Below are 144,179 nucleotides of genomic sequence, written 5' to 3'. Positions count from 1 at the left end.
AGACACGTGGTATCTATTAAACCTGGGCTTTTTCTAACTCGGTTTAATTTGGTGTGATTTGGATTATTGCATTGGCGGAGAGGCTTACTGGGGTGAAGAAAATTTTCAGTTTTTATTTGAATTAGTTGTCAAGTAATTTCATATAACTTTTTTTTTTCCCGCTTTTTGAGGCAGAGTTTCTCTGTGTATGTTTCTTGGCTGTCCTGGAACTCACTCTGAAGACCAGGCTGGCCTCAAACTCACCAGCTTTTGAGTGCTGGGATTTAAGTCGTGCGCCACACACTGCCTGGGTAACTGAGAAGATGGGCAGTGGGGGAAGGTGTTGTCTCCGGGGCTGATAACCGGAGTTTGGTCCCTGGAACCACACAGCGGAAGGGAACTATTGAGTTCTATAGGTAGTCCTTGATCTTCACACTCATGCTCTATTGCACACGCACGCACACACGCACACACACACACACACACACACACCCCACATGCACACACAATAAACCTACCAAAAAATTAATGTAAAATTTCAATTCCCCAGAAAAGGAGACTATTCCATCCCATACTCAGTGACAAACTGAGCTTAAATTGCAGCTGCCCCTTGGAACAGGGCACATGGTACCCAGTTGATCAAGGACCCACTTTCCTCTCGTTTTCCTGACCTAACCTGCTGTCAGTCAAACCTCCCCCTCCTTCACTCTGACTCAATTTTATCATTTTAAGCCCTCGAGATCCCGAGTAATTCCACTGAGCCCAACACACAAATTTGCCTGCTCTTCTGTTTTCAGGTGGACAGACAGAATTTAGGATAGGCACAGAACAGCGCTTATTTTGCTGAATACGTTTTTTTTTTTCAAATGTTTCACCATACCCCATAGGATGCAGATACGAGTAGAGAGCTGTTAGTTGGGTTCAGTCGGGAATAGAAGCCACACTAGTCATTTTCAACAAAGAAGAATCCACTGTAGAGGATTAGTTACACAGGAATCAGAGGGTCACAAAAAAAAAGGAGAAGTCATCAAAGGAATATCTAAATAATAGCAGCAGGAAAAAACTACTCTGCACAGAGCTGGGAAACAAGGAGGAAAGGCTGGTATTTTTTTCTTTTTCAATCCTAAAGTAGCTTAGAGGAGGTGGCTTACCAAGCTGGGATTTGACATTTAAAGAACAGCACCACCCAGTAGCCACTGGTCCCTGTGAGGATTGACAGCTCTCTGGGGTGCCTGGGATTGTTGGGGCATAGGCCAAGAACGGAATCTGGCAACAGGGGGAATTCTGGGTGCTCATGAGAAAAACTCTAAGAAAACAAGAGTCTCGCGACCTTGGTTTCTTCAAAGCACGGAATTGGTCTTGGAATGTGTTTTCATGCCCCTCCCAGGTGTAGTGAATAGGGGGGAGCTCACTTCCGCGGTTGGTATTTATGGGCCTCTATGGAAAAGCATGTTTTTACCATATGTGGCTTGTCCGCTTTACTCAGGTGGCTCTTCTTCACCCTCAGCCGCGTAAATTGTCCGACGCTCTGAGAAAAGTTGGCTATCGCATGAGACTTTAGTCTGCCTTGTTCTTAGACCCTGCTCTCCCTCGTTCTTAGACCCTGCTCTCCCAGGTCCACACCACTAATGAGAGAAGTAACAGGTTACTTGTTACCACGGAGACACAAGACAGAGCAAAGGAGCAGAAATGTCCTCTCTCTCTCTCTCTCTCTCTCTCTCTCTCTCTCTCTCTCTCTCTCTCTCTCTGAAAGTCATCCATCTTCCACCACTACTACTGGCAGGCCAGATCCCAGCCCCAACATCACTTACAAGGCGTCCTTTGGATGTAACACATGAAAGCTTAGTGACCGGCGCATAGATACACTGCGCTTTTTAAGTTGCCCTGGTGCGTGACAGCTAAGGCTTTCTATAGAATAGTCAAGTTTTGTTTTTGTTTTGTTTTGTTGCTTTCTTCAGATTGAGTTGTCTTCCAAGATGGCTCTTAGTGCTGTGAACAAGCCCATTTCTAGCTATTTAACCCCCACACGAACTTGTTAAGACATGTCTGTCTCTCTCGCTCTCTCAGATATCTGAATACCTTGATACGTAATTATCACAATACACAATTCATATTAATTGCAGGTATACATACTTGCAGAGGTTAACTTCTTAAGGAATGCCCCCGATCCCACGGGAAGAGCAGGTGACTCCTCTTTGGAGTTATTTCTAGGCTATACTTACCTTGCAGACCACAGTCTTTTGGATTATATCTTCTCTGGAAAACAATGAGCTCTTGAAGAAAAAAATCCATAATATATATACATATATATATTCATCTTTATATTATGAATATATATGTATTCATCTTAATGTCACTTATGCTTGGCAATCAATCACTGACATTCAATAAATTTGAAATATTGTGAAATGTCTTGAAAGCAGAAATAAGATTTGGGCTTGGAGTGCCCAGTCATGACAAGGTCAATAAAGTTTCAATTTACACTAAGGCAATACCTGGTTCCAAGAAAGACCACCCAGGCACCACCTATCCAAGAGAAAATACTTAACACTCCAAAGACCAGCACAGACCCATCCCCTTCCAACAGGACTGCCCTAGACTGCCAGTCAAGCTGAGGTCTTGAACCTTAGAAATTCCTCATCCCAGCCTCTGCTATGATAAAAACCCCACCTCATTTGAGCTCAAGGCTCTCTGTGCCAAGGCACTGGACACCCAGAGAGTTTGAACTTGAATAAAGGCTCTTTGCTTTTACATATGGGACTCGGTCTCCTTTTTGATTATTGGGGTACTCCATGATCTGGGCATAACCGACTTTTGTCTGTTAGCGAAAAAGGAAATTATTTCTCCTTAAATAAAATAATATATTTAAAAATATTCTGTAAGAGGAAAACCACTTTAAAATTCAAATCTTATTTGGATATATTTTAAAACCTTTAATAATTTATTTAACGCTCCCCCATGTTTTAAAGGAAGGCTATGCTGTGTGTCTTCTGAACTCCATCAACACTCAGTCTTCACTTGTCTTCTGAGGAGCCCTATCTGCCCTCATCACCAATTCCCCATTTCCTCCCAGCCTCTCAAAGCTCCACATACTGTTTCTTTCTCCCTGTGAAGAAGTTTGCAGAAACTTCTGTGTTTTCTTCTTTCTCTGTGCTTTAATATTCCAGTCTTTGTCTTAGCCTAGCCTAATCTCAAACTCACAACATAGGCAAAAGTGGCCTTGAACTCCTGATCCTTCTGCCTGCCCCTCCCAAGGGCTCAGATTATGGGGATGCACTGTGCCCAGCTCCCCGTGTTTGGGCATCACAGCCTCAGCTCCAGCTTCAGATCCCTCCTAAGCCTCATACAGAGCGGTTGCTTGTAGGAGCGGGGAATGCATGTTGAAAGGGCATTGTGTTAAGAGTGCCCTCCCTCGGCGCTGGTCTCTTCCAATGCGCAGTCTTCCATTGGCTCTGGTAGCTCCATTTGCAAAATGACTGCCTGCAGGAAAGACTGTGAAAGTTTCGAAGTGAAATTAAACATTCAAAACAGCCTTTAAAACATAAGTCTCCTGTAACGAGGAGGAGCCAGAGGTCCACTGATGTTAACAGCCCAAATAGATTACTTTCTTCCAGGGGAGCTAATGTGTGCATTTAGGCGGGGGCACTAACATCCCTCAGCCTTTTAGGGGTGTGCCAGAAAAGAGAGAGAGAAGTCACGTAGGTAAATGGTAGAGATAATGAGCTCACACCTCCCTAGGGACTTTCCTAAGCCAAGATAACTCGGGAGTTTCCATTTTAGACAGGCGCTGGTAGAGGTTCACTTCTTCCCAAAATTTTACAACAACAAAAAAATGTGCTTAGACTGGACTATTTTACGGTACCCAGCTGTCTGTATAACTTGTGGGGGTTTTTTCTCATTTTTTTTCTCTTGAATTTCAAACTGGTATTTATTTTTTAAGTAATCATTGTAAAATTGTCCATGGGTGAGAATTGCATAAGTCAAAGGCACATGAAGAAAACATCGTGTCAGTGAGACAGGACAGTTGGTAAAGTGTGTTCGCCTTACAAGCCCAAGACTTGAGTTCAATTCCCAGGACTGTTCTTTAAAAAAAAAAAATAAAAAGCAAAAAAAGCCACCTGACATGGTACCAGCAGCAGTGGGGCAGACAGGAGGCTCCCTGGAGTTTGCTGGCCAGCCAGCCAGCCTTACCTAATAAGCAGGTTCCAAGCCAATCAGATACTGTATCTCAAAAATCAAGGTGGTTGACGCTGGGGAGCAACTCCTCAAGGTTAATCTCCAACCTACACAGGCTTGTGTGCACACAGAGAGGGGGAGGGGGACACACATGTACACACACAACATAGAGGGAAAGAGAGAGAGAGAGAGGAGAGTGGGTGGGGAGGGGAGAGAGGAGAGAGAGATTTAATTAAAATAAAAATTATTTTAATTGTAAAATTTTGGGGGGAGAGGAAAGAGAGAAGAGGGGAAGGGAAAGAGAGATAGAGAGAGCTCACCCCAGAGGGAAATGTTAAAATATGCCTCCTACCTAGGCCAACCTGAGGTCACTGGAATTAACAGTTCAGTGCTCACATCCTCAAACTCCAGAGGTTACAAGAGAAATAAACGTGGCCCCTTTGGAAGGCACTTTGGAAAGAGCCATACTAATCTGAACTGCACACATCACATCAGAATTTGTCTCATAGGCAAACTGGCATGCAGGCTACCGACAATCAACAATAGTGAGAGGCTAGAAATGGCCTAGGTGTCTGGTAACAGAGCACCCTGAGCATGGAAATGCTGGGACCCAGCTCTGGAAGAGAACCATGGAGGCTGTGGGAAACAAGAGGCCAATGTCAGGAGCGACGGCTTTAACACGCTCTTTCCACAGTTTCATATTATATTATTTTTTCCACTGACCGCTTGCGGTTATATAACACAGAGGCTATTTTGGGGAAAATACATAAGAAAATGCCTCATAGGGCAGCTGTAGAGTCATGGCCACTGGGGCTTCCGAATAAGGAGGAGGAGGCTGACTTTATTCCCTGTCCTTTGGTGTTGGCCGACTTTTGTTTTCCATATGGATGTAATCTTTTCAGAATAGCGGGGGTGGGGGGGGGAGGGGGGTGGGGGAAGCGGGACTTTTTGCCAATCTGATGGAGGAAGATTTCACTCATTTAGCTTTGAATTCCCTGTCAAGACTGAGGGCTCTTTCTTCACTCTTTTGGCGTCTCTTTGATAAAACAACATTTGAAATGACAAAAATGGTGTTAACTTGGTTTTTGATTTTTGGTATTTCTTTGAAGAAAGGGGCTATTTCCTTCATCAATCATATATGTTGCAAATGTATTTTCCCAGTGTATTCCTGTTAATTTTATACAACGAATGGCTTTTTCTGTTCCAAAGGGTTTTTAATATCATATATGTAAATTATCTTCCTGCATCTACTTTGTTCCTTGTTTCAGAAGCCGTTCTTTGCAGCAGAAGTTGTGAATCTGCTGTTTTTAGAATTCAGGTCTTTAATCCATCTAGAATTTATTTTGTAAAGCCTGCAGTTCGACCACATTCTTCTAGGTATAAAGTTAGTACCATTTTTTTTTTCAGGTTTGCACATATATAGTAAGCAGGCACATCTCTCTCCACTCTCTGCCTAGCATTGTATCCCGAAGAGCCCTAAGACACTGGTGTCTCCACCACCCAGGCCCACCCAGTTGGTGATGTATACCCGGACTGGTCAGTATGAAGCATTAAAATAGAAAAAAAAAAAATCAAGAGTCTGGTCAAACTACTAATAATCCTTCCTGTCTTAGTCACAAAGTGCCCCGACTTCCCCTCAGGTTCCCCTGGCTCTGATTGTTGTCCTGTATCTACACGCCATTTGTTCTTAAGCCTATTTGACACGAAAGGATTATGAGAGTTCGAATACATGTTAATTAATACCCAATGTAATACGTGATTGATGAAGTGCTTCAACACTATTCAGTTTCACTATGTTTCTGGAAACATTAAAATGTTAATTGTTTGCATGAAGTAATGTCATTCTCTAAAAATTAAAATTATGATTAATATTACACTAAACTTGGTTTAAAAATACTATCATTTTTATGATACAGATTTTACCCTTATTAAACTCAGTACTTCCAAGTATCAATTACTAACTACCTTCATCTCAAAATGAAGAAAACTGACTAGCATGTTTGTTTTTTAAAATTCTATCTCCAGTATTCCCAGTTACCCATTCAGGTGGCTTGAATAAGTATGGCCCCAGAGACTCACGTGTTTGAATGCTTGACCTATAGAAAGTGGCACTATTTGGAAGTGTGGCCTTGCTGGAAGAAGTGTGTCACTGTGGGGGAGGCTTCGAGTTCTCCTGTGCTCAAGCTGTGCCCAGTGTGGAACTCAGTTCACTTCCTGCTGCCTGCCCATCAAGATGGAGAACTCTCAGCTCCTCTCCAGCACCATGTCTGCCTGCATGCCACCATGCTCTCCTGCCGTGATGATAATGAACTAAATCTCTGGACTGTTAGCCAGTCCTGATTAAATGTTTTCCTTTATAAGAGTTGCCATGGTCATGGTGTCTCTTCAGAGCAATAAAGCCCTACCTAAGGCACCCATGTTCAAATTCTGAAGTCATTTTCTCTTACTTTTTGTGACTCTCCACATCCAAGTAGTTGGGAATTCCTGCTATTAACTGAAAAGTTTCTAACAAATTCTATTTATTTATGTGTATGTATAGTTGTATGTGTCTAAGTGTGTGTCTATATGTCTGTGTATGTATGTATGTGTATGTCTGAGTGTGTGCATGCGTATGTATGTATACATGTGTATACATGTGTGACTCTGTGTACCTGTGTGTCTGTGTTTATGTGTGTGTGTATGTATGTGTCTGAGTGTGTACATGTGTATATATGTGTGTGTGTGACCCTGCTTGCCTGTGTTTATGTCTGTGTATGTATGTATTTGTATGTGTATGTGTATGTCTGAGTGGGTGCACATGTATGTATGTATATATGTATATGCATTGTGATTCTGTGTGCCTGTGTGTGTCTGAGTGTGTGTCTGTATTTGTCTGTGTAAGTATGTGTGTGTATGTGTGTGTCTGAGTGTGTGCACGTGTATGTGTATATATATACATATATATGTATACGTGTGTGTGTATATGCGTGTGTGACTCTGTCTTCCTCTGTGTGCCTGTGTTTATGTATGTGTGCCTATGTGTATCTGTATGTATGTATGTGCCTGTGTGTGCCTGTTTATGTGTATGTATATGTGTGTGTGCGCCTGTGTGCTTATCTGTGTTTATGTATGTATATGTATGTGTATGTATGTGCATGCATGTGTCTGTGTGTGTCTGAGTTTATGTGTGTGCGTGTATATGTATGTGTGTGCCTGTGTGTATGTATGTGTGTGTACTATGTGTGTGTATGCCTGTGTACACACATAGAGACCAGAGGATGATAACAGATATTCTTTCTTATTCCCCCAAGTCAAGGTCTCATTTGTGTTGCTGTGATGAAATATCCTGAGAAAAATCAACTTGGGGGAAAAGAGTTTATTTAGCTCATGATTCCAAGTTCCAGACCATGACAGCAGGGCAATCACAGTGGTGGGAACTTGAAACAGCTGATTGCATCATGCCCAAAGTCAAGAACAGAAAGAAGCTCGTTCATTCATTCTTCCTTGCTGTGCTCAGCTCTGCCTTTTCCACACTTACACAGTTCAGAAACCCCTACCTAGGGAATGGTGCTGCCCACAGTGGACTGGGTCTTCCAACATAAAGTAATTTACGACAGTCCCACCAGAGAAATACAAACAGTCCAACCCAATGAAGACAATCCCACCAGAGACAGACACGCAAACGGCCAATCCAATGAAGACAATCCCTCAATAAGACTCCCCCAGGTGATTCTAGGCTGTGTCAGGTGGATAATCAAAGCTGACCATCACAGTCTCTCCCTGAACTAATGTGGCCAAGGCTGCTTGGCCAGCAAACTCCTGGGATTGTCCTGCCTCTGCTCCACAGGGCTTGGATGACAGACATGTGTAGTCATGCCCAGTTTTTATGTGGATGCTGGAGATAAAACTCAAATCCTTGGCATACACAACAAGCATGCTTAGGGACTGAGCCATTGCCCCAGATTTCACTATCCAATCCCTTCTTCCTCTCAGAATGACAAACCCATGTTGTCTCTGCCTCTTAAGGGAATTGCTACTTAACGTTCTCTACTAAATTCTCAGTTCCTTGCTCTTCTTAAACCTATTTTCACACTACTCTCGAGCTAGTTTTAAAACACAAACATGAACGTGTCTTCTCTGCGATGGAAACTTTCAGCCGTTCTAAACTGGTGAAGTCAGAGCCTCTCTCTTTATCCAGGCTTTAGTGGTACAAGTCTTTAATCCCAGCGCCTAGGAGGCAGAGGCAGGACTGGTTACTTAGCGAGTTCCAAGCCAGCTAAGAGTTACACAGTAAGACCCTGAAAAAGGCAAAAACTCTTTCATAATCTTATCTTCCTAGTCCTTATTGTTTCTGTTTGTCAGTCACTCCCCCAGAACGCAGAAGCACTCATGCACACGCACACACACACTTCATTACTTTCCTGTCTGTTGCTCATAGTACAACAGAGGAAAGATGTATTTTGGATCGAGGTTTCAGAGCATCATCTTGGTCTATCGTCACAGGGAAGAAGTCCTGATGGAGGGAGCATGTGGCTGAGGAGTCTCACATTACAGTAACTGAAGCACAGAGAGTAGGCAGGAGCCAGGGACTGAGCAATGACCTTCAAGGGCTGAACTCTAATGACCTTTTGCCAAACAGACCCCACCTCCAAGAGGCTCCCACCACTTCCCAGAATAATGTCTGCCGCTGAGGACAGAGCCATCTGAGACGGTTCAGATTCAAACCATGACCCGTACAAGAGTTTGCTTCTTTCCCTGATTTTCCGTTTGTCTTTGAGATTTTTCTCATTCTTTGCTAGCCAGTGTGGTGACTGCCAGCCGTGTGTATGACTTTTGAGTCCTTGAGACATGTCAGCCCAAGCTGAGATCTCATAGGAACGTACAATGAATATCAGATTTCAAATTCTTTGTAATAAGAGTTGAAAATAAATATTTCATCAGTGTTTTCTTTTAAAAGATTGCATGCCCAAAAAAGATATTATAATGGATATGTAGAACTAGGAAAAACTTATTAAAGTTAGTTTCATCTATTTCTTTTTACTGTTTTAATGTCTGGTCACCTGTCATTTCCTTTGCGGCTTATATTATGTTTCTCTCAGACAACATCATCTTCAGCTTTTCTTCTTCCTGTTTCTGAGGAAATCTGACTAGTTCTTAAAGCCCTGTTTGAGATGTCACCTCTTCAGGGAACCCTCGCCAGCTCCTCCACTGCAGGTGTGACTAATCCCTCCTGCCTACACTCCCAGAGCCTTTGCTGATCTCTCAGCCACAGCAGCTGCCCCTGTCAGGCCCACATTTGCTTCTGCATCTGTCTCCACACGCTTTTATCCCTTATAAGCCTGTTTCTTTAATCTCCAGTACATCCACGTCCTCGGTGTAATTATGTTGGCCAACTGGGAGGATGAAGTTGTGCTCCTGAGAACTCAGTACAAGACCTAAAAGTTATTACAGAACTTACCCTTAAGTATAGTGCATAAAAGGCACGAAAGGAAAATGCTTTTTTTAAAACAAAACAAAACAAACCCAAAAAACTCTGCTAAGGAAAAACATTCAGTTTGTTAAGAAACCGAACTCTGTTCTAACTCCTTGAGGGGGGATGTGTCATCTGAAGCCTCATCTGAGACACTGGCCCACACAGAACATCTCACAGGACGACAGATAACACAGAACTGTTCCTTATATGGTCATGTCTGCTATCAACCACACTCCAAGGAGAAAACACGGTCTTCCAGGACAGATAAGCAAGCATTTATAGACTCAAGTCAGACGGTCCAAATGGAGCGCTCTTGAGTGATCCTACTTGATAAGGAGAATGGAGGATACCGCAGTCTGGTCTTCTAGACGGGCTGTGAATTCTATTTATAGTTATGAAATCTCCTGCTGGATTCAAATCGCTACTCACACTGCTGTTTTTTACCTGCCTTAACTGGGTTCTTTCAGTCCTTCATTTGTTTCTCCCCCTGGACCCCCCGAGCATCTTATTATCCCATCAGCTTCTTTAGAAATATATTCTTTTTATAGTTCTGTTTGCCCGACTAATAAAATATAAAGTTTGTTTTAAAATATACACTGTTGATCCAAAAAGAAAAGAAATTCAAGGTTATGACATGGGAAACTTCATAGACAAGAAGTTGGAAAAGGTTTAAAGAAAGGACACCAAGCAGAAGAAAGTTGGTGTAACTGCATCAACACCAGACTCAAATATGCACAATGACAAAGAAAGAAGTTGCCTAGAAATACAATAATTTGGAGCACGTAATTACCTAACTATAGAGCCACACTATGTGTTAAGAACATTAGAACACGTTGAAAGAGAAAAACTTTACAATTCCTCAACCACGGTGGCTATGAGAACATTATGTATTTAGACAAAGTAGCAAGGAAGTCTGTGACCTAACAGGATAATAGGGAGTTGTCCTGCTTGTCTATGGGGGATTTGTCCCAAGACTACCCCAAAGATCCCAAATCCTAGGACACTTGTCTTACATAAAATAGAGAAGCTTGTGGGTATCATCGACACCTCTGTTCCCATGCTTTAAGATCACCTCTGGTTCCGTATGATGCCTAACAGAACACGTGCCATGGGAAAAAGTGTATCCTTTGAGATAGAACGACAAGGGAAAAGTTAATATTCTCAGTGAGGGTAAAATTTTTTTTAAAAAGATTTCTATTCACATTGGTTGAAGCCGCAGACTGTAGAGGAATCCTGAACACAACTTTTCCAACACAGGAAAAACTTAAAAGCCCTGACCTTACACAACCCTTTGCCGTTATCAAAAGAAAAATCAACAAAATACCACTTTGCCTATGCACAGCTCGTTGAGAGGCACAACATTAACAAAACAGACAACGTCACAAACGCCCACATTTGGAAATTTCCCAATGCAATTGTGAGGAATCTGGAAGAGGTGTGTGTGTGATGGTCTAGATAAAAGCCATGGCACAATTCTCCGAGGGGCAGCAGTGGGCCATGCACGAGGGACATCCAGGTCCCACCACCTGAGGCCTCTGTGGGTCCCAGCCTGTCCCATAAGGAGTCGCTGCGGGTGAGAGACAGATGGATATAGTTTATAGCAAAGAAGATGGGTATAGTTTATTTAGTGGGTTATGAAAAGGAAGGGGAAAAGGGAAAGACAGCGAGAGAGCCAGAGAGCGAGAGAGCAAGAGAGAGGAGGGTGAGGGAAGAAGAGGCAGCAGCCACCTCTTTCAAAGAGAGACAGAACAGAGAGAACACAGAATGGGAGCAAAAGGAAGATCTGCTAGTCTCAGCAGAAGGCAGGGAGCAGGCAGGGATTGTCTCTTAAAGGGACAGGACAGGCCATTACAGAGGGACTAAATCAAAATGGAAATTAGAAAACACCAAACCATGAAAATATTATCCATTAAAACTAATCAGATAAGCTAAAGTCGGACATAGGAAGGGATGGAGACAGCCCAGCTGTAGGGCTTGGCTAGCATGCACAAAGCCCTGGGTTTGTGGCTTTAATCCCCAGTGCTGTATAAAACTGGTACGTTATGCCTGTCACACCAGCACTCAGGAAGCAGAGGCAGGAGGATTAAGAGTTCAAGGTCAACTCTAGTGACAAACAAGTTTGGGGCCAGCCTGGGCTAAGAGACCTTGTCAAAAGAAGTCCATTGATCAATATATACTTTTCAACCTACAGTTTAAAAAAAAAAAAGATGGAAAAAACGGACTAAATATTAATGCCCTCAACACGGGAATTTAAAACACACAAACACAGAACTGGGTCATCAAAAGCCATGTAAGAAAGGAATAGTAAAGACAGGAAACGAGATGGAAAATAAACACCAGAGGACCAGAGAGCCAAAAGCTGATGAAGCTAATAAAGCAACAAATAAACAGAGGGAAATCCTGGCGCGTCTATCAAGAGCGGAAAAAATACAGACTGCGCAAGTATACTAGGAATTTTGAAAGGGGCCTGTAGACTTTTTCTTTAAATCAACTGTGTTACTTTTCAGCTCTTTTTGACTACATCAAAAAGTCAACAAAAGCTAGCTCCAATAAACGGTAGATTTGGTGACACCTATTGAAGGAAGAATCAGGGACAGGTGATTCACCATAAAATGATCCAAAGCTTCTACTACCATAACTCAAACTCGACCCTATTTCTCTCCATCTCTCGAGTCTATTCTCCTTCATCGCAGTTGCGCGGCTGTTAAATACTCTCTCGGAAGGGTGACTTATCTAGAACATCTTCACTCCGTAACTCCGATGCTCTGATTGGCTTAGCTTCCGCCACACCCTTAGCGGAAGGGCGGGAGCAGACCTACCATCTTGGTAACTAGGAGCTGCTAGGGAAGACGGGCAAAGGGCCCTCGGGCAAAGCTAACCATTGTGTGCTTGCCTACTGCTTTGAGCAAATATTTGACTTCCAAGCAAGCTCCAACCCTACCAGCTCACTAAGAGAGTTTGATCTTTTACAGAAAAGATTCAACACTGTTCCTGGAATTTGAGCCAGTTCCCTTCATCACTAAAATGATACAGGGGGAAATGGTACCACCATCTTGGATTCCTGGTCTCGTTAGAAAGAGAATTTAAGAGTGGATTCAAACAGAGGATCGAGGAAATTTTTACAAGAGTTTTAAGAGAAAAATTCCCAGGGCAGACAAGCTGTAAATCTTAGCGGCTGCCGTGGTAGGAGAACGAAGGAGCAGAGGGGAACAGTGTGCTATTTAAACTGGCACAGGGGCTCCATAGACAGGAAGGGAAGCGTTAGAGCGTGATTTTCCACTTTCCTAATGATGCGACCCTTTCTTAATACAGTTCCTCATGTTGGAGTGACTCCCAGCCATAACATTATTTCGTTGCCACTTCATAACTGTACTTTTGTTACTGTTAAGAATCCTAATGAAAATATCGGATATTCAGGATAGCTGATTGGTGACCCCTGTGAAAGGATTGTTGACCCCCACGAATGGTTGTGACCCACAGGTTGAGAACCACTGCTTGGAAGACAAAGTAAGGATGGCTTAAAGCGTGAGAAAGACATGCTTAGGTTCTGACCCGGATCTGAAAGAGGCAGGAACAAGAAAAAGGAAACACTGGGCCTTGCTGTCTCAGGCCTCAGGCGGGCATTAAAGGAAAAACTATCCTGATTATCTCTTTAGCCTGGCTAAGGTAAGCTGCCTGCCTGCCTACAGGTGGTCCCTGGGACGGACAATTAGCCTGACCTTATAAGAATGTTTGATCTGCACCTAGATCAGAAAGTCTATCTCTTGACCCAAAGTTTTCCTTTAACGAAGTATTGCTACTCAGACAATGCTACCCCGCCTACCTAAGCACAAAGTGATTTGCCAGAAGTGACTATTTGGGTTTGGTTAAATTTGGTACTGGATTGTTTTTAGGAGCTGTTTGCCAACAAAAAGCTCTCCAAGCTAAACTTTCAGTTGCTTGGTTCCTTCCAGGTTTGTCTAGAAAAACAGAATATTTTCACTTAAGACCGACACAGGGCTCAACGAGGTTTGTTCTTTCTTTACTGAAAACACTCCTCTAGTGCCTCCTAGTCCGAGCGTTTCCTTCACAGATGGGGAAACAAACAAACATCAGAGACCTCGGTTATTTGTGGCGGGTGGGAGGCATTCAAGAGGACAATGAGCAGGATGAGTAGGGAGTGAGATTATTAGATTAATGAGTGCTGTGGACAGACAGAGAGAGAGGTTCCTGTGATGGAGTGGAGAGCTGGGAGGGGTGGGCAGAGCTGAGCCCCAGAGCGAGACGGCACGCAGGGTCTCTGGAGAAACCAGCCACAGCCCGTGTGCAGACAGAGGAGCAGGCCTCTTCGATTCACGTATGTCTTCCTTGTGATGATAAGGCAGGCTTCACAGGAGGTTCAGGGATTCCCAGGCAGGAGGCAGGGAGGGGGGAGGGGGCCAAGAAGTGTGACTTTCAGGTCAACTCACTTCCCAGACGAGATAGCCTGGCTCCGGAATGGTCTGTCATGAAGGGACACTATTTCAGAAGGGAGCCTGTCTGGACCCGTCAAGGCACAGGGAGGCTGCTGCAGCTACGGCGGCCTGAGCAGAGCCTCAATTCTCACGTTGCATTCCGGCAGCCTTGACCTTTGCCCTCCTGAGGCTGGCGGTAGCAAGCTGAAGGTCAAAATAAATATCCAGCTGTCCCAGCCCTGGGATGCCTTCTACACCGTTCCCAACAGCTCGCGCTGCAGATGTCACGGGTCGTTAATCCGGCCAAGTGAGAACGTTTTGTTCCAGTGCGAAGTGCTGCGGTCTCTGTGAAACGTGACTTTAGCGGTTAACCGAATTCCTCGGAGAATGAGGGGGAACTAGAACACTCTGTCCAGCCTGTATTCTAGAGCCCAGACCACTCCCAAGTGCAGCAGGATAGACTTTGAAGGGTGGGTGGTCTGGGGCGGGGAGAGTGGGGTGAAAAGGACAGGGGACTGAAAGTCTGAAAAGGGCGATAGAAAGTCAGGGGCCGGTGGGAGGCGTTGCGAACAAGGGTAGGTGCTGGGTTAAACCCTGCCTTCTGGAACATGCATAAATATTCATCTATGTCCATTGTCAGTTATGAGAGCTCTGGAACGACTCCTCCTTTGCCTGGCTCAGTGAGTATTTCAAGTGATCTTCAAAACTTTGAACAAAAGCACTATTGACTGGAGACACAGAAAACTAACTTGCTGCCATTTTGGCTCAATTATAACGGAGAATTGCTGACTCCATATAAGATTTCATGTTATAGTCAGGCCATATTTCCTAACTAACGCAGCCCATGTTTGCTTTCTCCTGCATACTTGGCTAACAAAGAAACCATAATTGATTTAAAAACAAAGAAAATAAAAGCGAAATCTAATGGTGGAGACAATGCATTTCAAACGAGAATAATTATAATATAATAAGCTAGTCTTCAAATAATGAAGACAATGATTGACATAAAAATATTTCTACCAGCAAACAAAAGATCTCTTTAAGATAAAAACATAGATACAATTTATATTTCTCACTGAGCACAAGCAAAATGTTGCCAAAATTATTGAAGGAATTAATACGAATACAGGCAAAGTACACTTACAGACATACACTTGTGCATATATATTAAAATGTCACGAGGATGGAAATATTTCGTACACCAACTAAATTAAAAAAAAAAACAGGCAAAATCAGAGTTGTCACACCACGGTGAGGAACAAGACATAAACATCGTATCAGAGAAAACGTCTAGAGAGCCCTGCTTGACTCTTTCTAAAAAGCTGTAGTTGAGCTCGTAAAGCCCGGCTGAAATGGGTCTGTACGGGCAAAGCCGTTGTGTTTCCGCCGCAGAGGATCGCGTCGCTAGTTGGCACACGTGTTTGTAATTCCCTGATGGTACCCTGGAAGGTCAACTCCACCTGGCCTTGCCTCTGTGTCTCATCCACAGTTCTGTCTTTAACCACCGCTCTGCAGCATCCACGTGGCTCCCAGGACACGGCCAGGCGCCGCCATCCTGGGCTATGCCATTGGTCCTCATGTCTACTGAGAGCACGCTTCTTCAAGTTCTTTCCATCCTTCCGTGCTCGCAGAGACTCTTCCTGATGTCCTACTTAAAACAGCAAACCTTCCCCACAGACACGTCCACGGGTATGTTTCCGGACGATCCTTTAATACAGTTCCTCATGCCGTAGGGAGCCCCAACCATAAAATTGTTTTCATTGCTACTTCATAACTGTAATTTTGCAACGGTTGTGAATCAGATTGTAAACGTTTGTGTTTCCTGATGGTCTTAGGAAACTCCTGGGGAAGGGTCATTTGACTCCCAAAGGGGTTGCAATCCACAGGTTGAGAAGCTCTGATCTAAAGGTATTCGAACTAGCAATGTGGATTAACCAATAGAGCTGGAATCTGAAGATGGAGCCACGGCCATCGTTAGCCGTCCAGTAGATCATCTCTTAGTGAAATCAGTCCCATCCAGCAGTGGTGGCACTCGCCTTTAATCCCAGCAGAGGCAGGTGGATCTCTGTGAATACAAGGCCAGCCTGGTCTACAGAGTGAGTTCCAGGACAGTCAAAGCTACATCAAGAAAACTCCATCTCAGAAAGGAAAAAAAAAATTAGTCTTATTCAAAATTCCCTCCAAGCACGTGCTGACAACAGACCTGGGGGGTGGGGTGGGGGAGACCTTAGTGCAGGCTGTCTGTTCACAAAATAACTCCAGCCATCACAAGTGAGGGACAGAAGGGAGTGAAGTCAACCAGAGCCAGCAAAGCAGACTAGGGAGGCGAGTCAATCAGCAGGATGCATAAAGGGGACAGAGCCCTCAAAACAGTAAGACAGATAAGCAAGCAAGAATGCTAATCTGAAGTCCCCAAAAGTGAAGCAATCAACCTTGATGGGGCCTGCCGGGAGGACAGAGCGGGCTCGGCGAAACAAAGACAGCTCTAACGTCCTTATGAAACCTTGAAAGCTTCCACTCAAAGTGGAAAGCTTGATTCAGAAAGGTTGAATCCACAGCTGCAGCTTCAAGAGCATGTAAGCAGCCTCTACGGACAGGGCTTGCGGTCGCCTCGTTTTGCTCTGGCTTAAAATTCTTAGTGTTTTGTCCTTGAACCTCTGTTTCTTTTTTCTTTTCTTTTCTTTTGGTTTTTCAAGATGGGGTTTCTCTGTGTAGCTCTGGCCTCTATCCTGGGACTCTGTAGACCAGGCTGGCCTCAAACTCAGAGGTCCGCCTGCCTCTGCCTCCCGAGTGCTGGAATTAAAGGGGTGTGCCACCAATGCCCGCAGAATCTCTGTTTCTAATGAAGTCCAACGGAGCAACGATGCATGAGCAGAAAAGAAAAGCCATGGTTCAAGGAGTTATGTTCCGGCAGCAGCAGGCAATATACAAAGGGCTCCAACGGAGGCTCAGCTGAAGCTCTGACCATCTCCCTCTTGAAGAGGCAGCTTCCGTCTCTCCCCGCTTCTCCCCGTCTTCCCTTCACCCCTTCTCTCTCTCTCTCTCTCTCTCTCTCTCTCTCTCTCTCTCTCCCTGCCTCTCTCTCTCTCTCTCTCTCTCTATGCTCTTCTTCCCTTTTCCCTTCTCCCTTTTCCCCTCCATAACCCACTAAATAAAAATCCAACCTCACTCTGCATGACGTGCCTATCCATGTCTCTGTCTCACTGCGTGGCTCCCTGCCTGAGACCAGGCACCTTCAGAGACCTGCGGCTTGGTCTCGTGGCATGCCCATTTGTCTCCTTGTGGGACTCGCTGCCCCTGGCTGCCCATTGCTGCCAGTAGGGGACCTGCAGTGCTTCTGTCACTGCAGCCACTTGGGGATCTGCCACAATTTTTACTTAATCCATTAAAATCTGCATAAGCTCCCCTCCCCATTGTCACCTGGCAAGCAAGGTATCTCTGGCTACTAAGAAATATTTGGGAAAGAATGCATAGCCCCAGTGTGGTCCTTCACCCTCATCAAATTGCCTTGCTTTTGTTTTCAGCACGCTGGCTTCTTATCTCTTGGTTTCTTAGTTTCTTTTTCTTCCAGCTGAACTCTATGCAGCATAGGAGAAGGGCCTTGTGGGTTTTAATCATCTCCATAGCTCAAGGCCTGGAACATAAGAGATTCTTGATACAACTTTTTCAAAGAAATAGTAAAAGGTGGGGCAGTAGAGGGAAAAAAAATAAGCGGTGGCTTCTATGTCTGTGTTGAGGTAATTATCCTCTTCTCTGAAAAAGGCTGGTGATTCAGTCAGCATAGAATCCAAACCGGGTGAGAGAGTCAAAGATGATTTCAACACTTTTACTCCCTCCACCTGAACTGCTTTTCATTCCCATCTGACGCCAAATATGTGGGACCTTTTCCCCAGACCAACACATTCTCTAGCTTACCAGACACCATGGAACGTCTGTACATTCCGTTCAGTTCTGACACTAACTAACCAACCCTTACCTCAGAGCCCACGTGTTAAATCTCAGTCCTTCAGACCGTCACTGTGTCAGACAACACGCCAATGTCCCGTTGCCTCTTCTCGGAGTTGGTGAGCTAACAGTGGGGAGCTCCCATAATCCTCTCCTCAAGGCCAACCATTGGCTAGCACAGCTCCCAGCACTGAAGAAAATGGTTTCTTCGGAACGTACTGAAATCAGTGCAGAGATGAAACGCAGGATGGAGCAGTAGAGCTTCCAGGAACTCTCTTGAGAGTTTTATCTCCAGTCTCCCAGGTTGTTCACCAACCTGGAAGGTCTTGGGAGTGTTGTCATTTAAATGAAAGGTTTTTTTATGCATATGTGATTAAATCATTGGTCGTTAGTGATGAAATTCAACTTCTCAACTCCCTACGTTTATGCCTAGCTCTTCTGGCAACCAGGAATCATCCTAAAGCTACTTAGGTGCTACGAGCCTCCAATCGCGTCCCTGTGACAACCACCTTGTAAAGAGAAATGGGTTGCTTCAGTTCATGGCTTCGCAAGTTTCAGTCCATAGTCAACTGACTGACTCTTGGCTTTGAGTCTGTGGCAAGGTGGTCCACCATGGCACTACCCCGTGATAGAACCAAGATCCTCACCTTGTGCCAACCAGGAAGCAGAGAGAGAGACTCAGGAAGTGGTCAGTGTGTCTGCATCTCTGTCAAGAAAGCGTCCTCAAAATTCTACCTTCCTTTCAATAGGCCCCACATTCTAAATCAGTAGTTCTCAACTTGTGGGTGTGACCCCTTTGGGAGGGGTCAAATGATGCTTTCCTGTGGGTTGCCTAAGACCCTCAGAAAACAAGAGATATTTATATTAAGAGTCATAACAGTAGCAAAATTACAGTTATGAAGCAGCAATGAATATAATTTTATGGTTGGGGGTCACCACAACATGAGGAACTGTATTAAAGGGTAGCAGCGTTAGGAAGGTTGAGAATCCCTGCTCTGAAGGGTCCTCCCTCTACCAGTTGTGCCGCAAATGAGAGACTAGGCTTCATGCCTGTGAACCTTTGGAAATATTCAAAGTCTAATCTACAGTGGTTTCTTTATTGTAAACATCTAAAATACATGCGATACTTTGGGGCATTCCTTATTTTTAAAGATAACAGAAAGTCTTAAGAAATAAAATTAGGACTGGGGAAATGTCTCAGCAGTTTAAAGCACTGGATACTCTTTCAGGGGGGCCTAGTTCAGTTCCTAACACCCACAAGGTACCTTAAGACCTTCCAAAACTCCAGTTCTAGGGAATCCCGTTGTGGAAATCCATTCAGTCAATTAACTTGTAGGGGACTGGCGCTTTTGGCATGGTCTGAGCTGCCACATGTCCACTGATATGCTGCAAAAGAAAACATGTGGACTGCCTTGCTCTGGCTCTCACTTCGGGTAAGGGAACAAGGGGAGACCCAGGACGGCGGAGAGATAGCGAGGGATCAGCAGTGACATCAGCCTTTCTCTATGCCTTGTGATCTCGTCCCTTTCTATTTGCAACCCCTTAATAAATTGGTTCTGTTTACCTCTGCGTGATTACAGAGGATCCAGTGCCCTCTTCTAGTCTCTGTGGGGACCAGGCACATGCATGGGACACAGACACACGTGCAGGCAAAACATCCATACACATAAAGTAAAAGTAAGTAAATCTTTTTTTGGGGAAAAAAAAAGGAATTAAAAAAAAAATGAAGTTGTCAGGGGGCTTTCATGACATCTAAAAGGTCCTAAGTGGTAGAGGACTTTAGCTTATAGCTATTTGATCAATGATTTCTATTTTGGAAATTTAATTTAATGATGTCTAAGCTAGGGTGGTAATTCCCAGCCTGCCTTGTGTTGTTGTTAAAAAGCAGTGCAGCACACAGAAAAAAAATGTCTTAAAGCTTTGCCATGGGCTCCACAGCCAGGGATTCTTTGAGACACATGAGCTAGGTCAGCTGTTCTGACCTATGCCACCAAGTCCCTCGCCCAGGGTGGAAACAGGACTCTCCCAGTTGTAGCTTTAATCCTTGCCAACTATGCAGTAGAAACCAAGGTTATCAATACCACTTCCCTTTGGGAAGCTGCTTCCTTGTTTGTAGCAAAAGGGAAAGCCAAACTGGTTTTTCTGAGTATCAAGTGTATGGTGTGGAACTGGAAGCTTACCATTAGCGTGTTCAAGGAAACCTGGCCACCAGGTTGAGTTGAAAGGGAGCGAGCCGTTATGTTTTTTGAGGAACAGCATTTTTGCAAGTTCAGTGGGCAGTAAAAATGGTTGTTAGACTCCTATTAACTTGCGTGGCAAGTAACTCAAATAACACTGTTTAGAACTCCCAAGCTACCTAGCACAGCCAGTGTGGATCCTTACACAATACCCAAAGCACTAACCCCAAGGAGAGCAGAGCCGAGAGGGAGAATTCCAGAGAAGCCATGGATTTGGGCAGATCATGAGACCAGGGGGATCTGCCTAGTTGAACGGATAAGGACTAAGAAGAGGGAAGAGGTCCATTTAAAAACTTCTTTTAAGTAAATAATTTCACGGCTTTCGTTTTGCTGTTTTATGTTCTTAAAAACAAAATCTCCCTTTACTGTCCTGGGTCTGCAATGTAAGCCAAGCTAGCCTCAGACTTTCAGTCCTCGGCATCAGCCTCCCAAGCGCCCCTGTTGTCAGACCGGCTCTGCCACGAGCTGCTCTTGTCCAACTGTGAACCAGCTCCTTCCCCGGTTCCCTCTTCCACAAAAGCCGCTGTTGCCACAATGCCATGAGATCTTCCATGATGACACCGGGAAAACTGGGTTCCCCTCTTGGGGTTCTTCGCCTCATTACTAAAACAAATTTAAAATGGACTCGCACAGAACGTCAAGAACACAGTTATTAGAGTTTAAAAGAAAAACGCCCAGGGCAGGCAAGCTCTCCACTTCGGTAGCTGGAGTGAGGGGACAAGCTGGTCCAGGTCTGACGTGGGGGACAATTAGACACATAGTATAGGGGAGAGTTTTCAACAGAGTAATGAGGCCCAAAACACCAGCAAAAGTATACTTAGATCTGGCCAGCATCCAAAAGAAAGAGACAGAAAAAAAAAAAAAAAAAAAAAAGCAAAGTTGCGCCTTTCTGGGGGCCTCAGAAAGGTGGGAAGACCCAGCCAAACTCATGGGGGTCCTAGGGATTGTACTCAGGGGTAAGAATTTTGAATGACAAAATGACAGTATCTCATTAAAAGATTTTTCCTATCTCTTTAGCATGGGTTAAGGTGGCTCCACCTTCCTAGGGGTGGTTCCTTGAGGTGTCTGACCTGGCCCAACTGCAGTGTTAGGCCCCACCCAGGCCAGAGAGTCTTTTTTGTCCCTTGACTGCCAAGTTTTTCCTTAACAGGTCCATACTGCTGCTCTAATGATGGCATGGATCAGCCGTATCCCTAATTCCATACCAACTAAGTCTGTTAGGAAACAGTAAATAGGAGCTATGCAGATCACACAAAGTCAGGACTCCAGGCAATCACATCACCTAACACAAAGAGCTCCGTCCTAGGCTACCATCTCTAGTCATCAGGTCAAATAGTTATGTTTCCTAAAGTGCGGGTGAATTATGTGACAATGTAAAAAGCATGATACATAATCACATAAACTTATCCTGATGATCTGGGTCTCCTTGACGACAGTCATGAAAAATCTTATTTCTTATGGGAAGAAGAAAACAAAAGGAAGATTACACCATCGGCTGTCTTTCTAATCAAGGCTGGAGTCCAAGGAGAAGGCCTGGAGGATGCTCACCCCACCCGCCCACCATTGTCTGTGGCTCAAACAGTGTGAATTGGACGTCAGTGGGCAAAGCCCCAAGCCCAAACATGTTTGATATGAATGACGACATGTTTTAAACGGGTTCTGAACGGACTTCTTTAAGAAGTGGACTGTCTAGCAAACTGTCTACCTCAGCTTCTCTCTGGTCCTGCCTTAAGCACACTGGTCCTTTTCATTTAGATTTCCTGCTTAGCCCCAGGAGATAGGAATTTTCCAGGCCTGCCAAAAGAACCAAGGTTCCCCAGGCTAGAGTCACCTTTGTGAGGATTTCCTTTATTTACAGCCCAGTTGAATGGGCTTTCCTGTTTCTGAGGTTTTTATCTTGGTATCAATATAACATGGTTGGCTCAACAGAAATAGACTTTGGTCTCTAAATACATACTAGTAATAGTGACGATGAAAGCAGGAACAATAAATGTGATTGAAAAAATATATTATATCCAACTTTAAGAAAAAAGTCATAAACACCCCCAACAGACTCAAGAAACTCACTATAAATAAATGAGCAAAGAATATAGCTCAGTAGTAAAGAAACTGTGTAGTGTGGTTTTAATTCTCAGCAACACACATACCTTCCACACCTACACACACACACACACACACACACACACACCAAACACACAAATCTACAGTCTAAGAGAAACAATGTCATTAATCTCAAAGACCTGAAAAATTTACTTTCTGGTAAATTTCAAAAGAAGACAGTTTTATATAAGCAAATATATGTGTGTGTGTGTGTGTGTGTATACACATATCTATACAACTAGCCTTTTTTGTACATACATATATGTATACATCTATACAAAAATAAAGTGTATATAAACTGAAGGTATCTCCAGAAAACAAACCAGTTAAAGGAAGATATCTACACAATTCAGTCTGCAATTCTAGGTCAGAAGTTTCTGTATCAGCCAGGTGGTACTGGAGCTTAAATTCCAGCACTTGGGAGGCAGAAGCAGGCAGATCTCTTGAGTTCAAGGCCACCCTGGTCTACAGAGTTAGCTCCATGACAGGTTTTTCTTGAAAAACCAGAACAGAAAAAAAAAAGCTAGTGGCTAAATTCACTCCAAGAATTCAGACTTAGCTGGTGTAAGGTATAACATATACATTAATTTTCATGTGCATCTAAAATTGAACAAACAAGGTATGATGTCACATAGCTTGGGAGTCCAGCACTTGGGAGGAGAAGGCAGAAGGATCAGGAGTTCAAGGTCTTCCTTCACAATTTAGGAAGTAAGTAAATAAATAGAATATGAACAAAAATTGAAGCAATACTGTAAACATTGCATTGACTATCATTAAATATTAGAACTATTGCACCTTTAAGAGACAACCATATGAGCTGGTGAGATGGATCAGCAGGTCAGCATGACGTGTCTGTCACCCACCAACTATCAATGCTTTGACCAACATCATACACAACAGTGGGTCCCCAGGTGTACCTGCAGTACCTGTGACATTTTAGCCCCATAATTCGGATAAGCATGCTCTCTCGTTCACACAGTGACACAATTAAGTAACGTCTCATTTGCAGAACATAACCCCCGTCATTATGGAACACACAACTGCAATTATGCAATGGCTTGCGGTCTCCTTGGATAGACAAACGCTAGTTGGGAGAAAAGGGGATTAAAAACCATTTATCAGCAGGGTTAAAAGTTGCTTTCTTCTCATATCACTTCATACAACTCTCGAAGTTGAGAGGCACGATCCTCAAACCTTGAGAACCAACTAGAGAAGAGCTAGAAAAGAGAGCTGCAAAAGACGTGATTAACAGCTGGAAGGCGCTGCCAACAGTCCTTTCCTTCATAAAGGAAAACAAGCGTGTTTCATAGACTGGTTTTGTATTTCAGCTGTAATCTGTTACTTGGTGGTTTAAACAACACAAATTTATTATTACATAGACCTGTGGGTTAGAACGCTAACATGCATCCCCGAGGGCTCATATCAACGTGGGAGTAGGCTACGTTTCTCCTTGGTTCTAGGGTTCAATTTTCTGGCCTTTTCCATCCTCTCTAGCTCCTCAGTCTTGGCTCCCCTGATCTGCCTTCAGGCAGACTGCTCAGGCTACTAACTCACTGTCTCCTGATTCTCTTTTTCAGCCAAAAAAAAAAAAAAAAGTCCTCTCTGCCTGGCTTTGGTTGATTTGTTTTGCCTTTCTCTTCTACTTTTTTTTTAAACTTTTTTTTAAAATGTATATATTATGTATACAACATTCCTTCCATTTCTGCCTGCATGCCAGAAGATGGCACCAGATCTCATTACAGATGGTTGTGAGCCACCATGTGGTTGCTGGGAATTGAACTCAGGACCTCTGGAAGAGCAGTCAGTGCTCTTAACCTCTGAGCCATCTCTCTAGCCCCTCTCTTCTACTTTTAAAGACGTGGTTTTAGTGGAAACTCAAGATTCTTTCCCTACTTAACGGCAAATGATTGGCAACTTCAGTTCACCTGCCTCTTAAGTTTGTTTTGTCATGTGACCTAACACAGTCACATAGCAATGACAATGCACAGGTAAGTCACGCTGGACTGCCAATCACAGCGCAGCCAGTGAACACCCAACTCTCAGTTTGGTCAAGACTGACTTCCACCTCCAGCCCAAGAACTATGATGATATAAGCATCTTCAGTTGGAGGAGGTGGGCACCAGTCTGCCTTACCGCCTCGACATTTTGCTTTCATTTAAAAAAAAAAAAAAAGGAGGTAAAAATCTTCATTCAGCACGTGAAACTTGGAATGCTGACCCAGTGCATCTGGTTGTCACGCTGTCTCTGCTTCTCTTTTTAACAACAGCCTATTATTTATAATTATGCGCACGTTTGTAATCTGTCCGTGGGCATGTGAGTGGCTGATGTAGGAGGGTCTTCTTTCTATGTGTAGCTTTCATTGGTTGAATAAAGAAAACTGTCTTGGCCATTTGATAGGGCAGAACTTAGGTGGGTGGAGTAGACAGAACAGAAGGCTGGGGAGAAGGGAAGTGTGACAGACGCCATGATTCTCTGACCTGAGACGACATAGGTTAGAATCTTGCAGGTAAGCCACAGTCATGTGGTAATAGAGGTGGTACTTGGAGGCCAGAGGTGGCAGAGCCCCCTGAAGATAGAGTTACAGGTAGCTGTGAGCCACCCAACATGGGTGTTAGAACCCAGAACAACTTTAAAAGTAATATGTGCTCTTAACCAATGAGCCGTCTCCAGCCTCGCTATGCTTTTATATTATTCGCTCTTTGTTCGATAGCATCGCCACTTTGAACTGTTTCGAGCGTCATATTCTTTCTTAAATATATGAAAACTCATAGTGAAGCACGAGCTCTGGATTGCAAACGACAGATTGTTTTCAAACCTGCTTTATGTCTGTGGCTACCAGTTCAACAAAAACACACAAGTGCTAACCCAGACTGAAGAGCTAATAAAGAGCATTGCTTTGTAAAGATCCAAGACAGCAGTAACTGCCCAAGGCATGTATTCACAAGGCAAGTGAACCTTCCTCTTCTCCAGACCTGCTCCATGGCAGGCATCACTAATCAGCTTCAAAATCCTTCAGAGCTTGTGCAGTAATTGCACTAGAAATAGCCAATCAGAATTGGCATGGAAGCTGAACTCTGTTTTCCTTTCCATGTTAAAACAAAACCAAAATAAAACAAACAAACAAACAAAAAACCCACAACAGAAAGAGGTTCTCCCAAGGGCCTTTCCGAGAGTTGCGGTTGCTCTAAAACAAAGCACCGTGGCATTTTATAAGGATGCTGTGCAAGTAGTCCACGAGCACGGTGGAGAAATTAGGAGGAAAAAAGAAACAACTAACAAAACCCACACAAAATCCTACCCTCCAGAAATAAGCTTTCTGCCAGACACGTCAGCCTTTGTCCTGGTTTCTCTTCCTTTTGCAGTGACAAAGGATTCAGCCAAAAGCCACTGACAGGAGATGGGGTTTGTTCAACTCTCAGTTTCAGGTTACAGTCTGTCATAGCAGTGATGTAACAGCCACAGGAGCTGGAGGGAGCTGGTCACGTCGCACCTGTTATCAGGAGCAGAGAGCCATGACTACAGGCAGACAGGCTAGACCTTGAGCACACTTTCTCTACTCTGACGCAGTCCAGAATTCCCAGCCTAGGGTTGGTACTGCCCACAGTGGGTGGTTATTTCCACCTCAATAAGCACAGACAGTCTCAACAATCCCCTGACGATTCTAGACTTCTGTCAAGTGAACAATTAACACTAAGCATCACAATGGCCATTCACTCTTTCTTTATTTAACACATTTTTATTGAGCGCCTGTGCAAGGCACTCCCCTAGGCTTTGAGGGTTTGGCATTAATAAAGCAGACAAGAAAAAAGCCCTACAGAAAAAATTTTAAAAGTCAAATATGATATCAATTTTTGTATGTGGTATGTCATTGCTGTTTTTTTCTATGTCGTAATTCTTGGAATGAATCTTGTCGGGCTCCTGAGGTTTTCTCTATAGGCTTGACTACACTAAGAGCTGAGATGATCACTGTGTGCTGTATCTAGACAGCCTAATCGGACAGCTCTTCCTATAGCTTACGGCTGTGTGAGCAAAAGAAACCATTCTCCCCCACCCTGCCCCAAATAGGTAATTTGGTGACCACTGCAGACCTCAAAAACCTACTTTGGACACTAAAGAGAATACCATTCCTATTTCAGTAACCTATTACGGCATGTGTTCCAACTTAGTAGTTTAAAATTACAGCAACTTGTGGGAGGAAAGGGTTTATTCGGCTTACACTTCCACATTACTGTTCATCATCAAAGTAAGTCAGAACAGGAACTCAGACAGGGAGACAGGAGCTGATGCAGAGGTCATGGAGGGTGCTGCTTACTGGCTTGCTTAGCCTACTCTCTTATTTATTTATTTATATTTTATGTATGAGTGCTATGGCTGTACACCTGCATGTCCGAAGAGGTTATTATTATTATCTATTATTATCTATAATAGGATATATAGACGGTGAGCCACCATGTGTTTGCTGGGAATTGAACTCAGGACCTCTGGAAGAGCAGCCAGTGCTCTTAACCTCCGAGCCATTTCTCCAGGATCCTAGCCTGCTTCCATACAGAACCCAGGACTACCAGTCCAGGGAGCCCCACCCACAATGCTCTGGGCCTTCCCACATCAATCGCCAGTTAAGAAAATGCAGGTTTGCCCGCAGCCTGACATTATAGAGACATTTCTCAACTGAGGTTCCCTCCTCTGAGGTGAAACTAGCTTGTATGTCAAGCTGACAAACTAACCAGCACAACTGACCGCTTTTCTGCTTGACACACAAACGCTTCACGGTGAAGCCACAACCTTTCCTTTCTTGTTCGTGCCCAAGATTATACATTAATATTGACACTACCACATAAAACATTTTACAAACTTAAAGAGTTCCAGTCTTCACAAACGCAAACACTTTAAAATTCGGTCTTTTTTAAAATCCAAAATCTCTTTAAAGATTCGGAGTCACTGAACTGTGGACTCCCGCAAGATAAAAACTAAGTTAAACATTACTTTATTTCAAGAGGGAAGAAGCAGGGCACAGACACACTCCGGATAAAGTAAAACCAAATTCCTGCTGTGTAAATAACTCAGTGACCGATGTCTAGGATCTCCTTACAATGTTCTGAGCTCCTTCATAGGGCTTGGGTCACTTCTCCAGCTCCACCCTCTGCAGCACACACAGGCTCAGGCTGGCTCCGCCCCACCACTGCAGCTCTTCCTGGTGGTCATCCCATGGTCCTGGCACCTCCAAAACACTGGGGTTTTCTGCTTCAATTAGAATGCACTGTCACCAATAGCCTCTCCTGAGCTCTCTTTAGGGACTGCAGCCCTGACACGCGACTGTCTAGCCTCAGCTGTTCTCCATGACCCCTTGATGCCTTCAAAACCAGTATCACCTGGGCAACTCTTACATTACCGAGTTCAGCTACCAGTGCAAGCAACCTTGGCCATCTCTGGAACACGGCTTCTACGTGCTGTCAGGAAACACTTTCCAGAAACTTTCACCTCAGTGAAGCTGGTCCCTTAATCACCACGAATTTCTCGGCTTCAGCTGACCAGCATCAATTGTCCCAGCAAAGCAAAGGGTTTCACCTCAGTAGGCCTGGAATCTTGTTAGTCACCAGGGATTTCTTCAGCCCCGGCGAACCTGAACCACTGTTTCTTAACTCAAAATAGTCAATGGCCCGAACAGAGACTTGGAGCGCCTCTCAAACTTCACAAGCCAGGCCTCCGGGATCTGCATTCCTCTCAACATTCTTCTCTTCCAAACTCCCACGGAACAGCTCGCTACGCTTTGGACAATCAGCGACTTTTCTAGCCCAAAGTTCCAAAGTCGTTCCGCAGTCCTTTTGAAAATACATGGTCAGGTCTGTCACAGCAATACCCCAATATCCTGGTACCAATTTTAGTTAGGTACCTGTCTTAGTTAGGGTTTCTATTAAACATCAGGACCAAAGCCAATGGGGGGTGGGTTTATTTGGCTTATACTTCCACATCATTGTTCATCATAGAAGGAAGTCAGTATAGGAACTCAGACAGAGCAGGAACCTGGAGGCAGGAGCTAATGCAGAGGCTGTGAAGAAGTACTTAGCCAGCTGTCTTACAGAACTCAGGACCACTAGCCCTGGGATGGCACCACCCACATTGCCCCGGGTCTATCCACATCAACCACTAATGAAGAAGATGCTCCACAGATTTGTCTGCAGACCCATCTTAAGGAGGTTATTTGAGCCTATTTTTCTTTCCTTGTCTGAAGTTGACATACAACTAGCCCCACAATTATCAGTGCTTCCTGTGCTGGGGTGTTCTTAGTCCAGCTGGGCAACCCCTGCTGGGCTTTCTTTCATACCCAGTTTGTTTTTTGCTGCTAGAAGCATGCTGAAGTCCTTCTTGCTGTGGAATAATCCTTCTGTACGCTGTGTGAATATATGTCGCTATAATTGGTTTACTAGACAAAGTGACTGGCCAATAGCTGAACAGGATACAGTTAGGTGGGAAAGCCAAACTGAGAATGATGGGATGAGGAAGGAGGGCAGAGTCAGAGTCGGCTGCCAGAGACACAGAGAGACACAAGTTAGGCATGCCGTACCAAGTCATGTGGCAAAGCATAGATAAGAAATAGGGGCTAATTTAAATGGAAGTCATAGCTAGTAGTAAGTCTGAGCTATTGGCTGAACATTTACAATTAATATTAAGATTCTGACTAATTATTTGGGGACAGCTGCAGCACAGGAAAACTCTGCCTGCACTTTCTCATTCGCACTCCCATTGATTCTGATTGTTCTCTAGAAGGTCAGCCAAAGCCATGATATGAAATGCCTATCTACAGCCCTGTACGTGTTCTCACGGCATAGTGGATGGGTTTAAAGAGCTTGCATCTGAAACCCTAAGCACAAGCTACTTCACCTTTATGACTTAACCCATGAGGTCACACAGGGTTACTTTCAGCATAGTTGCAGGTGTCAAATCCAAGATGGGAAACATGAATCCTACCTTCTGATAGCAGGAGTGTTGGCACCCCATTGTACAGGGGAGGGTCATGCAGCAACGTCTCTGGGAAAAGCAATCTCCATGTACCTTGTCTGCCTTATACCTTAATCTCCATGGTGAAAGTCAAGAAGGAAAAACTACCAAGCATATTGTAAACTTTAGGAGAGTTTTATCACTATTGACTCTCTAAAATTACACATCTCATAGATGCGGTATAATAAAGTAAAACCGCAGCTAATAATTGAGTAGCTAATTCCCCTCTCTAATAGGTACATAGAAAATATTGGTACATAGAAACATCTTGCTCAAGATTGCAAAACTTGCCAGGAGAAACACTGTTTGTCTGAGTTGTGAGAATAGCCATTTACTAATGTTGGCAGCTAAAGCTACTAAACTTTTGTTAGCCAATGCTTATATGTAAGGTTAAGAAGGCTGTCAGCAGACTAGATATTTGTGGACTGTCTAGGTACCCTGTTAGAAAGGGATGCATGCATCGTATCCTATCCACTTAGTCTTAACATTGAGGGGGACAGGAGGAGGAGAAGGAGATGGTGAGGAAGGCCAGGTTAGAGTTTAGAGGAATTGCTCACCAGGCTCAGCACACTAGAAATTGACTAACTATAGCTTCCAACACCACCATGCATTCATTAATTGATAAAGAGCAATATGAGCTATCTGTGCATCGCGTACGCTACTCTGTGAACTTAGCCGGTGGTTTCCTTTTGAAAGGACCGACAGGTGGAATCGACAAACAGGTGACCAAAAGCTGGGAGCCCCGCTTGGTCCCCTCTTTGCTTCCTCCACTCAGGCTCTGCTTTGGTTTTGACTGAGCTGTTCTAGCTGGTAGCAGGAGCCCACTCCCCAGGCACTGTAAACCCCACCATGTTTCAACTGTTTCTCCATGTACTGTAAATGTACAGACGATGTAATAGTAGGTTAAGCACCCTTTAAAAAATCTGACATTGGTTGTCAACTAGACAGACTCCAGAATCACCTTGGTGACAAATCTCGTGGCAAGTCTGTGAGGGATAACGTACATTGGGCTAATTGGGGTGAGAAAATCTACCCTAAATGTCAGCAGCACTGTTCTATAGCGGCCGGGGACCCAAACACTGGTATCCATTCCTTCTTCCTGACGGTGAACACAGTGTGACCAGTCAGTCGCCTCGAGCTCCTACAGTTGTGGCTTTCCCACCACGATGGACTGCCTTCTCCAACTGTGTGCCAAAGTAAACCTTCCTTCTGTGTTGGGAAAGATCACCGAGTCTTCGGGATGGGCGAAGGACAGCCTTCTATGGTCACGCAGACTTAAGATTTCACTACTGAGAGATCATCTGCTCTCCCCCAGAACTTTTAGGAATATTTTCTTTTCAGAGAAATCCAGAGATTTTTGAGAAGTACCTGCCAGGCACAACACCATGAACTGGTTAGGATGCATTTAATGATTTCTACGCAATATTCCAGTTATCACATTAAGTGTTGGGGGGATATAGTAGAGAAAATAGAAGGTAGGGTCTGTCCTCACGAAACAGAACCAATTATTATGGGGACGTGTCATTGTCATAGGCAATATAAGGCAAATGTTGTATAGTTTAGACTTCTTTGCATTCCAAGTGGCGAAACCCTGCTCACACGGCTCATCCTTATATACACCAACAGTGAGGAGGCCTGTTTAAAAGCCAAGTGTCAGCTGCAGCACTCGCTGGCGCAGAGTCTCAACGTCACCACTGAGAGACCCACTTCCTCAGAGTTTTGCCCTGCTTGCCTTCCTTTGTGTTCATCAGCATGGCCAAATTCTGAGATCAGCAGAATTTCTCTTCCTCAACGGCTTTGATTGTGACTCAAAATAAATCGCACACACACTCCTCAGCTACTCGGAGCCGGGAGAATGTGGGTCTCTGACTGGGCAAAGCCTAAGTCCTACGCTCAACACTGGAGTTGAGCTGCCAGGAGCAGCCAGGGCCAATGAGTCAGTCCCTAGAAGACGTGAAAATGCCTTATAAAGAGAATGAATGTTGGCCACCACACACGCCAGTAGTTGTCCCCTTCAGTGCCCCCGAGGAACAGTCTGTGCTCCCTATTCCGGTAAACACAGCAAGCACAATTCTACTGAGGCAATTCCTATCCTTCCTGGTGCCTCTTGAGGACGATTGAAAGGGTTTGAGTGACCTAGAGACACATTAGCTGCTCCTATTCCTTTTCCCTCACCCTCAAAATCCCATGTGTCCCGTAGTTTTTCCTGTGTTTCCATGAACATCATATACTCCAGGTCCTGCCTGCATTCCAGTCTCCCCTCACATCCCAGCCGCCTCCTCTTATTTACAGTGCCTCAGCTCCCTTTGGGCCTATTATTCTCTCGGTCCTAGTATTTTTCTCCCAGGTTTCTAAGCTTTCCTGTTTTTCAAGTTTTCCTTCGCTGCCATTTCACACAATCTACATAATGAAGTCCACCAATTTTCCTAACCAGTGGCCTCAGGGGAGACTTGGAGGCAGAAGACACCTGTTACAATCCACACAGGTAATAAACACACTCTGAAGGTCTTTGCCTTTACCTCTGCCACCCAATCACACTCCACACTCTGTAATTTCAAACTGTGATGAAAACCTGGTATCCGATGAAGCGCTGGGCTGGGCAGCAGCGGGTTTTGAATTAGGATGGGGAAAACATTAATAGTAGGGCTTGCCTATCACCGTGCAAGGCCTTCCCTGACCTCTCAGCACCACCCAAGTCAGTGTGGAGAGCAAAAGAATGAGGCAAACGAGAAAGACGGAAAGAGATAAAACTGGTTTTGCAGCAGGTGCAGCATTAGACAAGACCCAGGCCCTGGAGGAAGCCACATTCAGAATTCCAAGTGAGGGTGGCTCAGCACAGACAGAGCCACTTAGGGGTCACCCCCAAGCAGTGGGCTGCAAATGACCAGGCATTTCTCCACAAAACAACCATCTGGCCAGCAGGTCTACAGAATTTCCAGGAACCTGAATAGGACTAAGGGAAAGTCTTTCTCTTTTGAACCCTGCCTGGGTTGTTAGGCTAGAGCAACCTGAATTAAGGAAGGGCTCTGCGTGAGTCTCTTGGCTGAACCTGCTAAGCATCTTTCTGTGAAATGCTTAGGTCAGAAAAGGAATCGCTGCCAGGAGCGGTTTTTGCTGTTGTAATCACAGTTAATTCAAGTTTCTAATCCTCTGCTCCTCTGGAAGAGAATTTTGATGCGGAGGGAGAGAGAGATCAAAGTCAAGTTGTTGACTTGCGTAAGAGTTCAGGCCGGTGCCGTGGCAACATGGTTTACAGTCGCTTCTCCCTACCCATTTTTGGCGTGATTCATCTCATCTTTGTTCCCTGTTTCTTCTTTTCTGCCTTCTTTTGCATTACGTGAATACTTTTATGATTTTTCCTTACTCCTTTTGGTGACCTATTAGGTAAAACTGTGTTGTTCGGTGTTGATCATTGCTTTGGGGTTTACCCTAAACTTACTACAGTCTCCCTTCAATGACAATGCATCACTACATAAGTTACACAAAATGCTTCTAACAGCTCCTTTCTCCTCCCAGCTCCAGGCTTTCCTGACGGCATTGTCATACATCTCGATTGGTATTTACATTCACACTTTGCGTTAAGCTATAAACGCCATACAATACATTGTACACATTTTCAGAGCCTTCCTATTAACCTGCCCGAATACCTTTGAAACCCTTTATTTTTAACAAGGAAACCGATATTTTTACAGCTATCTGCTTTTTGTTGTTGTTGTTGTGGTTGTCGTTGTTCTAGAAACAAGGTTCTTCACTCCTTCTGGAGGCACGGATTTCTTCCTAGGCTGCTTTTCCTCTGGCGAGAAGGAACTGTTGATCATGGTTTGCCCTTCAGCTCCGCTGTGATGAAGCATTTCAGTGCTCATGTGAATGAGAGAAACATTATTTCACCTTCAGTTTTCAGGGCATTTTTGCTGGGTTTTGAAATCCAAGCCGACGCTTTTCCCTTCGGTAAAGATATTGCTCCATTGTGAGCCCTCTTATGCGGTTGCCTTTTTATTTTGTTTCTGTTGTTTCTGTTTGTTTTTTTGTTTTGTTTTCAAGACAGGGGTTCTCTGTGTAGACGTGGCTGTCCTGGAACTCACTCTGCAGACCAGGCTGGCCTTGAACTCAGAGATCTGCCTGCCTCTGCCTCCTGAGTGCTGGATTAAAGGCGTGTGCACCACCACCGCCTAGGAGATTGTTTCAGACAAGATATCTGACACCATTGTTACTCTTTACCTGGCTGTGCATACTACAGTGGTTTACTGTTTGACTGCATTTTAAAAAGATTGAGTGACTGATTTTTATCTGTACATGAGTGTTTTCCCTACACACACGTATGTGCACCATGTGTGCCAGAAGAAGGCATCAGATCCCCCTGGAACTGGGATTACGAATGGCTGTGAGCCATGATGCGAGAGCTGGGAACTAAACCTGGGTTCTCTTCAAGAGCAACAAGTGCTGTTCACCACTGAACCATTGGCCCAACCCCTCTTAGCTGCTTCTAATAATTTGTCATTGTTAATAATTTATATTCCTTAGTGTCCTTTCGTGGATTTTGTTCTTGGAGTTCGATGATTAAATTTTCATGTCTTTTGGCAACTTTCTTCTTACCGTTTATACATGCTCTTTCTGACCCTCTTTCCTGGGGATTCTGTGTCCACCCATCTGGTCATTTAAAACTGTCCCACGGATCACTAAGGCTTGGCTCATCTGTCCCATCCTTTCTCTACGCATCTCGGTTGGATGCTTTCTACTACTACGTCTTTATTTAATCTTTCACCCTGAGGAATTGAGCAGATTTTATTTCATCTCAGATGTTTGATTTCCACCTCCTGAAGTCCCATTCAGATAATTTTGTATTTCCCATGCATGTCTGTAGCGCAATGCCTGCTCTATGCGCTAAGGTATGGTTCGCGGGTTGGGCAAGGGGCTGAAGATTGAAACACACACAGAGACTCGGGTACCAAGAATGCTCCAAGAATGCCTCAAGAATGCCCCCTTTCTTGTGTTCCAGGGCAGCTTATATAGGGTCTCCTTGACCAATGACCACACCCCAAGTTTCAGCTGCAAGCCCACCAGAAACCACTCCCCTGCCATCAGGAACTCCTGAGGGTCTCGTGCTCAGAGCAGCTGCAAGCATAGGAAAACAAGTTGTTTACTCCGGCAGGCAGGGGGTCACAGGAAATTCAGGGTCTGGGGGTCCACAGTCCCCAACATACGTCCTTAACTAGAACTGTAGGTCAAAACCCTATGTGGGGTTACAAGATTGAATATGGGGATTATGAAATATTGGATGAGAGAAAGAAGTTTCAGAATGCAATAAAAAACTAACAATATAAAATTAATTCAGACTAAATGTATAATGGATCTGACATGTTTAGTGTTCATCCATGTTGTATTGTGTGCAACTTCATTGCAGCCTTGGTTCTGAGTGGCCAATGTGCGTTGCACATGATCTCATGTCATGCAATGTCAATCATGGCTGCCTGGCACTTCTGCTCCGATTCAGTTGTTTATTAAGAACTGTAGTGTTTGCTCTTTACTGTAAATGTAAAGTTTTTGCTCCCAGAGAAGCATAATAGCTTTTAAAACAAAAATGCTTACTGTTTTCCCGCTGCCATTTCTCAGCTTGTATCAAATTAGTTTATCTCTGGGTTGTACTGGGTTAGAATAATCGATTTTAAAATTTGCAACTTAAAGCTGGGCATAGTGGTGGATGCCTTTAATCCCTGAACTAGGGAGGCAGAGGTAGGTGGATCTTTCAATTTAAAGCCACCCTGTTCTACATAGTGACTTCCAGGACAGTCAGGGTTATGTAGAGAGGCCCTGTCTCAAAACAAACAAACAAACAAAAACCCCAAACAAGTGGGCAGTGGTGGCACAAGCCTTTAATCCCAGTACTTGAGAGGCAGAGACAGGCAGATCTCTGTGAGTTTGAGGTCAGTCTGGTCTGCAAAGTGCGTTTTAGAACAACCAAGGCTACACAGAGAAATCCCGTTTCAAAAAACATAAGCAAAAAAAACCAACCAAACAAAAAAAAAACAGCTTGTAATTTGAGTTGCTGATTTGAGTTCCATAAAACATTGTTAAATAAATTTGGTTTGGGATTAACTCAGGATTTCCAACAGCGTCTAAAACCAGTCTAAACATACCTCTGCCGTTTTGGTTCTATGTACTTATGTAAAATGTACTCTCAGCACTGATAATTATAAAATAAAAATATCACACAACTCTGAAAAAATGTTGAATAAGCTCCACTTCCCATACATCAAGGATTCAGTCAAGATTTAATTCTTTATGCAAAAACAAACAAGCACATCCTTCTCATTGGTGTGCAAACTTGCTTTTATCTTTGATAAATGCTAGTACGCAAAGAAATTTATTTTAAATAATATTTTAATGACTTGCTAATAGTAACTGTGAGAATTGTACACCGATTTTGTGTACTTGTATACTCACGGTCACTAAAATTTTATTTGACAAAATGGGGTCTCAAGCAGAAAGATTCTATCTAAGAGGCCTTCAGTGGGGAAACCCATCTTCTCTGACTGGCGAGAAATGAGGCAACCCCCTCCCTGCAGAGCTGTGTTTGTTCCACTGGAATGCGTCTTTCCCAGTCTCACTCATTTTCCCCTACACACTGACTCAGGAGACCTTCTGTAGCTCTCCGGACGCTCAGAATCAGCAGCATTTTCAAGTCTGGCAAATTTTGACCATTTCAGTCTTGTCAGACTCTCAGTAGGTCTCTTTAATTCACTGATGCCCTGGGTCTGCCTAGGTTCTGTCTTCATTGTCTGCTTCCTGTTTCCCAGTAATGACCGTTCATGCTGCCTCAAGCCCGGTGTCTAAGAACCTTCGATTCAGATTCTTTCTCCAGGGTTTCCTTTGTATCAGATGGGAGGGTGAACCCGGTCCCTGGTATTTTTGAGCAGAAAGCCACCGTCTTGACTACTTAACAGTGGCCCTAAATGTTAAATGTGGATCTATGTGAACTGGCAGGTTATTGAAACACAAACCGTTCCTAGTAAGCACGAGGCAAAGCCCTGGGTTCAATACCAATACCCAGAATTATAAAGCAAAATAAAGCAAACAACAAGCAATGTCACTTTCCAGTTCTGTTCAAGCCAGTGGGGGCCTGAGAATTAAGGTTTCTAACAAGTTCTCGGGTGTTCTAGAAATGGCTGTCTCAGGACCATACCTGAGAATCACTATGTTCAACCACTGATCTAAGAAAGGCTAAGGTTCATCAGTGAATGGGCGGTAGTGGGTGAGCCACAATAATAATCGGATCAAGACAAAGCCTGTCACTGGTCAAACAGTCCTGAGTTCATGCACGGAGCTGCTGCACTCCAGTGAGGAACAAGCTTGTCTCCTCCTATAGGCAAACCCAGGAGATCAACTCCTTAGAAACCATACAGATGAACATCTTCTAAATTCTTCTCTACCTCCCTTCCTCCCTCCCTCTCTCCCTCCCTCCCTCCCTCCCTCCCTCCCTCCCTCCCTCTCTCTCTCTCTCTCTCTCTCTCTCTCTCTCTCTAATAGAAGACAACTCAGAAATGATTCATACCATTTGTATGTTATCCTTGCTTAGGGTCCATGCTAATCATCTCTGTATTCAGTAGTTGTGTGTGTGTGTGTTGTTTTGTTTTGTTTTGTTTTTAACTCTTTAGGGGCCCACCACCCAGCTTCCAAATAAATACATGGAGACATATTCTTTCTTATGAATGTCTGGCTATAGTTTAGCTTGTTTCTAGCCAGATTTTCCAACCTAATTATCCCATTTCTGTTTAACTACGGTTGCCTCTGGGCTTTTACCTTTTTCTATTTTATATACCTCTTTTTCCTTCTTATTCCGTGTCCTTCTCTCCTTTTCTCACTCCTCCCTCGTCTTTAGATTTCTCCTCTTATTTATTCTCTCTGCATGTCAGCCCCATCTCTGCCTAGCTACACCATTCAGCTCTTTATTAGACCAATCAGATGTTTTAGGTAGACAAAGTAAGGCAGCTCTACAGGGCTAAACAAATGCAACATAAAAGAATGCAACACATCTTTGCATCATTAAACAAATCTTCCACAGCATAAATGATTGTAACACATCTTAAGCTAATAGCAACAGTATCCTTCCAGTTTTACTATAGGCAGCTTCTTCTATTTCCAGCCTCCCTCTGGCTATACTATTCCTAGTCCAGAGGGGGAATCAGCCAATCCCCAGACCAGAAGGGCAATCCGTTGGCATCCCTATGACTCAGGATTCGCTCCTAGGATGGGTAGGGTTATAGGAGTCAAAGGAGTTAAAGGCAGTCTCCCAAATGTGGCAGGAAATTTGGTCTATAAGCAATTATGCATATCCTGCAGTTCGTGCAAAAGCATATAAAACGATCCGTGAATTGTTTTTAGTATAAAATAAAACTTGAAACGAAACATTATGCATGCAAGTGCTGACTGAATTATAATCAACATACAGCCAGGGTCCTGAAGAAGGATCTCTGCAAAGTTACAGACAGTGAATATGCTCAAGTAGAAAATAATATTGCATCTAGAATCCGAAGGAGACATTTCATTACACATTCCGGTATTAATCACTGGAGTGTGACTTGAACTGGCCATATCCCATGGAAACAATTGACCCTGAACTCAATGCCTCACAGGAGAAAGATCAGAGAAACAAACTTCATATGTCAAGAGACATGAAAAGTTACCAAGAGCAGGGTCACAATGACCCCTTTACAAGAATCTGGTCTCAAGTTGTTCTATTTCATCTTTCCCATCCGACTTAATGATTTTTTTTTTCTCCTTAGACTGAAGACTTCTTCCCAAGCTGGGGAGGACCACTGTTTTCAACAGGGTCAGAGCCAAAATCAGTAGGAGCTAGTGAATAAACACTCTGACTCCTCTGCCTCTTAGGTAGAATAACTCCCCCTCTGTGTGTCTAGGTTTCGCTTCCTGGTTTCCTAGGGCATTAAACTCACAGTCACAGAGGAAGTGGCTCCTTCATGGTTCTACTGACACCTTCTCATGTTGTTTACTTTCTGGAAAGGCTACCTCCCCACACTTTGCAAACAAAGTATCAAGGCCTCTTCCCATCTGGGCTCCTAGTCCCATGATGACAAGCCTCACAGTCTACACTGCAGGCTTCTGTGAATGTCTTGACTCTCCTAAACAAACCACGCATGCTCTAAGGGCAGACTACTTCTTTGATTGCTGTATCTCTCACAGCCTAACGATGACCAGCACTTGAAAGAGACAAGATGGATGGGCAAGATGGCTGAGGGGATAAAGACGCTTGCTAGGCAGCTGGGAGACTCAAGTTTGGTCACAGAACCCACGTAAAAGAATCACTGACGTCACAGAGTTGACTGCTGACCTTCCACACGTTCACAAGGGCATGCGCACCCACATTCATCCTGAATACACATATGCACACCAATAATAATAAGAATAAATAAAATTTTAAAAGAGAAAAAAATCCTAGATTTAACCAAATTGAGAATTTTTAAAAGAAAAAATTTTCACCTCTAACACCCAAATAAAGAGCTGTGTTCTCTATGGCACTAAATAAATCAAATTATAGAAGCAAAATTTTATGAATTATAATTATGCAAAAGGTCAGAAAAATCCATAAGCTGCTCTCCCAAGTTTAAATCACAGCTTTCAGTTATAAAAACAATATACCAAACATATTTTTAGCATTTTCTAGTTTGAAAGATAGACAAACATCTGTTCAGGGAATTAGAAGGATCAAGACTGGATTGCATCTCGACTCCTTAGCATGGTGTTGAAGCCCTTCTTCCTCCATCTCTCATTGTGTTTCCCCATTGCTGCGAACTGGGCTGTGTGATCTTCATGTAAATACTATGTCATTCAAAGTTATTTGTTTAAAACAAACACACAATACCATAGATTTTTACTTCGTTAGATGGATTGCTATTTATTTTAATATAAGCAATGAGAGAAATGACACAAATAAAAATTCCACATCTTAGACACCTCTCCCCCTCCAATATTACTATATTGTCCCAGAATCACCATCAAGAAAACTTACTCAAATACACTGAACTTTGAAAACACGATCTGAATTGAAATAATGTCTTGACTGCCCTTTAAGTTTGCTTTTGATGTCTAATCCTGTGGCTTATGTCTTCAAGACAGTTGTCTGTAAGACTCAAAAAGCAGGGCATTCATTACCTTTATGTTACATAGAATCATAGGTAGATGAATAATAGGCATTAATCCTTTCTGAGATTATACAAGTAATACCTTAAAATGTTTTAGATTTATCTATGTGCATGAGCAGTTTGCCTGTATGTGCGAATTGCACCATATGCATGCCTGATCGTCATGAAGATTAGAGAGTGCTGGATCCCCTGAAACTTGAGTTACAGATGTTTGTGAGCCCCCACGTGGGTGCTGGGAACTGAACATGTGTCTCTGCAGAGCATCCACTTCTCTTGATCTCTGAATCATCATCACTCAAGCCCCAAACAAGTAATATTTTTGGTTAAAACAAAATCAGCCAATGCTGAAAAGCAAAAGGAAAATTGAAACACTCAGAGCTTTCTGATGAATAGCAAAGTTTTATTTAAATTTTAATTCATAATTTTTTTTAAAAAATCAGACGTTTGTACCACTTAAATTTTAGTTTTGCAATTTGAACATGGATCCTTAAACATGCCGGCAGGTGGACCACCACAGTGCTACATCCCAGCACTGCACATTCTTATGTATAGTCAAGGGTTGCATAATGATGCTTATTTCTTTCATTCAATGATGGTCCATATATACAAAGATAGTTCAATAAGATTACACCACCTGGTGACATTTTAGTTGTCTTATTTTGCCCTTTACCATACGCACGCAATGAAACGGTCCAACCATTCAGTTCAGAATATAACCTAATCGTTAGATAAAACATTACTTAAATAACAAAATAAGTTATTCTCCCTTTTTGAATATACCCCGTAACACACAGACATTGCACATGGGCTTTCTTAACATCTATTCACTCTTTAAACACAACTTCTATGTGCCAAAGACTAGACGGAAAGGTAAACATTTTTGAAACTCCCTCGGAGCTGAAGTTTCACATGTAACCTATTCTCACCTAGGTCTGACTCTGCTATACATCGAGAAGGCAACTGAACATCTTTCTTAGATTTATTTTTTTTAATTATGTATACAACATTCCTTCCATGTACATCTACACACCAGAAGGGGGCACCAGACCTCATTACAGATGGCTGTGAGCCACCATGTGGTTGCTGGGAATTGAACTCAGGACCTCTGGAACAGCAGTCAGTGCTCTTAACTGCTGAGCCATCTCGCCAGCCCGCTAGTGAGCCTCGTAAAGTGATAGTCAGGCTCAAGGACAGAAGATTGCCAGCAGCCAAAGTAAAGACCCATTGTCTGGATGATGAGAGGCAGGACTGCATAGCAGTATCATCCTGGGGCCGAACACTGCTTGCTTGCTTGGTCTCCCTGTGTAGCCCTGACTGGCCTGAACTTGCTGTGGAGACCAGACTGACCTTGAACTCACACAGATCTGCAGGCTTCTGCCTCCCAAGTCTTGGGACTAAAGGTGTGTGTCACCCTGCCTGGCCCATCATTTGCTCTCTTGTTCATGGTAATTCCATAATCGACAGCCAAGAACCTTGTTGGATGCATGTGAGCACATGTCCTTGTCCAAAATCACATGACCATAATATTATATACACGTTGAATGATGTTTGACTCTTTTGACTTTTGGGGAGACCCCACCATCCAGCTCCCAAATAAATTACACATGTAGGTTTATTAGTTATGAATGCCTGGTCTTAATTTGGCTTGTTTCTTGCCAGATTCTCTTAACCTAAATTATCTCAACTACCTTTTGCCTCTGGGCTTTTTTCTTTCTCTATTTCTGTGTATCTTTCTTTCCTCCTTTCTCTGTGGCTAATTGTGTAGCTGGGTGGCTGGCCCCTGATGTCCTCCTCTCCTTGTTTTCTTGCTCTTCCTTGTCCTCATATCTCCTTCTGCTTATCCTCTCTGCCTGCCAGCCCTGCCTATCCTTGCTCCTGCCTTGCTATTGGCTGTTCAGCTCTTCATTAGACCAATCAGGTGTTTTAGGCAGGCAAAGAATCACAGCTTCACAGAGTTAAACAAATGCAGCATAAGCAAAAGCCACACACCTTAAAATAATATTTCTCAACATATAAAGAGTACTGCTAGTTGAACTGCAGAGTTTTAAAGCCAAGCAGAGCTTTAGCAATAAACTCGACTTAAATTAACCTCAAAGCAATAACTCACCCAAGCTTCCATAAATGGAGTCAGAGGCAAAACCACAGAAAGTCTTCTTATTCTGACTCTACATAAAGAATTCATAGCTTCCTTATGCCCAAGGAGGCAACGAAACAAATGGCCACCTGACTGTGCTCCAGGTTACACACCGGCATTTTTGTTAGTATAATGTGTTCATCTGTAGTCTTGCTGGCTGTAGTCAGGGGATCGTGTAGATGGAAGTTTCTGTCCCTCCCAGTCCCACAGTCATCCAATACCAAAGAAACACACAAGCTTATATAAAATATAAACTGTTTGGCCTCTTAGCTCAGGCTTATTATTAACTAGCTCTTACAACTTTAAATTAACCCATAATCCTTGTCGATGTTTAGCCACGTGACTTGGTACTTTTCTTCAGCAAGGCATTCTCATCTTGCTTGCTCTGCATCTGACTGGTGACTGACTCTGCCTTTCCTCTTCCCAGAATTCTCCTAGTTTGGTTAACCCACCTATACTTCCTGCCCTGGCTACTGGCCAATCAGCATTTATTAAACCAATACGAGTGACAAATTTTTGCAGTGTACAAGACCACAGCAGGAAAGATAGAATGTGATGCCTCTTTAATGAGTTTACTTCTCAGCAGAGGCACCATTTCTACACCTACTCCCCTGTCTGTAGCCCATCTTGACTGCTGCATGAGGTGATTGCTTTCTTAGTTTTCATTGCTACAGAGCATCTCATAGAGGCCTCTCTGTAGGATAAAAAGGTCTGTACTTTGCTTCCCAGAAGGCATCTTCCCAAGAAGCTAGAGCTCTATAAATTCTTCAAGTTAAGAAGAATTTAACTTTTGATTTGTTTTTTGTTCTGTTTTGTTTTGCTTTGCTTGCTTTGAAAGTTCTTCTCATGTGACACCAAAGAACCATTGTTGAGAGAACTTAACAATGGAAAAAATGTGATATTAGATCCAGACTGAATTTAAATCCCTGTTGTGCCACTTGTTTACTATGTGAGCTTGGCTAAGTTATTCAATAGCTCGCCTCTCTCATGTAAGATAATAATCAACCTTGCAAGACTGTTGGAAGAACCAGGAAAAATATCCTTGCAATGCTTGACATTCAAAAAAATTAACGAATGATTATTGTAATTTTATTTAAATATTATTCAATTGAAGAACATCCAACAATGTGGATTTTGGTCCTTTCTCATTTATGATCTTACAGCTGAAGTAAGTTACAAGAGGGCTCCAAGATGGTCCAGTGCCCTCTCATCATGGAATACCCAACTGGCTTGGAGACCATGTGTTATGTGTTGAATGCTGTAAGGAGGTTTCTGGAGATCCAGGAAGGTGTAAAGGGAGATAATGTCTTCAGGGCTTTGCTCTTATAGTTCATAGTGTTATCTTGGGAGTGTGTTAGTGATTGGATGAGTAAGTTCCTGATTTTCCGTAAGAGCTCAGGTTAGGATCTCTTCTCTTGCTCTCTCACCTACTGCAGGAGAACCCTTTGCCTTAGACTCCCAGACTCCTGAGAGAAATTTGTCTGTGTATTGTTTTTCATCCATAAATTACTAGGCCTTAGGCATTCTGCTTCAGAAGCACAGAATGAACGGTGCCAACCCCATCCTTACGAAACAGTCGTGTGGGTCTCGTTACAGCACTTCAGGCTGTGCAGATGAAGTCCAGATATGGAGTAAGTAATGAAGTCAGAACAGAGGACAGGGAAATAAAAACCGGAATCTTCCAACATATACCATTAAGAATTGAGATTGGGACCAGGCTGTAGTGGTGCACACCTTTAATCTCAGCACTCAGGCGACTGAGCCAGGGGGATCTCTGTGAATTTGAGTCCAGCCTGGTCTATAGAGCTAGTTCTAGTTCTGGCTCCATAGTTACCTTGTCTCAAAAAAAAATAAAGAAAAGAAAAGAAAAAGAAAGAAAGGAAGAAAGAGAAAAACAGAGAGAGAAAGAGAAGAAAACGAACTGGAAATGGGGATTACATCTTCCTACACCAGTGGTTCTCAACCTGTAAGTTGTGACCCCATGGGGTCTCAGATTAGATATCCTGCATAACAGATATTTACACTATGATTCATACCAGTAGCAAAATTAGTTATGAAGTAGCAGTGAAATAATTTTATGGCTGGGGTCACCACCACATGAGGGCTGTGTTAGAGGATCCCAGCGTTGGGAAGGCTGAGAACCACGGCTCTCTGCTCTTTGGAACCCTGTGGTCCAACAACCTTTAAAGTAAAACCTAAGCCTGTAGGTTTATTAAGCACATAAATTGTATGATTTATAGGAGATTTTTGTCTTTTTTTCTAACATTAACTTTTCCCTGTAGCTCAACACTTTTCTTACGATGTGAGAGCTATGGAGATATGACAGATTTTATTTTCTTTTACAAGAAAAGGTTCAATTCAAATGACGCTTAATCCCACGTGTGAGGATTACACAAAAATTCTTGCAGGCATATGTCATACACAATAAAGTGTCTATCAATTACACAATTCATGATTGTTCCTAAAATTGAGTCAACTTTCCCTACCTCTGTTCTCACGGAAACACACACATGCACGCATGCACACATACATGCACACACATGCACATACACATGGCTCTAAGTGGACATTTTTACGAGGTTTTCTCTGGAAGTTTATTTCAGTGGCCAAGATGTATGGAGATCTCATTACCTACATTTAAAGTGAAGCACACGCCTGTAAGTTAATTTTAAAATCCCAATTGCAGTGATTTTTCTAGTGTCTTCCTGAATGTGGAAAAATACTTTTCTATGTGTGATAAGCTCTATTACACATTCTAAAATTTTTTTCTTAAAATTTTGTAGTTAAATGTGTATGTTTTTATTTAACCTTAGCGTGAAGAAAAAAATAATGTAACATAAAGGAAAATAAAGAGGTTTTATTTTTCTCAAAATATCTGGTTGTTTGGGTTGGAGATACGATGCGGTGGTTAAAAGCACTGGCTGCTCTTCTACAGGACCTGGATTTGAGTTCTAGGACCCACAAGGTGACTCACAGTCAGCTGTGTAGCGTTTGTTCCAAAGGATCCAATGCCCTCTTCTGGTCTCTGCGGGCATCAGGCATGCTTGTGGTGCACAGACACTCATGCAGTTCAAACACCCATAAAATAAGTAATATAAAACAATTAAAATATTCCTGGTGTATCTATTAAGTAAGATAATAATTATTTACCATATTGTCTGATATCCTCGGTCCCTCACAGCACAGATCTTCAAGGGGATGGTCACTAGTGATTGGAATTTATTCCCATGTTTTGTTAGACCGGTACTTACAGATGGATGTTAGCAATTGTGTGAAAGCTCAGGAGATTATGTATGTATAATTGCACATTTAATCAGTGTTGCCAAAGAGTGAGAGGGTCATAGAGAGGAAGGCCTGATAAATCTCAATTGGTTTGGGAGCTAGGAAGTCTTTGGTGGCCACAACAAGGTTCTCTCAAGGCTGTTGAAGTGTCAGGCAGGGCTGAAATAATTTTGTTTGACAGAACCAGAGGGTCATTCAAGCTCAGTCTTGTTTTCGTTGGCCAAGGGCTGCTCTGGACTTGTCAGGAGCTCTCTGTTCCTCGTTGTGTGAACCCTCCTTAGGCTGTGAGTGTCTTCCTAACATGGAGGCTAATCTCCCCTCTAGTAAGTGTAAGGAGCAAGGTCAGTAGCTAAGCACGGCAAGCATCATTAAACAGCGCCATTAAGCACTAACTCTTGCATTAATGTACTTCTTAGCATCCTTTCCTTTTTTTCAAATAAAACATACAAGGTTTGAGAACACTTCTTTTATTTTTTGTTTTTGTTTTTTAAACTATACTATAGCATTTTTGTGATCTGAAAGGAAAAGATGCTCTAGAAACAGAAGTTGAAAGCAGAATAAGCCAGATGTGATGGTAGACATGCCTAGTCTCAGTATCCACATAGTCCCGCTATTATGAGATGGAGGCAGAAAGACCCTTTAAGCCCAGGAACGTGCCACCAGCCCGCATCCTGTACCAAGACATCAAGACGTAGCCCCAAATCAAACCAAGCCAGACAATAAGAAACAACGAACGCTGAGACAGTCAGCGGTTGTGAATTTGCGAAGTGGGAAAGTCAGGCGTGCTCGCAAGACCAGGGACGGTAAATACAAAGTCTAGAGGAAACGTCGACGTTTTTTGAGACAAGGTGGATGAAGGCTGAGGTAAGGTCGTCTGCTGACTGTGAATGTCAGTGAAAGCTACAGAGGAAAGTGCGCCAGCATCGGAGGGTTACGATAGCACAATGAAATGAATCGCCTTCTCACATTCTGAGTAAAGCTAGACCTCAACTACGACCAAAAAAAAAAAAAAAAAAAATGCATTCATGAGCTAGAAAAACTAGGAAGCCCTTGTGTAAAAGAAGACATAGATAACACGGTAGCAAACGATAAGAATACGAAAGGAAATTAGTTCTCACTGATGAGACTGGGTTAGAAAAAGAAACACGTATGAGGCAACGGGAGTCCATGGAAGATTTAAAAACACACCACTCTGCCAAGTACCTAGAACTAGAGCCTTGGAGCTCAGAATTTAAACATATGAAACTTGTTTCCTTGATCAGAAAATGCCTTCCAGAGAATCACTGTTGGGCCCTGGCATGTTAAAATCCCCACATTGCTACTAAACCTTTACTACACAATAGAGCAGCTGTGGTTGTGTTTTGTGTGGTTGTGTTTTGTTTGCTTTGTTTTGCTTTTTTGTTTTTTTGTTTTGTTTTGTTTTGTTTTTCTTCTCTGTTGTCCATCAGCAAATTCAGAACTTTCCCTCTTTGGTTAGCATGCACTAAAAAAAAAAAAAAAAAAAAATCCTCTCCAGCTAGTCTGGGTGGCTTCTAGGGAAGAACACTTGCCCTTAAAATAAAGAGGCCTTGGGCTTCTGTTTACCACCATATGACTGACAGTTCTGAGGGAAGGAGGCAAGAAATGAAAACAAGGGAACTATTTGAAAAATCTAAGCTCCAAGCACAAGGTTATAAAGAAACACAATCTTGGTTCAAGTTGCCTCAGGACACTGCCCTTGACAGGGAATTTTAGCTGAAAATTGGTTCCAGAAAAAACGAAGGATTTGTTACAAAGGTACCACGTGTCTTGAGTGGGAAAATGAAACTTCCTCCTGGAGATTTTATTGACTCCATTTTGCCTTCAAGTGGAAGGGGTCAAACAGACAAGGACTATATGGCAGTCAATAGGGCTCATTCTTGTCCACGAGGCAAATTTTTGCAGCTAACCTTTCTCAAGGCACACGGATTTCTTTCTCCTAAAGTCTCTTACTTGTTTTCGAGAACACTTAATACGTTTCTACTACAAAACCTTCAAGAAGGCATCATGACTGGTTAGCTAAGGACAACTTCTGTTTCTCAAAAAAAAAAAACAACCCAAAAACAATACAGGGTTTTATGATATCCGTTCCTCCTAATATAACAATCATTTGGTGAGCATTTCCTGTGGGCCAAGTGCTACGCTTGGTATTTTACATGCACCGCGTGATTTGTTCTCCTACAAGATGTATAGTATTATTTTACAGATGTGATGGTTTGAATGAGGATAATCTCCGTAGGTTCATGTATTCGAATGCTTAGTCATCAGCAAGAGGCACTGTCTGAGAAGGATTAGGAGGTGTGGCCCTGTTGGAGGAAGTGTGTCACTGGGGGTGGGCTTTCCTCAGCCAGTGTTCCTCTCTGTGTGCTTGCAGATCAGGATGTCACTCTCAGCTACCTCTCCAGTATCATGCGCGCCTGCCACCGTGACCCCTGTCATGAAGATAACGGACTAAGTCTCTGACTGTAAACAAAGCCCCCATTTTAATGCTTTTTTTTTTGTAAGAGCTGCCTTGATCATGGAGTCTCTTCACAGTGATAGAACAGTGACTAAGACAGCAGATAAAAACAGGACCAATAGGTTACTTATCCCAAGCTCACAGAGTGACGTTTTAGCTTTCCTTACCATAAATACCTAAGACAAATCAACTTGCACAGAAGGAAGGTTGTCTTATGTAGATTAGTGGTAGAGCACACACTTAGCAGGTGCTAGGCTCTGGATGGAACTCCCAGCATCTTGTAATGAAGGGACAAAGGTTTGTTTTGGCTTATAGTTTTGGAACTGTGGTAAAAGAACACAGCACATTATAGCCCAGAGCACATGGGGGATGAAGTTCCATGCTCTCCGGGCATCTTGGGAAGCAAACGGGGAGGTGCTATGGAATAATCCCGTTGTACACTGTGGAGATTTGTCACTTGGATTGGTTTCATTAAAAGCTGATTGGCCGGTAGCCAGGCAGGAAGTATAGGTGGGGCAACCGAACTAAGAATGACAGGAAGAGGGAGGGCGAGTCAGAGGAGTTGGTCAGACAGATGTAGAGGGAGCAGGCAATGAAGGTGCCGTGCTACTAAAGGTCACCACACATGGCAGAGCATAAATAAACAATATAGGTTAAATTAAAATGTCAGAGCTAGCTAGTTATAAGTCTGAGCTCTTGGCTGAGCATTTACAATGAATACGTAGTCTCTATGTCGGTTATCTGGGAACTGGTGGGCGGAAAGAAAAGTCTGCCTCTAGGGAGAAAGAGATCAGGATCTGCAGTCCCCCTTGAGGGAACACTCCTAATGACCTTAGATCTTCACCAGGCCCTACCTCTTGCGAGGGCCACCTGGTCCCACTATTATTGTAACTAGGGCACAAAGACTTTAACTCTGGCCTTAGAGTAGTGGTTCTTGTCCTCAGGGTGGTGACCCCTTTGGGAGTCAAACGACCCTTTCACAGGGGTTGCATATCAGATATCCTGCACATCAGATATTTACATTATGACTCCTAACAGTAGCAAAATTAGACTCATGAAGAAGCAATGATATAATTTTTTTGGTTGGGGGTCACCACAGCATGAGGACAGGTATTAAAGGGTTGCGGTGTTAGGAAGGTTGAGAACCTCTGCCTTGGAGGCTATTTCAGACCCAAGCTGGTACCCTGCAGAGTTGAATGTTGAAACCACAGATTCCACGAGAAAGTCACCCTTCTTCCGACCACCACTTCCATCTTGAAGAGCTAAAAAGAATTTGTTCATGTTCACAGCTGAAATTCAAGTTTAAACATTTGAATAAGTAAGCAATATTTTAAAATATTGATAGTTAAATGCAAATACATTAGAAAAAAATCATTGTACAACATTTCCAGAGTCATATGCACAGAGAACAAACAGCAGAAATACTTTTGTCTTAGGGTTTCTATTGCTGTGAAGAGACACCATGATCATAGAAACTCTTATAAAGAACAACATTTAATTGGGGCCGGCTTATAGTTCAGAGGTTTAGGCCATTGTTGTCATGGCTACACACAAGTAGACATGATGTTGTAGCTGAGAGTTCTACATCTGTATTGGCAGGAAGAGCGAGACACACTGGGCCTGGCTTAAGCATCTGAAACCTCAAAACTTACCCCCAAGTGACACACTTCCTTTAACAAGGCCACACCTCCAATAATGCTACTCCCTGTGAACCCGTGGGAGCCCTTTTCTTTCAAACCACCACAAGTTTCATAAATAGCTTTGCTTCACATGACAGGTTTTGGTGCTAGGATATAGGGACAGGTGTTAAGTTTCAAACCTATAATGGCTGAGGTGCCCTTTTAATATGTCAAAGCAGACCTGGCCCCCAGGTTTTCTCAGCATCTCTCTGTACCTTTTACAGGGTATGGCTGGCATATCCCTCTGTCTACCCTGAACTCTCCAGCCCAGGGGCTCTTCCCTATGTAATGCAGACATTTTGGTTACCCTTCCCTTTTGTACCTTCTGGCTGCTGTACGATGTCTTGTCCTTATGCTCCTCTCCCCCCTCCTCTTCCTCCCCCCCCCCCCCACATAGCCCAACTCAGTCTGGTCCTGTTCACACTGTGTCGGCCTCTGGCTATGCTCTCCCACACGTCTGTAATAAACTTTCTCCTCCACCACACCTAGGAGCACTCACGTCCTTTCCTTTTATGTATTTATTTGTTTGTTTTTAATTCATCAAATCGTTTGACAGAAAGTCTACAGGTCAGGTCCTGTGGCCCCTTCCACAAAGAGACTCGAGGTGACCTCGGGAGGGAAAGGACAATCATTTGCAGAAAAAGGAGGGTTTCTTAGAACGCGATGTACCCAGTTTTATTCAGCGAGAACAAAACCAAATTCTACTCGGGTAAGAACAGGAGAGCTGCAGAGGTACAGCGAACAGATTGGAATCAGAAGCATTGCCATATTTAGAAAAGCTCCCAGCAGGCGCCCATCCTTTTCAAACTCCTGCTACAGTCTCGAGAGATGTCAATCACGACTTGCCGTGTTTTTGTACAGTACTTGGTGGACAGAGAATCTAGCTGAAATGATGAGTTTATTCTGGATTGGGTCCAGCACACGGAATATACAGTATCATAAGCCAGGTTTGCACTTTCTTACACAGACATATAACTCAACCCTGCCCTCTCCCAAACAGGGCCTCTGGCAATGTAAGCGGGACTTTTTTTTTCCCCAAATGAAGCAAGGTGAGGGTACTGGCATCTACTGCCACCTAGCAGGTAAAGGCATTCTACAACGCCCCCTTAACCCCCACTAAAGAATCAACTACCCTGTTAATGGCGCGTCGTTGCGCCTGGATGGAAGGGGTGATTGATTTGTGACAGGAGGGAGAAATTTTGGTCACTGACTAACGGGTCACCATTCTTCAAATTCTTAGGCCGATCCACTGCTGGCAGCAGAGAACTGGATCACCAAAAGTCCTAGAATGTAACCCAAATAGAGATTTGCCTTTCTGTCTAAAACAATACGTCAATCACTCTCAAAATGAGGTTTTAGGTTCTTTCTGCTGTCAACGCTGGCAGCGACCTCCCTGGGCTTTTCTGACAATGGCAAACCGAAACCCGAAGCCGTGTGGCGCCAGGGTTTCTGCGTGGGTTGTGGGTTTCTTTCCCCCCAGCCACGAGTGGTGGGGAAAGCAAAACACTTGGGGAATGAGGTGTTTTCATAACGTCATTTGTTTAGTCTAGATGAGGAATGTTGCTCTTTCGCGACAGGAAAGCTGTGGATTCCAGAAACTGGAACTCCGACCAGAGACTATCCTGCACTGGGGGGGTCCTGCATCCCGGGAGTCCACCTAGAGGGTGGCGGGAACCCCGTGGGGCGACACCGATCTCGGGGGCTCCGGGTCGGTTCTGAGTGCTCAGGAAGTCCCAGACGCGGAGGGCAGGAACGACAAGAGATGGGGAGGAGACGCCGGTGCGCGGGAAGCCGCAGGAAGAGGCGGGATTCCGGTCTTTTGTCTCTCGGCCAGGGCTCGGAACCCGCTGCCTTAACCTAGCTCTGCGCGCCGGGGAGGAGGCCCTCCGAGAAGCCGCGGGGCGTGGCCGGGAGGTGGGCGTGGCGAACTAGACCACGCCCCTCTGGGAGTCTTTATAGGCGGGCGCGCGGACCCCGGCTGGTTTTTTGTGTCCGCCCGAGGGTTTCCTCTGTCCCGTCCTCGCTAGCTCCGCCCGTCGCGTGCTCCCGCCTCCCACTCGGGTGAGTCCTAGGCAGCCCGCCGCCCTGAGACCGGTCCCTGTCATCTCCACCCCGGCTCCTGATGGTGCTCCCACCCATCCTCCCACTTCTGTCCCATTGCAGGGTCCTCTAGCACGCCTGCTGTGTGCTACGGCCATCCCTGCCCTGGGACCTCGTGTCCTTAGGGCAGGTAAATCATCCCCCGTGACCTTTAATTTCCGATCCTGTTCTCTGGGGTAGAGGCGAGCTGGGGAGTTTCTCGTGGCCGCCCATTCTTCATTTGGAAGCCTCAGGCTCCCTCCCGGGGCGATTTTCCCTCGCCTTTGGATAGTAGGGGGTTAGAAGCTCCAGTCGGGGCTCCTTTACCCGGAGTGTGTGGATGACCAGCCCAGCCGACTTTTTCGGAAACTAGGTGGGTGCTTTTGGGGTGGTAGGCGCCTCCCCAGATCCCCGTACCCCAGTACTTCCCCTGAGGCATAACGGAGCTCCTGGCCATCGCCTTTGTTCGGTGGTCTCTGCCCATCATCACGGAATCTTAAATGTAGAAGAAACCAGAGTGAAATTCCAGTTGATCATTCCTAGGTTTCTCTGGTACTTTCTACCTTTCGGGGACAAACGGGAATGCGAAACTGCTCGGTTAAGAAATGCTGTAGCCAGTCCTAGAAGTCCCAACCTGGGTTCAGAGCTCAATTCTGGTGTAGGCGGTCCTGGGATGGAGGGAAATGCTCTCGAAACTTCTGCCCCCTTGGAAGCCAGGACGTTGAACTGCATCTGTTTACATGATTGCTCAAAAGTTTGACCTGTTTTGTTTGGACTGCAAAGCACGTACATTTTTCTTCGTTATAAATGCCTTTTAATACAGAAAGCAAAACATACGGGTTGTAGTAATTTTTTAACTTGGGCAGCAAAAATAGTTTAGGTATCGACTTTCCTAATCTGTGCTAAGTCTTTGCTTACATAAACATAAAGAATCCAAAAAGGACAAGCCCAAGGTGCATGATTCTTGTACCCAGATTCTTCAAGAAAGTTAAAGGGTAGATTTCAAAAGAGTCACACAATCTCAAAACTGCATCCGAGTGATATTTGTATTCCTATTCTCAGCCATTCATTCTCTTGTAGTTGTTACTGATAATTCCTTCTGTACCCTGTATTCTTTTTATAGCCAGGAAGCCATAGAAGGGCATATCCCAGACGTCCTTGGGATATACACTGGGAGCACTGTTTATTTAATTATCTTGAATATGGCTGGAGCACACTAGTTAACTGAATAAAGAAGGAAGGAGAAAATGAGGTGCAGGTGTGGGGAACCAATAGGTATTCGTTAACAGATTTTGTCCAAAGTGCTTGCCATAAATTGTTAGCAGATTCCTCCCAGTGTTTTCAAAACTTTGGCTGATAGGGAGTGTGCTGAAGACCACACTCAAAGCAGTACTGACTGGAGGACTGTCCTGGTGAAACTGCACCATCGTGGACTTGAGGAAATTTGTATCATTGTCAAAAGATAGCATAAATGTTGATGTAGAGTAGGGGCGCAGCAGAAAATGAGATGCTAGGTCCAGGCATAACCCTGCCAATAAATCGCTATGGAGAGCTCAACTCCTTAATGTTTGTTCTGTTACAAATTAGATGAATCACTTGAAATAAAGAGAGGGAGCCCTCTAAGGGAGAGGAAACAGCATGGGGAGGGTAGAAACGAAGTCGGGACTGGTTTGGTGCCCTTAACAAGTTAACTGACTGTCTGGTCTCAGTTACTTCCTCTTATGAAATGGGTGTAATAGCATACTTGCTAGGGGTGGGGTGCAGTAGTGTAAGGGTGGGAGGTGAAAAGGGTGTGTGTGTGTGTGATGTGTAAATCCCAGGTGCAACCCAGGTGTGTGTGTGTGTGTGTGTGTGTGCGCGCCTGTGTGCATGTGTGTGTAAATCCAAGGTCCAGCTCCAGGTGTGTGTGTGTGTGTGTGTAAATCCAAGGTGCAGTTCCAGGTGTGTATGTGTGTGTGTGTGTGTGTGTGTGAATCCAAGGTGCAGTTCCAGGTGTGTGTGTGTGTGTGTGTGTGTGTGTGTGTGTGAATCCAAGGTGCAGTTCCAGGTGTGTATGTGTGTGTGTGTGTGTGTGTAAATCCAATGTGCAGCTTCAGGTAGGTGTGTGTAAATCCAAGGTGCAGCCCCAGGTGTGTGTGTGTAAATCCAAGATCACACCCTGCACTTTTCTGAAACTTGAAATGAAATGGTTCTTGGTGGAAGTCGAGAGAGAGCTTCCACCTGAACCGCATCTCCCAATCCTTCCCCCTGCAGACCTTCAGAAGTTTCCTCAAGGCTCCATTCCTGCCTGAGCTGACATTTGCTTGCCATTTCTGGGTTTTGTTTGGGTGTCACCAGGCAAGGCATCCCCACTGTGCCTTGACTTCCTGGGGATCCTATTTTTGTGTCATGGGCCTTTTTTCAGTCCTTTGAAGTATCTAGACTCTTCTTCAAATGTGTGCTTTTTTGTTTTGTGTTGTTTGTGGTCCTGGGGGTGGAACCCAGGACCTTGTGAATCCTAAGCAAGGTCTCTGAATGTGGCTATAATTAGCCCTTTTTACTTTTCATTTTGAGACATGGTTTTGCAAAGCTTCCAAGACTGGCCTTGAACTTTAGATTGTCCTCCCAGAGTCTCCCAACTAGCTGGGTTTGCAGGTATGTGCTACGGTGCCTGGTCCAAAACATTTTAAATTTATAAGATACAGTGTGTAGGACTGAGTTAACCAGTCTCCAGATTTAGAGGAGTTGTATTTCTTACATTAAAAATCAAAATCTAGAGGAAAGTTTCTCATTCACATTCTAGGGAAGCAAGGCACAATTTTCTGATTGTTAAATTTTATTGCTGTAAGCCATAGAGGAAGAACAAACCATAGTGTGTTGTGTATGAATTACTTGCATTTTTTGATCCTGGTGGCCAACAGTACTAATTGCTTTTGATTAATACTTGAAGATCAGGCAGATTATGACACATGCAGGTGAAGGGACATGACAGTTAACTGTAGGGAAGGTTTCCTAGTGGCTTCACAAGAGAAAAATGAAGAGAGAATCGAATCCATGATAGTAAATACTAAGAATCTTTGCTATAGCCATAGATGACAGGGCCACCAGTTCTTTGTGGCTGGCAGTGAGCTTTGTTGATGTTCTAAGTCAAACCGGTAACTTTGCTTTCATAGTGAATTCATAGTTAATATCTGTCAGTGTTTCCATCCATAAAATGAGAATCATGGTAAAGCCTACTTCAGTCGTGAGGATTAAATTAATAAACTGCTTAACGTAAATGAATATGGTAAATATTACAGGAGCCTTTGTAATTACTTCTACCTGCTATGTAACAGACACTATAGTAACGGTTTAGTTTCAGAACTGCTTTATGATATAAATAAGCATGGTTTTCATTTTTAAAATAAGAGAACTAGCAGATAAGATACAATCAACCTTTAATCATTTGCCAAATAAACAGGAATCTTGGCATCTAAATCAAGGTCTCACTCCGTGTAAAGATCATGAAGATGATGAATTGTTTGAGTCATGAAGTATCTGGTCATATTCCCTGACCGTGGATTGCTCTGGCAGACGTTGGGTCCAGAGATTCCCAGCATAGCTGCATTTAACCATAGCACGTGACTGGGCAAGCACCGTTCACATCCGTGTCGAGCATTTTGTCGTACTCCCGTTGAAGGCGTTGTGGCAGTGTGGACATTATTTAAAAATGGAGAGGCCAAGTTTATTCAGGTGAAGGGAGGTTTCTTTCCCAGGTGAGATTAGACTTGGAAAATCACAGTTTGCGTGTGCATTGACGTCACTGAATGGGTGAATTCTGGGCGGGCAGGAATAGATTCCTGTGCGCATAATATGGGAACTCAAAGATGGAGAACTCTCGGTGGTTTGAATAATTTCAACCTTTAATGTTCTTGTGGGGGGAGAAAAAGAATAAACAAAAATAAAAAACAGGGTTGTTTTAGGGATCGCTTCAAAACCTGAGCCTGCTTTGCTACTTTGGAGTTCAGTGACCTCAGCAGTCACACGCAGTTGAACTTGGTGCCATATCCAGGCCCAGTGGTGTTTCTGAAGAAAAGGAGGCCTGAGTGGAGTTGCTGATGCTTTTCCAGGCCCTTTCGACATGCTGCCCCATTAAATCCTCCTCAGTTTCCAAATTACGGCTCAGGAAGTCGCAGCTCAGAGGTTAAGGACGTTGCTAGGATCACAGAGGTGGCATTTCAAATCTTAACTTTCACGTTCATTGCGTTGTACCAGGAGTGTCAGTAAGAGGTCTCGAGGTCGTGTGTACTACAGTTCCCATGGCAGACATTGTTATAGTAACCTTTAGTGCACAACCTGGGCTGAACTTAATCTTCCTCAGAGAATCCACTGTCAATGGATAGGCAAGATAAAACTTGTTGACCTGCTCAGTAAAATTAAAATCATGCTAAAAATCTGTTTATATAGTTTATGTGTTTGTGTGTGTGCGTGCTGTAAACATGTTTGTGTGGGCGTGCACATGCGTGAGTATGTGCGGGAGGAGGCCAGCAGGAGTGTTGGCTGTCTTCCTTAATCACTGTCTACTTTATTTATTATTTATTTTTCTGTGGTAAGGTCTCGCACTGATCCTAGAGCTCCTAAATTCAGCTGTGATGGCAGCCATTGAGTTCTAGAGAGCCTCCTGCCTCTGGTTCCTCAGGGTTGAGGCTGCACACACATGCCGCCGTGGCCAGCTTTTGTGTCCTTCCCCGGGAGCTTGTGCCACAGACACTTGCAGACTGCGCTGTGCCACCAGCCCTGTTTACGTATTTTTAAAAATCATTTTATGTATATGGGTATTCTGCTTGTGTGTATGTATGTGTACCACAGGTGTGCCTGGTTCCCAAGGAGTCAGGAAGAAGGTGCTGGATCCCTGGAAGTAGAATTATAAAAGGTTGTGAGCTCTCATTTGGGTGCTAGGAACTGAACCCAGGTCCTTTGGAAGAGTGCTTATAACCACCGAGTCACCTCTCCAGCCTGTGTGTAAGTCTTTGCCACCAAAGAACAAGTCTCTAAGAAACAGACTCTCCCATATAATTGTGTGTGGGGGTGTGTTTGTCCATGGTCAATAGTGTCTTTATTGCTGTCTACTTTATGTAGTTTTGAGACAAGGTCACCTCAGGCATGGAACTCACCATTTTTTTTAAGCTGGACTGACTGGCTAGAAAGTCCCCCAAGAGCCTATATCCTTCCACCCCTAACTTTGGGATGGCACCACCACCTTTTTATGTGGGTGCTGGAGATCTGAACTCGGGTCCTTCCTCATGCCTGTGCAGCCGACTCTTTGCTCAGTGATCCATCTCTCTAGCCCCTAACTCTTTATCTCCAGCTCCTAAACCAGCAGATGGTATAATGGCTTAATAATGCCTTGGTCTGGTTTGGTTTGGTCTCATGCCTGTGACGTGGGTGCTCCGTGAGGTCCACCCTCAGCCCCCAGGATGTAGTTGTGGAATTATATTTAGATTAAGTGTTTCCTAAAGAGCAAATAGTTGCACACTTAGAAGCCGCCTCTCCCCTAGAGGAACCTACATACAGAAATGAATTCAGACATGAGCTGGGTGAGGCGGGGAGGTCAAGCGCCCTCATAGGCAAGGGTTTGGAGGATACAGAGAGAATGGACAGGTGAGTATTATAATGCAGTTTACACCCTCCTCCCGTCCTGGTGGCCTAGGCCCGACATCCCAGCTTCTTGAGAGGCTGTGTCAGGAGGATCACAGTTGAAGGCCTTCCCCAGCTAAGACCAGGTTCCCAGCCAGCTGAAACCACTTAGTGTCTCAAAACTTTTTAAAAAGTATTAGGCTGGGGAATACAAGTCAGCAGTACAGAATGAGCCTAGCATGTGGAAGGCGGGGGTTCAGTTCCCAGTAACACACACAAAAGTTGAATATTGTGAAATGAAGCCAGACACTGTCATTCGGGTGTCTGCTGTGGAAACCTTGTCCTACCAAATTCTCAGAGCCCTGCAAAGAAGGTACTGCTGTCCCCGTTTCTCAGGAGGGCAATGACAGACGCTGTGTTGGCTACACGGCTCGGGTTCTCACTTCATGGTTACTCAGTCAGGGTTTAGTGTTGGAGGGCCAGGCTAAAGATTTGGCTTTCTTAGAAGGAGCCAGATGGAATGGTTAGCAGGTTACCAAGACACGAAGGAGCCTCTCTTGGCTCCGCTGTGTTTACCAGCTGGAGCAGCAGCAGAAAGAAGTCTTAAGACTGGGACGCGGTGAAGTCTGATATCTGTTTCACAACAGCTTTCAAATATAAGCTTTGCCAACAGCCGTTGTACTAGGGCAGTAGCACTAATTGATACCTTTAACGAGCCCCTCTTTTCCCAAATGGGGCTCAGGATGAGGCCGGTTTGTGAAAAATTCCCCCTTTGAGAGAGTAGACAGTAGCCAGGTTTCTAGGGTAACGGCGAAGTGTTTTGTGGGGAAGCATTTAAAATCTGGATTTCTGCACAGCGCCACGCCAAGATGTTAGTGTTAAATCAGGTGACTTACAAACTCCGAAATGGGGGACACGTTCACTTAAACACACAGGTTCGGCTCTTGGATACCAACTACAGAGCCAGCGGTGTAAGGGTGCCTTGACCCACAGGGCAGATGGCTCATTGGTGAAGAACACTTGGGATTTGGTTCCCAGGACCCAACAAGATGGCCCCAAACCAGCTCTAATTCCAGTTTCAGGGATCTGTTGCCCTCTTCTGGCTTATACGGGCATTGCATCCATGTGCTGCTTGGACATCTGTGCAGGCAAAACACCCAAATATATGAAGTAAAAATAGGTCTTTCAAAAAATCCCATCAAAACATTATGAATGACTTGACCCATGTGGTCACTTTGGAGGTCTCAGGAGTTACCTAGAGAAGGGCAGCTTCACACCAGGTGAGTCAGGTGAGCCTCTAGTCACGGCTTAGAAGGGTAAGTCTCTCGGATTTGGATTGGTGCTTTAGACCGAGGAGAAGCAGGAAGGGTAAGGTTTCACATGCGCATTTCAGTCTAATGCAATGGGTAAATTCTCATCTTGGAAGTTAAGGGAGAATCCAAGAAGAAGACGCCAAGCCGAAAAGGCCGGTGTTTGGCCTGCGCCGCAAGACGTATGGGAAGAGGGATTTCATTTGCGCTCTCGACACTCTGTAAATGAGCCCGCAGGATCGGGGAAAGGCACGCAGCCCAGATTGCTCAGCGCGGACCCAGCCTGCTGTGATTAATGGCAGCTGTTGCAGAGAAGCGCAGCCAAAGGCTCGGAGGCAAAATGAAGCCTTGTGTTTCATAAAAATATGCGCGGTGACGCCAAGAGTGACAGACATGGAAAGCTATCGTAGCTTCTTCTGCCGGATTCAGGTCCTGTCGGTGGGGGCCCTGAGCCCCCACGTGTGCAGTTGAACTTCATTTCTATAGACAGCCAGTGCTCTAAGTGGGACCATCGTTCCACTTCCCCATTTAATGTTCAGGGATGAGGTTTGCGAGGGATGGGTCAGCTAAGGGCTTCCTCGTCTTTGTGGCTGTACCACTGCGAGGGTTTTTCTTACCGATGTTGGAGTTTTACCTTGGCAGTGTCTTGGTCGTGAGAAAACTACCCTTCCCAGGTTATAAGACAAGCCCAGCATTGCACACACGCACCCAAAAAGTCCAAACCAGCCTGTCTTCCTGCACTTTGTCCTGCAGAATGGGTATGCATGCAAAACGGGGTCGCAGGGCAGGAAGCACAGCCGACTCCGCTACCCATCCGCTGTCCTGAAACTGAGTACAGAAATCCCACCGAGGCTTCCTGGTGATGCTTCTGCCTACACTAGAGAAAAGGTTCTCCTAAACTCCTTACGAAAGGCCGCAAGACGGGTGGGACTTTAATGTTAGACACAGCCGTATGAACTGGTGGCCACGGGACAAGACCGAGATGCTGCAGAAGTGGGAACACTGGGGACGTAGGAACAGAATATAAGGCCTGGGTATTTCCTGAGTTAGACATAGTCACGCTTGGCTGCTGTGGACGCACGGGGGAAGGAAAATGGACTTAGCCGTGAATTTAAAGTCCCCGTTACCACATAGAGAAAGGGGCACAGTAACTCCATAAGACGACTAAATCCAGACTGCTTTTCACAGGAGAGAAAGAACAACATAAATGTTCAATTGGGTTTCTTTCTTTCTTTTTAAAATTATGTCTGAATGTTACTCAAGGACAACTTAATCTGACTTTGGTCTTGCTGGAGCTCTGTTTCCTCATTGAGACCGCTCCAAAGATAGATAACAGAATCAAAGAAAGCTGGCTGGCAGGGTGAGAAATTGTTTGTGTTTAATATGAGGGACACACCTCGATCATAGGAGTGCCTCAACAGCCAAGTGTTCACCTATACACCTGGACTGGACCTCTGTGCTCCTTAGGACTCACGAGGGAACCTTGGGCAGATGCCTCTTGTATCCATAAGCACTGCAGAACCCAAGTGGGCAACCTTCCAGACAAGAGCTCTCTGTGTCACTGGTGGTACACTTGAGAGGCGAGCCGATGCAGGCTGTTGGATCTCGCTCCTATTTAAGTCTCAGTCAGGGTTGAAACAGTGAAGGACAAGGCACCAACAAGAGGAAAGGCCGAGTGGATAGCTTCACAGCAAGCCTTTAACCGCAGTAGACCCATGGAATGCTTTTATTCCTGTCTGGGCGGAAGTAGCATTTGTTTTGTTGTTGTTGCTTTGGGTTTTTTTTTTTTTTTTTTTTTTTTTTTTTTTTTTTGCAAATCGATACCTAGGACTTAGTGGTAGCGAGTGATGTCGGTCTTGTTTTTGTGTGGAGGAGTGTTGATCTTGCTCACTTCAAGGAACTGGCTCTGATCTCACGTGGTTTGAAAAGCAGATTTAACGGCTCATGTAAGTGAGGCGATCAGGAGGAGCTGGAGTACAGCCAGATCAGGGGTTCAGAGACTACGCACGTCTCTTCCTCTCTGCTGGTTCCTTAGGCTCTTTGTTTATAATAGCCAGCGCCCCTACTCTTTATTCACCCCTTTTTAAAGCACGGTTCTGGGTTCCCCTCTCACTGAACTGGCCTGGCAAGAGGTTTGGTGTTCATACTTGGTTGAGGGTTGCCGTGGAGTGAGTGGTTGCTTTGGTCCAGAATGCGTGTTGTAACCCAATCCCCTATGTGACAGTGTTGGGAGGCAGGGCCCTGCAGAGACACTGAGGATTAAATAGATTAACACCACTATAAAAAGGTTCCGGGAGTGGGTTTCCTTTCTCGCTCTTCTGCCACGCAAAGAGTGTCTCTGTATTGAAGACACCGCCTTAGAAACAGAGACCAGGGTCCCACAGCAGATGCCAAACCGGCCAGCATCTTGGTCTTGAACCTTCCGGTCTTCAGAACTCCCAGAAAATACATTTCTGCTTTTAACAAATCATCCAGGCCAAATCTGTTACAGCAGTCCCAAACAGGCTAAGACCAGCAGAGCCAATGGCCCGGAAATGAGTGCACTCTGGCTGTGTGTGGTGACGCTCTACACAGGAATCCTACTGACATGACCTGTCTGCCTCAGCGAAAGACTCTGGCGTGATCCCAAGCTCCTATAGGAGACACTAGACCAAACAAAGACGCTAGGGTGCCCGGATTGTTTCTTAGCAGACAGTGCACATGTCAGTGTTTTGAGACAATCCAGATACATTCTGGTTGGCCAGAGCCCGTGTTTGTCTAGCTCAGCGCGGAAGCCCCTTCCTCCCGCCTTGAGATGTGGGGCTCATCCTTTCTCGCTGTTGCCGAAGACACGCGCGTCTGTCCGTCAGCCCGCGCCATCCATTGCTGGATCTGCTTGCCTTGCCTCCGTCTCTTGGCCCAGTTGGTGGCCTGTTATCGTGCACCAGGAGTGGGTTTTTCTAAACCAGGAGCACTGCCATTTTCAAGATGAGTACTTTGCCTGTGCACACTCCTGGTCATCTTGGCAGAACACTCATTCTTTGTTTTGGTCTGTTTTCCTTTGGTATCACATACCCGAAGCTGGATTACACTATCAAGGCGCTTGTCTCGGCTGACACTCCTGGTGGCTGTGAAGTCTAGGGTTGTTTATCACAGAGCTACGCCCTGTTCCATGTGTGGCAGAAAAGTGGCAAACAGGTGTGTGTGTTCGTACAGAGAGGTGTTGTCTAACAGCCCTCTCTGTTGGGAGAACTAAGCTCTTCCCTCTGTGTGTGAAATAGTGGAAACCCCCCCCCCCCTCGAAGCCAAGTGCCTACCACTAGGAACCAGCCCTTAAAGCTGCCACCTAGAAATTCCAGGAGCTTGGTGGACACTAATGACACTCTAACCATATAATCACGTTTCTAAATGCTCGCCTGAATTTTGGCTTGAACCGGTCACTTCTAAGGTCTGTCAGTGAAGAGAGATGTTCTTTCTATGCTACTCTGGAGGGAAGTGTACTTCCAGGAGAGGGACAGGGTACCCACTGCAATGATGAATTGTATGGATATTTAATAAAGGTCTCATTGGGAAACCGTATAGGGTTCTGGACTTACCTTAATGGTTCTATGGGAATCCATCCTGTTTCAATGTTAAAGATGGAAGTTCCCCACCTCCCCCACTGATCAGGACTTCCGTGTGTTCTAATTAGGTTTATATTTGTAAGGAAATGTCAGCTTTTGTAACCAGCCATTTCCTAGAGAGAGAAGCAACACACCCAGAAACTTAGCAGCAGGCAAAGGGCTCTAAATACTTTTCACAGAAGGGAAAGCCAAGAAAAGGGTGGGGGGGAGGGGGGTTGGGAAAGAGATTGTTTCCGTGCACTGGTAGACGGCAGGCTGACTTGGTGCACTGGCTCAGACAGCTGAGAATGCTGGCATTCAGAAGTCGGGCCATTAGCGCCCTCCCAGGAGGCCACTTTGTTAAGGGGGATTAGAGATGTTGCCATAATTCATAGGCAGTCCGGGCTTAACCTTCTATTTCCCATCACATCAGAGCATGCTCGTAGATTGTCCCCACATACTTTCAGCCCCTGCGGAGGGAGGGACTTGGTAGCTAGCGTTTTCTGTCGGCCTGACAAACCTGCCGGGCGGGGGGCAACTGTTGGCTGGACTAAGGGGACTTTGGGGTCAGTGACGCGCACCACATCTTCCTTGGCAGTCATCCGCGGGACTCCATGTTTGCAGTTGTCCTAGGCACGGTCGGCGATGCGAGCTGTCATTGGATGAGCGCTAGCAGGCACACAGAAGCATGTTCATCGCCTATGTACTTTACATGTAAAGAACTTAATGTTTTTACACTGAACTAAACGTCTGTGTAGCAAATGGCTCTACTTTAAGATTTCCAGCTGAGTTTTTAAAGGGTTCATTAAGAAGTGGGCGTGGGAGGGGCAGTGTCTGCCTCTCCTCCCCCGGGTTAATTCCTGTGGATTCTTGCGGCTTATTCTGCATTCTACTTTGGTGACCTGACTCTTCCACTGAATGCAAGTCCTTTGTCTTCTAGAAAAAGAGAGGCTGCCTGGGCCCGTTTCCTAATGAGAGCTATAATTTGGGAGAGATGGGGCTATGCTGGAAGGACGCAGGCCTTTGAAATACGTGGTTCGTGACGGAGCGCCATCTACGCGGTCTCCTGGCTTAAACAGCCCGTAGGGAACTTGGAACGCAAGCGCAGGGCATCCTAACGCATCCTTTGTTCCGCAGAATGCCTGTCTGGGGCGGTGGAAATAAGTGCGGGGCCTGCGCCAGGACCGTGTACCACGCCGAGGAGGTGCAGTGCGATGGGCGGAGCTTCCATCGCTGCTGCTTTCTGTGCAGTGAGTATGGTCCCCCTCCGTCTTTACAAAAGCCTGTGTCTAAAAAGCCCCAGCTTACTTATGGAAGGGAAATAACTCTAGCTAAGAGTAATACTTTAGAGTGGCAAGTTGTTTTTACGTTTCTTTAGTCTTAGGACATGGAGTGCCCCGCAATCTCCTGGCCACTGGGCCTTTGCATTTCTTACCTGTGTCCCTGCTTCAGTGAGGGCCTGGTGGCAGCTGGGCAGTGGGGCAGCTACCGAAGTTTCTGGCACGCCCTGTGTGTTTGGCTTGGTTTTGATAAGTAAGTTGATCTTTCCCCGTTTCTCTTACTTGATCTTTCCCCATTTCTTTTCCTGGCTGGGTTCCTTTCTGACATGTTCTTAGCACACCAGAGGCTTCGAGCTGTTTCTACAGAAGCTCACATTTGACCTTCCATGACCTTGTTAGTTACTTGTGGTTATTGGTACCCTTCATTTGGGAGAGGAGTGTAGGTCACCAAGTGTTCCTAGGGGCATGATGGGAATTACCATTGTTTGTTAGGTGCGTGGTAGGAAGTATGACGCACAATGACATATATCTGTGTGTTCTGAAGAGTAAACACCCCATAATAATAGAATCAGGAAGAGAGAAGCCCGCTTCCAAGCGGCAGCCTCGTGGCTTGAGAAAGCCTCCTCCCCATGAGTCAAATGATGGGAGTTTCCTTAATGAAGAATTTCATGTGTGCAGAGACCTGCCTTGTTTACAGCGTTACCCCGTGGAGAGTACTGTATGGTAAATGCAATACACAGTCCACATTTTAAGCATGAATCTACTGGTCCAGGCGTGGGAGCACAGACTTTTAAACCCAGCAGTCAGGAGGCAGACATGGGCAGATCTCTGAGTTTGAGGCCAGTCTGGTCTACATAGCAAGTTCCAAGGAAACACTGAAACCATGCCTCCAAAAGCTGCTTATACTAATTAAGATTTAAACTTTAGGGAAAAGCTTTCAAGTGTGGCTTGTCTCGCTTCCATGGATGCCAGCATTCAAGCTGTCTGGACCAATGTATACACAGCATGACTGCTTCCCAGAAGAAAAAAAAAAAAGACCTAACGGAACTGTGCTTGTAAAAAGGAGAAAGATTACACGTCTGTGTCTTGTGACTTCATAATGGCTGTTCCACAGATTTGGTTGAACTGTTTCTTTTCTGAGGCCATTCTGTGATTTCTTTTTAAAGGGAATCTGTATTTCATTCAGCAGGCACGGAACTAAGCAAAATGTTGGAACTCTAAAATGCAAAGACTTTAGAAACCGGTCTCATTTTCCTTTAGGTTAAGCCCCAATAATAAAATCTGTGTTCATTTGCTGTCTGTCAGGGTTTTCGCTGACCAGTTTTACTCTTTCCTAATACTCAGCTGACGGAAACCTTTCAGGGTAGTTCAGGGTCACCCGCAGATCTCTGAGGATTCCCTGCAGAGCCGAGGGCTGAGGTGGGGAGGGGCTGACAACAGCAGCACATCGTGGTTTTGAACCTGTGCTGGGGTAATGTTAACATGCATGGGTGTTTTTCCTGTGTGCCATCGCGAGTGTTTCCCAGGCAAGTGCTCTATCCATGAGCAATATCTCTAGTCCTAATATATATGATTTTCAGAAGAGGCTTTGTATGAACTTATGCTGTGTTAAGGCTTAAGGGCTGGAGGCTAACATCGTCTAAGCGACTGCATTTTAGCACTGAGCCTGAAGTCCATAGTAACTGCCATTTATTCTTCTAGAGAACACTTAGTCTAAGATATTAGAAGCCCTGGCAAAGCAGCCAGCCAGCCAGCTGTTCTTCTGCTCCTCTCCCCACCCCCCCTTTTGAAGAGGGTAAAATTCCTCTCTAGTCCACTAAGCTTTGGTTTCCAGCTGCCTGACTATGCCACCAGTGAGTTCGCGCACGAGGTTGGTTTTTTTTTTCTTTTCTTCCTTCTCAAGCTGATTTGAAGGTTTAGAAAGTGAACTAATGTCTGCACAAAGCATGATGACATTTGGCAGTTTTATGAAGTGGGGTGGGTAGAAATGTCTTGTGGTAAGAAATCCATCAAGAAAGAATGCATTTTCCTTTGAGACAGGGAAAACAAATGCCGGCTTCAAACCGCCTGATGAGTCTCAGACCCGCTCGTCTCTGCCGGGGAAGTTGGAAGAATGAGGGTTCCTTTTTTTTTTTTTCATTCTAGAGATGAAAACTAGAATTTTGGATTTAAATCTTTATCTGGAATGCGCTTTTAGGAGAGAGGGGGCTGCAGAGGCAGCTCCGAGGCACTCACTACTCTTGTTCTTTATCGGGTCGTGATGCAAATGTTTGGTCTGACCAGGCAGAAAGAATGGGTGCTGAAGGTTGAGAGGAAGGTTTGCTCTCAGCAGGCGGGTTCTGTGTGGTCACGTCGGAATTTCGGATGCTGAAATTCTGACATTCTTGTGAAGCAGGTATCATACGTACCACAGAGGAAGGTTACTGAACCTGTAGGCAAAGGGGCTGCTGGAGATGCTGGCTCATGACTTTGGGAAACCATAGGATAAACTGGAGGAGGAAGACAGCCTTTGTCATTTGGACACACCCACTTTTTTAAGATATATGTTATACATAATACATAGTGTATATTACACACACACACACACACACACACACACACACACACACACACACACGTGCACACACATATCGTTAAACAGTGGTTAAAACCTAACTTTCCTGACCCCTAGTGGTTTGCAGGAAAAATCTAGACAGCACAACGGTGGCAATCCATGATGACGAGATCTACTGCAAATCCTGCTATGGAAAAAAGTATGGACCAAAAGGCTATGGGTACGGCCAGGGCGCTGGCACGCTCAACATGGACCGCGGCGAGAGGCTGGGCATCAAGCCAGAGAGGTAAGAGAAAGCTTGCTATTGTCTTAAAAGTGGGTAGAACAATTGCTATTGCTTGGGTGCCAGGAGCCTGGGAGTGTCTACATATTTAGCTTAACCTAAGCAAGCAAGATGTACTATAACCTCTACTAAATGCTAATGTAAACTCTGTGACATTTTTTAATGTCAAAATATTGACAGTTTTGTACTTAAAGTCTTAGCGCATATCGCAGGGACTTCTAGCCGTGGTTTTATCAGGAAAACGTAAGTCTCAAGGAAAGTGCCTCAAATTAACATTCCATAGCACTCTGAAGATGAAATATCATGAAATAAGTGTCTGAATAATGAGATGGTTCTCGTATGTAATTAAGCAGCCCATGGAAAGTCCTTAGTCACTCTTTCCTCAGGAAGTTACTGTCTTTAACTTAAAAATTGAAACAATTTCCTGTTCCTGATTATTTGAGGGACCAATACCAAATGACCGGATTGCTAATCTGGTGAAGTTAATGCTTCATTTCATGCTGGGTAATTTCATGTGGAATTGCCTCTCCCTGTTCTCTTCCGTTCCTCTTTCCCTGATTGTGGACTAGGTCTCCAGTATGGTCCAGGAACCACCATGACAGCCCCTGCAGGCAACTGTTAAGATGTGCTGTACTTTTTACACTCGCCTTTTAAGCTCATTCCTGATTCCTAAGGTTCAAAAAATTTTCAAATTTTTGTTTTCAAAATACATGCTACCTCTAAACCTCTACGTCAGTGAAAACTAAATTCATCCATGACCCCCAAAGTCAGCATTTGTGCCATGATCGGAAAAGCACGATGACCAAGCCGCTCTTCCTGCCGTTTCTCTTCCTTTCCAGCAGCGAGCAAGCTGTGCGCATGCCCACAGTACCGCTCTACCCCGGCCTTTTCCGTCTTGGCGGGGCCACGGTCTGCTTTTCCTTTGGACCAGGTTTAAGGATGTCCTTTCCCAGAAGCCTCTCTTAATGACTCAACACCCATGACTTGCCTTTTTATACACAGATTAAAGAGCTTCACAGGGGTCTCCATGAGTGATAGCACTGAGGTAAAGAACACTATTCTTAGGGCAGCCAGTATTTTCAGGCCGGGCTTACAATTTACTATTTTTTTAGGCCATCAGCAAGTAAATAGCATCCAAGCCTCCCTTTTTATCTGTAATATGAAGTATCCACATCCTGTGAAGTTGTTAAAAGCCCAGAGGGAGGTGATCTGTGTAAAGTTTTTTTCTTTACGGTTCCGGGAAGGAGGGCAAGATTTCTTTGTGTAGCCCTGGCTGTCCTGGAACTGACTGTAGACCAGGCTGGCCTCGAACTCAAGAGATCCGCCTGCCTCTGCCTCCTGCGTCCTGGGATTAAAGGCGTGTGCCACCACCACCTGGCCTGTATAAATTTAATGACTATGTGTAAATTTTTTCTTGGGACTCTAATCTTCAACTGTTAGATGCCATTTTTAGTAAGTTCTTAAGGATCACCTTTTTAAAAAAGTAACTGTATCCGTAGGCTGTGGAAATGTTTTGAATATACACCATTAGGTACAACTGAAGAACCATACTGTGGATTCACACTTTGAATCACACACACACACTATTAAAGACTGCTATATATATGGAACAATTCATGCAGAAAACTTCTAAGTGACTCAAAAACAGACTGTAGAGAGATGAAAATCAGCATTTTTTTATTAAGATTTTACCTGACTGTTGTGTGCTTTAACACTGCATTACAGTGCAGGGCTGCCCTGCAGTACACCTGACTTCAGGTTCTAAAAGGCCCCCGTGGCCAAGAGGATGCTTTGCATGTTCTAGTGAGCCTGCTTATGACTGGGGAAAACAGTCGTGCTAAATATGATTTACCCTCAAAACCTGTAAGTGGTGACAAAAATACCATCCTGACACAAGACAATGTAAATAGGAAATGTAAACAAGAAAATGTAAAAAGCAAAACAAGAGGAGCAGGGAGATTCCCAGAATTTCTTTCCCATGACGAAAACAGTTGACTCACACTTCACCGAGATATACTGAGCAAATAATCTGTAAAAGACGCCTTCCTTTCCCAGTTATGAATAACTTCTGGTAGTCAGTGCGTTTGCAGGTATTTTTAACTCCAGCCAAGCACAAAGCTAGCAGTGATCGGATGGACGACTGTTGGGGAGAAAAACCGTTTAGACAGCGGGCAGTGCTAGGGATTGCGTAAATTCTGTTCACCCCCAGGGAAAGATACTTAAGTTCCGGGTTGAGCTTGCCGTTTGCTAGTACCAATGAATCTCCACACAGGCTAAGTTAGTCCACCTGCGAGCACCTGGGCTATTATATCTTCCTTCTGCCCGCTGCGCTGCGGCACCCTGCAGGCTTCTGACACTGCCAGGGGCTAGTGTGCTCCTCCTTAGCTTATGAGGACATTTGGGGAAACCGGGCCTCATTCTTTTTCCATTTCCTCAAGTGCTCAGCCGCACAGGCCTACAACAAATCCAAACACTTCTAAATTTGCCCAGAAATATGGAGGTGCTGAGAAGTGTTCCAGGTGTGGGGATTCTGTCTATGCTGCCGAGAAGATAATCGGAGCCGGAAAGGTAAGCTGCTATTTATAGCAGGTAACAGTAAGCCCCTCACCCCAACCCCACCCCTACTCCCTCCACCCCTACCTCTTGCACTATTACCCCCCACACACACACACACCCGTCTCCATTTCACACTTAGGCAATGTGTTCTGGCTTAAGATTAAGCTTCTCCAATTGAATTTCCACCGGAATCACTAATTTATGGACGCGATAGCCATGCGTAACCGTCGTGTTTAAACAAACTCTTTTTCATTATTTCTCTATTTTAAAATGCCCAACTGTGACCACCAGCTCTGTACAGGTTCTGCAGCGCGATCAGGGCCAGGCCATCGGATGCTCAGTAGATACCTGGCCCTGGAAAAATACCGCTTAGCTCCTTAGAGCTGCTAGGTTTTCAGTCAGGAAGGCGGCAACTTCAAAGCAGCAGACTAGGTTTGCAGCAAGGCTAGAGACTGCTCGCTGGCAAACAGCCCTTTGTGCTGCCCAGGAGGGTCAGGTCTAGCATGGGGAACTTGCTTGTGGGTTGAGGTTCCCCAGCCATTTGCTGCATTGATCAGACCAAAGGAAACAGGCCTCTTGGATGTCCTAACACATCTGTCTCTTCCAGCCCTGGCACAAAAACTGCTTCCGATGTGCCAAGTGTGGGAAGAGTCTCGAATCCACAACTCTGACTGAGAAAGAAGGTGAAATCTATTGTAAAGGTAAAATTCCTTTGTTTCGGCTCTTCCTTGGTAGAGCACAACCTTTTAGGTTAATGAGGCATCTGATATAAAAGAGATAGAATGTAGTGTCATCGATGCAAGAGGTGTACATGGTGCTGACCAGACCCTCCCATTCCTGTGTGTAACTCCCCCAAGGCTGGGAATCTGGCCCAACACTAAAGCGCTTAAGTAGCACATTCCCAAGGCTGAGCCCGGTCTTTTGACTTCCTGCTTTAAACCAAGCATACGCACGTGTGAAGGTAACAGACATATAACTTAGCTGGACTTGATGCTTGTAACTCAGCAGGATCGTAACTACTGTGGGAATTCCTGGCCTTGCTGCACACAAGGATGCTTGTAACAAACACACTTTATATCTTAAGCTGACCTCTGACAAAGTCTACAGTTTGTTTTGAAATGTATGGACATTTGTGGCAAGCAATGGCAGCAACTGTTAATGAACTCTCGACTGCTCTCCCTCTCCTTTGTAGGGTGCTATGCAAAGAACTTTGGGCCCAAGGGATTTGGCTATGGTCAAGGAGCAGGGGCCCTTGTTCATGCTCAGTGATGGTGTAAACCCAGAATGAAGCACCGTGCACACCGAATCGTCACTACCAAACACAGATGACTTACGGCACTCACTACTGTGAAACTCCACCAGCATGCGGCACTGTGCGTCCACCCCTCTCCCTGCACAGGCAGGCTGGACCAGGCAGCGCTGCGCCCGCCCGCTCGCTCGCTGATTCACTAGCATTTAAGAGCATTTCTTTTACATTTGAAATAAAGTTTCGGTTTGATTTGGGTGCCTCTCTGAGTTAATCTTCTGGAGGAGCTGTTGTGATTTCAGTGGGAAATCATTTGGTTCCTTCCTCCGGTGGAAAGTGCCGTCCGGATACAAAGCCATCAACGTGTTAAATAGACAATTTAAGCATTAGGCTGACATCTGCACTGTGCATGTTGAAAAAAATCATTTTTATTTCTGAGAATGACTGGTTGGGAGTAGCTTGGGGTGGGAGTGGACTATCCTCTTTTGAAGGTGTGGCCACTGGCAGGTTTCCATGCTCAACACCCATACACAGGGGCAGATCTTTTTATCTGTCAAGATGTCTTGACTCATGGTTGCCAGGCATCACCATCTCAGCTCCTCAGAGCTGGCAGTCAGCATTGCAGCTTCTCTTCCCTTCTGCCCCATTATAGGCTGGTGGTCGTTACTCTTCTTTGTTGAGGTAGTTCCCCAAAGCGTAGGTGGAAATCGTCTACATTAGTATCACCTGGGTATTCGTGGAAGACTAAGGAGCTGGCTCAGTCCATGTGCAAGCACAAGTATGCTTGGGTCCCCAGCACCCACTGCTGCTGAAGCTGTTGCAGTGGTACAGGGCTGTAACCTGGGTTGGTGGAAGGGGTCCCTGAGCTCCAGGTTCAGCTGTCTCGAAAATAAGGGGATCAAAGCAAACACCCCATATCACCCTCTGGCCTCCACAAGTCCCACTGCCCTTAGGACAAGGCTGCTCATATGGGGGAGCAGGGTCTCCATTCCCCCCACAGTAAACAAGGCATTGTGGGGCTTTGGATAATGCACTTTACATAGACGGCTAGTACTAAACTGAGGAGCAGCCTGGCCTTGCGTAACAAATTTTAAAATCAAGACCAAAAAAGACAAACTTTTCCACATAACTTAACTGAATTTCATAACAAAGCTCAAAACGTTTATAATACAAAAATCTAGCAGCAATAAAAAAGTTACTAGGCATGAAAGAAGGTGGGAACCCATTGAAAACACCATCAGTAATGAGGATGGGACCACCCAGTCACCAAAGCCAGCAGACAGCTGAGGAGAAAAACACCAGGAACACCTATATATTTTCAAAGTGTAGAGAAGAGAATAAATAAATCAGACATTACAGCAATAAACTACAAAGTAAAAGATAAAAATACCGATTAATAGTAATGAAAGATTAGACCATGCAGGAAAAATTATCAGATAGTGATGGAAATTATGTAAACAGAAAAGCATTTCAACAACCGTGGAAGTTGGTGCCCTATAAATAGGACTTGCTACCTTGTTACCCCATGTGAGTAGCAGGCACTGCCTAACTGAAATATCTTGAGAAGGGAAAACAGAAAAATATTTGATGACTAAGAAATTTCCAAATTCAATAAAACTAAATCGACAGAACCAAAGCAGCTGCAAATTTGGTAAAACTAAATCTAAATATCTAAGCCACAATGAACCTTTTTGATGATATAAATGCAAATAATTACCAAAATGCCATCTATTAAAACTTCATCAAGCAAGGTGTGATGATTTACAATCCCTGCTACCTGGGAAACAGAGGCAGGTGGAGTCCAAGTTCCAGCCCGGGCAACAAAGTAAAAGGTTCAATTCTAGTAATTAGTAAACAGAAACTAATCTGAGTAGTCTGCTTAGCAAAGTGTGTGACTAGCCCAACACTGCTGTTTTACTCGCAACTGCATATCTTCTATTTAAAAAGTTACAAACATATTTAACTAACATGTAAGCACTTTGCAAATGAACTAAGGGCGATTTTCTAACAAGGCTTGACCAGGATAACTCAGATTTCTCAGATAACGAACCTGAACCAGGCACCCCATCACAGAAGAGGCCTCCCACAGCAAGGGCTGGTGGTAAGGACACAGTGGGCAATGAAGAGGGCACACGCCATGGGGTGGGGTGCAAATCGCTAGATAGTGTGGGAGCACTTCTGTTCCATATCGTAAACTATGACTTGAAACTCCTGAGTCCAGCCGCTGAGACTGCAGGAAAACACATGAATCATGGGCAAGAGTCTCACCACAATTTTGCCTTTTAAATTTTGCAAAGATGTTTTCTTTGTCATGCCTAGCACCTGAAGCGACCAGAATCAAAGTTTCATAAGTATTATTTTGCACATTTTATTATAAGGCTTTAGACATACTTATATTCAAAATCCAGATTCATACATTTCCTGAGGTCCTCATTAACTCCAGAAACCAAAATATACTAAGGAAAAAAAAATGTCTCCTTTTGAGAAAGGAACACACACACACACACACACACACACATTTTAGAATACCACCAGTTTTACTCACTTATGCAAATTCCCACAAAATCCTGCAGCACTCGACTCCAATCTGACCAAGATAGAATATAGAATATTTTCATATCAGTTTCATCGATTTCTTCGAAGTAAATTGATCAAACACCACATTTAAGAGTCAATATTTATTTTGATTAATATTTTACAAAATTCTGACAGGTTTAATTTATGTAAGGAGGACTAATTTATTAAACACTTTACAAGTTTTTCTTTCCACAGAGTAACACAGTAAGTAGCAAAATAATACTTGGCACAGTTATAAATAAAGAAAATATAAAATAAAAATATTCATAGCTTAAGTAAGATGCGTTTTTATGCCTAGTATTTAAAATAAACAACAAACAATAACAATATGGATGAAAAAACTTCAAAGAATTCATGTCCAGAGCTGAGAATCCAGCAGAGCAGTGAGAGCTGCCCCCAGAAGGGCCACGTCCACACAGCCTGAGAGCGAGGGCAGGTTAAACTGTTCCACACAAGCCATAAAGTAACGAACGAGCAGATGCATGGAGGCCTCCAGACCATCTGACAATGCTGGCACAGACGTCATGAAGACCATGAAAAGGTTAGTACTAAAAGCATCTCCTTGTAAATATTTCCCACATAATTACACATCTACAGGGTTTGTCTGCTTTACTGAGAAGCATCTCTTCTACACAGAAAGAATATTGTACCACAAAGAAAACATGGTAACAACATTCATATTCAAACAGAACCACCATAGTCTTTAACTGTTGATAAAAATGTATCTGATAAAAATTGCAACTGAGTCTTCATGTGAAGTGACTCGAAATACAAAATTAAAACAAATCCTAGCATTTTATAAATAACCTTTGAATTTAAAAATTACCTAAATTTCCCCCCATTATTAGCCAAAACTAGCAGTGACATCTGCACAGCTAACCAGTTTTTTTACATCCTATGACAAAATGGTACAATGCTATTACCACCCCATACCCATCTCTTCCCTTTTCAAAAATAAAGTACATATGCCAATTCTAATATTAAAACCCTTAAATACAATAAGGGTCACTTTGGGTGGGGTGACGTATGGTCAAAGAAATTACTATAAAAACGGTAGTACTCGGAAATACTGAACATCAACTATATACATCTTCACTGCTCCTCTCACTAAGGCAAGGGGCGGGTGTACCACTAGATTGCTTTAATACCTGTAACCAGTATTTTACAGGGAATACTAATTTTACCTAGCACTGGACATGCAGTGAACTTGCAGGGTAGAGTGCCTATTAACAGTAATATTGAACATCACTAGAAGCTCATTAATATCTCCCTTTTCTTTTTGGTTGGACAAAATGAAATGAGCAGCTTTAAAAACACTAATACATGTAGACACAGAGAAAACTATTTGATAAATTATTTATATACACATACACATTCTTTACACTGGTCTAGGATCTGTCTCAGTCTGCCCCCGCCCTTATCCCCTCCCACAGGTTGCTTGAACCACAGTTTGCTACAGCATTTAAGAGGACTAAACCCAGTCTCACTGTGAACAACGCCAGGGAACAGTGGCAGTCATTCAGGAGGTATGGAAATGCTGCAACAGAACCTGATCAGTGCATCACATTCAACAGTAGACTCCAAGTGTTTCAGAAAGCGTTACAAACTTCAAAACATATTCAATATTGGAAAAATTAAAATAACCCTGGGGCTTAAATTCTACTTTCTGATCGGTCATTAAAGAAAAGAATATTCCGTTAGCTTTTCATTAATTCACATGTGCTATGTACAGAGATCATGCTCCATCTTTAGCTGAGACTCCATTATTTTGTCTACAATTTATTTTTCAGCTTAGAATTGAAAAAGCATATCCACTTATCTCAATTAATATGAATTTTGCATTAGCTTATTTGTTTTGAACTTGTTGAAAATCCACCTCAACTCTTTAAAAAATTGGGTTGTTTTGCACATGAAATTAAATCCTAATTTATGCTTCACTGGACAGTATCTGCTAGTATACATTCTATGCAGTGTAACATGCACTTAGTAGGGCTTTAAATGTCAACAAAATATTATGACTTAATATACTCATGCAAGTGCTTTATTATCAGACCGTGAGACCTCAAAGCAAGGTTTCTAGAAATTATTTCACTGAATTAGAACGAGACCAGCAGTGCAACAGCTGTGGTAACAGAGCGGCGAGCACATTTCCGTGAACATTATTTCCCTGTGCCTTTGAGAACACAGTACAGTAGATCTTTAATAAAACCACATGATTTTCATCACAGTATTTACATGTACATCTAAAATGTACATAATACTAGTTATCAATTTACGACAATTCTCCTGGAATAGATACAATACTCTTAAGTACTGCATAATACAATTTAGCCTCATAACACCAATCTTGCTCCTGTTATAACAACATGTACTCTCGGTATGCCATCTCTAGTAACAGAATAAGTTCACTTTTTTATGACAAATGTTATGAGAACAAAACCAAAAAGCTGAGTATGTTATGAATTCCTACATTAAGAATCATGAAAATCATTTTTATGATCTTTATTCTTCCTAGAAGTGGCAGTGTGTTCTGTCCATGTTTGCTTTTGTTAGTAAAAGTATTGAAAAAAAAGACCATAAAATTCACTGTTAGCCCTACATATAGCATGCTGTTTGTTCCAATGACGTGGATTCGAGTGAGAGAGAGAGACACGGACAGACACAATCTTCAGGCACCACTCAGCAATATTGTTTCATAGGATAAAGACACTGCTACACAAGCTGGTACCCAGATCCTGATATTTGGTCATATTCTATAGTATATTGCCTGGTCCAGTCCACGATAACAGGACGAAAGAGGCCACAGCATCGAAATTCAAAGAAGTCTATAATATTCCTTACACATCCATGGCTAAAATCAGACCCCAAAAGAAAGGAGAATTCAGTTAGTACGAATGACTTAATATAACTTCTCATGTTAACATTTTCTCCTAAGCTTAAAATAGACAGGTGTTTATGTTTCTCCTCAGCTCTACCAGCATTTATCTTATTTTTGCTAATTTAAAACACTATACAATTGTACTTTAAAGTGACCCAACTACTTCACTCCAATGCCCTAAATACTACTTGCTTCTAAAACATGTACACATGGACACATACACACACACACACACACAGCAGCAGCAGCAGCAAAAACAAACAAACAAAACCATACACTTCCTTGATTACTGGCCCTTTGCCAATAAATCGAACTACGTCCAAAATTGAGAAAAGAAGTAAAGGCAAAATTAATTATACACAGTATGAATTTGATAATGGACTTTAATAAAAGTAACAATGTATAAAGAAAGTCTGGGCAAGCTTGGGAGCTTTTCATCTTCAGTAACACTTAGAAAAGCAGTTCATTTACACCTTATAGGTAATAACTGTATCTCTCGTAAGAGGCTTTTTTATCGGATTTATTATGTATACAGTGTTCTGCATGCTTGCCAGAAGAGGGCACCAGATCTCATTATAAAAAACCATGTGGTTGCTGGGAATTGAACTCAGGGCCTCTAGAAGTACAGTCAATGCTCTTAACCTCTGAGCCATCTCTCCAGCCCAAGTTTTCATTTTATGTAAAAGTTGGTTTCCCTTCCAGAAGTATACAATAACTAATCACACTAGAGAAGCTTGAGGGCCAGTAATCGCTTACACAAAATGCAGCTTTAAATATTCCATGAAATTAGGGCACCACTACTTCTAAGCATCAGGTGAGAGGTTAAAATTTTATAGTATATATATTAAGATAATAACATAAATTATTATATTTATAAATATAAATGTATGCTTAGTTAATGTGACAGATTTTAGGTCGTGTTATGATGAACTAACGCCACTTCAACAAAAACCTTACCTTCAGTAATAATGAAATCTAGTCTAAGAAATACTCCTACTTCAGATGCTGCTCTATAGAAAACACTTCCCTTTGATGAGGTCACTAAACATGATTGAGCTGATTTTCTAACAAAACATGAAACAAAATACAATATTATGTTTATAAATATATACATACTTGAATGGGCTTTCAATAGATGTCGTTGTGACTTTAAAGTGCTTGTATCTCCTGGCATTCATTCTTTCATTTGTAGTAATACCTAAACATGTTATCTAGGAAGAAAGAAAAAGCAGTCTGTTATCCTTTGAATATTTAATATAAACAAAATTCTCAAGAGGTCTAACACAGAATAAAAAGATACAATCTGTGCTTGGTTTTTCATAGAAGATCATCAAGCCATTTCACACAATATCACTGCAATTGTGAAAAGTAGCCAATTAAATATGAAAAGGTTAACTGGGCGGTGGTGGCGCATGCCTTTAATCCCAGCACTTGGGGAAGCAGAGGCAGGCAGACTTCTGTGAGTTCAAGGCCTGTCTGGTCTACGGAGCTAGTTCCAGGACAGCTAGGGCTACACAGAGAAACCCTGTCCTGAAAAACAGAGAGAGAGAGAGAGAGAGAGAGAGAGAGAGAGATTACTGAACACTGCACACATACCAACAGACAACATGAACACAGTTTCATTTAAAATGAGTGGTGAGTGGCATATGCCTATAATACTAATACTCAAAAGCTGAGGCAGGAAGATCCCCAAAAGCAAAGAGAGGAGATTCCTTAAAGACTTGAATAAATACTAGTACATAATAAAACAGTGTTGTTAAAATGAAGATAAAATTAATAGTATCACAATGCAAGCTCACACATGTCCAATTGCAAGTATTTTAAAAGTAGACTATGAGGGTGAAAGGAGGCAGAAAGAAAAAGGAAAAAAAAAAAGGCAAACTGGTCTTGAACAAGCCAGTGTCTAGAAAGAGCAGTTTCACAAGTTTTATAGTGAACATACTAAGGAAAAAGTACTTGCACATACCTGGTACATCTGACACATAAGTAACACAGCCACCCACATGAAATGAAACACACTGTTCAGAAACATCCAGAACATCCAAGGGGAGCATGTGGCAATCTGAGTAATGTATGTCCAAAACCCATCCTTGGTGTACGTGGTCTCACAGTGAAGGCCCCAGTCTAAACTCGGGAGAGAGGAGACACAATCACTCTTCTGCTCACCTCAGATGCTATGGCTAAGGAACTAAGGAACAGGATCTAAATCATCTAGATTTAATTCGTGACAGAATAGCAAATGATTTTATAGTCTTAGTAATTCCATAACACATCAAAAAAAAAAATACCAGAGCAAAAACTAGGAAAAACAGCTGCCAAACTTAAGAACTTCCTGCCTGATAAGAATAAACAGGGCCTTATTCCCAGCACTGGAGAGAATGCTGCCTTTAGACAAGACCCATGAGGTTTTGGTGAATGGGGCACAGGAGTCATGACCAGCACCTCAGTAAGGTGGGAGTCCTAGCACAGAATCTGGCACCAAGAATTATTAATAGAAATAATGACCTACGTTGGTAGAACAGCGTTCTCTGGTATGTATGTTGATCTGGATACTAGGTGAGTTCTTGGACCAAATCTTTTCCTTCATCTCTATTTGGTGATTTTGTTTATTCTTTCATTTTATTTATTGCTATTTCTGCAGGTGGCAAGGCTAATAGTCTTTCTCAGATTGATTTTTAAGCCAGGACCCAAAGCATCTCTCTGCGAGACCTGACATGTACAGAAGCTCAGAAACCAGCGTTTTATCTAATCTTGCGAAGTACTAAGTCCGCAGATAAAATGAGTGACAACTGATCTTCACAAAGTAACTCCCGATATCTGCTAACACAGCAACAATTTATACTATACTTTTCAAAATATTTCAAGTTTATGCAAATCAAATTGTAAGTTTTGCTTTCTTAACCATTTAATGGGAAAGAAGAGCTAGCACCACCACGGGATCCAGCGTGGCTAGTAAACCAACAAGGGATATTCACACTAAAAGGCAGCTCGCTGATCACTGTTTGCTTGTTCTAGACACTGGAAACATTTTCCTTCTTTTGTTATTAATTGTTAATACAATAAATGTAATCTAAGTACACAAACATTTGTGTTTTAGGAAGGCAGAAACTACGCATACTCACAAGAAATACAACCATAGATCATCCAGCAGATCATAAACAGCAAGAAGAACAGGTACCCCATAAAGTATCTATGGTTGCCTGCACCTAAAACACACAGAAGCAATTTGTTCCAGTTAAGAAAAGACAATTGGGAACACACCTTTACCAGGTACGCTATGAAAGGCACGATACAACGAGGACAATAACCACATACATATATTACTTATTCTGTAAAGTGGTTTTCAAGAAACTTGTTTTAATAAAAGTTTTAAAATAAGAATGCTTGCAGTCACACTCATGTGATGAGAGTATTGATCTCATTCTGAAGGCAAGGGAATCATCATAGCTAATACAGAACCTAGTTATGGCTCTCAGTCCTACAGTGTGAGGTCCTATTACACCTGGTCCATCTCCCTTTATAATCCTTACAATCAAGATTTTATCTCCAAGAGTCATGCAGTCTTTGTGACCATCTCCTTTCTATCAGCCCTTCAGTCTCCAAGGCCACTTTCTGATCACTGACTCAGTCCTCTCAGACTGCACCAGTAGCATGAGGTGTGGAATTCCTCCCTGCAGTCCTCCCTGCCTCTGCACATGCCTTCTCAGATGCTACTACTGCCTTACTTTCTCCAGCTCAATGCTTAAAGTGTTACCTCCCTCGTCAGATGAGTTTCATCGTCCCTCATTGGGAAAGAGGACAGCCTTTGCACCAGAAAGAATGGACAGGGAGACAATTAAGACTCTGCCCGAAGGATTTTTGCACACGCATACACAATCACACCCATACGCATACATGTACCTCAATGAGTTACTATATAGACAGTCAAAAGTTAATTTAGGAAGTGTGTGGGAAGTAAGAATATCTAGGGTGCTGGAGAGATGGTTCAGTGGTTTGAGAGCACGGGCTGCTTTTCCAGAGGATCAGGGTTCAATTCCTAGCTCCCACACAGCAGCTCGTAACTGCCTGTAACTCCAGTTCCTGGGGATCCAGCATCCTCACACAGACACACATGCAGACAAAACACCAGTGCACATAATAAAAATAAATTCAAAAATGTTTTAAAAGAAACCTATAATTAAATACTGTATTTCATTAGTCACCTAAAGTAACTTAAATTAACAAGATATTTAGAGATTGCTAACACAACTTACCTACACAGTTACCCACCCATGGGCAGTGATGATCAAATTTTGCTATGCAGCGGTTGCACACACCACAGTGTTTGGACCTCACTGGCTTCCGAATCTGTTAAGAGACATTTTAAAAATACTATGAAGACCACTGCATTAAAAAAAAAAAATTAAAAAAAAAAAAAAGCTGGCACTTGACTTTAATCCCAGCATTGAGGAGTAAGAGGCAGGCGGATCTCTGTGGGTTCGATGCCAGCCTGGTCTACAGAGTGGGTTCCAGGACAGCTAGGACTGCACAGAGAAACCCTGTCTCCAAAGCAAGACAAGAAAAACTCACCATTTCCATTTTCAAAATACAACTGTGAAAAGATAGCACTGTGTTTTCTGAGAACTATACAAACATTTCCAAACCAACACAACCAGACAATTGCTGTTAATTTGTTCAAAACAAAATCTACAGCAACAAGGAAGGTAAAATACTCCATAAGAAGAAATCTTAAAACAGTTTCTAAAAGAGAAGGAGAGAATGGAGACTGACTTTATAAGAGGTAACAGCTGGGCGTGAACCCTGTTTCTTCTGTGACTGAGAAGTACGGGAGACCCAACTCTCAGAAAGTAACAATAAAGATCAATTTGTTACAAGAAATGATTACACAGCTTGTATCGCTCACATTTCCAAATACAAACATCAGCCTTTCTAAAAGTCTACATGAAAATTCATTTGAGTAATGATCATAATGCTGGTTGCCGTTTTATTAAATACAAGTTTCTTTTGATAAGAAGGCCATGTTAAAACTGAGTAAAACAGTAAAAAAGTAAAAGATTTCAAATTAGAAATCTTTAAAAGGTACCTTCCCTAAATTAACAAATCTAGCAAAAAATAGCAGTGTTCCCGTTAACTGCCTCCTGCAATCTCAAATGAGGTTCAACATTCCCCTGCTAGAACCATATCTAAGGAAGAAGATAAAAAAGGGTCAGTAGTCACTTTCTTAACAAAAAGCCATTGCTCTGGTTTTTACAAGCACTGAAACGCTATGTATAGTACCTCTCCCTCTATTGTGAACGTGAAATCAGCCGAGGGAACAAACGTACAGGTGTTTGCTCTTCAAAGGTTCCAACTCCCTTGCTGAAGTTATGATAAGTGCTAGAGCTATTAAGCCATAAGAGAAGCAAATGTCCTAAGATCCTTCCCTGGCCATACCAATGCTTCAATAGAAACACTGTTTCCCCACTACTTTGCATAGGTTAGACACTATTCTGAGGTAGCCAGGAAAAAGTGGACTGTAGTAGGCAGCTCTTACACCAGTAAGAATGGTCTGTGGACCAAAGAAAAGGATGAGTTGTTCTTCCTTACAGATGTGACTAAATCTACTTAGAAGGCAGCAGGTTGCATCCCCCACCTCCCGCGCTCAGCTACATTGTCCCTTAGGCAACACCACTTTAAAAAAAAAAAAAAAAAAAAAAAAAAACAGAGCAATTTGCTACAAAACAAAAACACCTGGCTTTATGGAGACTATGGAGGCAGGCAGGTAGGTATTTTCTGTCAGGCGGGGATGCCCCTTTTCTGACAGGAAAGGACAGGACAGCTTCTGGTCTGGCCACTGGCCCCCTCCCTTCCCCTTGACACCCATTATTCCCTAACCTTCCCTCCCAATGGGGCTTGTAGAAGTACTTATAGGTCTATAAATATTTATAGATTTCACTTTTCTGTCTGAGCCAGTAGTGGTTGTTATTTTCTAGGGAGGAAAAACAAAAACAAAAAGAAACCCCAAGAACTAAACTGGAGTGGGTGGTAGGAGAGAGGCCCAGAGAGACCCTCCTGTACTTGTTTCCCCCAGGCCCAGCCTGAGGGATGACACTTGAGGGGTGATCTCACCTGAGCTAAGATGGAGTGTGAGGTGCTGAAGTGTGAATGTATTAACCCCACCCTGGGCAGGACGTGCTTCCAGTCCACACTGACCCCTGTGGTACTTGTTATTGGGTGACAGACAGAGCCCAGCCCTCTTCCCACATCACACATACACATTATTGGGGCATTTCAACAAGAGCGAACCTTTTATTTTGTTTCTTTGGTTTGGTTTTATTTTTCTCTACTTTTTTTTTATCTTGTGGATGTGTGCACCCCACACACAAACAAACAAACAAACACAGAAACACACACACACACCAGCTTTTTCTAAGGTCCAACTGTTCCCAGCTGCCTTGTTCTAGTAGGTAAACTCCAGATGTCCACCACCTCAGATTGCATGTTTAAACTTAAAGGTTTTGGATGTGAACATGTGTTGACTGTTGCTGTTAAGTGTGTGTACGTGTATGTGTCTGCATACGAGTGCATGTGTCCATGATCATGTATTGGGGGAGAGGAGTTTGGATCCCAAAATGAAGAGGCCAAGAATTCATTTTTTCAATTTTTTCCAAAAATAAAAGGAGATAGGAGGAGGAAAGTGGGTGAATTTTTAAAAACTGTCTTGGATACCTATGTCTGTTTTATGTTTTCCTTTTTAATGACTTTTTAAACTGTGATGTGTCGTCCAAGGGGCTTAGGGGAGGCCCCAAACAGGAGCCTACCCAGAGTTCTTTCACTGCCCTAAGGGATCTTATCCCAGACAGCATTAACCACCCTTATAAAATAATGTCTGAATGTGCAAAAGAATGCAGTTAGGGCCCAAAAACCACTGCCAAAAGCAGAGCAGTGTGCACTCTGACCACTCATTTACAAATGGGAAATCAAGCTGTCTAAAGCCTCCCTATAATCCTAAGCTAGGTCAACTACTTTGTTAACTTACATACTACTATGTACTAATAACAAGACCTTAGTTTACTCGCAGCATATAATTTAAATGCATTTAGTTTCATGTATGATTTGCAGTGTTTAAAGTATTTTTACAAATACTATAAAAAATTGAAGCAAAAATCTAAATTTAAAATGTCTATGATAAAATAGCCATAAGTATAACTGATTTCATAAAGAATACGTTCAAGTCTTAATGTCTGACGATTCAAAAGGACCACTTTTAATCTTAATGACAATATAGCACTTCAAGTTGCACAGATACTTCCAAGTGAATACTCAAATTGTATCTGCTACAAGACTGTGTTATCTGAAAAATAGTCTATGGAATTTCTACACTGTTAATTTTTAAACTCAAGAATTTTTAAAGGCTGTACTCAAACTTTCAATGTTAAATAGGAGCAGGTTTTGCATTTTAAAGGATAAAAGAGAATGAGAACAGGAATGAGCTGGGCTCTGGTGTGCAGTCAGGGTCTGCTACCACGCAGACATTCCTTCAGCATGGCCCTCTTCTCCCCCAGACTGCATGATGCATGGGGAGTCTGGGGAAGGAGAACTCTTTCCCATACCCAGCACCCCCTCTATGTGAGATCCTGTCAGGAGGAGGAAGAGAGAAAGAAGAGAAAATAATAAATATTACCAAGCAGGTACTGCAGAATATACTGAGATCCAGACTTCCAGTCTCTGCAAGTTCAACTATTGTCTGTGAATTTAAAAAACAAAACACTTTTTTTTTACTCAAAACTGAATGATGCTCACCAACTCTTTTGCTATTACTATGAATCAACATACAAGCCATCTTTATCAATCTTTTTCAGCTCAAATAAGATATCCTGACTCATTCTTGCCATTTCATTACTGTATGAAAATCAAAAAACATCAGCACAATTCCTATACAGTTTACCAAAAAAGGGGAGGAGACCACAGAATTTGTTAATGTCAGTTAATTATGAGCAGGAATGATTCATTAAGATTTGTTTCCTTTTCAAATGAGCTCTGATTTTGTTTTCTTGTTTTGTGTTAAGATAGGGTCTCCTGTAGTTGAGACAGGTGCCGAGATTACAGGTGTACTGCTCCCCACACCAGCTACAATTGCTCTCGAAATAATCTAAAATGCCTGGTCCAGTTCTACACTGATGGAAGAGTTTACATGAATTCAGCTTCAAGCCCGTGTCACGGAAGAGGACGCCCTCCATCAGTCACATGCAGAAGTACTCTGGCTCCTGGAACAGGGACTTCGCACTATCAGTTTACAGCCTTCTAGTTTAACAGGTAATTCACTCAGCATTCTTTGGGGTGAAGGTTAAAGAGCTGTTTCAGATGTTGACCTCTGCAAACAACCAGAGCACCCTTGGTAATGGAAAGGAAGGTAAGTCATAAACTGTGAAGCCAGACATAATGAGGGCACCAGGGTGAACCCCACAGAGAAGATGGACAAGAACAGCTCTGCTTAAAATGCTACTATTGCTAAGAGTTTCCTCCTTTTTATCTAAGCCTCTCCTATCAGGGATGAAAAACTGGCAGCCAACTGGGTACATCACCACCTTTTTCTTTTGTTCTTCTGTAGCTTTAATAATCCCTGGGTCTGATTTCCAAGACTTTCCAAAATTGTAGAAAAGTGCAACACTATTAGCGAGGAAAGGAAGGTGAATAAATAAAAAGTTGAGATGTATCCAAAGTTAAGGAATCTAAAACAAAAGTTTTTACATATAGGTTTATAATCCATATGATGTTACCATACAAGAGCACCTATCAACCAAAAATGGTGAGCTTTTCTAAACCAAAATATATTTTCCCACAGTGTTCATAACTAAGCACAAAAAGATGAAATATGACTTTCTAATACATTTATATCGCAAAATCTTATATACTTCAAAAGTCAGTAAACATTAAAAAAATCAGTAACTCAATATTGCCTTTGAGAAAATGAAGGTATTTTTACATTCAAAGTTAGATACATACTTTTTTCTTGTACCAAAAATAGAAAACTCTTCAGGAATCTGTGACGATTAGCGTCCCTATAAGGAAGTGTCCCAATAAGGGATTATCTATATTAGATTGGCCTGTGGATACTTCTCTGGTGGATTTTTTTCTTTTTATTGATTTGTATTTATTTTCATTTGTATCCCGGGTGTGTGTGTGTGTGTGTGCGCGCGCGCGCGTGCGCGCACAGGCACTCACGCGTTGTGTGTTGTGGGGGTTGTGCATGTGAGTGCAGTGCCCACAGGACAGGTGAAGGCACTGGATCCCCTGAAGCTGGAATCACGGGCAGTTGTAAGCCCCTGACCTGGGTACCAGAAACCACACTTTGGCCTTCTAGAAGTACAGCAAGAATAACCCGAGTCATTTCTCTAGCTGCTTAAGTTCCGTTTTACTGAGGGATCACAGAAGCAGATCAAAACTAGGATAACAGCATAGCTAGATACCTAAAGGGTGCACTTAACTACAGGAAAGCCAGTAAATTTTCTGCTTTGCCTTTTTTTGAACATATTCAAGTTGAGGTTGATTTTAGAAAACATATTTTTAAAACTTCCTCAAATAGAGAGCTTTTACCTAATAAAAATACAACAATTGTGCCAGGCATTTATAAATATAAAAGAATTAAAAGCTATAAAAAATAAATTGCTAAGGCAGTAAGAGTCCTGAAATGCAGAATATCTGGTTTACTCAATAGCATTTTCAAGATGCGATGCAGAAATAATTAACAAGATTTCACTTAACATGTACTTTGTAATGCTTATATTTCTCATGAAGGCAGTTATAAAAGAAACTTTAATGAAAAAAATCCTTCATGTGTTTGAACACCAAACAACCACATGAAATCCAAGAGAAGCACAAAGGAGAAAGGAAAGGTTCACCATTAGCACTTGCTAAGCGATACCAATTTATAGCCCATTAGTGACACACGCCTGCCTTTCATACCAGCATCAAGAAATGAAAGCATTCTCTTACTCTCTCAGCTGTGGGCCTTTACGCTTTAGCATCCACAGTGAGAGAGACTGAACTCGACACCGCTAACATTTCAGGGTGGCCGCGGCAGGTGATCCCAGCTCAGCCCTGTGTAGGGAAGGAAACCTCAGGCAGAACCTTAACAGGCTCCAATGCAGGAGTTTACAGCTAAGCCTTTCTTTTGGGCAAAGAAAAGGTGGATGGAGGCAGCCAGGTCAGATGGTGACGTGGTGTCATCCTGACACCAAAGCAGACAGAAAACACCAATAATTACCCTACAGCCGATCACAGAAAACATGAAAGTCTGGATAAATTCACTTCAGTTAATCATAGAGAAGATGAAAGATGAAGAGAAATGGCATAACAATTACATTAACATACTTTCAAGAAGAAAAAAAAAATCAAAGGAGAAGGGAAAGGGATATAGCAGCCATAAGCCAGAGAATCCAGTCTCAAAGAAAATACAACCTAAGGACAAAAGCAAATGAACCAACAATGTTCCATAATTAAATTTAACTTCAAGGGCCTGCGAGATGACTCAGTGGATTAAAAGCACGCGATGTGCAAACATGAACACCTGAGCTCAATCCACATAGCCCACCAGGGAAGACGAGAACCAGCCCAACAGTGCTCCTCTGACCCCTACCATGCACCATGGCAGGAATACAACCACCTGTGCTCACACACAATAATAATAAAAGGTAAATTTTTAGTTTAAATACGAACCCTACCAAATAATTTAAGGATAAGGCAATAAAGCAGATAAAAGGGGCACATCTAGAAGAAAACAACTGAGACCAAACAAAACAATTATATAGCCATAAACTAAGAAAAAACACACACAGCATAAAAAAGCTAATACAGTCAGGCTGCCCTCAAACTCTCAATCTTACCTCAGCCTCTGAAATGCTGTGAAGAGAGATGTGTGCCCCCCATACCCAGAAAATCTTCACTCTTAATGACTTCTTTCTGGAATAAAGCTGAGTTTCTATCTGATTGTTCGATCTTTTGAATGCACCCCTGAGCTTCAGCAGAACCAGAGAGATGCATTCACAACCAGGCACTAGGAGTACAAGTCTAGAGGTGACCTGGTCCTGAAAGCTAGTGTCTGTCCAGTGGGTGTGTGCTTACACCTGCATGTTCACAAGACTCATTTCTAAATGCCAACCTTACAAAGGTTAGAAGAAAACGCTCTTTTAAAAGTAAAAATGTTGATTTAAAAAATATATTGTTAGTGCTTTTGACTTTCAGTCACTACATACTGATACTAAGGTTCAATGTCTAAGAAAGAAACCCAAACCAGTACACACATTGCCATACCTACAAAGTGACGAGGGAGAACTGACCGTGCACAAGGAGGAATTGCTAAGTACATCAATACAGCAGCAAACTTCGCAGTTCTCTCCATTGCTGAGCTCAGGTAATGCCAGAGTGACCTGGAAAGCCAGAACACTCGTACTGAAAAAGTACAGAGTACTAATTTCAAACGTGTTGGGTTAGAGGACAAACTAAGAACTTACAAAGAGCTCAGTGGCGCAGGCCTACAGTCCAAGGGCCATGCAAGCGGAGGCAGAACGCCCTTGACAAGAGAGTTCCAGGAAAGGCTGGGCAACATCATAAAACCTCAAAACCAAACAAGCCACATGATGTGGTAAACAAGTTCAAGTGTACTTACAATCCCAAATTATACTGTTTTAAAAAGTATTTTTATGGCCTGGCGGTGGTGGCGCACACCTTTAATCCCAGCACTTGGGAGGCAGAAGCAGACGCATGTCAGTGAGTTTGAGGCCCATATGGTCTACAAAGGGAGTTCCAGAACAGGCAGGGCTGGACTGTTACACAGAGAAACACTGTCTCAAATTAGGAAAAAAAAGTATTTTATGCTGGGTGTGGTGATCCACACCTTTAATCCCAATACTTGGGAAGCAGAGGGGGACAGCTCTCTATGAGTTTGAGGCCAGCCTGTCTACCTAGTGAGTTCCAGGACAGCCAACTGTTTCAAAAATAAAAAAATAAATAGTAATAGTAAATTAGGATTTTATGTTGATAATTTGGTGATGTTAGCACAGGATATATGTTGATACATAACAGTACTGTTTTTAATGAAGCAAAAGAGAGTCAGTATGTGTAAAAGGAAATTAACCACTACCTACTAAGTTTTTTTTTTGTTTGTTTTAAAGTGAGATTAAGAAAATCGTTGTGTAATCCTACTACATGGTTAGAAAGCTGATTGCCATGGGTTCAAGTACAGTTTGTAACAAGACCCCATTGCAAACAAGACGGGGGGGGGGAGAGAAAACAGTTGGATATTAAAGCATGGAAACTTTGATACAAACTGTTTGATAAAAAGTTAAAATACTTTGACAGCTTTCAATTCTAGTTTTACCAAAGATCATCTATATGGCCTTGGGGTCCTAAGGTTTAAATTTTCCCATCAAGAAAATGAATTAACACTGGCTTACAAGATGTAGGCAAATGTTCATTTTTTTTAATTGATATTTATTTATTATGTATACAGTGTTCTGCCTGAAGACCAGAAGAGGGCACCAGATCTCATTATAGATGGTTGTAAGCCACCATGTGGTTGCTGGGAATTGAATTCAAGACCTCTAGAAGAGCGGCCAGTTCTCTTATAACCTGAGCCATGTCTCCAGGTCTGGTAAACGTTTCTTTAAAACTTAGTTAACATTGGCTGATATTGTTTGTGGCTGTTAAAAACAGGTTTTAAAAGTAACCCACTAAATATAAATATTTACAAGCATTATTTATATTAGTTCATGTTTTCCTAGGAATACTGTTTCACTGTAACAAATCACGAGCTCAGTCCTAATGACAAACCGTCAAACATTTGCTCGGAAAGGACTGTTATTTAAACACATCCTTTTACAGCAAAGGATATCATTCCAAAACCAGAAGAACCATGTCACATACATCCAGAATTTGGTTGCCAAATATATCCCAAGAGGCAATGCGCTATGCATCGAATGATCAAAAAAGGACCTGTAAAAGATACATTTTATAAAAAAAATAAGTGCTATGCTTCATTATAAAATAAATAGAGAATAAAAAACAAAAGTCAAAGATATTTAAATACTGAGATTGTTTTCATAGTAACAATTAGTTCAGCAAGATTCTTTTAACCTACCAAGAACTAAACTATATTTCACATACTTTGTGACTTTAGAATTTCAGTGTTTTCCAGCTTGTTGCATTTCAGTCTAGAGCAACTTCATCATCCAGCACATTACTCAAGGACGTTACAGTTATGGCACATGAGGACAAGGCTGCTCATCCCTCCTAACCCATCCCATTCAGCTAAGGACGGGGACATCTTTTCAAGGAAGATTAACTGGCTGACTCACTGCAACTGCAGGCATGTACTTCTAATACTTACCTTAGGAAGAAATACTGATAAATGCCAGCACAAACAGAACCCTTTAGCCATGCAGACCAAGTAGTCTTGCTGTGTTCCTAGTTAATGAACTATCAGATGAACTAAGCAGCTACTTCTGAGAGCTGACACTAGTGGAGGACTAGTCGTTCTTAGTCCTCAGGGAACTATGTTCAAACTCTTCTCGAAAACTCCAGTGAAAATGAGATGCTAAATGAAGGCAAGTGAGTAGGAAGATGTGGGTCATAGACACCTTCCTGGGTTTGCTCAATAGGGCAACTTTTAGGGCAAAAAAGACTTAACAAGAAAGGAAATGGTCAGTGCTTAAAGCAAGGAGAGAAAAGACTTCTAAAAGACTAAGCTTGCTTCATTGTATAGATGATAGTCCACTCTGCTAGTAAAGAGCCCATTGCTTTTAATGTCAATGAGAAAAGGCAATACCTACAGCAAAGTAGTTACAATAATTACCTAAAAATCAATATTTTAACTATTTCTAAGAATATGTTTTCACTTCAAAAATCATACGCTACACTTTTGTCATTAAAAGATCTTTTGAATAATTTTAATAATGCTAAAAGACCTAAAGATGTCACAACTAAACACAGAAAATATTAACTTGACATAGCAAGGTACAAATTATGTTCTTTCATAAATTTTTAGTTAACAATAATATACTTACTTGGAAAGAAATTGTACTGTAGCCCAAACACCACCATACATTAGCCCTTTAATGAGCCAAGAATCAATATTTAGGTCTGCTATAAACCCAACCAGCCAAATAACCAGGAATGGAGTTCCCAGCATTACTTTCTGCCGAAATTCCTATAAAACACAAACATTACAAAGTATTTGTATGTTTCAAATGACAACGTTAACCTCAGCTATCTTTATGAAAAGTATGCAACCAAACGTAAAATTCATGCCTTCAAATCTGCCTATAGTGTTCAGGTAATACACAAAAAACAAACACCTAAAAAGAGTTTTTTAAAATTGTGGAAAATAAAAATAGAAGTTGAAATTATGGAATTGAGTTCTACATAGCCAGACATAAGACAACAAACAGTAGGACAGATGGCTACTTAGATGGCTCTAAGATGGCTAATTAGAAAATAACTTACAACATTTTAATAGAGGCTTTGCTAACTACAATCAGAATGACCATGTATGGTCTCATAACTTCATCATGTAGTAGAAAACTGAAGAAGCTTAACTTGGAGAAGGCATTCAAAATGATATTTTAATAGCATATTAAAACTGTAAAATGAAATAAAGAGCAAAACCAAGGTCAAAAAGATAGTTTACTGGGTAAAAGTACTTGCCACACAAATTTGACCACTTGAGTCTGATCGCAGAAATCTATGATGAAAGTACGGAACTGATTCCCCAAAACTTGTCCTCTGACCTTTACACATGTACCATGTCTGTAAAGGTGTGTGGACATACATGCATGTATATACATACACACACAAAACAACAACAATCAGCAGGGTTTCCTAGACCACAGAATAGGTTGTTGCGGGATATTACTTTGGATATTACAGTGGGGGATATAGGAATATAGGATTAAAAAGACAACCATGAACCTGTTTTATATTGGTATGGATTTTTTGGGCATATTGATACAAATTTAATTTTTGTACCTATGTACAAAATTAAATATACATACTGTATATGTATGTCTATCCTTGTTTAAGGTATTGTACCTATGCAGTTCATTTAAAAATATGATGTATAATTAAGAATGCAGGTTAGTAGAAAGTCATCTATATTAATCAAACTTAGGTATATTTTCAAAGTTAAACAAATACATTTTAGATAGATGTTCTTCAAATGCTTTAGAAACCTATAGAATATGGCATTTAAGATGTTTAATAACCTAAGGCTTTTAATGACAGTGAAACATGTCTGCTCTTGGTGGCACCAATCTACTTCATAAAAGAATGATGAGCATCAAAGAACCTCCATGTGGAGTTTGCTTTTACTGTGGCCAAGTTAGCCCTTGGGAGAGAAGCTGCTCTTGCCTTAACTGTTGTGAATATGCTGTACAAACTGGACAAGCAGAACACAAACGAAAGTGATTGTTAAACTTTGCCAAGACAATGCAGGACAGCCCTTCAAAATTTCTGCCTCAGAGAAAAATCAGTCAGATACTCTAGTCTTATAGGCCAAAGATGGATGCACCAACATTGCGTGACTGTCCAGACAGCCAGAAGTCTTTATTGTTCCTATAGTTTTATAAGTTGCTTGCTCTTGTACTTCCTGTTTACTCAGGTAATATTAGATCTTTCTGGGGTCTATGATGGAGTTGAAGACTAAATAGTTATAATCATAGCTTTCTTTAGTTATGATAGAAGGTAAAGTAGGTTTACCTTTAGACTCACCAAGATAGGATAAATAATGGAGTATTTTCTCTGAATTTGGCAAACACAAAATGGACTGTACACTGTGAATGTAATTCTTACTTGATAATTGATCCTGTTGTATATAGTTTTACTATGTTAAAGTTAAAAACCTTTCCTTTTATTTAGACAAAAAGGGGGAAAATGTGGAATATTACTTTAACTAGGCAAAGATATGTTACATTTGTTTGTGTTGCATTTGTTCAACAATGTAAAGCTATGTTGCTTTGCCTGCCTAGGACACTTGATTAGCCTAATAAAAAGCTGAATGGCCACTAGGCATTAGAGGGATTGGCAGGGCTGTCAGGCACAGAGAATAAGTAGGAGGAGAAATGTAGGCTTAGGAGTGTGAGGGAGAACAAGGAAGAAAGAGAGGGAGACAACAGGAGCCAGCTAGGTACCCACCAGCCAACAAGACATGGAGTAGAACATAGATACACAGAACATAGTACAAAGAAAGAGAAGCTCTGAGGCAAAATGTAGATGAAGAGAAACAGGTTAGATTAAGTTATAAGAGCTGGCTGGAAATGAGCATAAGAAAAGGCCTAATAATAACTAATAAGTCTCTGTCACGATTTGGGAGCTGGTTGGTGGCCTAAAGAAAAGCCTGTTACAACAGGCTCTAAACACCTCCTATCAAGTCTGTGCTCAGAACTCCAGAGGTGCTTCTGTATCTTCTGAGCTGATGATTGGAAGTCCACACTTGTAATATACTAGCACACACACCTCTCGGTCATACCTATCGCAATGATACCACCACAGCAATACTAATTAGCACTTATTGTCTTATTTACAGAATAGCTCTTCACAAACTTCCATATCTTCCTTGACTAATCTTAGGTGACAAAACTACATAAAGATGCCTAGCTATGAATTTTCTTTCTTTTTTTGAGACAGTCTTATGGTGTAGCCCAGGCTAGCCTCAACGTCACAGAGATCTGCCTGCCTCTGCCTTCTCAGAGTACTGGGATTAAAGATATAAGTCACCACACGTGGCTTCCGTGTGATCTAACTTTCATGGTATGGGTACATCACAGTCTGTTCAACTATTTACATACTGAAGAACATCTAATTGTCTGGTTTGGAGTCACTATAAATAAAAGATGCAATAAACAGTGGCATATAGATTTCTGTGTGAGCTTAAGTTTTCAAGCCTCTGAGATAAAAGCAATTCTATTACAATCTCCCCAACAACATATGAGCAATCCAGTCTTTTGGATCATCAAATATGTCTTTAGACTGTTTTCTTATCTCTATGTATGTACATACTTGAGAGAGAACATTTTGCTATGTAGCCCACAATGGCCTAAAAGTCTTGAGCCTCCCAAGTGCTAGATTATATACACCTTTAATCCTAGAACTTGGGAGGCAGAGGCAGGTAGATCTCTGCGAGTTCAAAGAAAGCCTGATCTATATAACAAGTTCTAGGCTATCCAGGGATGTACAAACCATGTCTCGAAGCTACTGAAGGAAAAACAAGAAACCAAACTTCTAAGTTCAAGTCACTGTAACACACAGTGTGCAGGTGCATGGGTCAGCTGTCTTCCCCTACTGTGTTCTTCCTGATGTACCGAGTCACAGCCTCCTCACTGTTCTGCAGTTCTGACAAGCCAGCCAGCTTGCTCCATGAATCCCCTTCTTCTGGTGCACTGGGATTATGGGTTGTGGGATGGGATTCTAGGGACCCAACCTCCAGCCCTCAGGCTTGGGAGACAAGTGCTCGACCTGCTATGCCATCTCCCCAGCCCTTCAAGTTCTTTCTCTCACTTTTAAGATTTACTTTTTATCTTTTAATTTTAAGTGTCGGGAGGAAGCAAATGACTGCAGGTGCCTCTAGAGGCCAGAGCGGCTGGAATTACAGGGTGCTGTGAATTGTCCTATCAAGTACTCTGCAAGAACACTGTGTGTTCTTAACGACTTAGCCATCTCTCCAGCCCCCAAAGCTCTCTTTTCACAGAGAAACAATATCCAAATATATAACCTTAAATATGATAGATAGTAAGGAACTTTACATATTAATATATCATCATCTTTAAATTAAAAGTAGCTTTCATCTGACCCTACAGAAAAAAATAAAAGTCTGGAATATTTACGTTCAGCAAAATCAAAGATTACAGCACTTTCTAGAGTAAGTCAGGTTATTCTCAGCGCTAGACTAAGTAGGGCACGGTGTGGAACAAGGTGTTCTAAAGTACAGAAGACAGAGTGAAATCAAAATAAGGAAGTTTCTATACCACAGCTAGTAAATGACTGAAAGTGTTAATAGGGCACGAAAAAAAATCACTATCCTTCTCTGTGAAGTTACAGAACACGAGTGTAAGTTAGCAAACTATAAACACAGCTATAATTACATCAATGGGATGCACCAGGGACATTCCACTTGATCAGGGAGCTGGAATTTTTATACACAAATGAGCTTCTGCTTTCAAGGGTACCACACTTTCATCAAAACGTGTTTCTGTCACACTGCAGATGGTCATGTTAACCTCTGTGTATTTTAGTATTGCCACTACTAATACTCCATTTTCTGTCAAAATTAATAACAAAGAACAACTTAATATCACTCACATTACTATTGTCAAGCTAAAAATAATACTGCTATTATTTAATTATTTAAGCACATTTTTTAAAATGCCAGTTAATATCTTCCTTTTTACTGGAAATAATGTTTTCTTAGGAACATAGACTCTGTGTTTAGGAAAATGTTTTTAAATTTTAAAACCCTATTATAAGGAGACAGTTAAGCGAACAGTCATAAATTTTAAAACTGAAGACTTGTGGAAGAAAATAAACTTTCTATGAAACAGCCCCAAATGGAAGCGTCCCCTTTACAGGCTGCCCTACATCACAGAGAATACGCAGCTCGACTAATCAGAGCCGTAGCACTCGCTGAAAGACTCACACTGAGACTGAGAGGTCCACAATGCACATGTGCATGGAATGCTTTTATCTACAGGACCAGTTAAACTTAATCTCCTTTATGCAGACCCATCCTCCTTGAGTATCATACAACACAGACAAGAAACTGTGCTAAGTACTCCATTTTATTTTGGCTGAAGTAATCCTTTAAACATTACAGTGGGGAATATAAAAAATTAAGGTATTTACACCAAATAAGTTACAGATTGAAGACTGAAAGCTTTTCAGCCACGAGTTACCTTATCGGCCTTCAGCTTTCTAAGGAAAGATGGGTTGTCGTACCCTTTCGCTTGTCTTGCCTCTTGCAAATGGTTGATCATCCACACGTTTTTTCTTTGCTTTGCCAAATCAAGTGCTGATTCACCCTAGTAATGTAAATAGAAGATACTCACATTAAAAAGAAAACTAATATTTTCATCAATAACTTTTAAAGAAATTCCATTAAAATAAATTGACTAAATTCATTGACAATGGTTTCTGATATCATATAAATCAATTTAAAATCTAAATCATTACATACCTGTTATCATTTCCCATTCAAAACACAACAGGAAATACATTTTTTTCCATCTTACATTATAGACTCTATTTTTGCTTGCATTTTGACAAATTAGAGAGCAAATCAAAAAGTAGGTATTTTAGGACCTGCTGGATCAGAGGCTATCATTAAGGTTTTCAGTTAGGCACAATCCTTACAGACTTCACTAATAATAAATACTGAGTGCTGTAAAACATCCTCACACTGTACCAAAAGTCTGCTTTACTTCAGTGATGGTGGGAGTCTTAAGAGATTCGGGAAGAAAAGGCAAGTCAACTTCTACTTCAACCACTGTCCTGGCATTCAACCTACAGAAACTCGTCTACCCATAGAGGAATTCCCAGAGAGCAGGAGAGTGACTAGAAGGAATCACTGCATCCTGGTTAGAAGCTACAAGGTCCTTTAAAACTCAAACAAGAATGCCAGGAGTGCAATAACAAGTAAGAAACAAGAAGTACACAACTTAGTCCTAGATGCTCCTTTTAGCTTTTATTAATTTAAATTTCCTATTTCTTTTGTAAATTAGACACCTACATTTCCGATCTATTTAATGTCCTCTATTTATCTGATTCTTTATATAAAAAAGATAAATTAAAACTGTTTGCCAAAACTTGAAGAATGATCCTCAAATTATTTTCTTTTAAAAAATTGAAATTTTACTTCAAAATACTGGATTTAAAAAAAAGAAACAGGGAGTACTAAGGTACTTATCAAGTACAGAACACAGTTTTTTAAAAAAAAACAGAAATTAAGCATAACACTACCATACAGCAACAAAGAATTATAAACAAACAAACAACAAATTTCTTTCAAAAGCTCAAGCAGATTTTTAATACAAAACCCAATGGTATTTAATAAGGAATGGGCTAATCTAGGTGAGCCTTCCACAAATAGGGATATTTATTTTAGATATTCCTTGCTTATTCCAGAATTCCATCACCTGAGTTTTCAGAACGAGCTAATTAATCCAAACTATAAATATTACCTGAATAATAGCAATCCCTTGGGTAACAACTCCCAGAATATCCTGCAGTTGCCTCGGTCCAGCTGAGCACCCCTTCCACTAGAGGGCCATGTGACACCTAAGGATTGCCTAGACAGAAAGATTGAGGGAGCTTTAAAAACCTTTCAACTCCTCTAGTCATCTGATCATGTTTGTATAGTTCTTTTATTCGGCTGGCAAAATAAACAAACAATGCAAGAGTTGTACTAAAACCAGGGTTCAGAATCAAGTCTATATTTGTTTACTCCATGTTGCAGCAAAAATAGTAAGTAATACTAATAAATGTTACATGAGGAAGAATTCACATGGAGTATTTATAGACTATGTCACTGGTAGTAAACAGCAATTTTTCAGGGGTTCTGGTCAAATAACCATGGCTAAGATGGAAGATCACTTGAAGTTATGCTTTAGTGGGACTGAATCTCACTGTCAAAACTAACACTAGTTAGAGACCATTGAGGTCCAGGTATTCGAGAGCTAATGAACAACTGTATTCTCCAAGGATTCTCACCTCCTCCCAAGAAGCTACAGGAGACCTTCTGTCTACTGACATCCTCTGACAGTTAGGACTGGGCATGCTTAGGTAGTACTCAGGTCAATTGTTCTTCCCAAATTAAAATTTCTAACTTTATGTATATAACTATAACTGCATGATAAAATCTTTAAAAATTAACAAATCTGTTTCTTTTTATTCTTAGAACACAAATTACTTTTTTACCCCATGGTTAATATTGAAACATTACTTAGTGCTGTGGCTGTAATATTCTTTTGATACTTATCCAATGAAAGCCAATGATCTTCTTCCCCACCAAAATGCTGCCATAATAATATTTTAAAAGTCTAAGGGTTAATGGGTCTACATCATCCTAGATCTTTGTGAACCTAATCTGGGGTATATGGCTACTTCTTATCCTTCTAAATATCAACTTTAAAATATTTTAAAGTTATCTATTGTTAAAGTAATCTTCAAAATAAGTTGTCTTATTTTGATGGAAGAAATTTGTTTTAGATATTAAAGGAATCTAATTCCTTTCCCAAACAAGTAATTTACAGAAGCAATTTCTAGTTAATCTAGACATATTTAAAAGAAACTTAATCTTGTTTTTAAAATAGTTATTTCAGGAAAGGACTGAATAATTAAATAATTATAGCACAGAAAATGTTTTTTATCTTGTCTGAAGAATGCAACATTTTATAGATTTTAAAAATCAAATCAAGATTTGCAGCTACAGCCTACCCTTACAATTCAATTTTATTTAATATTTTAAAAGATGTATGTGTTTTTAAAGATAGATTTTTAATTCTATGTGGATTAGTGTTTTGCCTGCATATGTGTATATATACACAACATGATTGTCCGGGTGCTTGCCAAAGTCAGAAGAGGGTGTTAGACGCCCTGGAGTTGGAGTCGGTGCTGGGAAATGGACCTGGGTCCTCTACAAGAGCATCAAGTGCTCCTAACTGCTGAGTCATCTCTCCAGCCTCTAAAATTCATTTCTATTAAGATCTTTCCTAGTATTTAAAATGAAAACTGAAATAAATAGTGTCAAAATTATGGATAAAGGATAATGTTGAGGTTTTACTATGAATTTTTCCTTTTCAGCATCTGCAGTGACCTAAATAATCAGCTTTCTACTGTGCAGTGAAAAGGCACCCTTCAGTAAAGCTCACAGCCAGTGAAACTCTACCACGCTCAGCTCAGAACAGAACTTTCCCGTCAGCACTCACAGCCTCAGCACGTGTCATTAGACAAGTTAGCTAAAACAGAAGCTGCCTCACCGATAATGGTTTCTATCACTCTCAAATATAGTCTACCGTGTCGTCCCAACGTGAAAACATTAGAGATATTATCTCAAATCCTTTCAGTTAGTTCCATCTCTACTCCTTGGCTAAGCTAAAAAAACCCACCAGTCTAACGGACTTTCCAATCTCTCCATTATCTTAATGACTCAATGACTCCTTCAACCAAAATCGTATCTAAGACCAAAAACACATCCTATGGCAGTCTACACACACCCTCCTGTATCCTAGGACTTGAACAACGATTAAGCATCTAATCTGAGCATCTATACGCCTCTCAAGTCGCCTCTTGCTCACTGTACTTCAAAGCCAATCCTAGCTAACACCCCTAAAACTCAGCATCCAACCCTCCTAGGCCTTGGAGTGTTCGTAGTTCTTCACATGGAAAACCTGCTGACCATTTATCTCTGCAAACTGATTCCTTCTCTTCATAACATCCACAAAAACATCATCTCCGAGGAATTCTCAAAATATCACTAGCACCATCTCAGCCCTGCTACTCAACTGCATCTGATCATTTATTTACTACTTTATTCTTCAACAGAATGTACGTTCTGAGAAAACACAGACCTTAATCTGTCTTGAACATTAAGACAACCTACTAAAGAACCAATATTTACTGAATGAAAGGGAAAAAATGGTTTCTATTTGAAGTGGTGACTAACAGTTCAAGTACAGAGAATGACAGATCCTAATAGAAAGAGCATTTCATTCTTATTTTCTCCTTTTAACTGTATGAAAAGAACATTTAGAAACAAAAAAATCTTTCTTAGTAAAGTGGACAAGATAGTTTTTGCTCAAAGCTATAAATGTTGTTTGAGCAAATGAATTATTCCCTTTAGCTAGATTGTTGATCCAGAAGCTGTTACAAAGCATCACTCTTGCGTCACACTGCTAGGCTAGAGCATATTATTCAGGGGTAGAATGCTTGCCTAGCATGTATGAAGTCCTAGATTCAGTCTCTGATATGGGTATGGGAACTTTTTTCTTTTTAAACAATAGTCAACAATAGGCAAAAGTGGATCTGTGTCAGATAAAATATTTTAAAAAGGCATGAGTTTAAATAGAATGTCTATAGGCACATTAGTAAGATCAATCATTTGGCACTGTAGACTCTAAAAAGTATTCTGATCTTGGTTCCATATAGGTAATATGCCTGAACATAAAGTATAAAAAAGAAAAAAAAGTAAAGATTATGTGAATACTTTCAAATACCTCTACTCTTATCATTACCTTTTTGTTGAAATTCATTATAAACTTTTCTATCTTACCAACATTAAAGGTTTATGCAATGGTTGGTAGGGACCACAACTTTTCATTAATTATTTTAGAAGATGTTAAAATTTTCATGTTGCAAATACTTAAAGAACACAACTGAATTGTCCTATGGTTTTATGTGAATATAACACCAGTTTCAAATTACAGAACCGTATAGCCATCTTGCTTTCATAATTATTTGGTATACTGTAAGTCAAATGCATTAATATGGCAATTAGGAAAAAGCAAATTGAAATTAATTGCTTACAGAAATTGGTTCTTTTTTTTAGTGATGTAAGCAATATCTTGAAATGTACTTCTAGTACATGAACCTCAAGACTGGACATCTAGAAGTCAAAGAGAGTGAAATGGAAAGGAAGGCAAATGATAAAGAAGGGGAATCCTTCTTTTGGCCTGGGCTAAGCACAGTTCACTAAAGACAGTGTTAGGAATTTTCAGAGCATCCCCATAAAAATTTTTTTGCAAAGATAAACATTTCTCTATAATTTCTAAAGTAGCAGAACAGTACACTGGCTGTCATAAATGTCAGTTTAGGAAAAATTGAAGACTATGCAAATCTTCACTCTTTTAGCCAATAGGTATTTGCTAAGTACCCATCCCATGTCAGTATTATGGAATACCAACTTTCTCCTTTCCACATGTTTAGTGGACCATTCTGATCATCCTGGGTAGGAACAAGACTTAGAAGTTTAAAAAGTAGAAATAAAAATCTATCAAATTTATAGTTTATAATATTTAAACTAAACTCAAAATTTGTAATTCGATTATTTCTAAAAATTCCCTAAGCTATGAAATAAAAGTTAAAAAAAAGACAGTCCAAGCCATTTTTAACAGACTAAGCTTCTCTTCTTAAAGTAACCCAGTAGAGGAAGAATTTTCACCAGAACATAAAGAGATGCCTTGATCCAGCAAGAGGTACCCACTTTTTGATTGGCTATTCAAGTTAGTATTAGCTTAAACTCCCTTTACATTTAATTAGCATATATCCTTTATGCATTTATAAAACATGGCTCAGAAAATTCTATATATTACAGCTAATCCTTAAAAACAGTTTTCAAGACAGTGATTCCTGACAATATTTGTAGCTATTCTGATTACTGCTAAAAGACACAGTGGATCGTAAGCCTTTAAGAATGCAAAAGATTAACCAAAAACTTGAGAACCAACTTTTGACACTTATTTATGTTGTGTTTGCATGTGCACTAACATATGACACAGTACACATGTGGAGGTTGAAGTGCAACTTGAAAGCTGTCTCCTTCCACCATGTCATGAAGGGAGAACTTGGGCCATCAGACTTGGCAGTCGGTGCCTCCTGCCCTGAGTCATCTTGCCAGTTCCTCAGCAAAATCTTGTGTTTGTACACAATTTATGATGCCTATAAATTCCCAAAATTGAAGTGTACATACTAAATTGTACTTGGCTTAGATTAATTCTGTATACTTATCTTGGGTTAACTTGAGATATACTCTATAAACATCATAAAAAATTTTTAAAATCAAATTTAAGTCTTAATATTTAAAGAAATAAGTTACTAAAATGACAAAGTTAAAGAAATACTAGAATTTATTATGAATGATGTCTCTCCTATGGCTGTTACATGGTGTGAAGGTATGACGGCATGCAGGATGGTCAGAGGACATCTTTGGGGAGCTGATGCTCTCCTTCCACAGAGATGGCTTCTGGGAGTCATTCACCTTAGGTGCCCAGCCTTTTACAAACAATTTTAGCAGCTGTGACATTCTCTGACGGGATAATGTGTTTTGTAACTATAAACTTACAAGCAACAATATTCTTAAGAAACCAAAAATCTATTGTCCTTCATTTATAGAAGTTAGAAGCATGTAATTTCTAAAATCCAGTACAATTCCCTAATAAAGGCCACCTAAAACTAAAACTATTTAAATATAAGATGAAAATATATGACTCAAGTTTTTAAAACAAATTATTTCACAGAACAAATGATTAAACTACATAAAAAGTTCTTCTAATGTTCAGTCTTAAGGCAAACAAAAAAACCACATGCTGTATGAAGAGACTAGTGTCAGTGTCCTCCTTCTGCTTCAACACAATATGTATTTACCTTGACATTTTGGGCGTCCACATTCCCTCCAGCTTCAAGAAGGAGACTAATGACTGTGGTGTTCCCTGCTAGAACTGCCCAGTGCAGAGCAGTGTTTTTGTGATACTTGTCACCAAGGTTAACTGAAACATTGAATGTTAAAAGCAATCTAGTTGGATCCACACTGAAAAGGAAAAAAACAAACAAACAACAACAACAACCCTAATTTCAATTATCGGAATCATTACAGAGACTACACTGATTGTGGCTGCATTCTCATTCCATCCTGGATACATCTATTCTAGCCTCTTAATATTACAATCAATAATTAAATAGTGCGCAACCCTATATAAAATAATATGGTGCCAAGAGACAGCATACTTGGTCCTAACTTCCCTACTTTTAATCTAAGAATTCATGTTATTAACACCTACACATTTAAAAAACAAAAAATACTTCATTCCAATTTGGACTGATAAAAAATGATTTAAAATAACTTAAAAGTGAATACATAATCACATGAAAAGGTAATTTACTTTAAAAAAAAAAAAAGGTCAACTGTTCTTGCCCTCTCAGAATTAAGAGGCTTCCTTCTGTTCTGCACGAGTCGCTACTGCAGAAGCTTTCAAGAGCACTGAGTGTAGCATCTGCTGCTCTTTCTAATCACGTGGCTCAGAGTGTTATGCTGAAGTGATCTGAGTAGTCCGTAATGGTTACATACCTATGTGTTCTATAAGCTGCCCACATTAAAGGTGTCATTCCGTTCTGATCCATCATATCTACATCCTGATAATAAAGACAGCAGAATTTTAAGATCCTAACCAAAATTAGTTGAAAACATCTAATTTATACATTATACAATCTGAAACATTACTATTCAATCAAGAATGCTTCCTGAAAACTTCTCTCTTAACTTTAAACTAAAACTAAGTTCTATGACTAATTAGCCTAACTGGTTTACAAATTATGCTCAGACTTCCCCTTTAATATTTTATATTCAAAGAGCATTTAAAGAATATTTAACATAAAATATAAAAAAACATTTAATGTAAAATTTACATTTAAAAAACATTTCATGTAAAATGTTTTATATTTAAGATATTTTAGAATTCTAAGTGGTCCTCAAACACCATTATTACATAATCTTAATTTAAAATAAAAGACAATTTTTACTAATCTTTCCCAAGATGAAATTTGCTATGTGACATTGTTTTGCATTTCACTTTCCAGAGGGAAGAAGATATGTAAGTTTATATCTTAATTTCCTTGACAATTTTTAGGTATTTGTAAATAGTATACCCATTAAGTCACACAATATTATGTCTAAACACTTTAAGTACGTATTGTTTTTTTCATGTAGAAAAATTACTCAGGAAAAAACTAATTTAAAAACTTAGACCATCATATTTTATCTTTCCTATATTAAAAAAAATACCATGCTAGTGAAGTTTCGTTCTTTGATCTTTGAGTTATTTTTCCCTCGAGGGTCACTCTATTTTGTGATGATGTCTTACCCTGCAGTCCAGGCTGGCCTGGCATTAACCATGCAGACCCGGCTGGGCTCAAACTTGTGGTGGTGCTCCTTCCTGCCTGTCAGCCTGCCGAGCAGTGCCAACACACCCAGCACTGTTTCATTTGCATGCATCTGCGTGTGTCCCTCTCATTTGTGTGCTCGATATGTATGTCTCTACAAGCACCCTTGTCCACATCTGCTGGTGTAGAGGCCAGAAGCAAGTATCGGCTGTCTTCCTCTAAAGCCACCACTTGATTTCCTGAGACAGGGACAGCTAGAGTAAATGGCCGCAAGAGCGGGACTACCTCCACAGCCCAGCTTCTACCTGTGTGCGGCAGTGTGTGCTCTACAGGGAGCTAACTCTCAGCTTCATTCCCTTGATATTCTTATAACCTACCTACTTCCCCAGATTTTAAAAAGAGTACTGAAATGATCCAAAATTCCAAATCAATTGCATTAACAAAAAGACAATGAACACTCAAAATTTTGTATCATTTATTTCTTTCCCAGCTAAAAGGGAAAAGAAAAATAAGTAAATATAAATTCTCCAAGCTTAGTAAGAGAAATCAGAATAAGGATAATCTCCTCTGAAAGTTTCCAAAGACGGTTCCTATAGAATTCCCGTCCTCATGCTGCGCTGATCGCCCACACTGAACATGAGGCAGAATGCCCCAGCTGCAATGACAGAAGAAAGTGCTGCTTTGGAGGTTCAAGTCAGCAAAACAGCTTCTGAATGTGCTCTTCAGGGAACTCTGAGGCCCACATAAGAAGTCTACTTCCCTGTGGAAGAGCAGTATTGTAAAGTTTGGACAATGCATCAAGGAAGGCAGAGGGCTAGCTGTCCCAGCATCCCATCTAAGAACAGGCCTCTAGCTATTTCTATCAAAACAAGAAACATATACACGACATATTCTGATTTTAATACAATCAGAAAAAAAAGAAGAAGAAAACCTAGATGGCATTTCTCTTAACAAAATGTTTTTATTATAAAAGTATACATAACAAGAATAGGTATATAATTAATATAATTAATGTGATTTTATGATTACTGATGCACAACAAGAACCTAAATCCCACAGATCCTGACAGACTGCACCATTTGATGCAGCAGAAAAGGGAAACTTGTTTTGTTTCATATTAAATCATTCTCCTCAAGAATATAAAATAGAATATAATAGGTCAATAAAATTAGCTTCAGAAGTTTACAAGAATTCAGATGACAAGTTCCAATGTTTGCGAGTTTGAGGTCAACATGACACAAGCTAGGGTAATTTTAGGAGAGGGGTTCTCAACTGAGAAAATGTCTCTAGACTTGCCTGTGGTTCATTTTCTTTATGACTGATTTGTGAGGGTTCAGTTCACTGTGGGTGGTGCCACCCTGTGCTGATGGTCCTGGTGAAAAGTAGGCCGAGCAAGCCATGAGGCATGAGCCAGTAAGCAGTGCTCCTCCATGGCTCCTGCATCAGCTCCTGTCTCTAGTCTCTTGCCCTGACTCCCTTTAATGATTGTTACCTGAAAGGGTAAGCAAAATAAACGCTTTCTTCCCCAAGCTGCTTTTGGTCTTGGTGTGTTATCACTGCAACAGGGACACTAACTGAGACAGAAATTGTGCCTGCCCTGGGGTACTTCTGTAACAGACTTGATCATGTTTGGGAGGGCTGTGGTGATACTGTCCTCTGTGATGGAATAGTTGTTGAGCGCTGAGAGCCTCAGCGTTGAGGTTGTTCTGAGGGAGCATGGAAGATGAGAATGTTCAAAAAATATAAACAATGGAGGAACTTCAGAGGAAGTTCTACGGGTCCCTTAAAGAACCTGTAGGGACATGCAACATTTTAAAACTCTGTGGTTCTACTCAGCTGGAGCTGAACAGCTGGCTGTGGTTAACAAGAGATCAGCACCATGGAAGTGAAAGCTCTGTTTACTAGAACGATCTATGTTGGTTAACCAGAGCTGAGAAATTGGCAGTGATTAAGAAGAGACCAGCATAACGAAGGTAGTAAATCTAGGAGTACGTCCTCAAGATCAGCACACAGAAACTATGGTCTGGAGGAGACTGAGGTGCACTCTCACGCTGGCAGCTGAACTTGATAGTCAAAGATGGAGGTATACCATGCAGGTGGTAATAGTTTTGAAGGCATCAAGGGGTCACAGAGAACAACTGAGGCTTGGCACTGTGTGGCAGGACTGGAGACCCTGAAGTGAGGCCAGAAGAGGCTGAGAAGTGCAGCCCAGCTGCATCAGAGACTACAGCACTTTAGAGATGGACGGCTGTGCAAAGTCCGTTGAAGGAGCCTAGAAAGGTGAGTGGAGCCCAGACGTCCAACACCACGCTCTTTACACGGACTGCTAGACTCCGGTTTTGCTTTGCTTAGGTGGTGACTATACCCTAGTCCTTACTATTTGGAGTCAGAAAGTATTTCACTTTTTCTTATTATTTTATTGGAGCCTGAAGTTATGTGACCTTGGATATCTAAGAGAGAGTTTAGATATTTAAAGAGACACAACTTCTAAAGTGTGACATTTTTAAGACTGTGGAATTTTGGAACATGTTTTATATTGTGATAATATTAACATGTTATGGTGGGGACAAATGACAAAGTAAAGGTTCTAGTTGAACTGTGATAATTCTATGTCAAGCTGACAAAGGGTCGACTGTGCTGGTTAGTTTTATGTCAACATGACATAAACTACAGTCGGTTTGGAGGAGGAAACCTCAATAAAAAAATGTTCTCATCAGACTGTCCTGTGGGCAAACCTGTGGTGCGTTTTCTTGATCAATGATTGATAGGGGAGGGCCAAGTTCACTACAGGCAGTGCACAGCTGGTCGTTTGTAGTCCTGAGTGTGCTAAGAAAGGCTGAGCACACCAGGAGGAGCAGGCCAGTGAGCAGTGTGCCCTCCACGGCTCTGCACCAGCAACCGTTCCTATCCAACTCACTGTGAGGATGGACTGAGGTGTGAAGTGTGAGTAAACTAAAGCCCTTCCTCTCCAAGTCGCTTTCAGTGTTTTATCACATAATAGAAATCCTAAGACAATATTTAAGGGAAATAGTTAAAAGAAAAAATTAATAGATTACGAATTTTTCCTTACTTTCCACTATTTATTTCTATCACACTTATAAATTAAAAACCAACTTAACAGAAAATTATCTAATTTGAGAATATATTTCCTTTTAACTACACTAAAAACTCATCAAATAACTACATTTATTTACTCTCTTCATACACCAGAAAATACTACTTAAGAATTTCCAGGTATTATGAATGTAATCCTAAGAATAGCAGACATTTAAGCCATTAAGATCATCTAATTAAAACACACACTACTAAGACTTTTTTTTACCTGTCCTTTTGCTATAAGATATGCGACAATTGAGGTATGTCCAAACTGAGCAGCCAAATGGATACAGCTGCATCCTTCCCCATCAATTAATGAGGGGTCTGCACCATATTTCATTAGTTGCACAACCATGGATAAATGGCCTTGTCTAAAAAATAGAAAGACAAACATTTAAACATAAAGTTATTTCAAAGACAGTCTTATGGAAAAGAGTCCACTTGAGAAGGTAATGGTGGGCAGTTACAACAGGTATTTTATGAAGCTGCTTTAGAATACGACCTTTAAAGGAGTTTATGGTTTTTGAAAGCTTTAAATGGAACAAAAGCCTCGATAAACTTAATGAAAACAATCTTAACTTCTCCTTAAATATCATAATTACTATGTTAATTTCATTCCAATATGACCCTAAAAGTCCCAAGAACTAACCTGTTTAACTGTAATATGCACCCTTCCAAAGTATTATATTTACTAATCCAAAATGTAATCAATCCTTAGAACTGAATTAGCTCACTTCCCTGAGGAGAGCTTGTAGCTCTGTTTCCAATGAAGACAACACTGGGCAGCAGTAAATAAATACATCATTAAAAACAAGAGGTAAAGGAGCGAGGGACGGGTGAAGTAAAAGCAAATGCAAACCTTGTGGCCCAGTGCAATGGAGTTGAGTTCAGGTCTCCTCCAAGCTGATCCACAATAGCACCTTTCGAAATATAGTATCTGTAAAATAAAGTTTGTAGTTTTCATCTTCAACTTTAGATATGTGAAAAATAAAATGTTTCCCACTTGAGCTATCGATCAATCCTGTGCCTTTAAAGATAAAGTTAAAAGTGTTTAGTAGAATTTCATATTAAACATAGCACTTTTTTTCTTCTAGAAATGATTTTAAAGCTATAAAAAATGCCAAAAAACCATATAAAAAAAGGTGATTAGACAATCACAGGGATCTGAACACACAAAATTTTGGAATTGGTAGTTGTACACACAAGAATCAAGAATAGTACATATAATCAGTAAGAAAAGCTTGTGTCAACAGTTCTTACTGTTTATGATCCAGAGTGAACGAGTTTTGAGTATACACACAATAAGACAAACTGAACTTTGGGGGCCCAGGGAAATCTGGTCTTGCCTCTAGCTGGATACTTCAGCAAGAGAGCTGGCTCCAACTCTCAGGGGAGAGCTGGCTCCAGCACTTGGGAGAGACGGCCCCACTCCTCACTATAGGGGAGGGTGTACAGGACCCTGAGGACATGGGCGTAGGGGAGGTGACACGGCCTCCTCGCCTGAGGTGGGTAACCCCAGTGGCCCAAATTGACCAGCTCAGTTACAGCTGGGCCTTGAGTTGGCCCATCCTAACATCTAGCACATCTAGGCCTACTAGAGCTTGTGAAGAGACTGGTCCTGTAGGATCTCCATGACTCAGGACGGCTATGGGATATCCCTGAGGAGTTCTAGTGAGGATCCAGTGATAATGGTGTACCAGAAACCAAGGGCCTTAAACGAGACCAGTGACTCCCTGCAATGAACATTTGCTAGTAAAGCTGGTAAGGGTCTATTTACTATATGATATTCTGAGGACCCCTAACACCAGAACAAATGAAGAGGTGTTGGAAAGGCAGGAAAGGAGAAGCCAAGGTTTGGTTTTTGTTCATTTTGTTCTTGTTTTTGAGTGTGCTTGTTTGCTTTGTTTTATTTTCTTTTGTGGAGGGGGCACTGAAGTAATGAGAGAATGTTTTGGGGGTGCATGATGTGAAACTCCCAAAGAATCAATTATTCTTTTAAAAAGAATTTTTTATTCTTTAAAAAGAAGCTATAAAGAAACTAACAAAAATAAGTCCATGTTACCAAATTTCAGTGCAAAAATTCAAAGAATTAAGCATTGCCAAAGAGACTGTTTAAAAAAAAAAAAGACAACACCAACAACACCAAAAAAAAAAAAAATGAAGCTATAACTACGGAAACACAAGGTACCACTGAGAATAAAAGCAACACCAAAGCCAACAACATAATTACTGCATTCAACATACATCTTTTGTAATAACTTTAAATAAAAATAGCTTCAACTCTCCAATCAAAAGATACAGGTTGGCTGAATGGACCAAGAAACAAAAATCCATCTGTTGTCTACAATAAACAATCTCAATATAAAGATTCGACACCACCTTAGAGAGCAAAGATGGACAAAAGTCCTCCAATTAAGCAAGGAGGACAAGGAAGCAACAGGCTTCAAACTAAAGCTAACCATAATTGAAAAAGGACACTTCATTCTAATTAAGGGAACAATTACTCAAAAAGATATTACTATCCTAAAGATATACGCACCAAACTCTGGTGCACCCAATTTCATAAAAAAAGAACTATAGGAATTAAAGACAAAGATTAACATCAATTCATCAACAGTAAGTGATTTCGATGTCCCACTTTTTCCAATGCACAAGTCATCTGGACAAAGATTAGCAGAGAAACATCAGAATTAAACGACACTATTCATCAAAGGGACTAAACAGTTATCTACAGGTAATCCACCCCCACATCAAAAAACACACACTCTACACATGCAAGTGTCTCGAAACCAAAACAAACCATGGAATGAAAAGCAAGTCTGGTTTTTTGTTGTTTTTTCCTTTTTGGTTTTTCGAACAGGATTTCTCTGTCTAACTGCCATGGCTGCCCTGGAACTCAAGTCTATAGACCAGACTGGCCTCAAACTCACAAATATTCACCTGCCTCTCCCTCCCCAGTGCTGGAATTGAAGACGTGCACCACCACTGCCCAACTAAAAACAAGTCTTAACTGTATGGACTGAGCAGGTCGCACTATTTATTTTGAAATGTATATAGATACATAATTAATGATTAAATAATTATTAAATATAGAGTAATTATTTTATTTTAATTAAATAAATTAAATTATTTATTTAATTAAGTAACCAAAAACAGGCTATGAGTTTGAGAGAGAGTAAGGGGGTACATGGGAAGGACTAGAGGAAGAAAGGGATGGCCAAAAATTGTAATTTTAACTAAAAAAAAGAAGCAATGACTAAAGGGGGTAACATGGGATGGGCTAGAGAAAGAAAGGGAAGGCCAAAAGTATCTAATTATAATTAAAAAAGCAATAGCTGAAAGATTTTTCCCCAACTCTGATTAAAAACATTAACCCACAAAAATCAAAATTACTTGAATTCTCATTCAAGATAAATTAAAAGAAATTCATACTTTGTGGATTCTTCATGTCAGACTACCAAAACAAGAAATGGAAAATCTTAAGGGGAATCAAACAAAACAAAACTTGAAAAGTGCAATGGTAGACGGAATTTCTCAACAGTGACAAAAACCAGAACACAGCACAGTGACCTTTGGGATGGGCAAGACAGAAAAAACAAGACATACAAAATCTATCAACCCAGATTTCTAGTTTTTGTGAAAGCTTCCCTCATAAAGATGAAATAAAATACTTCCTAACAAATGAGAATTAGACAAGAGCGTACACTGAAGACTGAGAAAGTCAGGAGCCCGAAGGAGGGAAGAAGGAGCAAAGGGCAGGCTCTGCAGGAAGCAGCCCCTCAGGGACATTAGCACTTTCACAGTTGACACTCCTTCATTTTTGCCTAGGACTGGCTTTTCCCCATCTAGAATCCATACTCAGAATGTAGGAGTCAAATAAAATTACCCAAATTCAAGTTCAATTCTAACCTTTATTAGCAGCTGTGATATTGGATAGCATATTTAATAAGCTTTCTACTTCACAAAAACTGTTACATCGCAAATGGAGTTATTTCAACAATTATGGCAAAAAGGAAACGTGGAAAAGTACTCTATATGACTCGACTCATGTAAGCTTGCAGTAGATGTTAAACATAAGTTGTTTTCCTTCAAGGTATACAGAATATACACCATGGACGCTATGGATTTTAGAAATTGTTAGTTCCAATGATGATTACTGTCAGTAACTTTATAGTAATGGAAAACCTTATTAATTAAAGCTTATTAAAGAGAAGCAGAAAAAGCACATACTTAACTAAATCTATTCTGTTATTGATGGCAGCCCAATGAAGAAGTGTAACATTTTCTTTGTCCGGTTGCCGTACATCATAACCTGCTTCCACCAATTCTCGGCAGCGTTCATATATTCCATATCTAGGAAAGAGAACAAGTCATGCTACAAGTACTTAAAGCATTTAAAGTTGAGCACGATATTTTCACAACTAATTTTTTTTTTTTGAGACAGGTTAGTCCAGGTTGGCCTTAAACACACAGTAACCTCTTGCCTCAACTCCCAAGTTACTGGAATTACATGTGTGACATCACACTTGGTTGGCTTGATGCTTCATTTTCATACTTAGAAATTAAAACTATTTTCCAACATACAATATTACTTTGAAAATATCAATATTTCAACGTCTTTCACTAACTAATCCTTTTTTGCAACTTGAAAATGTTTCATTTGTAATAATGTAAAATTTCATGAGGTTCACGACAGAAAAAAAAAAATTAGCCAGTTTCTTTATATCAAAACTTAGTCCACAAAACTATGCAGATTTTAAAACTAAACAGAAGCTAAAAAATATTAAATTATAAGAAAATATCAGGGACTACATAAGATGTTAGAGGAATACCATGAACAAAATCATACAAATACTAGGATTCTCAATTTATAAATCTAGCTGATAATCCTGAAGGCAAATAAAACCCTGTGCTGGGGTGGGAATGGGTGGGAAGTCCTGCAACTCAGTCAGTCCGTTAATAACTGAGGGACGCCCACGAGAAAGCTCTGAGCAGCGGCTCATATCTGATAAGAGGGAGGCAAGTGCAGACTGACCCTCATCCCTGAGCATCAAAATTTACTATATTAAAGATTTATTTTTATTTGACCAGTGTTTGCCTGCATGTATGTGCATTTACCGAGTGTGTGCTATGACTTGGGAGTCAGAGCAGGGCTTTGGATCCCCCAAGAATTGGGGTTACAGACAGTTATGGGCCACCCTATAGTTCCTGAGAACTGAACCCAGTTCCTCTGAAAGATCAAGAGAGCCCCTGTCCCCACCCCCTGCCCCAAGGTTTTCATTTAGAAGTATTTTCCAAGTATAAAGTCGATTTATTTAACTATTAGAAAGAAGTTTTATCAATGAAACAAAAGTCATAATAAAAAATTAAGCCAAGTCAATAATCCAAATGAAAATGGAGCTTTGATTCTTTTAATCAATTAGGAAAAGGTAGTAAATATTGGTTTTAATTGCATAAAAAATTACGTTTTAGTAATATTGTTTTAGTTTGCTGCTTGTTGTTGAGATTAAATAAACACTGACCAAAAGCAACTTGCGAATAGAAGGGTGTTATTCAGTTTATAGGCTTCAGGGCATACTTCAGCTTATAGGTTACAGTCCGTCATTAAAGAAAGTCAGAGCAGGAATTCAAGGCAGGAACTGAAGCACAGACCATGGAAAAAATGCTGCTTACTGGCTTGCTGAAGAGCAGGAGCTTTTAGCCAATGAGCCACGTCTCCAGCCCCCAAAGTTAACAACTTTTAATTAAGTTTTTAATTATTCTATTTATTGTGCGCATATGTATAGGTATGCCATGGTACACGTGGGGAAATCAGAGCACAACTTACAGGAATCAATTCTCTGCTTCTTCTCTGTGAGTCCAAAATACAGAACTTGGGTTGTGAGGATTGGTGGCAAATGTGTTACCCAATGAGTAGAATGGCTAGAAGTAGTCAGACCCTCAATATCTTCTTTTATCAAAGATTCATTTTTATCAATTCTAATTATGTGTGTGTGGTAGTATGTACACATGTGTGCAAGTGCTACAGAGGCCAGAAGCATCAGATCCCTCTGGAGCTGGAGCTAAGCCATCCCATGTGGGTTCTGAGAACCAAAGTCTGGGTTTCCTGCAAGAGCAGTAGACTCTTGACCACTGACAACCTCTCCAGCCACCACCATCCTGGCCCCTGCTACCCCTTAATTAGAAAAATTTTCAAGGATAAACAAAAATAGGGGGGAAAAAACAATCAGTATATTAAGCCACCAAAAATCCTCCACTGAAGCCTTAACCAATTACTATTTATCAATAAAAAAAAAAATCGTGAGTCAGATTATCAGGAAAAGACCTGAAAGGTCAGAGAAGCAAGGAAGAAGTCCCCAGTGACCTCCTATCTCTTCTGTTCCTTCCTTCAAAAAGAGGCCAGATCCCCTCTCAGCCTGCCTTATTACTTCCTGTCTCCTATATGTCTGCAGTCCTCCAAACCTCTATGGTTAATTTTGGTTAGCTAGTGGCTAGCTCCACCCTCTGACTCCAAGCAAGTATTTGTCAGAACACAATAAAAATATCAGACAACACACCATCAAGCTACACACAACCATTTCGTAGCCAAAATATTAGATCTCTGGAATTATATAACATAAAAACCAAAGACGTAAATTTGACATTTGTACTTTTTGTTTTTTTGGGGTTTTTGTTTGACTTTGAGGTGGTCTTGACCTCACCTCACAGAAACCTCCTTCCTCACCTCTGCAAAGAGCACTTGCATGAGCATTAAAGGTGTGTGGCACCAGACCCAAATAATTTCTTAGTCAAATTCAAAAAGGTCTTCCATAGGTCAAGGTTAAGAGACAGAATGAACAATAAGAAGACACTAAAGGCAAACATCACAACTTCTAATTGTATTTATACTGTACCTAATAAAGAAACAAACTATAGGTATATTTCTAGAGACCTCATACTGTTGCTATCCCTGGTTCTATCATGCATGTGTACAAACACACACATGCACACACACACACACACACACACACACAGCACAACCTAAGTGAGGTACAGATGAGGATGACAATGCTATATTTAGCTGTTCTCTTGCACAAGTGTCTCGTGAAAGAACCTGAGTATCACTACTATCAGTTTATAATCTAGCGTACTTTAAAAAGTACTTGAAACTGGCCATCCCTAGCCCTATCTTTACTTTTTATTTTGCAGTAAGACCCTACTAAATTGCTCAGGCTAGCCTGAGCCAAGCCTTGAACTTAAAATCCTCTTGCCTCAGTCTCCCAAGTAGGTACCACCAGACCCAGTTCTAGGCATATTAGCATAAACAACAGAATCTCACCTTGAATACGATGGTAAATGACCACAAAAACATTTTAATATATGCAAAAATCACTGGCTATTTCCTCATGCTTTAAAGTCTATAAGGAAAATATAAGTAGACAAGGAAAGATTCTTGGAGGATGGTAGGACAGGAAGCACCAGAAATAACTTATCTACCTAAAGAGTTCCTGCACTGGTTATATCTGTGCACTCTAATTATCCTGGAACTCTGGAATCTACTGGACACTTCCAACTTGCTGGCAAATTCTTGGGTATCAAATTGTGATTAATTTCAGGTTTTAGCACAGCAGCAGACACAAATCATCAACACCCACCCCCAACAGGCAGCATAAGCTTGTTCCAGGAGCAACCACAAAACAACACATCAGAAGCAGGGAGGGTGGGAAGGACGCTGTCTGTCTGGCTGCCATTTGAGCTGTCACGGGGGAGGAGAGGTCAATGCCCACTGCTGCTGCTGCTGCTGCTGCTGCTGCTGCTGCTCAGGCCTTCCACCTGCTACACCAGCCTCCCTTAGGCTGGCAGGACTCTGCTCTAACTTAAGAGGCCACTGGCCCTTTACAGCTCCCCTTTGTGTTTCTCTTCTCTTCTTTTGGGATGTAACAATAAGAGTCAAGTCATTCAGAGGAAAACTGCATATAGTGGGAAAATTAAAAAGTGACAATAAATGTCCAGGGAGGGCGCATGCTCAGAAAGATCCAAGAGGACCTTAAATTTATATTCAGGCTGAGGTATTGGGAAAAATCACTGATAACAATCAAAAAACAAAAGCAGCAAACCTTGAGAAGAGGGGAGTGCCTGATTTCCATGGTTACTATATTTCTAAGTTCAAACGTTCAGTTTTCAGTGAGAAATACACACACACACACACACACACACACACACACACGTTGTAAAATCGACAACCAAAGGGGTACTGGGAAAAGCTAGTCATACCTTGTAAACCGTATTTAGTGTTGCAGGCACATGTGCCACAGCGCATCTTTTGAAACCTGCAGGAATCAGTTCTCACAGTTGGAACTCAGGTCAACAGGTTTGACAGCAAGTACCTGAACACTGAGCCATCTTCCCAGCTCCAAGATACATTTTTATATAACACTAAAATTAATTTGTATAAATTCTATAATATCAATACAAATTAAGGAAGTTATAATGTTAGGATATTAAGAATAAAAGCCATGGAAACCACAAAGAAAAATACCTATACAAATGAGAAAGGTCTTAAGTATTTCAGTATAAAAATCAACTAAGGAGCCCAAAACAATAAAGGCTATTGCTATTGTCACTGCCATTGGTCCCCCAACAAACCTAGATGGTAAGACCCTACTGCTGAAGACACCATACAGCCTGGCCACAGGAACCAAGAAAGCAGGGTGGAATTCAGATGGCTGCTTACTTCCTGCAGGCTAATAGGGCAGAACTGTCATCCACTGTCTTACTCAGCTGTGGACCCTGTGTGCTACACTACCCACTGGCCAGGCAAGACACGCCCACTGGTACAATAATGGCAGGTCTATTATTATGGAGGTAACTGCTCTCTTACAGACACTGAGGCCTATTTCAGAGAGAAAATTACCTTCCAGTACAGAAAACTAATCAAAAGCTGGTGACTGCAGAGTATGGAAGCAACAGAACAATGTTCTGCTAAATGAATAGGATGTGCCAGTCCAACTGATGTGTAAATTTATGTAAATTAGGTACCAAAGATTAAGTCAGAAGTCAGGTTTGGTCAGAGGGACTGCAAAGACTTATTTATAACTGATAAAAATGATGAAAATAAGTAACTGTAAATACTCAGCCATGGGTGAGACTTTGCATACCCTCTCTGCAGAGCAGGGAACACTGTGGCAGAGATCAGAGGATGTGGTGGGATGCTGGCTCTCGGGCATGACACAGCCATGGCACTTGGGAACTCCCAGCAGCTATGCTTACCTGCACAGACCTGCATCAACATCCTGTCCTGGAGAGGTTCCAGAGTGCCCCCCCCCAGGACCTCTACATTAACAGGTAGTTAGTTAATGCAGACACAGGGAAGGGCGAAGAAAGGTTTTCTTCTCATCACCTATGTTCCTTTAAACAATTCTAACGAAACTCATTCTGTCACACACAGACACATGTACACACACCCAGATACACACTCATACACACAGGCGTGCACACACTCTTCATTATGTATAATTAGTATATGCTAATAAAAACATTTAAGTAGAAAGGGAAAAAATCAAGAGAGATCTTCCTGTGTCTGATATTTCTCAAGTATCTCTAACTCAAACCAGTCAATATGCTAGAAGGGTATATTTTTGGAATAACACGTTCTTAATGTTCCATTTCCCATATATGAGACTGCTCTAGAAGCTTGACACATTAGACTAAAACCTTTTAGGCAGGGCATGCTTGTGCACATCTTTATTTTCAGTACTTGGGAGGCAAAGGCAGGCAGATCTATGAGTTTGAGAACAGCCTAGACGACACAGTGACTTCTAGGCCAGCCAAGGATACATAGTGAGACTCTTGTCTCAAAAACAAAAACAAAATAAAAAACCCTTTCCCCCCTCTCTCATTCACAATATCCAGACTTTTAAAAAGAAAATAGAAGAGAAACTTATTAGTAAGAAGATTGGGGGAAGAAGGACAAAAAGACCTTCAGTACAGGGTTAAAGTACAGTATAGGGATGCGTGAAAATATAATGAATATATTATCTTATATAATTCATATATGCTAGTGCATTTTCTTCTTGAAGTAGATCTAAAAATGATTAAAAAGACCAAGGAAAACATGAACAAAGTAAGTAGACTGTGACTATTAATTGTTAGACAACTCTAAAATGCTGAAGGACTCAATTCACATTTTTCTTCTGTCTGCAGATAAAAAGCCTGCTGTATTCAACTTCCATATCATTTGAATTATATTATTCTTAGTCATTATTTTCTTATTCAGTCTCAAAGACCAATATAATCTGACATACGGTAAATCATTATTTTGAACATTTTTTGTGATAGCCCCCTTAGTGTGTGCGTGTATATATACATATACATATATAATAATTAACTGTATTGTATTTGTGTAGCTGGAAGTCTTTTCTCTGTCCTGTCTAGTTTCTCTCCCATCCACCAGTCCATGAAATCACTTATGAAACAATCATTTGGTGGCTTAATATTAATTATAATTTTTTGACTGATGGCTCAGGCTTCTTACAGGCTAACTCTACATATAAATTAACCCATTTCTAATAAGCTGTGTACCATTACGTGTCCCGCGGCTTACTGATAATGCTCTAGCATCTTACTCCCCTGGCAGCTCCCCCACTCTGCCTTTTTTCTCCCTGTCTCTCTGCTTGGATTTCCCACCTAGCTGTATTCTGTCCTGCCATAGGCCAAAACAGCTTCTTTATTAGCAAATGGTAATAAAACATATTCACAGCATACAGAGGTGCATCCCACATCATATCCGTGTACCTGGTTGAGTGGTAGGGAATATGGAATATACCCTTATATTTTTAACTCAAAGGTACTTCTAAAGTTGGAAATGTTTTCTAGTTGTTCACACTGAATATTCTTAAGGTAAAATAATAAACTACAAAAGTTTAAGTATCAAAAGCAAACAACTGATGGGAATTACAGCAATTTAACTGAGACACTGACATTTTCCCAAGGTAATAGAATACATAACTCATATTCACATTTCACTTAAAACAAATATCAAGGAAGAAAATAATCACAACAAAAACCTTACTGTGTAGCCTTGACTATGTCCCATGTGCTATAGTCATCAATATGAGTTTTTCGCCCAAGAGGTTCACCATATCCATGGTTATAATGGCTTTGTGGTTTGATTTCCTGTTAAAGAGAAAAAGCACATAAGCAAGAAATGCAAAACTACAGAAAATAGTTTAATATTTTTATTTTTGTTCTATTTGGCAAATACTCTTATTGAAATACTTATGTTTAGCTTACTCAAAATTCATAATCTAGAGAAAGAGCATGGTCAAACAAATCTTCCCCTTGTACACATCCTCAAAACTAAAAAGTTCTGAGATTAGAAATTACAAATTAGCAATCGTCTTTTGTATCACAGACTCTTCATATCTTTCTGAAATTCTCATTCTCTTGTGACAAACTTTTCTCTTACTCTAAAATAACCTTAGCTCCAATGCTATGTCCCATCAACAAAGGGAAAGGATTTACCTGCTCTCTTAGAGGAATATAACATGCAAGAACACTCCTCTTCTAAGTATGTTGGCACACACCTTTAATCCCAGCACTTGGGAAGCAGAGGTAGGCAGAACTCCATGAGTTCAAGACCAGTTGGTCTACAGAACAGGTTTCAAGATAGCCAGAACTACATAGTGAGACCCTATCTCAAAAACAAAACAAAACAAAACAAAACAAAAAAACTTCTATTCTCAGATACTAGCTTTTCCTAAACCTGTCTAGGAAAATAAGCAGCTCTAACAGAATGTCTACCTGCCTGAATACAGTCATGCCTCCCATAACACTTCAGTCAACAACAGACCATACAAACTTGTAGCCTCAAAAACTTACTATACTAGAGCTGAAACATTATCTATCACCTAGTATTTTCACTGTGGCTTTTAGACACTCCACACACTGACACAGTGCATTGGCTATGCTCTGTCTTGAACTCCTTTTCCACATATTCCCCCAAGTTTTCCACATATTCTCCTCACAGCTAGACTTTAAAATATGACAGTGCAGAAACACATATCTTTGAGCGCTGTACAGCAGAGCGGAGCCTAGCATGACACTGGTGCCCTTTTTTTAAGACAGGGTCTCACCAGGTAATCCAGACTGACCTAAAACTCACAATCCTCCTGCCTCTAACTCACAAGAGCTCCCATCACAGACATGTGCCACCTTGTACATCTATACTGGTGGCCTTAAAGAAAATAAAAGAATAGAAGGGATTTTTTTTTCTTTACTCATATTGAAAACAATTTAGTTCCAACAGTGTGTATGGGGGGGGGGGGGGCAAAGGCAAGTGGATCTCTGTGACCATAAGGCCAGCCTGGTCTACATAATAAGCTCCAGGACAGCCAAAATCAGACACTAGAGAGATCCTGTCTCAGAAAAGCAAAACAACAGAAAAGCTTCCACTCATTTAACCTTTCTTCATTTCTTGAAGAGGGTATGGAAGGACAATATTTGTAATCCCATCAACAATACATTATTAACTACTTTTCCATGGTACTGGATATTATTTTTAAATTCTTCCCTATTTAAAGTAACAGTTTACATGCTTTTAATTCCAGCACTGAGGCAGAGGAAGGTGGATCTCTGTTGAGTTTGAGGCCAGTCTGATCTACAAGGTCAGTTCCAGAACAGTCCAAAAAGAAAAAAGAAAAGAAAAAAATAATATGTATTTTTATATAGCATTATTTTTGAGAAATTCCTATTAACATTCTATGGAGTATGAGGACTTTATTCTACTGGAGTCCTGAGATTCATTTAACATGTCTGAATTAGACCTGTATACGCAATATTAGATACTACTCATTTTCTTACTTAAAGATGTCAGTCCCATTTTTAGTAATGCTAATTGGTGACTTCAGTGTGTTTCTGACATTATACAATAGTTACACACATTAATCTTTTTCTTGGCTTATCTGGTCTCAATTTTTATATTTAAATACAACTGCAATTATTAATGCTATTGACCAAATATTCTTTCTCAGGCACATAGTAAGATTGTACAACCCTGGCCATTTGAAAGAAGTCTGAGTAAGTGATAGGCTTTGATTTTTAACTGAAAATGAATGAAGAATATACGCTTCACTCTCACTTTCTGTGTCACAGACACCGGCAATCCTTTTAAAGAGTAAAAATAGTCATTCTGGGTCTGAGAGCAGCCACTGCTTACCCCATAATGTACGTGCTACACGAACCACTAACATTGATGCTGTTAACAGTTTAGGGCTGAGACTGCAGCAAATCTAGTTTATCCTATCTATCAGAAACATGAGAGCTATTTATTTGGGGAAATACTATACAGATAGATAAATCTTAATTATATTTTAGTGATGGTTGTAACCACAATATGCTTTGGCTAATTTATATTTACAGATTTTTTTATATGTGGCCATATATAAAAAATTATTTTAGAATAATGTCTCTTTGAATAGTCTAAAGTACAAACTAATTTCTTAAAAAACATGGAAAACATTGTTTTCTCATTTTCATGGATCAAGTCACCTACGTTAAACATCATACAAGACTGATTCTTATCAATGACGTGTAGCATAAGAATGCTGCAGGTCCACAGACAAATTATCTTAGACTAGCTTAGCTCCCTAAATAGCTACACACAACATAATTCTCTACAAAGTCCAACACCTTTTAACTATCATGTAAGCCTTCTGGATTGTATGAATAGAGCCCTGGTTTCTTTCCATCAATCCCCAAACTAAGAATGACATCAGATAGCATTCGAGGCCTATGGGAAAGACATCCCTGCTTTGTTGAACCCACTTTCTTGATGCTTCCACTGACGTATTGAAAAGGAGTCTGGAGTTATAACTCTCTGTTCTAGTTCTATAAAAACTTGGTGAAGTTTGTTACATTTTAGAACACGGTGTCTGGGGGATTTGTGTTCCCAGGCCATGCTTAGATCTACAATAAATTATTTCTTACTCCTTTTCAGGTGAGAGCTGTGTTTTGGCTTTTCACTTGAGAGTAATTATTAGTTTTATCTCCTAACTCAAGATTCTGAACAGCATTCTTTTAATACAGCTCATTGGATGGAAATGATCTTGGAAGCTTCTTTTCTGTCTGCTTGCCTGTGTGTGTGTGTGTGTGTGTGTGTGTGTGTGTGTGTGTGCGTGTTTCAATCTCCAGCTATTTGCTTGACTCACAAACTGTCCCGTGGTGCAGGTGACATATTTTATGGCTAAAATTTGAATTTTTACTTTACTTATTTCAAACAATCCCATACCCGGTGGCTACTGCATGTAAAAATACAGGTCTAACACCACAAAAATGAAATCATTTTACTCTGAAATAAAACTATACCCACTACAAATTTTAAAACATATTATACTACTTACATGTTAACAAGAAAATTATGTAAGAGTGTGCCTGAAATATTTGTATCTGTCAAAAGAGCTTTGCAGCATACTGCACAGTGGTAATAGTATTATCTCTGCAGAGAAGAGCATGCATCTGCTGGGGATGTGAGACTGCAGGACTCCTACTACACACCCTTCATACCAGTTAATACTTTTGACAATAATTGTCATTAATTCTTTTTTTAAAATATTTATTTATTATGTATACAATATTCTGTCTGCATGTATGCCTGAAGGCCAGAAGAGGGCACCAAACCTTATTACAGATGGTTGTGAGCCACCATGTGGTTGTTGGGAATTGAACTCACGAAGAGCAGGCATTGCTCTTAACCTCTGAGCTATCTCTCCAGCCCCCTGTCATTAATTCTTAATGCTTAAAAAAGTTGTGGTTTAAATTTTTCATATCTTGAATATCCATATGCTATCCAATAAAACAGAACAGATCGCATGTTAGGATAGATCATTCAAAAAGCTTAAGTTCATATTGAGTCAGCTGTGTTACACTGCTAGGCTCTGGCGGTTCCATTTTCCCCCAGAATTATTCTCCTTTTCCTAGACTACATTCAATAACACACACACACACACACACATACACACACACACAACAAAAGAGGGGATGTCGCTCAGTTGATAGAGTGCTTGCCTGATATGCATGAAGCCCTGTGTTCAAACAGAAATAAATGATGGGTGGTTGGAGCACCTGTAATCTCAGCACTTTGCAAAGTAAAACAATCAAAAGGTCAAGGTTATCCTCCTTAATACCACAAATACAAGGCTAGCCTGACTTAAATGAGACTTAGTTTCACACACAAAAAAAATAAATAATGGAAATTTTTAAATCAAGTTAGCTAATTTTCTAAGTAAACAAGATCCTGTTTATCTATATACTATCATATTCAAATGTTCCAAAGAATTCAATGTTTACAACTTATTCATAATTGGACCTACAAAACACTGAGTATTTACAATTTCAGGGAAGATTTATGAACAAACAAAAATCTCAAAGTAAAAAGCAAAAAGAAAAAAGCAAGATTCTCATCCATGTGCACTCATCTTAAAATGCATAGGAAACTAATTTCACAGGCTAGAGGTGAGCCTTCAGTGGCTCAGCAGTTGAGAAGCACAGCTCTAACAGAACCCTGCTCCCAGTGACTTCATAAGGAAACTCCCAAGTCCTGTAGCTCCAGCGCCAGGGTTCTGACAGACCTGCATTCATTCACCGCAATTCTAAAATGACACAGAATTCCAAAAGATAAATAAAACCTTTAAAAGCAAACAGTTAAAGGATAGTTAACAGCTAATTTTACTTCCTAGGTGCTATTCTAAACAACTGAGGACAGGACCAAGGAATGGCAGAGGGGAAGGTCTTGATGGAAGATAACAGGCAGAGAACAGCCAAAGGCATCTGGAAGAGTTCACAGCAGGGAGAGAAAGTGTAGTCAGAACTTGGCCACGGAGGCAAGAAGTGAGGCCCCAGAGAGAGCAGGGTTACAGGTTATAAGGGAAATGAGGAGCCTGGGGGTGGGGGAAGATGGAGCTCCTAGCGGGAGGTGTTGAAAACAGTCAGGAAGGAGGTGAGAAGAGCTACCAACTTGTCATATGGAGGGTACCTGGAGGTTAGCACGTGGTTTGGTATGCTAACAGGCACTACAGATAGCCATCTGTTGGAGTGACTGTTGAAGGGAACCAACTAGCTTCACAAGTTCCCTGAGGAATGCTGGCTTTTTCTACCTGACAGAAATTGGGGAGTGGAGTTTCCTTTGGAACAGATAGTTTCAAAGAATCAAAGAGGTTCCAACTGTAAAGTGCAATTGGCTACTGTACTAAGGTCAATGTCTGGTCTCCTCTCCTTCACTGTTTAACACTTAGAAGCCACCAAAAACAAGGGACTAGGGTATTTTCTGAAGACTTACTGCCTCTGGGCTCTCCTTCCAAGCTACAGTTCACATGTGCCAACGCTGCCGTTTTCTTGCTCTTACTAGAACTTAGCTATAGTTTGAGCAGAGCCGAGAATCATTCGTTCTCAAATATTCTTTCAGTGGGTTGTTGGCTGAAATGAGGGGCTGCAGGTGTACATTATGCTGTCAGGAACAAAGAAAAACAGCCCATGTACTAGGGCTGACAACTAGCCTTTTACTACATGACTAAAGCAAACGGCATCATTCACTGCAAAACACAAATCTCAATTTCAGAGTTTGGAAATGCTAAACCTACAGCACTTAGTACCCAACTCATTCAATTTCATTAGGAGCCCTTAAAACATATGTTTTCTATTCTCGTTTTTCAGGAAAGAAAATCAAGGTACCCAAAGTAAGAGTAATTTGCCCAAGAACAGAGTTTCTAGCAATGGATGTGATGTTGTACACACAAGAATGTAGTTTGGCAACAAATCTTTCTATCAGATATGCACATAATGATGTAGGACTCTTCAATATGATCAAGCCTCAAGTACCTATAAATTAAACAAGCACCACTTGTCCTCCCCTGATCAATCCCTGGGAACCATGGGTTTATTCTCCATTTCTATAATTTTGTAAATTTAAATGTGTTAAACAGGGCTGGAAGATGGCTCGATTAGTCAAGCCTTTGCTGCATAAGAAACAGGACCTGAATCTGGGTCGTAAGTATCCATGTTCTTTTAAACTCAACAGCATCACAAGTTGAAAAATGCAGTAAGGGCTGGAAACACTCAAAGACCTGAGTTCAGATCTCCAGACCAATAAAAAAGTGTCACATACGCACTTGCAAGTCTAGCACTGGGGAGACACGGACAGGAAAATTCCTGGAGTGCTTCAGCCAGGCGGCCTAGCCTAACCACTGAGCTTCATGTCATTGAGACCCCTTCTCAGGAAACAAGGTGGACAGTTCCTGAGAACAACACTTAAGGTCCTGTTCTCCACATATGCATGCGTACATATGTGTCTGAGTAACCCCCTCAATAAACCAAATATAGCAATATTGGTTGCCTTTATTGTAAAAAAAAAAACTTTCAAATAAAAAACAACACAAGCTAGCTGGATGTAGTGATGCATGCCTTTAATCCCAGCACTAGAGAGGCAGAGGCAGAGGCAGAGGCAGAGGGGCAGGCCGATCTCTGTGAGTTTGAGGCCAGCTTGCTTACATAGTTCCAGAACAGCCAGGGCTACAAAGTAAGACCCTGTCTCAGAAAAACACGAAACACCACCACCAACAAAAAAAATCACACACTATTAACCAGTCTCAGTCAATAGATATACACTTAGAGTAGTCATTCTATGAAAGTTGTGTTGCTTTATATTGGATTTGGTAGTTTTACTATCAAATATATTTTTATGCAGAAATCTATCACCAAAAATAAAAAATCTGAACAGACTTCACAAAAAACAATTAGCTTTATATACTTTCATTACTCATGTTCATCACCTGCACTCACTCCTTCCTCAAGCCTTCATTTAGCCTTTCTTGTTCTCATTTCTACATGGTATACTGTATCCACATGCACACTTGTTTACATATATATCTTTATTATTGTCTAGATCCTGCATATGGGAGAGAATATACATTTTTTCCTGAGATTGTATGAACTTACTTATTATATATTAGTCTATTAATTTTCCTCCAAATTTTGCTGTATTTTCCTTTAGAGCTGAATAGTATTTCATTTTTTAAGAATTGAGACAAGATGTTATGTAAGCTAACCTGGCTTGGAACATATATATAACTCAAGCTGGTCTCAAATTTCCAATAATCACTTGCCATCCTCCAGAGTTCTGGGCTTATAGAAGATGTGAGCTACCACGCCCAGCCTGAGCATTGATTGACAGGGTCACAGCTAAACAGCATCACAACACACTGTTGCCCAGGGAACAAAATCTGAAGTATGGTTTCTACTTAATGTGACTTTTGCTCCACAGTAAGTGAAAAATAAATTTTTAGGGAGTTTTCTATAATGGTCAGCACACATCTGTTAAAATCCATAGGCTGTACAACCCCAAGAGTGACAATGACTCATAACATTAGCTGAAACATTATCAAATGGACCCTTCTGTTTCTGTATGCTGATAATGGGGAAAATTATAAAGTAGTGGGGACAAAAGGGATATGGGAGTTCCCTGTACTTCCTGCTCAATTTTATAGGATATAACTTAAACCAAACCTAAAATAGCTAAAAGTAATACATGAATGAATGAGTGAATAAAAGATTAAAAACAACATAGATGAAGGCATTTGCAACAACAGCTAGCTAGTGCCTACCAAATCACAACCAACTTTGTAACTGTCATTTCTAAGACATTTAAGTATGATATAAACACATGGGCAACCTTGATTTATATGTAGTTCTGCCATTTACCAGCAACTATGACTTCCAAATACATCAATTATCTCTCTGTAAAATAGACACACAAAAGCAGTGAAAATAAACACACATGTAAAAGGTTTAGACTAATGTTTAGCTCATTATTATATGTCAGTGTTAGTAATTATTGTTACTATTATGTATCACACGGAGACGATAACATTAAAAGAACTTGGCATAATGTTTCACAATTACATGTCAAATTAGTACCCCTTCTCTTCCTGTATACGATTTTACCCACATATCAAAATGAGTATTGAAGAGGGGAGGATAAAATGAAGGGGTACTTGTAAGAATCCCCTTGGAACTTTTTCAAAATAAATACAACATAAACCCCTATTTTAGAGAACTCTGTATGGAAGAAGGTTTCCTATGACAAAGCTGTCCTTCCGATTTAAACATACACATAGTCTTCATCTAACCCATGTCTTCCCCCATGAAGTTATGATAAAGTTAAGGTATGAGAGATTAAGAGCTTTCAGTATGTTGAAATGTTCCTTAACATAAATTTCCTGGGAGTCTCTATGTATCGTCTTCTAAATCAGAGGTTGGTGAGACGTGGCCCCATCGTCTGAGTTTATAACAGTGGTTACAGGAAAGACAGCTCAGTTGAGAGCACCTGCAGTTCTTGCAGAGGATCCATGCTCAGTTCCCAGCACCCACATTGGATAGCTCAGCCTAGCTCAAGGGCTCTGCTGCACTCACCTGGCCTACATAAGCATGCGCACACACTCACACAAACAAATGCACATAAATAAATAATAAGCATTGTTTGTTTGTTGAAACAGGGTTTCTCTGCATAACCCTGGCTGTCCTGAAATTTACTTTGTAGACCAGACTGGCCTCAAACTCAAGAGATCCATCTGCATCTGCCTACAAGTGCTGGGATTAAAGGCATGCACCACCACACCTAATTAAAAAAAAAAAAGCTAAATAGAAAAAAGACGTCCTACCTAATGTCTGCAAACCCAAATCTGATGACAGAGCTGCCAATAACCTAACAGAAGAAAACTACTTTGAAAGAAATTTCCTGTATTGTTTAAAGCAAGATATTAACTTATACACATAAACAATGTATCTCTAAATGTATACATAATAGGATGAAAAGCACAAATGGAAAACAGCAGAGTCATCCCTACTAAGGTCTGAAAGGACCCTTTAAGAAGAAAACCTGTGAAGGCAGCAGTTGCTTTACTTCAACAGTCAACCACAACAAGTCATGAGAAAAAAAATATATTAAAAACAAATATAAAATTAAGTGTCACCACTTAAAAAGCACACACACTATGTGGGTTGGGGGAAGATGAGGGAGGAAAGGAAGAAAGCAGTAACCCAGATAATCTAGGTGCAGAGCTCCTGGGATCCGCTGGCAGAAAGTGTTTCTGATCCTCGATTGAAGCGCTGAGCTGGTCTGAGGCTACTATGAATCAGGAGAAGCTGGACTGCAGACCAGCACAGGCTCCTTGTCCCTTCCCCAGTCTTACAGCAGCTATTCTGAGTGATGGGGACCTGACACCACTAGCAGGCTCTTCTACTCCATTCAGCACTGACTTGGATCCACAGAGTGTTTCATAGACATGTATGTTCCCTACTACAGTATTACTTTCTGGAAAACATAATACAGTTCACTTTATTTTAACTAACATGATCTAAAACAGTGTTGTGTGTACTGTGTGTACAACAATTAGATGTTCAAGTTGATTACCCTGAAAAAAAATCAGAACACCAGAGTTCAAAGAGATCTTGGGGATCATCTAGGCTAGTCTCTTTATCTGAAAAGCAAAGAAACTAGGAGCAGTTAAGCATCTACTAACTCAGGTTTACCAAGCCAGGACCAGCCCTAATCCACGGATGGGCAGTTTATCTAGTTCCAGATATCCTCTAATTATTCCTCTGTGATAAAATGAATTATCGCCTATTTCAACAGAGCAGTGGTGATATCAACATCCCTTTCAGTAGACACTGTGTGGTATTCATGGCCTTCAGAAGGTTTGCCGGTCAGTCCAATTGTGTGACGGCCGCTTTCCAAACAGCAGCTTGCCTAAGACAATGCTCACAAGGACTCTAAAAGGTAGGTAATTGCAACCCGATTTTACAAATGAGGAAAATAGAATTTGACTATGATGACAGTGAACGGCAAAACTCACTTTTAATCAGTATTCTGTAGTGCCTCTTCTTGATCTTAAACACAAACAATTCTGAGTTCAGTGCCACACCTGGTTCAAATCTGGTAAACAAGCATTTACTTGACTCACTAAACAAATGGTGTTTTGTTTAAAAAGTTAAGATTTTCTTATTAAAAATACCTCTAATATATTTCATTGTCCATATTTGTCTAAAAAAGGTTTTGACATGGGCAGTTTTTATAGAAACTGGTAATTTGGCAATAGCTGAGTCTATCTATCTAGAGTCTTTCTATCTAAAGTGGCTGGGACAGTCTTTCCTTGGAGCTCTGGCTAGCGGGGAGCTCACAATCCTCCCGCTTCAGTTCCTCACGCATTTGTATTATAGCTGTGTTCTACCATGTTTGGCAACAGCTAAACTCTCTAGCCTACAAATAATTCATCTATTTAACAAATACTTAGAAACCATTTTGTGATATTTTCTGATGCACAAATAGAAGCTTAAACAAATTTTTACCTCATATCATTTAATTGCTGAGGATTCCAAATTGGAATCTAGGCCTGGGAATGAGGTTCCATTGTCAGAGCGCTCGCCTACTGTACACAAAGCACGTAAAGGCACAACCACAACCACAACGGAGCACACGGTCCAGGGCGTGGGGACCAGAACTCAGGTCATTCGTTGTTACCTTGGGTGGAGGCTAGGCTACAAGACACCCTGCCTGAAGAGGAAGAGTAGAAAGAGGAGGAGGAAATATAACAGAGCAGCAGATCTGTAATCCCCAGTCATTCTGACCCAAGAGCCTGTGTTCTCTATTATCTCACTTAGCCTCCTTAGCAGCCCATTAGTTAAGGGCTGTATCATCAGCACCATCCCACTTGCACAGACTCAAGAGAAACAGCATGCCCTGTTCTGCTGCCACACTGGAAGGCTCAGAAGAACGCCAGACCTACAGCAGGTGCGGGAAACTAACCACTGACTCTTCAGTCAGTCCCCAGAATTCCAGAACTGAACTACTAGGCCTTGGGCTTACTGGGTAAAAGGAATATATACCATACCAATTTAAACTGAACAAGAGGGAAGTTGACTTTCTAGTAATATAGCATCTATTAAATAACAAACAGATGACACCTAAACTTCAAGTTCTCTATCCTACCGAGCAATCTCTAGACTCAAGTTAAAAATAAATAAATAAAGTTTTTGAGACACACTCTCATTATATAGCCCTGGACCGCCTGGAACTTGCTATGTAGACCTGTCTGACTTCAAACTCAGAGACATTCCTGACTCTGCCTCTCAAGTACTAGGAGTGTACTGCCACGCCCTGCAAAATCATGTTTAGGGTAAAACACAACACTCTTACAAAGCAAAAAAAGCTTTCTGTTTTGTTTGTTTATAGTCTGGTTTGGAGATAGGGTATCAGTTAGCCCAAGTTGGCCTCAACCCATTGTACTGTTAAGGTTAATTTTCAACTTCTCATTCCCCTCTCCCCGCCTCCAAACCACTGCTTGAAGTGCTTGAAATACACCCTCAGGAACAGAGGAATAGAAATATTCCTTAACCACACTTACAGCACAACGTCTGAAAACTTTCTGGACATATTTTTAGGGCTTGAGTGTAAACCAAAAGAAATGTCTCTAAAGCCAATTCTAAGATTTTACCACTTCCATTTTTTTTAACAATTTATTTTTACTTTATGCACTTTGTGTTTTGCCTGCGTGGATGTCTATGTGAAGATCCGCAGTAACTGGAGTTACAGACATGCATGAGCTGTCATGTGGGTGCTGGGAATTGAACCCAGGTCCCCAACCACTGAGCCATCCTTCCAGGCTCTCCCACATCAATTTTTTAAAAAGTTTATTCTTACTGCATAGTTCTGTCAGAAACCCAAAATAACTTTTTCCAATGAGACTTGTCCAGGCATACATTTCTAAGAAACTCTAGTTTTGTGTATGTGTGTGTGTGAGTGTGTAATAAAGTTATGAATGAGACGATGACCGATGACGCAGAATGAACACATGAGACAGTGATCCCCGTTATTCACAATTTTCACAAGGTACAAAAAAATCTAAAAAGAAAAATCGATTTCACGCAAAGGAACCACCTTTGTTCGCCCTGTAGTGAACACCGCAGATGTGTGCACAAAACTCAACCTCAAAGCACGACCTGAGTTCTGCGGGGAGCTGTGCTCCTCCATTCAGCCTTCCCCCCAACCCCCGCATCTCACCGTGCCCGTTAACAAGCCGAATGCCTACAGAACTGCTTCCAGGTCTTAACACAAACTCGGCCACACACTGGGAGGTAAACAACCACAGAACGTGACCGAGCTGGGAAGGAGACATTCACTTTTCATGAGAAAATACAAAAGAAACCATGGGAAACGTGTTGCACTCTCCCCTCCCCAACACAGACCCCGTTCCTAAAACAGTTGTACTCTGACAAGCTAACGTGTATGTGGGTGGGTAGGTGGGAGGGGGGGTTATCCCGAAAGTTTTGACCTCTCTTTTTCCTTTTTTTTAAAATTGATTTTTTATTTTAATGCTAAGGGGCAAATACCCAAACAGCGAAATTCGATGTCCTGAGCGCCGAGTTGGTTGCTATGACACATCCTGGCAGGGCATCACTTCGCCCAAGCAAGTACTATCCCCCCCGCCACTCACTCCATGAGAGAACTAACGGAGAGGACAGTGTCATCCACCGCGACGAAGGGATGGAGAGGGGCCAGAAATCCAAAGCGGATCCGCTCCCGCCTCGCCCCGGAGAGGCTTGGAGCCAGCCCGAGGGGCTCGCGCGGAGGTTCCGAAGTGTCAGCAGGCCCCCGTCGCCTCGGCACCCACTAGCAACGCGGCGACCAGGCAGACCCAAACCACATCCCCACCCCGGCCCTCCAGGCACCGCCAGGGACGGCGTCCCAGAGCCCGCCCCGGCCGGGCCCGCCCCGCTATCTCCTCCCCCGTTATCCGCTCGCCGCTGCCGCCGCCGCGCTCGGGCCTGCTTGGACTCGCTCCTTCAGCCTCCCTCCCCGCCGGGTCCCGCGCGGACGCCTCGGCCGCCGCCCTCGCGGCGAGCCTGAGGGAGCGGCCACCGCGGGCCCCGGGGCCCGGGAGAGGCGCTCGCCGCCGGTCCCTCACCTCGGGGTGGAGAAGGGGCACGCAGCCCGTTTCGGTCTCGTACTCATCCGGGCCGTCCGCCATCTTGGTGTTAAATCCCTCCTCCCGCTGCATGCCGGGAGAAAGCGTTTCAGCCTCGCGGGGCTCGGCCGAGGCGCAGGGCGAGCGCGAGGGCGAGCGCGAGCCCCGACCAGGGCTACGCGGCCGCCGCCTCCTCCTCCTCCTCTTCCCCCTCCCACCTCAAAGCCCCCGGGACGGCCCCGCAGCCCCTCCCGCCGCCGAGGGCGCGGGTCCCGACGCGCGTGCGCGGTCCGGGCCCGGGAGTGAGTGTGTGCGCGCTCTGCTGCACTGCGCCGGGGACAACGGACCGCGCTGGGCGTGGGCGCCGCGGACCGGGGGCGGGTCCCGCTCGCCGGCCGCTGCTTCTCGGATCCGGTCACCCGGGAAAGGAGGCTCGATGGAGAGGAGGACCGAGCGCCAGAGCTGCGCAGTGCACGGCCGGGAACCCTCCTGGGGACGATCGGAGGGCCTCGGGCGTGACCCCCGGGATCGAGGATGCATCCTGCCCCTCGCCTCCCTACCTGTGCCTTGGGGACACCCGAAGAAACAAGGACTAAACCTGGCTTCCTGGAAAAGCTTTTTGTTATGTGATCCCGTTTTGCCCTCTTCGATTTTGAGCTAGTGCATTTCTAAATCGTTTCACAAGGTCAAAGCCCCACACATTTCACCCCCCTCCCATCTGCTACATTTTAATATGACCCAGGAATTCAGAACTGAAAGCACTCAATGTGACCTAGATAAAAATGACTAAAGCCATCTTTAAGAGGATATTAGGACCGGGGGCCGGCGAGGGGGGGACGGGGAGTGGTGGAACAATTGTAGAAAGGATTTGTTTCTGGTTTGGGCTATGAGGAATTGTAAATCTCTACAGCGCCTGGGCACATTTAGCAGAGAGCAATCGTGAAACAGGATCAATTAGAGATCCTGATAGTAACCAGTTAAAAGACAAGGAGCAAAGATCACCAGAAAGAAACCTGCAATCGGACAAAAATAGATTTATTTGTAAATCGGGAGGAAGGCACGGGAGAGTAATAAAGAATAGTGGAATGGAGGAGGAAACCCCTTTGCAAAATTTAGGTTCCCGCCAAAAGAATGCGAGAAGGGTCTAGGGAGAGCTTGGGTCAGATCTGGATTGGACCTCGATTCTGAGGAGGTGAGAAAAAACTGGGAATAGCAAGGCATTGGATGTGATCATGAGCCTAGGACAGTTTAATAACTGGGCGCTCCCCGTAACAAATGCAAACGACAAGAAGACCTAGTTAGTATTCGTTGGTAAAAGAGCAGCGATCGCTCAGAAAAGGATGAATACGCTGTTTTATTGCTGCTCTGCGAGGGAAAAGAGACGATCTGTGTGTCCTCTCAGCTCGGCTTTTCCTTCCGGCACGAACCGATTTGCAGTCTTTTTAATCCCGGCAGAAACCAGGAATCATGCAAACCTAAACAGAATTTCGAGTTCTCCGTTTCCAGCGCCAATTTTTATTTTTTTTCTTCAGTCAACATGGACAGAATCCTTCTTATTAGAATATTCCGGGCCGCGTCTTCTTACCCAGACGCTTTTTGCGGTTAATTAAATCTAGAGAAAAGAGTAAAGAAAGTTGAGTGAAAGAAACAGCTGAGAGGCCGTGGCTTTAAAACAAACAAAAATCCCACACTGAATGAATTGAATGAGGAAAATAGGCATGGAGACCCGAAAACATTCCCTGAGTGTCCATGGATTAGAAGTGTTAGTGCAGGGGCACAGCACGGTGGGAATATTCATAAAGGGGGTGTTCACCGTGGGAGCCCTGGCTTTCCAAGGTGCTTTGGTAGCAGAAGGATCAGAGCCAAATTGAGTTAGAAAAAAAAAAAAAAAAGCTGCCATTTAGCCCACATAGTAGTTTGGTAGTTTTCAAAATATAGCTTAACTAGATGCCCAAGTTAAGTAAATCAAGAGGTTTCCATTTTTTAAAATGTAGATTTTTTTGGCTCCTTCTGCTTTCTGTCCACCATTCCTTGAACCACCACCTCCTCCTTATTGCTCCTGCCAGCGTGAGGCTCTGTCTAACCAATAAGTAAAGACAAAGATTACTAGCTGAAACCTACAAAACCATGAACCAAAATAAACCTTCCCCCTCTGAGAAAAGTGAGTAAGTCTCAAATGTAGGTTCCCTGAGCCCTCTTGCTCATCCACTACAGAACATAGACCTCCTTTATTCATTCCCTGTATCTGGTTGCCTATCGGAGACATTTGTATATGTAACTTCTGAGAAATCTCCTACTTACAGAGGAAACGATTAATGCTAAAAAGTGGCTGAAAGGGAAATGAAACAGAAAATGAACAATCCGTGCCTTCCTTCCTGCAATAAGGCTGAAATAAATAATCACTAGGGAACGAACTGGCAAACCAGGAGCTAAAGCAGTCGTTCTCAACTACTTCAGCCAGTGGCACACTCCAGAGGGAATAAAGGGTTTACAAGCCAGCCTGGAATTCATTGCATGACCCTGTCTCAAAACATTAACAACAGAAAAGGGCAGCGAGTCTTGTCCAACTGGACTAGGTTTCTTATGGACCAAAGTGAAGCTGTTGGCGCTGAGCAGACTCCACCTTGGTAATTACAGGGTTCTTATCTACACAGCCCGAATCTGAGATAATAGTTTCAAGGGACTGTAAGTACAGCAAGTGAGCATATTGATTGCACAGATGACGCAAAAACGGCATTCATAGATAAGAAAGAACAAAGTTGAAAGAGAAGTATTGATCTGTTAGGGGAAGAAAAATGGAGCGGGGGCAGGGACCGGGAGACTGGAAGGAATAGGCTCCAGCGGTGGAGATCTGGTTTCACAGGTAACCTGAGAGACAGCTTTAGCCATCACCTAATTCTAGTCCAAGTTCACCATTTCACAAGTGGGCAAATGATGGGGAGTCTAGAAACCTCCTTAAAGCCAGAGAACCGGGCTGTAACACAATTACATCTGGAAGCCTCTTGAAATTCCCTGTCCACTACTCCACTGCTATTCCCTGTTTCTTCCATTATAATTATCTGCCGTGAACTGTTTAGTTTATTAGGTGCTTTTTAATAATGTGTAGGTAGGTGTGTCTGCGTGTGAGACACATGTGACTGGAGCTACCCATGAGGACCATAGGCGTTGGAGCCCCTTCAGCTGAAATTAGAGAGAGAAGGCTGTGAGACCCCCCCCCCATGTGGGTTCTTGTCCCGTGCTACCGTCTAGCCAGCAAGAACGACGCGGCACACTTAGGATCCTTCTGCAGAAAAGCTTTAATGCGTCTTGAGAAAGAGAGCATAAGCTTCCAAAGCGGAGACCCAGAATGAGGGGAACCCATCCCTTATATAGGAAACAGTCCTCGCTTCGGACGTGTCACTCTTGGATTGGTCCACTGCCCATCAACCCAGATGACATCTCGGGAATAGGCAGGGATGCAGCAGTGGAAAGTTACCAAGCACATGTGCATTATAGTCCCACTGTCTCTGCCTCCCCAATGCTGGGATTAAAGGTGTGTGCTACAACACCTTGAACTCACAGAGATCTGTCTCTGCCTCCCAGGCATTGGGATTAAAGGTGTGTACTGCCACACCCTGAAGTCACAGAGGTCAACTACCTCTGCCCCTTAAAGTAATGGAGAATGTGGTTGCGGCCCTCCACAGGTTCTGGAAAGCAAACTCTGGAAGCGCTCTGTAAGAGCAGCAAATATTCTTAACCTCTGAGCCATCTCTCTAACCCCTCTTCGGTGGTGTCTCAAAATAATGGTGAAAACATTTATGTGAGATCTGAACTGTCAACGGCACTGTACCGCACTGTTAATCTGAGGCACAGTGTTGTGCAGCAGATCCCTAGGTGTATCCTGGCAGGTGATATACTTTATACCCACTACACAGCACCTCCTCTTGACCCTATTCTAACTCTCGCCAACTGCCACGCCATTCCTCTTCTATCCATTCGACTGTCTTCATGTTCCTTATAGAAGTCGAGGCATGCAGTAGTTCCTCCTATGACTGGCTTTTTCCGCTTAACATAATGCAATCCAAGGTTTATCTGTGTTGTTGTATATGATAGCGATTCCTTCTTTTTAAGAACTGAACAATATCCCACTGTACTTCTATAGCACATTTGCATCATCCATTCACCCCTCAGAGAGTGTTTACGTGTCCTTCTTCTCTTGGCTACTGTGAACAATTGGTTGAAATGCACAGTGGTGTGCTCACAATGGAAACCAGAATATGGAATTTATTAGAACGGCTTACAGGCTGTGATCCAGCTAGTCCCACACTGGCTATCTACCAATGGAAGGTCCAAGAATCCAATAGTTGTTCATCCCACGAGGCTGGCTGTCTTGGCTGATCTGAAGTACAAGCCAGAATTCTGAAGTAGGTTGTAAAGTCAGTGAAGGAACGGTCTTGCGGGCATGCGCAAGGGCAAGGAGGCAGCGAAAGAGAGCAAGCTTCCTTCTTCCATGTCCCTTAGACTACCCGTAGAAGATGTGGCCCAGACTAAAGATGGATCCTCCCACCTTGAAAGACCTGGATTAAAATTGGGTCTTCTCACATCAAATGATGTAATTTAAAAAATCTCTCCCAGGTTTACCCAGTCACTGGATTTTCCTTAGTTTCAGGTGTAATCAAGTTGACAGCCAAGACTCTCCATCACAACAAGGGTTCCCATTTCTCCACATCCTTGCCAAAAAAAAAAAAAGCGATTACTTTTTTAAGTTTCTGTATCTGGTCAGTTTTTACCAACCAAATCTGGTTGGTTTTACTTTTTAGAGTTTTCTTTGTTAGGTTACAGGGTGGTAGTTTTCTTCTGACATTTTCATACATTGTATCCCTCCCATTTCTTCCTCTCCCCGTCTCCTCGATCCTGCTTCCCCAGTGTAGCCTTCAGCTCCCATCATCTTCCTTCTGTTTTCCTATCTCGTGTGCTCTATTTCTTCTTCCACACCCCTCCTTTAAAGCCTCCTTTCTCCATCCTTGATCATTCTCTGGTTTCCTGTCCTCTGCCCACACTTACTCCCACCTCCATACTCACATTTAACAATGAGAAGCTATTATGGGACCCACATATGGGAGAGAGCATACGTTATCTGTCTTTCTGATCCTAGACTATCTTAATAAAATATTTTCCAGCTCTGCCCATTTTCCTGCAATTTTCATAGTTTCGATTTTCTTAACGACTATATTGAAATTCCATCGTGTAGAAATACCATGTTTCCATTGGCCATTCATCTGTTTTGTATATCTACGCGGTCTCCATCCCTTTGCTATTATGAATAGAGCTGCAATAAATATGGATGTGCAAATGTCTATGGTAGAATATAGAGCCCTTTGATTATAGGCTCCGGATGGTAGAACCGAGACGTTTTAGGGTAGTTTTATTTTCAGTTTTTTGAGAAACTTCCACATTCATTACTTCATAATATTGTTGGTGGGTGGTTTTGTTTGTTTGTTTGCTTGCTTGCTTGCTTTTTGTTTTGGTTTTTGAGACAGAGTTTCTTGTAGCCAAAGTTGGCCTCAAATGCACTATTTAATTGAGAATGACCTTAGACCCCCATGATCTTTGATCACTTCTCGGGTGCTGGGGTTCCGGGCGAGTGCCCAGCAGCTTTTTGATAGTTTTCATCCTAACAAGTGTGGTTTTCATTCGAATAGCCCTGATGATAATTAGCAATCTGGGGCATCTTTCATCAAACTATTGATCATTTGCACATCTTTAGAGAAATGCTTCATGCTTGGCCTATTCTTACGGGATTGTGTGCAATTTCTCCGTTGTCCTGTAGGAATTCACTGCCTATTTTGGATATGGGCCCTAAATGCGTGGTTTGCAAATGTTTTCTCCCGTTCTGCAGGTTGAGCTTTCACTCTATTGATTGACTGCTTTGCTAAGCAGATGGCTTGTGGTTCAGCATAATTCTGCTTTATCTAGTCTTACCTTTGCTGCCTGGGCTTTTGTGTTATGTCCGAGGAATCACTGCCAAGCCCCGTGTCCGTAAGGTTTCATCTGCTTTCTTTCAGGAGTCTGTGCAGTTCAAAGTCTTGCATGTCCATCTCACTTTGAATTGATTTTTGTGTAAAATTGGAATCTAATTTTATTCTTTATGAATGTGAAATATTTTCCCAGGGACATCTTTGTCTGCCCTGCTTCTTGACCACATAGAGATTTTGTGGTCCCATATGAAGTTTAGTATTCTTTTTAAAGCATCTACTTTGTTTTTTTTTTTTTTAAAAAAAGTCATTGAGCTTTTGAGGAATGCACTGAATCTGTACATCAATTTCAGTAGTATGGATATTTTAACAGTATTAATTTTCCAAAATAAACCCATGAATATCTATCCACTTAATTGTGTCTTTCTTGATTTCTTTCATCAATTACTTAAAATGTACCAGAATTTCATCTCCTTAAAGTTCCCATTTTGTTCTTTTTGAAGGCTACCATAAATGGTATTATTTTTTTTAATCTCTCCCTCTGATAGTTCATTGTTAGTGTATAGGAACACACTACTGTATGTTTCTTTCTTTGTTTTGAGACAGTCTTATTCTGTAACCCAGGCTGTCTTGGTACTCAGAGCAATCCTCCTGCCTCTCAGTTCCCTGAGTTGCTGAGGTTACAGCTGTGAGCCACCACACCCAACTTGACAAGTGATCTTTTACGTGCTGATAGTGCACCCTGTAACCTTACTTTTTTATTCTAAGATATGGCGATTAAATAATTTTTCTGCACAATGTTGGAAATAGTAACCATAACATAAAGACACTCTTAATCCTACAATTCTTATATTCTAGTCCTTCTTAGATTTGGACTGGCTAAATTCCGTTAGGTACTCAAAATGCTTTGAATTCTATAAAGTATATTAATGATAAGATTTCTGTGTGTTGTTGGAACTGCCAGCATTAGAGCTAAAAGATACTGCTGCTTAGAACTGGGCTGAGGCAAGGACCCACGCCAAACAATACTCTACAGCCCTGCTTTAGATGGAGTGCGGGCCATTTTCCCCTCATAGTCAGGATTAGTCATTAATGGAGCCTGAATCAAACTGGAAAACTGAAAGAGATGTGTGGGATGAGTGTAGGTGATGGTAAAGGAGCCATTTAAGAGGAGACAAAATACGCATTCTAACTAAACTTTTAAGAAAAAGCAGCTGAAAGTAGCATTGTGTTCTTACATACTCCCCCACGTCCTTTCTCTACCTCTACCCAGTCCCCGTTTGCTTCTTGTTTGTTGTCATGTAGATAGTTACATGTATGTTCCTCAATGACTACCGGGCTACAGAGCTAATGCCCGGACATCTTCACTGACCCAGAAAGCTATGACTCTGGCTGTTGCGGAGGAAGTGGTCCTAGCCACCTGACGTTCACTGTCTTCACTTCTTCCCTAGCCATTGTTCTATCTCTGTGAGGTGACACCATGACCACAGCAACTCTTTTAAAAGAAGGCATTTAATTGGGGCTGGCTTACAGTTTCGGTGGCTTAGTCCCTTATTGTCATGGCTGGAAGTGGGGTCTCATGCAGGCAGGTGCTGGAGAAGTAGGTAAGAGCTACATCCTGATCCACAGGCAGAGAAAGAGGCTCTGGGCTTGGCATGAGCCTTTAAAACTTCAGAGTCCACCCTCAGTGACACACTTCCTTCAACTAGGTCACACCTTCTAATCCTTTAATTATTTCCAATAATGCCATTCCCTGGTGACTAAGTATTCAAATATATGAGCCTATTGGGGGGGCATTCTTTTTCAAACCACCATACCATCCCTGATTCTAGGGTAGGATGGATCTTTGGGTCAAGCATAGTTTAGAAATGGAAGGAGCTACGGCAATGGTACTAAGGATGACGAGATTTGGTCTTGCTGGATCCCTGTTAATATTTGTGTTCAGGACTTCATTAAGATAAGTATTGCAGATTGTTAGTGGATGTGAGGTCATTTTTAGAATGTTCTCCAGAATTACCCTTCGACAAGCCTCTGTTATTAGAGGAACATATTATGGCAGGAACCTCAGGTTCTTCTTAAATTATTCTCTTTACCTGAGAGTAAATTTGGAAGCAGGAATCTTTTATTTCAGGCAGGGTCTCACTGTGTACTCCTGACTTACTTGCTTTGTAGACCAGGCTGTCCTTGGACTCACAGAGATTGACCTGCCTCTGCCTCCTGAGTGGTGGGATCAAAGGAGTGTACCAGGCTAGGAGGTACTCTGAATATGTTTCTGTCCAGGTTTTCCAGGCTTGTCAGACAGAGTAGCTGGGTTCAGACCCAATTCTGACATAGTAATTATGTGACCTAAAGACAATACTTAAGTATTGTACTTAAATCTGTATATCATTTTCAGTGGTATAGATGTTTTAGCGGTCTTAATTTTTCCAAAATAAACCCCTGAATATCTATCAATTTAACTCTGTATCTCTCTCTCTCTCTCTCTCTCTCTCTCTCTCTCTCTCTCTCTCTCTCTCTCTCGGTTTCTCTGTGTAGCTTTGGAACTTTCTCTGTAGACCAGGCTGGCCTCTAGCTCCTAGAGATCTGCCTGCCTCTGCCTCTGCCTCCCAAGTGCTGGTATTAAAGGTATGAGCCACCACTGCCCAGCCAACTATGTCTTTCTTAATTTGTTTCATCAATTACTTGTAATTTTTAGTGTACCAGAATTTCATTTCCTTAGTTAAAGTTCCCATTTTGTTCTTTGTGATGGCTATCATAAATGGATTATTTTCTTAATTTCCTTCCCAGATAATTTGTTGTTAGTGTATAGAAACACACTTATGTGTTCTGGAGTGCACCTTCCCAAACTCCACTCACAGAGCAAGCAGAATGGCTGAAGGTACCCTATTAAGAGAATAAAATAAAGCCAGGTATGGTGGTACAGGCCTGTCATCCCAGTCCCCAAGAAGGGAGAGAGAAAGAGGAAGAGTTCAAAGCCAGCATAGGCTACATAATGAGATCATTCTCTAAGTTAATTGATCAATTAATTAATCCCTAGATTCCCACAGGATCCAATTCAAAATACCAATCCAAGTCAGCAGTTCGTCCTGTTATTTTTTGTAAACTTGCTCTTTTTTAATAAATCATTTAAAAATATTTTATTTTCTTATGTGTCTGGGTGAGTATATACAATGTGTGTACAGGTGACTAGGGTGGCCAGAAGAGGGAATGTAAACCAGAGGGACAGGTGGTTGTGAGTCCCCTGACATGGGTGCTGAGAACTGAACCGGGTCACCTAGAAGAGCAGTAAGTGCTCTTAACCAATAAGTCATCTCTCAGCCCCAGTAAGCCAATTATTTTTTATTTTATTCCTTCCTTCCTTTAGTTTGGTTTGGTTTTGGTTTTTGGTTTTTCAAGACAGGATTTCTATGTGTAACAGTCTGGCTGTCTTGAAATTCGTTTTATAGACGAGGCTGGCCAATGTTTAAAGGCTAGGAAGATTGCATATACCTTACTTTATTTATTTATTTATTTATTTATTTATTTATTTATTTTGGTTTTTCAAAACAAGGTTTCTCTGTACTTTGGTACTTGTCCTGGAACTAGCTCTTGAAGACCAGGTTGGCCTCGAACTCACAGAGATCCTCCTGCGTCTGCCTCCCGAGTGCTGGGATTAAAGGGGTACGCCACCAGCGCCCGGCTACTTTAATTCTTTGAATAAAAAAAACAAATAAGCTTAAGTTTCTTTTCCTCCCTACTTACCCAACAGCAGTTCCCGGAGTTCATCACAGTTGATCGTAGCCGTCCTTCAACCTTGAAACACACAAAGAGGCTTTGGTCGATGAGGGGCTGTACATATGGCAGTGGTTTCATTAAATCATAAGGGAGCTGAAACTTTTCTCTAGTTTAGTGGCATTGTAGTCATTGTATGTTTGTGACGCACGGTGTTACTAGTGTGGACAGTGATGCTGATATGAACTATGCTGCCAGTTGCATAGAAACACAGTAATATGATTATATGCTTAATACTAAATAGTGATAAGAGATTATTATGTTCTTGGTTTATCAATGTATCATACTGTATTATTATTGTATAGTGCACTCTTTAAAAAAAAAGTACTCATTTTTGTTTTTAAAAGTGTGTGTGTGTGTGTGTGTGTGTGTGTGTGCGCGCGCGCGTGCGCACCAGGCCCTGAATGATCTGAATTATAGGTGGTTGCCAGTGGCCCAACATGGGTGCTGAGAACCCAACTTGGGTCTTCTGTAACTGTGGTGTGGGTTCTTAACCATCGAGCCACCTCTCCAACTCCGTGGAATGGACTCATAACATTTATAAGGAGCAGGATTATAGTGAGGCGGCGTGCCAAGTGCCACCATCAGCTGCCTCGTGCATCTCCCAGATGCTGTACTTGATTGCCGATTTTTTTCTAAGCAGTTCCATCTCACATCTTTTTCATTGCGATACTAGGGATAATAAGGTATACCATATAGCCTACTTGTGTAATCATTTGTACCATCTATGCAATGATAAAACTGGGCCACAGATTTCTCAGACTGAGAAGTACACACACACACACACACACACAAAAATCTGCATATGTATCCAATGTGTATTAAAATTTGGTATTTTAACTGTGCAAAAGATGCCACACTTTTATTCGTTCTAAGATATGTTTCAAAGTCAGTGTTTATAATGATTTACGTAATATTGCCTTAGGTATTTTATATCATTTATCAATAGAAAAATATTGGCTTTAAGCAACAGAAAACTTGATTAAGGTGGTTTATGATTTGTCTATTTTTATTTTATGCTCATTGGTGTTTTGCCTGCATATATATATCTGTGTGAAGGTATCAGATCCCCTGAAGTTGACGTTCCAGATAGGTGTGAACTGCTGTGTGGGTACTAGGAATTGAACACGGATCCTCTGGAAGAGCAGTCAGTGCTTTTAACCACTGAGCCATCTCTCCAGCCCCTAAGGTGGCTTCTGTAGTAAGAACACTATTATACAAGAAATCTAGGGTCAGTGAAGTTCAACAATCTGATGACATTTGAATGTCCAAGTAATTTTCAGGTTACTTCCACACCTTGGTACTGTGATAAAGATCGTACAAGATCACTTTCTCTGCTTTGTGATTCTCAGATAAAAGTGAAAAATTTCATGTCCTCAACATAGCTGTGTATATTCATCACACAGCAGCTCACATAGGCAGTAAAAGGACCGTTCCTCCTCATATGCCTCCTTTATGAGCCAAGGAGCACTTGCAGATCTCATTGCAAACGACTTAAACACAGGCATATGCTCAACCAATCTTTGGCAAAAGGACTGAAACCACATTGAATGTACAGGAGATCGGCTGGGCTTATGGGCTACATCTGCCCCCATTGTCTGCTCTTGCACAGACCATGAGCTATGGGTATCGTATTTTTATTTCTTAAAGACTTTTAATTTTGTTTTTTATGTTTAAGTGTTTCGCTTGCCTGTATGTAAGTGCACTGAATGCATGCCTGATGCCCAGAGAGGCCAGAAGAATTCTCTACAACTGGAGGTTTGGATGGTTGTATGTGGGAGCTGGGAACTGAAACAGGGTGCCCTGAAAGATTAGCCAGCTCTCTTAACTACTGAATTATCTCTCCAGCCCCAGGAATTGCGTTTGTAAATGAGGGAAAGAATGTGAAGTAGTCAATCTTACATACCTTTGGTTTGGTTTGGATTTTGTTTGTTGAGACATATTCTCTATGTTGTTCTGGCTGCCCTGGAACTCCCTCTGTGGACCAGGCTGGCCTCAAACTCATGGAGATCTGACTGCCTCTGCCTTCTGAGTACTGGCCCATATCTTTAGGCTTTACATCTGCAGAGTCAACAAACCTAGGATTGGGAACGTTTACCAAGGAAAAATTACATGTGTTTTGAACATGTGCACACTTCTCCTGTCATTTCTTAAGCAATGATTTATAACTACTTGTTTAGAGTTTATGTTGTATTTGGCATTACAAGCAATTTAGAGATGGCAAAGCTTCTTGGAGAATGTGTACAGGTTACAGGCAGACACTATGCCATTTTATTTGAGCCTTCATAGATTTTTGTATCCATAGGAGTCTTAGAGGTACCACTGCAATGTGCTGTGGTGCTGGAAAAGACTTTTAAAAAAAAACCCACGAAGTTCAATGTCCACAGATAAAGCATCTTAAAGGATGTTTTAGATACTTTCACACTGCAGTAGCAGAGTTTAATAGTGATAGTGGGAAACCACGGGGTTCATAAACCAAAATATTTACAAATCTGGTTACTGACTGGAAAAGTTTACTCATCCCTAGCTCACAGTATCCACTGGGGACACGGCGTTTTCCTGCACAAAACCATGTGGTCAGTAAGGACAAACAAAATTGAGCTCTTCCCAGAAAGACTGGAAAGGAAGAATAAATGGATCAGATAGGAATCAGCAGTGTCCGCTGATTTTATCCAGAACTTTCGGCTGGTGGAGAGCAAATTCAGCTTAAAACGTCTCGATGCTGGAAAGAGAGCAGGTTTGCATTGCTTCAGTCTCAAGACAAAGCATGAGACAATGACAGACATAGTTATTAAACATGTTACCTGCAAGAGAGAGCCCCTAATAACTTTGTAAGCATAGTCTTTTGCATCAGACCCCTGCTAACCTCCTTTAGTGGTCCTTGACACATCAACCGCATGATTAATGATGCTCCTTCCCAGTAGAATGTTTGCAATTCTCTGATCTCACCAAGACTTTTCCTAACCTTTATTCCTGGTTAGGAAACGCACTTCCCTCATGCCTACCTGGCCGACTTCTGGAAACTTTAAGGCCTAACTCCAGTGTTGTTGCCTTTGAAAAATCATACAGAGCATCCCTAAAGTTCCACCTTACTTTGTTATCTTTCCTAAGGCTCCCTAGAAAGAAAGGACAGAGACAAGGGCTTCCTTGCATTTATTCGCTTGGTGACGTGATTCCAAGGAACAAGAATTGGGGATGGGAGGAGGAGAGTACAAACCAGTAAAAAGAGAACGAAATGTGCACTACATGACAGGACACACTTCCCATTACAGGCAGTGGAGACCGGATCCTACTGGAGAGAGTCACAGCATCCAGAACTCAGACCGGTTTGCTCAGAGAAGAAGGGATAATGTTGTACTCTTTGTCTGAACACTTACGCTTTTACGTTCGCTTAGAGAAGAAGCCTTAGGGTAGGAAACAAAAGATACCTACTGCCGTGATCGTGTGTCATCTTGGCTCAACTGGTAACTATGGATACAAAATGGCTATGAGGTGTCTGGTTGGTTCTACAGTGTGTATTATTCAATCCGATTGTAGCCTTCGCGAGTATGTGGCAGGGTCTGCGGGGTGGTGGGTGGCAGTGTTAGCAAACCAGTCAGTCCCTTAGTGACAGAGGAACAAGCACAGCCTTCAATGCTGTTTTGACTCAAGGCTTGGATTTTATCCCCTCCTCACCACTCCCTGGCTAGGTGTCTCTTATGTAAGGGGATGGAGCAATTCGCCTTACTGAGCAATGGTTGTGGTGTTCAGGTTGTGGTTGTCATTCAGGGTGGTTGCACTGAGAATCCCTGTCAGCATCACGTCCCTGGCACAAGGTCATTCCAAGTTGCTCGAAGTCCTGTGAACGATATAAGTTGTGACAGAGAACAGAAATATTAAGCTACTTCTGAGGCAGTGGAGTGCATACGTACTGCTTTGCCTTCTACGTGAAAGCCGGCGTTTGTCCCTCATTATTGGCAGGACTGGGAAGAATCTATTCCCTAGAGCATTAATCTCATACCAGGTCACCACAGGCTAGTCTGTTGTTTTATAGTGAGTAGACCACCCCCAGCAGGCAGCAGAAATCAGAGCTGTTTGGAGGCTAGGTTTCCAGTAGCCAACCATGATTTTCTCTGACAGTGCTCGCTTTTTTGCAATGGCCAAGCAGGCTAAATAACTGACTTGAACAAGAATGTGATCAGAACCAACAAATCTCCATGACATAAGTCTCTCACAGAGAGACGGATGTCTGTTTCCTCTCGGGCTGCTGTCGCTCTGATTTATTGTTTTGCCCAGCAGTGGTGTGCAGTTCTTTTGTTTGTTTCATTTTGCTTTTCCCTATCACAATAATTCTTTGCTATAGAATAGGGAACACGACATAAGAATTCTGCCAGTTGCCACATCAACACGACAACTTGGCATTTAGGAGTGTGAGTTCGGGATGGATCTCCGATTCCACTGGACCACGGTGAGGTGAGCCTGGGCCATCTGGTCTCCATGAATTCCCTCTCTGCTTGGAGGCTATGACAGTGCTTCTGATTTCCCGGTACGATGTCAGGTCAGACCCTGCACCCAGCAAGCCTTGGAACGTCTGCGTGTTTCCCTTTTCTCAATGGGCTGTCTCTATAAATGGATACACGTCCCTTGGGAAACTGTCGGAAGAATACACGGGATATGTGTTTGTGCCAGAACTCCAAGAACTTTACTCAGCTTCCCCTTCACGTGATGAGCGCCAGGTCAGAGTGTGCTTAGCTGTGTAGTGGGTAAGGGGCTGCCATGGAGACAGCTGGCGGAGGGCCTTCTGCTCACCAGCTGCCCACCCTTTGAGTGACACATGTAGGTCAAACAGCCCTCCAGTGGATGGATGTTCACTTAGCTTTCCCAAAGGCCCACGGGTCTGTTAGTCATTATCTCAGAAGCCTGTGGGCGGGACACGCGGGTTGTTCCTCGGGCCTTGCCGTTCATTGTAATTATGTCCACTTCTGTCTGTCAAGGGCCGCCATCTGGCCTCTGCTATTCTGGATGCTTGTTGACTCATTGTGTTAGGCGGTCCAGTTCTGCAGCAGCACCTCTTACTGCCAACTACGGTAGACAGCCACCACTGACTATCCCGAAGAAGCCAGTGGCACCCTCATCACGGATTTTCTACCTTAGGGATTATATATCCTCTGGGCTCTAAGGAGAAATACAGTTAGGCTGTGGGCCTTAGGCCTTATATTTTATTTTCTTCCATAATTCTAACTTCCTTTAGCCTTCAGACACTTTCCTTAAGTGGAGGGAGGCACTGGCAAGTTCCCTTCATCCCATCCTTGCTTCAGGTACCCTTCCCAACTGTGTATTCGAAGGAACTCAGGTGCCCTTCCTCCATCACAAAAGCTCATGTTGTCAATGATAGTGTGGTCTGCTTTTATATCCTGCCGTCCTCCCCTTAGTACTATTCAGATCTTCCTCTTTCCTTTGTTCAAACAAGTGATACTGTTCTTGGCCTCATCAGAGGTAAGTGCAGACC

General features: G+C 42.0%; 2 protein-coding genes, 1 long non-coding RNA gene and 1 other non-coding gene across 5 annotated transcripts; 1 reads left to right on the top strand and 3 right to left on the bottom strand.

Annotated features, from left to right (window-relative positions):
* Positions 1 to 25,060: 25,060 nt before the first annotated feature.
* Positions 25,061 to 25,184, bottom strand: LOC125390142 (small nucleolar RNA SNORA40). The gene has a single exon (XR_007228672.1). It is a non-coding gene; the product is annotated as a small nucleolar RNA SNORA40 (small nucleolar RNA).
* Positions 25,185 to 50,951: 25,767 nt separating this feature from the next.
* On the top strand, positions 50,952 to 69,782 carry Csrp2 (cysteine and glycine rich protein 2). The gene is made up of 6 exons (XM_048418814.3): positions 50,952 to 51,107; positions 62,749 to 62,861; positions 65,563 to 65,731; positions 68,167 to 68,296; positions 68,892 to 68,985; positions 69,477 to 69,782. The coding sequence occupies exons 2-6, from the start codon at positions 62,750 to 62,752 to the stop codon at positions 69,551 to 69,553; spliced, it is 582 nt and encodes a 193-aa protein (XP_048274771.1). The 5' UTR covers positions 50,952 to 51,107; position 62,749; the 3' UTR covers positions 69,554 to 69,782.
* Positions 69,783 to 72,193: 2,411 nt separating this feature from the next.
* Zdhhc17 (zDHHC palmitoyltransferase 17) lies at positions 72,194 to 129,129 on the bottom strand. 2 transcript variants are annotated; one of them, XM_087902042.1, is made up of 17 exons: positions 128,967 to 129,129; positions 116,027 to 116,130; positions 109,207 to 109,329; positions 105,836 to 105,913; positions 105,203 to 105,347; positions 101,069 to 101,133; positions 100,369 to 100,531; positions 93,906 to 94,031; positions 89,028 to 89,170; positions 87,857 to 87,957; positions 83,553 to 83,677; positions 82,649 to 82,711; positions 79,239 to 79,332; positions 78,108 to 78,191; positions 76,952 to 77,109; positions 76,102 to 76,196; positions 72,194 to 74,958 (listed from the first exon to the last, which is right to left on the bottom strand). In XM_087902042.1, exons 1-17 carry the CDS (start codon positions 129,057 to 129,059, stop codon positions 74,820 to 74,822), a joined length of 1,899 nt encoding a protein of 632 aa, XP_087758168.1. In that variant the 5' UTR covers positions 129,060 to 129,129; the 3' UTR covers positions 72,194 to 74,819. The 2 variants fall into 2 exon arrangements, with proteins under 2 accessions (XP_087758168.1, XP_087758169.1); XM_087902043.1 differs by lacking the exons at positions 100,369 to 100,531; positions 101,069 to 101,133; positions 105,203 to 105,347; ... (2 more) ...; positions 116,027 to 116,130; positions 128,967 to 129,129 and adding an exon at positions 95,190 to 95,304.
* Positions 129,130 to 129,984: 855 nt separating this feature from the next.
* On the bottom strand, positions 129,985 to 131,568 carry LOC146889789 (uncharacterized). Its single transcript, XR_014999661.2, has 2 exons — positions 131,268 to 131,568; positions 129,985 to 130,578 (listed from the first exon to the last, which is right to left on the bottom strand). It is a non-coding gene; the product is annotated as an uncharacterized LOC146889789 (long non-coding RNA).
* Positions 131,569 to 144,179: the final 12,611 nt, after the last annotated feature.

The sequence above is a fragment of the Myodes glareolus genome, chromosome 26, assembly GCF_982192425.1.
Source record: "Myodes glareolus chromosome 26, mMyoGla1.1, whole genome shotgun sequence".
Lineage (NCBI taxonomy): Eukaryota > Metazoa > Chordata > Mammalia > Rodentia > Cricetidae > Myodes > Myodes glareolus.
This window is presented reverse-complemented; position numbering and strand designations above follow the sequence as displayed.

What these genes read in the sequence shown, in the direction of transcription:
- Csrp2 (XM_048418814.3), top strand. Translation starts at nt 62,750, where the DNA reads ATGCCTGTCTGGGGCGGTGGAAATAAGTGCGGGGCCTGCGCCAGGACC. An exon ending in TCGCTGCTGCTTTCTGTGCA is followed by an intron (nt 62,862 to 65,562) that starts GTGAGTATGGTC and finishes CCTGACCCCTAG; the next exon opens with TGGTTTGCAGGAAAAATCTA. An exon ending in AGATAATCGGAGCCGGAAAG is followed by an intron (nt 68,297 to 68,891) that starts GTAAGCTGCTAT and finishes TGTCTCTTCCAG; the next exon opens with CCCTGGCACAAAAACTGCTT.
- Zdhhc17 (XM_087902042.1), bottom strand. Translation starts at nt 129,059, where the DNA reads ATGCAGCGGGAGGAGGGATTTAACACCAAGATGGCGGACGGCCCGGAT. An exon ending in GCAGCTTATAGAACACATAG is followed by an intron (nt 100,532 to 101,068) that starts GTATGTAACCAT and finishes TTTCCTTTTCAG; the next exon opens with TGTGGATCCAACTAGATTGC. An exon ending in TGGACGCCCAAAATGTCAAG is followed by an intron (nt 94,032 to 100,368) that starts GTAAATACATAT and finishes TTACATTACTAG; the next exon opens with GGTGAATCAGCACTTGATTT.